Below are 144,179 nucleotides of genomic sequence, written 5' to 3'. Positions count from 1 at the left end.
GGATTCTCTAGTATGATGAAATTTTATAAAGTGAAAAATTATGCTACTATGCTTGGATGGCTTCTCTAGTACAATGAAATTTTGTAAAATAACAGATTGTGCTACTTTGCTTGGATGCGTTTCACTCGGTTTGGTTATCTTGCTACCTTTTGACTTGTATCTAAAATACATAGGCTTAGGCATTTAAGAAGATTAAATTTGTTGATTAGTAGGGCTTATGGTTGTAATTTAGCTACTAATAGGTGTCAAAAATCACCAAACCTTGACGCATTGCTGTTGAATGGCAACCTACTATTGGCTGGTGACCTATCAAACACATTATACTATTTCGTAATACTCTAATTTTGAATCGTGCTATGGACTTTATTTGGTTGGAGTAAGTTTTGACCTTCCATTTAATCCTCTTCATTGAGGGTTGCCTCTCCGGCTGAGGTTTTTAGGAGGATGGAAAATGGTAGCATATGGTATTAGGGATGAATGGATTTCAAGTTGTATTTGGTTGGAGGTGCATGTAGATTAAGTTTCTTGTGAAGACTTAATTTTTGGCCGTGATTTGGTTGAGTGCCACCAAGGTTTGACTTTGATTTGGTAATTTCATGCGGTACCCTAGGTTATGAATAGAACTTTGCCTAACATAGCTATGATACGGGGTTCTCTGTTCACTAGCAGCACACACTTAAGTGACAGCTTCTGCAAGCCTAAAATAAAGAATATTTTTATATAGATTAGTAATGATTAAAGAGGTTGCTTTTTGGTTAAATAACCTTGGTTTTGCTGGTGTGTGCTAGGAAACGCCAAGATATAGGGGGATATGGGTTGACAACTGGAACGAGTACAATCTACGATCCAATCAAATGGGCTCAAATCTTGGCAAGATTTAGAGATGCCAAGGCCAAATATGTCACCTTCTTTGCATCAAAGAATAGTCCAGATTGTAGAAAACATCCTTACCTAAAAAGGCTTGTAATGAAAAGGGTATAGATTGACACTTAGCATTGTACTTCGCTTGTAGTCTCCTCTGTTTTGTTATGAAACTATAATGGATGGCATTTGGAATAAAGGGATGGTTTGGGTTTTTAGTATAATTCTACTGAAACTTAAAGCTATCCTAATAGATTTAGGTATATTATCCATTGTTTTTAAACAGTATATACTTTTAAGTTGGGCTTTAGTGACATGGATAACAACTAGGATGCCCATGCATCACCTGCGTATAGAAGCAATGCTAACTGAATGTTGCATTGTTTCTATGGGGTGCAAGTGAGAGCTACTTTCTTTGGTTTCAACTTTTTGGTTTTGTTGTCGACACTTTGAGAGAATGGGAAGCAATTGTTTTTTCAGTATTTGACATCTTTGTATATTTCAAAGACGATGATGTGTACCAGCCTGACACTTTATTTGTATAAAATTCTCTTAACTAGGATGATTTTGTGCAAATCCTCTATCCTACGATTAGTAATCTTGGTCTTTGATCATGTGTGTTTTTTTTTGTTAGCTATATTAAAGTAACAATGAACACTTTAGCACAAAGAACTAGTATAATAGCTAGTCTAAGACCAAGTTACTAGGATTTTCTCCATTCATGCTCAACCACCAATGCACTGGTGGGTTGAACTTCGATATAATGGGATCTCCTCACATGGTCCTAATGATGCAAGCTTGGTCAGAGGTTGAAGAAGCTACCAATTTACTTCCTTAGGCAATGTCTTGCCTCCCAACTAAGAATTGGGGCGCTGGGATGCCAATCTAGTTGTCCTCATTCCCTTTTGGTTTCTCAACCGTAGTCACCTTACTAGGTCGCGCTTTTATTGCTCCACTTTTGGTACAGCTTTTTCTCTTTTGAATTTTGTAAATCCATAATCTAGTATGATTTTGGCGGCTATATGTTTTTTGTTGTGCCTTCAGTCTCAACAGGTTACATGTTTGTTCACACTATCTCCTTACATCACGGATTGGAAGTATCGATGGAGCCTCTGTCCAAAGCTTCCCTTTTGATCATTCGATGCATTTAGGATCCTGAAGCATCATCACTCATTGTATCCTCATCAATCAATCCTAATACATCCTTGATGCACACTGTCTGCTTTGACAAATGGGTTGACACTTGTAAAGAGTGGTAAGGATGGGATTTCCTTCATCATAGATACCATCGCTTATATCCCAACTATCATAAAGGCTTAGAAGGAAGATTTATCAAAGTTCACCTGAAAGTACTAAAATGGAAAACCTCCTCAAAAAACTTTGCAGACTCAATCCTAGCTTTGTTACGACTTCGAGGCACTGAGTCTTCCACCTATGGACAATCTATTTTGCACAAATGTAGGTTTAGCTACGACAATTAATGAGTTTAAGAAAGACTTGCGTGCTTTTGGTGAGATGGAACTTTTGAGAATGGTTCCAAAGGCATCCAGAGCATTCCCCTTCCTAGCCATGCAACAAATTTGAGTTGGAATATCTTGGATTGAGCATAAGCTTTGGTCACTCCCTAAGAAGTAACTTTTGGCACAGGAGACTTCGGTTTTATGGCTAATCTATCGGCTAGAACTATGGAGGAATGATCTTGTGTGTGGAGTGGTTGGACAAGAGTGAACTTATTAAGGCACCGGTCCATATGAGCTTCTTGGATACTAAAAAATGTGTCTCTAATGCAAGTCTATGTTTGAACCAAAGGCTTCATGGAATTCAGTAAAAATAATAATGAATATTATGTCGATTCAGTTTGAAATATAGTCAATCCTTACCTCAAGTATGCTTGTACATTTCTCAATCCAAAGCCTCACGTGAACCTAGCATCATATGATTTGATCATGTTGTGTGGTTCTCTCTCAACAAACAAACTTTCCTAAATAGCCAACGTTGTTTCACCTTACCCTCTTTTGCCCTTGGCTTGGAGGACATGCAAGAGAGTTGGTGTTGGTACAGATTAGCTTTACACAACTCTCAGTGATGGATGTGCTCAAGGAGCTTGGTGCGAATGAAATTGGAATTTTTAACATTACATATGGTACTTATATGAAGAAAATCTTAGGTTTCCTTAAGCTTAACTTCGAAGATAAACATTCTCAATCCAAAGCCTCACGTGAACCTAGCATCATATGGTTTGATCATGCTGTGTGGTTCTCTCTCAACAAACAAACTTTCCTACACAGCCAATGTTGTTTCACCTTACCCTCTTTTGCTCTTGGCTTGGAGGACATGCAAAAGAGTTGGTGTTGGTACATATTAGCTTTACACAATTTCGAACTCTCAGTGACGGATGTGCTCAAGGAGCTTGGTGCGAATGAAATTGGAATTCTTAACATTACATATGGTACTTATATGAAGAAAATCTTAGGTTTCCTTAAGCTTAACTTCGAAGATAAACATTCAACTTCTCAAAAGAGTCCTACCTTCGAAGATAAAGATTCGACTTGTCATAAGAGACTCACTTTGATTTTCCCTAATTCCTCCTTTTCTTCTCTTCCTACACCATCTTCCTTAACTGACTCAAAAAGAAAATCTAAAAGTTTTGAGAGGGAGAGGTCGCAATTTTCTTGCTATACATCTATTTGATATGTGATCGAGAACCAACCTCCCGGTCTCATTCAATAAAACCTACAACTTGGAAAAGATGCAAGTTGTAATGGAGTTTTTATATGCCAGCAGCTATATCCTTTAAATTGTGCCTTTTCAGGCAAGAGGCATTGTGAGAGCGAGCATGGTAAAGAAGTATAGTTGTGCCTAGCGTAACGGGGAGTGGCTTTAATTCAACCTTTTTTGGCAACGATTGTGCTCGGGGTAGTCTGGAGTGGGAGTTAACTCTTGCTTGGTGCGAAAGCCTCTTCCGTAGAGAATGCTATGCCATTGTTTTCTACCATAAAGAACTTTGTCAAAAAACCTATCACATACTCCAAAAGTAAATGACAACACAACTGCGTTCAACTTTGTGCAAAAGCCATAGCCTAGACGTAAGTTAGAAATACAATTCATCAGAATAAATATTGGGAGGTATTAAGGCTTGGGATAATCAATTTATAAATTTAGACGAAACTAGGTTCAAATTTCGAACTCGAGACGTAGCTCGGAAAGTTTGGAAACTGACTAGCGTTTGTCGTCAGCGTGGCCTGTGAGGCGGTTGAAGGCGTCCTTAGCGGCATGGGGAGCATCCCGCAGGGCACCTACAGCTTGGTCCTTGCCCGTGACTACAGAATCCTGTGCATAGCGCATGGTGGCGACGGCCTTGTCCTCGCCAACCGCTTTGTGCGGGGCCTCGGACGCCTTCTCGTGGGCGGTCGCCTCCTCCTGCAATATATACGCAGCAATCAGATGGCAGCAACAGCCCCGCACCCACAAAAGTGAAGCATAGAATATACCTGGGCGGCGTCGTGCGCTTGGCCGAAGCCCTTGGCCTGCTCAGCTGTCCGGGGGGTGGCCTCCTTGGCGTGATGGGCAGCTTCGGCTGTGGACTCCTTCATGTGAGACATGGTTACTAGTACGAGCTGCTATGAGAGTAGGCCTGCCTGTCCAGCTCGCTCTTATTATAAGCTTTTGTGTCCCCCTTGGCCCTGCCACCTGCACCTGCCAACGCGTGTCCAGCCCATTCGTCCCACACATCACCCCCACAGGCCCAGCCATCAAGCATTATATAGTCTCCGAGTCCCACCTAGATGTCTCTCAGCTCTCTTTGGCATGCAAGGGCTTTACAAGGGCCTTCAGCCCTAGTCAATCATATCTTCTCGCCCCGTTTAACTTTAGCCCTACCTTATTGTCAACGGACTATATCGATCAAGCATAGGTCAGAGCAGGGCCCAGGAAAATCATTTTATGGAGCCAGCTTGGGATCCTTTTTACACCCCTTTATGAGAAGCTGAAAACCATATTTGAGAAGGCATATTCTACGCAAATTTGAACTTTTCAACTAAAAAAATATTGAAATTTGAGCCGCCTTCAAATCCTTCTTGAAAAAGATTGAGATGGCCATTTTTTGAGTTGAACAAGTTTTGGATAAAGTGAACCTACCGTGTCTTTGAAGCCCCTTAAGCATAGGGTAGAGGGCCCGCATTTACTCACAACCCGAGGTTACACATGGACCCAAGTTTATGTATTCAAAGATGAATGCTCTACATTGCATGTTGTGACTGCTCAACATTGTCCTATCTCAAGGTAGCATCCAATGGATGTCGTGAATCATCTAATTTGTGAGTAAACTAAAAATGTGGCCTAGATTAAACTACATTAGTGTAAACATCAAGTGCACTTAATGTTTGAAATACGAGTAAACCATACTACATATATATGTATTTTCATGTGAATTGTGTGTCAACAAGTTGACCACTACATGTGATCACTTCGTCGACTTTGCTGTATCACAACAATGTCACACATACATCTCAAGAAGGATGTAATATTGCAATGCTGGGGCTCCCGTGTGAACCGAATGTGAAGTACATGTGAACCATGTTAATAGAGTACTAGCTTTGTTTTCTTCTATATTTAGAAAAAGATTTTGTTTACAATCTTGTGTATACATTTTAAAGTATTTAACACTAGGTTGGTAACCTAACAGGACATAAAAGTGTCCTTTCAGGGTTTTGAAAAAAACCTCCAAAACCATAGTAGATCCACTCATTTTGTAAAATCCTTTCATGAGGTTATAGTTCAAGGCCTACTACACATGGAAAAAATAAGAAACTTGTAAAATTTCTCATCTTTTGGTCACACCAAGCTCCAAAGTTGATGGACCAGTACATTTTCATCAAAACAATCATTTCTTACATTTTGTTGCATAAAAATGAGATTAGGGATTTTTGTAGGACTTGAGATAAATTCCCTAGTTAACTTCAATGGGTTGGTGATCAGAACATATGATTGCTTCTCACTCACTATTTTTTGTTTTTCCAAAATAAATAGGTACAAAAATGTTGAATTTTTATCATTCTGCAAACCTACCATTGAAATTTCTATAGCCACGCTCAATACAAATAACATATGCATGTTTTCTTAGTTCCCTATTGTCCTTTAGGTTCATAAGGAACCATGGAGCATGTCAAAAGAATAATATATCTCTTACCAAGGGGAATCTTGGGGACAAAGAAGAAGTGCTAAATATAGCAAACATGAAAAAACTGGGTTCAACATTATGAGTTGTAGAATGTTACCATATACATGTGGTAGTGATGTGTATGAACACACTAGGACCGCCGGGGCATTTTTTCCCTCTTTAGGAGGTTTTTTCCCCCGTGCATTGTATATATGCCCATCACTCTAGGGCTATCCATCTTTCCATAGCACACTAAGTAATACACTCTCTATTGTGTGCCTTGAGCTTCCTTCGTCTTCTCCAAGCTGTGTGTGTTTCTCTGCAACCCTAATTCCAACAATTGGTATCAGAGCAGGTCACGTCCTCCCGGGGTTAGTCGCCAGCTGCTCCAGCACACGCTTGCTCACTTTCTTCGATTTTAGTGAGCTTTGGCGAGCGTTCGCAGGTCGACCAATATTTTGGGAAATCTCGAAGAGCTCGATCTGCTCAGAATTTTGATTTGGGCTCATTTCGGCCTCCGTTTTCACTACAGGCAGTACTGCACAAGCTATTTCGTCATTTTGTGCAGAATTTCTGTCAGTGCCGTCTTTTGCATAACAGGTGCCTTATAGTCTTCTACGGTTTGTGCTATATAGCACAGGTTGTTCCCGCTCCATTTCTCCTATTTTCGGGCAGTTTTCACATCAGGTGCAGCATTTACCATGGCTGACAACAACACAGATGTGTTCAAGATGTTTGCTGCTGAGGACAAGTTGGATGGGGACAACTACCCTATGTGGTCTTATATGATGCAACATGTTCTTGTGTCAAAGGGTGTCTGGAACATTGTGCAGGGCATTGATGTACGTCCTAGTTTTGAGGATGTAGGCGATGTTGAGGATGTTGCAGGTCTTGCTGCAAGGATTGCAGCTGTTAGAGTTGTTTTGCCTATGGCAGAACAAGCTCGTTGGGATGTTAAGGATGCGCAAGCTCATGCATTGATTGCGTTGTCTATGAAGCGCACCATTGTTCCTCACATTCGTTCAACAAAATCTGCAAAACAGGCTTGGGATATTTTAGCAGGTCTTTATGCAAGCCGCAATGAGGCTAAAATTGCTTTGCTGCGTAAAGAGCTGGAGTCGAAGATTATGCATGAGGAAGATGATATGGACACTTTCCTTGCTAGTGTCAAGGATATCAATGAGCAGCTTATTTCTGCAGGTGAAGTCATTTCTGACAGTTCCCTTGTGCAGACTGTTCTTGATGCCTTACCAGATTCCTACCAGACTTTTGCTAGTACTTGGAGACTGATGACCAAAGGAAATCCAGAAGTTGTCAAGTTTGATGCATTATGCACATTGCTGTTGCAAGAGTCACTGTCCAGAAAAAACAGGACTAGACAACGTGCAGTTGAACATGCTTTTATTGCTTCTCAAAGAAAGGGTGGTAACAGCAATGCAGCCACTTCTTATGGTTCTGCTGCGAGTGGCAAAAATTATGTTCCTAATGCTTCTGTTGGTAGTACTTCATCTGGCAATTCTGGTGATAAGGTCAAAAAGAAGATGCGTTGCTATTATTGTAAAGCCAATGATCACTTTATCAAGTCGTGTCCTAAGTTGAAGGCCAAAGAGGCTAAGAAGAAAGAGGGTGGTTCCACCGCAAATGCTGGTTCCACTACAAATGCAGCCATTGTTGAGTCTTCTGTGAAAGGAGACTGTAATGCTGATGCTAATGTAGAATGGGCTTTTAGCGCAGAGTGCACTTACAATCCTGCTGTCCATGATGCATGCTTGTCAGTTGCTGCAGATTCACATGTGTGGTATTTCGACAGTGGTGCTACAAAGCACATTACCTCACATCATGAATTGTTTACCTCTCTCGAGTCTGTCCCTCATGGGAATTCAGTCACTTGTGCCAACAATGCCTCTTATCCAGTTCAGGGAGTTGGAAAGATTGTGCTCACTGCTGCTAATGGCAGTTCCTTCACACTTGTTGATGCACTTTATGTACCTAGGATCAAGAAGAATCTCTTGTTTGTATTCGCACTTGCTAGACTTGGACTTGTAGTCAAATTTGTGGATGACAGATGTACAGTTCATGATCTCAGTTTTGGTGATGAAATTGTTGCATCTGGCCTTTTGTGCCGTGGACTGTATAAGCTCACTTTGTATGACAACTGTGGACAAAATTTTGCAAATGCTGTTGCAGATTCAAGGGCTATTTCAGATGCAAAACTTTGGCATGCACGTTTTGGTCATCTGAATTTTGCCAGTTTGCTGCGTTTGCAAAAATCTGATATGGTTGCTTCTTTGCCACCTCTTGAAGCACCTGTCAAACATGTTTGTGAAGGCTGTATTTTGGGTAAGATGGAGTGTTCTAAATTTCCAAAGGATGGTTCAGTTTGGGCCACATGCAGGTTGCAGCTTGTGCATAGTGATGTTTGTGGGCCCATGCAAACTCCGTCCTTGGGCAATTACCTGTACTTCGTGACTTTCATTGATGATTACTCCAGGCATGCATGGGTATTTCGGCTTAACACGAAGTTCGAAGTTTTTATGTGCTTCAAACAATTTCTGGCTATGGCTGAAAATGTCTCGAAATGTACTATGGGCACCCTCTGTTCCGATCGAGGGGGGGAGTATATGTCTCATGAATTTAATGCATTTTTGGCTAGTTGTGGGATAAAACACCAATGTACAGTGCCTTATACGCCTCAACAAAATGGTGTCGCTGAAAGGAAAAACAGGTCACTGACGGAAATGGCACGATGTATGGTCAAAAGTCAAGCTTTATCGCATTCTTTTTGGCTTGAGGCCATCATGTGTGCCACTTATGTACTGAACAGGTGTCCTACGAAAGCTTTGCAGTCTATTACTCCATATGAAGCATGGCATGATAGAAAGCCTTCTATTGAGCACATGCGTGTTTTTGGCTGTTTGGCATATGCTTTGGTGCCACAAGTGCAGCGCAGAAAATTGGATGATAAGGCTGTCAAATGTATTTTTGTTGGTTATAGTGCTGAAAGCAAAGGTTACAGGTTGTATCATCTGCAAACAAAACGTATTCTGGTTTCTCGGGATGTAGTGTTTGTGGAAGATTCTATTCAGCCCTTGCTGTCATGTACTAGAGACAGTAATGTAAGCTCACAGGACATTTATGACACTTTGTTACCTCTTTTCAGTGGTGGAAATACGAATGTAAGTTCCAATGAGGCAAATGTATAGCCTATGGGGGTTTCTGAAAATGTTTTAGATCAGCCTATTACTGATGCAGATGTACATGATGTACTTGATGAGGAAAGGGCTGAAAATGAGCAAGCTAGAGGTATGCCAAAATGGCTGGTGCACACTTTGCATGACAGTAAATTGGATGCACCTTTGTCTAGACGTACTCGTTCAGGCTCTCGCCATGCATCTTATGCATCAGATTGTTATGCTTTGGCTGTGTCTAGTTTACATGATGTTGAGGAGCCTCTGTCTTTTGATGAAGCACAGAATTCAGAAAATTGGATGGTTGCCATGCAATCAGAATATGATGCACTTATAGAAAATGACACATGGACTTTATGTGTTTTGCCTCCTAGCAAAAAGGCCATTGGTACGAAGTGGGTTTACAAGTTGAAACGCAAGCCGGATGGTGAGATCGATTGCCATAAGGCTCGACTTGTTGCAAAGGGTTATGCACAACAAAAAGGTATAGATTATGAAGAGACTTTTGCTCCCACTTGTCGTATGACTACTGTGCGTTTTCTATGTGCATTGGCAACTCATTTTGGTTGGGATGTACATCAATCAGACATTGTTACTGCTTTCTTGAATGGTGACATATTTGAGGAAGTTTATGTAACGCAGCCTCACGGTTTTGTCATAAAAGGACAAGAGGACAAAGTGTGCAAATGTAACAAGGCTTTGTATTGGTTGAAGCAATCTCCTCGTGCTTGGTATGAGAAAGATGACACTCATTTGGTCAAACAAGGCTTTCGTAACAGTCCAACAGAAAGCACATTGTATGTAAAGCGTGAGGGTGATGTACTTCTCATTGTGGTTCTTTATGTCGATGATTTGCTGATCACTGGACCAAATGAGAGACATATTGCTGAATTTAAGGCTGATTTGAATGCTACTTTCAAGATGAAATATTTGGGGCTGTCGCATCATTACTTGGGTATACAGTTTAAGCAGTGTGATGGTGGTATTGCCCTGTGTCAGAAAAGTTACATAGAGACATTGCTATGTAAGTTTGGACTTGAGGATTGCAAACCTATTGCCACTCCCATGGAAACAGGTTTGAAGTTGAGTCTACATGATGCTGGTGATCCTGTTGATGTCACTCTTTACCAAACTGCTGTTGGCTGCCTCATTTATGTATGCAACACGAGGCCGGATATTCAGTTTGCAGTCTCACAGGTCAGTAGATTTATGCATAGCCCATGGTCTAAGCATTGGCAGGCTGTCAAGAGGATTTTCCGCTACCTTAGTGGCACTTTACATCTTGGCTTGTTTTATCCCAAGGGGGGATCATTGCCGCCAGACTTACATGCTTTTTCAGACTCAGATTGGGCTGGTTGTTTTGACACGCGAGTGTCCACAAGTGGTTTTTGTTTCATGCTTGGCAGTTCATGTATATCATGGTTGAGCAAGAAGCAACCTACTGTGGCCACTTCGAGTTGTGAGGCTGAGTACAGGGCAATCTTCACAGCTACGGTTGAGTGTGTATGGCTCAGACGCCTTATGGATGATTTGGGTGTTGGACAGGACACTGCCAACACTATCTACACTGACAGTCAGAGCGCATTGGCAGTTGCGAGGAACCCAGTTTTTCATGCTCGCACAAAGCACATTGAGGTACATTACCACTATGTCAGGGAGAGGCTCTCAGCAGGAGAGATCAGCTTGGCTTATGTGCCAACACAGGACAACCTTGCAGATCTTTTCACAAAGGCATTGTCTCGTGAGAAGCTTGAAGCTTTCTACAAAGCTTTGGGCTTACTCCCCTTTGTGGACTAATCCTGTCCTCAGGGCATGGCACTTCCCTTTACTCATGTGCCAGCTCTCGTTCACCGCATCACTCCAGGGGGGATTTGTTACCATATACATGTGGTAGTGATGTGTGTGAACACACTAGGACCGCCGGGGCATTTTTTCCCACTTTAGGAGGTTTTTTTCCCCGTGCATTGTATATACACCCATCACTCTAGGGCTATCCATCTTTCCATAGCACACTAAGTAATACACTCTCTATTGTGTGCCTTGAGCTTCCTTCGTCTTCTCCAAGCTGTGTGTGTTTCTCTGCAACCCTAATTCCAACATAGAATCCCATAGAAACTATTCAATGTCTAGCCAAATTTGATCCTTATGACTGGATATGGTTACTACCTACAAAATGCATGTAGTTGTAACAAGAAACTAACAATATTGAAAAAGCTATACTTGATATACTGGAATGTTTCCTTTTCTTCTATAACTGAAAAAATCAACCATCATTGTCTACTATGAAAAATAGGGTATTAGGTGCCCCAAAACTCAAGGAATATTAGCTTTATGTTACATTATGCGACATAGAAAATCAAAAATGCATTTGGATATCATGAAAGCCACCAAAAAAATCATAGAAGAGCTAAACTTGGCTAAAAAACAGGATTTGACAATTTCTGTAATTTGGTCATAACTTACAACTTTAACATTTATTTCTCCCTAGAAGCATCAGGACATGTTGAGGACTATTAAAGATAGTTCTCTAGCATTATAGACCTCACAAACATGAATTCTAGAGTGGTATAGTTGCAAAAAGTTGAAAAAAAGCCAAAAACAGGACCCGTTTTTTCACACAGTTTAGGTTGTGAAATGTTGTGCAAGGACAAGGTTAAAGATGGAATTGATATTCCAAAAAAATGTCGAGTTTTTTTCAGCTCATGAGACAACTTTCTAGACAGATAGCACCTCAAAATCCATTTTGAAACTCTTGAAATAATTCAAGGAAAATGGTCACTTAACAGGACATAAAAGTGTCCCATTACCAACCTAGTGTTAAAAATCTATGGAATACATGTCTTTGATGAAAGAGATTCTAGTTCTTGATGATAAACTAAAGTGATAACATTCACTTTGGGTCATCCCAAGAGGGCATCTGATGCTACATTCTTGTACCAAATATGTGCAGAATCTAGAAGTGGACATAGAGAAAGAATGGCAATCTCATAGACCAAGTCTTGAACAATTTCCTTTGGGTAACAAAGTATATACTCTTTTTGGACTACATAAGTAGTCCTTAGTAAAGGGTTGGATTTTGGGTGCATCTCTAGATCGATGGATAAAGCTTGTGGATTAGTGCCACATGGCAAGCTAATGATAATAAAACTTTTTTTAATATTTCTTTTAAGCCCTTGCAAGAGGAAGTTGATATTTGTGTGCCTCTCTCTTTAAAGAGGAGCATTAAGTATTGTGTCAAACATTATTTATTATGCATTTGGAATATATTATAATCTAAATAGTTCATTGTTACAGTTAAAAAAAAAAACCCTAATATTTTACTGTGATATTACATATTTCAAAATACTAGTGTGACTTTCTATTTTTGTCTCTCACAAAGAAGCCTCTTATTATGAAATTCTTCTCAATAGCCTTATGTAGGCCATGGTGGGTAATGATTCTGACATAGGGAGTGGATGTCAAAGTCACTCACCTCAAGTGAATGCCCAATTTGATAATTCAACCAGTTTTAAGTAGTTTCACCTATTTACTTAAATGCTTAGAGAACGATCTAGAGAGGAGGAAAGGAGAGTGATCCAAAGGAGAGCATCTATGCATGTATGAGTTTCTCTCCATTGACCTCTTATCGACATTCGATAGCTCTCTCTAGTCAGCATTTTTTCCAATGCTTCAATTTTGCTTGCATTTTTATTAACGCTAATCTTTTCAGCCTTTTGATCCCCACTTATCAAATCGCCATTAAGAGGTGGTTTCCACATATATTCTACCCACTTTGTGAGTTTACTTCGGATTGGAGTTATTTGAGTCCTCTCGTGTGGAATCAATCTTGAGATGGCTCCCGCGTTTTTTAATGCCAATGACAAGCTTTACCAGAGACAACTATGCTCATTATCAATTGTGGCCTCTTATTGGAACATGTAAGTGCAGAAGAGGGGGAGGTTTCATAAGCCTATAAGCTAGGGTCATCCAAATATTATATTTTGAAAACCCTTCATTTCACATGCAATGTTTTAGAAATCCTTCATGCTATTTCATATGTATGGCAGAAGGATAAGGAAATATTTGAGCCAACACTGTCTAACATCGAAGCCATTTTCTCTAGCCTAACATCTCTACTTCTCAAGCACTTAGATATCCAGTTATCTTCCTGGAAAACTATTTTTAAATATTTAAGACCTACAACCAACTCACCAACTAATACATTAATGTTTCCATTTTATCATTCATTATATATATATATATATATATATATATATATATATATATATATATATATATATATATATATATATATATATATATATATATATATATATATATATATATATATATATTGATATCCGTTTTTCGACTCTCCGTAATTGCCATAGTGAGTTACCCCACCCTACCAAAATCACCTAAACACTGTGGCTATTCTTACCTTTTCATTGTACATAGGCGTGTGTGAGTTAGGGGGCTTTTTCCATATCTTCTTAAAGCCCTCAGCTAGCTAGTCACACTCAGCTAGTTGAGCCAAAAATAAAAAATAAAAAAGCAAATTATGGCCTCTTTGTGTGTAAATATTTCATTGTATATATGGCCTAAATATAGGGATTTTTTATAATTATTTTGGTATTTTATTTAAATATTTATACTTAGGTGTGTGTTTTATTAAACCTATGTATGCCTTCTTTCATCCTCTTACACCATAAGTATATTTTTTGCCAATGTGTAGATACTCTAACCTCATATTTTTCTTTCATACAAATCACCCCCACATTTTCACCCTCACCCTCGTGAAAACAAAAATTGATTTCTACTCTCTTAGTCACGTTTATTATATTATTTACTTGCATACCTTTTCCTCTTTCACCCAAAATAATATAAAGAGGGACCATATCATATGATTCCAATATCTTTTAATATTCATAAATTCTCAATATTGTTATTATTATTTTTACTCATTATTCTAACACCATGTGCTCATTGAGCTAAAATCCATGAATAGTCCATACACTAGTCCCACCATGTATATATTGCTTTATTCACCAATAATCCTCCTCCATGCATGTGTAAAGGGCAACTTGGATGCTTTGTATTATGATATGACAAAGGAGGGGCTCACTCTTTGATGCATTGTACAAATTCAACAAAGGAGGGGGCCACTAAAAGACTTTTGCAGGCATACAAAACAGGCTTTTTGGTGAGATTTTTGACACCCATCTCCACTCCGAATTTGGAGTGGTGATCAAAATAGAAAATGTGGAACAAGAGCTGAATAATCACCTCAAACATTTTGGTGATTTTTGGAGCAACCACCGGTGAGCTAGGATTTTTTGAGTGGACCCCAGTCTGCCCACTTTTCTCACAAGTAGCCCATAGTTTTCTCTCACCTCTTTCCACACTTCTACACACACACATATACTCATTCCTCTCCATCCCTCACTCAAACGTGCAACTTTTATGGCTTACTCATCTTCTTCACCATTTCCATCTCTCCTTACTCCATAGCTCAAAAGATTATCATCTCTACACACATATAGCTCAATTTCTCTCTCTAGAATCAAATTCATATTACCATAACCTCTTCATCCTTTCATAAAAAGAGAAAAAATCAGAAAATAACCAAGCTCAAGCCTTGCAAAAGGAGGAGTTTGATCATGGAGAATTCAACTTCCCCATGGTCACAAGAACTGCACCGACAAAGTTCTACAACCGTTTCATTCACTGGAGGAGAAGGTGAAAAATTTCATTTACATCTTGTGGTTTCCACCAAATTGTGTATATTCTCATCCTTCTTTTAATTTTTATCATTGTATAAATTATATAATGCACCCAGAGTGCATATGCCATGTAATTTTACCCCATCCTACTAACTTCAAACTACTAACACTAACTGCTAACCCTTTTTTTGTAAATTGCACCCACTCTACTCTACCGTGGAGTAGGCAACCTCACAAAAAATCACTCATCTCTCTAGAATCTTCTCTATTTCACCTCAATAATTCTCTCCTCTTGAGCCCACATCCATGTGACTCAAGAGACAAGAGAGCCCCACTCTCATAAGAACATATAAAAAATTTCATAAACCTGGTTTTCTATGAAAATGTTGATTATGTATAATCCTAATTAGGGCTCTCCTCACCTATAAATAGAGCCCTTCTCTCTTTGTAAATGGCAGGATCCCTACACTATTGCTCACTACTTTGAGCGTGCCATTCACCATCTTAGTTTTAGGGAGTGAGAGTGAGCTCTCTATGCACCATTACGTGTGGTGTATAGGAAAGCTTCTTTGAGCTAGTTGTAACATTGCAAGGGAGTGAGTGATTCATAACTTCCAATCAAAGTTGTACCTACTCTTGTGCATCAATATAATCAATAAGTTGGGTGCAAATGGCGGGTCAAATCTCTCTTGAGTCTCTCCAATTCACGCTTGGCAACTTCATCTCGTTTGGTTTAAGGTGACGCGTTTTCATTTTGAGATTCTTTTGTAGTATCTGCTTGTATGTGACTCAAGAGCTCTTGTGTTTGTTTTTGTTGCTTGGGAAAACATTATAAGAGGTTTGTATGGTGAGAGGTCTCCCATAACCCTAAGATAATGTGTAGATTGCAACATCATCAAACTTAATCGTGTCTCTTGACTCTCCTCCAAGATGTTCATACACCCAGGTCAATCATTAAAATTGAAGCTAAATTCTTGCACAAAGATCTCTCTCTTTCTTGTGTGTGCGTGTGTGTGTGTTTGGTGTGTGTATTTGTAGCATTTAAATTAGTGATAGTGTACCCTTTCTTCTCGCTTGTATTGCTAAGGGATTCTCCTCTTTTGCGTCCTAGTTCTCTCTCTAACTAGGTGGTGCCCCTATTTTGTTTGGGTTTGGCTATGGGTTGGTTGTTGTGTTGTGCTTGTGGTTGCCCCATCCCCAATTGAGTAGCACGAGAGCCTTGAGGGGTGTTTAGAGGTCGCCTCTCTTTTTGCCCGCCCCGGACCGCCTCAATTTTGGTGCCCCCACGGAGGAGGGCTTGTGTATTTTTGTGTAGGATGAGTCTTTAGCATAGTCAAGAAGGCTTGCATGAATCACGAGAATTTGTATGATCCTTTCATTCTCATTGCAAGGCAAAAGGTACACATAATTGTTAGTACTAAGTTGCAATTTCAACGTGTAATTCATAGAATTTTAGGTTCTCTCAGGTTGGCCGAGATAAACGCTTCAGTAAATCCTTTTATTTTGCCTCTCATTAGGTACGACCTTAGTTTGGACGTCTATATTTTTGTTTTGTTTTAAACATTAGGTTATGCATAGACAATGGATAATGGCCTAGGAATAGAGGTTTTCCCCTTTCATTTCACTCCACACATTAGAATAAACATTGCAATTAGTAGAAAAATCCATTTTCAACAATGTATGGTGTTCATGTTTGGTGCCCAAAGAGTAGGAGAAATTATGGTGTCACCAAACTCTTTCATCCTGCCTCTTATTGATTATTATAGGTCATTTGATGTGAATATTTTTATTTTGTTGTAGAATAGATTTCAATTTAAAAAATATTACTGTGTAAATCTTAAAAAAAAATAAAAAAATGTGTTGTCACTTTGAAACTAATTCAATGGAGGCCCAACGCCAAATGTCCGGATATCCTCTTTTCTTTGGAGAGCTTGGAGAGGATGCAGAATTATTTTTAGCAAATTTCAAGATGTCTTGTCGTATCAAGAGGATAGTAATTGATCAAGAATGTGTAGAGATGTTTGAGGTGGTCCTTAGGAAAGAGGCTAGCACTTGGTTTGACTCTTTGCCTGAGGAAGTTAAAGGGAATTACACGGAAGTTGTCAATCGTTTCAAGAGATACTTCTTTGATCCCCAAAACACTCAAAAGCTATGGCAAGACATTGTTTCTCACAAACAAAAAGACTTAGATGACTACTACTTGTACAAGCAAGAGTTTCTACGTCTTTGGGTTGTATGGGTGAGAAATGTTGCTAACCATGGTGATGGTGCAGAGTTCCTAAAGAAGGAGAGGTTCATAGCCGGACTCTTTCCTGACCTTAAGGTAAAAGTTGAGGTGGGTGCACCTGCCACCTTTGATGCAGCTCAAACTAGGGCTGCTGAGAAATATAGGAAACTCAAGTGCTTAAGGGGAGAGGTTCCAATAGAAGATCTTAGACCCAAAGGTAAGTCACAAGCATCAACATCTAGGGAGCTTCCTGAGGTAACGATGAAAGTGATTGAGAAGTTAAATGAATCTTTAAGCAGCCTGTCAATTCACCTTGCACAAACTGTAGGTCCCAAGGGACAAGCAAAGAAGTCAGAAGAGCGAGAGCCACCACGACTTAGGAGAGTCTTGCAATGTTGGAATTGCGGAGAGTCTGGACATGGGATGTATAATTGTCCTTGGCCCCGAGGGGAGCCAGGGAGACCTAACTTGAACTACCTAGTGATGAATGCAGGTGAAGGAACTAGTCAACAACCACGGCTTCTACAAAGGCCAAATGGAGTAAGACCACCTCCACGAGGAGTGGAAGGAGTTCCGCCTTTGCCAGACCTAAATGTGCATGTGGTAGAGGTGACAAATTCCAATGAGGTTGACCTGGAAGCACATGGCATTAAGCGTGGCCGAGGAAAAGGTAAGGAGAAAGAAGGAGTTACGTCACAAAGTGACCATGTACGAGAAAAGAAGGCAAAGGAGACCAAGGAAACCAAGAGGACGCGACGTCGTATTAACCTCCAAGACTTTCCTCTTGGACATGGTATGGATCCATACAACTTGTTGGAAGACATGAGAGGTAAGGGTCCTAATATCTCATGGCCTCAATTTCTTGGATTATGTCCACAAGTTAGGAGGGATTTAACAAGGGCAGTTAGCACTAGGAGAAAGGTAAAAGAGAGTGTGCCTGTTGTAAAAATTGCACAAGCTGAAATGAATGAGGACATTACACCTGTGCTAGATTGTTACATAAAAGGGAGATTGGTTAGGAAAGGTCTAGTGGATGGGGGTGCACAAATTTGCATCATGACAGAGAGACTCATGCAAAGACTAGGCATGCACATCCATGAGACACCTGAAATCAAAGTCAAGATGGCAAACAATAGCAAGGCTAGGTGTGTAGGCATTTGTAAAAATGTCTTTGTAGAGGTCTTTGGCATTAAGAAGGTGGTGGATTTTTATGTTATGTCGACCAAGGGAAGTGGTTATCCATTTATCCTAGGAAGACCATGGCTAATGAAAATGCGAGCTTTGCAGGATTGGGAGAGTGGAACATTAATTTGCAGGAACGAAAATCATAAGAAGGTTGTCTTTGACATGAAGGAGCAACGCCAAGAGGAGCTCCATGAAGAATCATCTCAAAGTGAGACGGAAGAAGATTAGACCAATAATACTTCAGAAGAAGAAAGTAGCGGCAGCATTACTGAAGAGGAGTCTTCCATCGAAGTCATAAGGGTGAGGTTTAAGCCAACCAATCAAGAGACCTTTTGTCAAGGTTTGGAGGAGGTAGGTTCCCAAGAGAACCAAAATGTGGAAGATGAAGGAATGTTATAAGGTATGTTGTCTACAACACTTACAAAGGATGAAAGAGAGGAGTTCAAAGGTGTGTTAAGGAAATTTCCTAAGCTTTTTGCTAAAGACTACACCGACGTGCATGGAGTAGATGATATTCAACACAAGATTGAGCTAAATCCAGAGGCCAAACCTAAAGCTCAAAAGCTACGAAGGCTAGGAGTCATCAAGGAGCAGGCTCTACTCAAAGAGGTAAGAAAGCTTCTAGCAGCAGGTTTCATTTATCCAGTGGAGAATTCAAAGTGGGTCTCTCCCGTTGTTGTCACTCCCAAGAAGAACGGCAAGTGGAGGGTGTGTGTGGATTACCGTCCGCTCAATGAGGCAACAAAAAGAGATCACTTTCCCCTCCCATTTCAGGATGATATACTGAATGAGGTAGCTGATCATGAGAAGTACACTGTGTGTGATTGCTACTCAGGTTACTTTCAAATAGGGATTGCATTGGAGGACCAATTGAAAACAACCTTCATCACTCCTTGGGGTTGTTATGCTTTTAGAATCATGCCATTTGGCCTGACAAATGCTCCTGCAACTTTCCAACGCTTCATGAACATGGTGTTTCAAGCATTCTTTGGAAAGTCCATCAGGGTTTTTATTGATGATTTTTGCATTTATAGCTCAAAATCATTGCATCTACAAAGGATAGAAGAAGGTTTAAAGAAGCTCTACGATATGGGAGGTCAGCTCAACCCCGACAAGTGTCACATAGGTGAGGATGAAGTGATCTTGCTTGGTCACAAGGTTTCCTATAAAGGCATTGAGGTGGATCCTTCAAAGGCAAAGGCTCTTATTGAGCTCCCATCACCCAAGAATCTCAAAGAGGTCATCTCATTCATTCAAAAGGTGAAGTATATGTCACGCTTTATTCACTTAGCTTCGGAGTTGCTTCATCCTTTGCAAAAGTTGACACAAAAAGTAGAATTTGCATGGTCTGATGAGCTTGAAGAGTACTTTTGTAACATTAAAGTCATTTTGTCAGAGCTACCAACACTCATGCCTCCTTGTTGGGAGTACACATTCTTTGTTAGCTCTAGTGTTGGGAAGGAAACAATTGGTGCAGTTTTATTACAACAAGATCCCCACAGTACCAGGATGCGACCCATCTACTTTGCTAGTAGGGTCATGAATTCTTTGGAGAGAGGCTACACGGAGGCAGAACTCATGATGCTTTCTCTCATGTTTGTGGTGAGAAAGTTTAGATCCTACTTGCTACCAAAACCTTTTGTAATTCTCACTGCAGAAAATTTGTTTCCTTGGGTGTCATCTCCAATGAATCTTAGCACTAGGATCTCAAAGTGGATTATGAAATTGCAAGAGTTCCAATACTCTTTCAAGGTAGAAGATAGTGTGCGTACACAATTGGCAGGGATCCTTACTTATAGGGCACATGAGAAGGAGATTAAGGTGCCTGAAGTAAAGACCCTACCATTGCCACCACCTAAAAGTATTCCTAATGCTTTTACCTTGTTCTTTGATGGAGCTTTTTGACGAGTCACAGGAAAAGCAGGGGGAGGGCTAGTATTGCTCAACCCAAGTGGAGAGGTGGTCATGAAAGAGAAGGTCAATCTACCAGGCTCAACTAGCAACAATGAAGTAGAATACGACACACTACTTCATGGTTTGAAGATGTGCATTGGCCAAGGGATACAACGTCTCATGGTAAAGGGAGATGCACTTCTCATTGTTAAACAGATTTTAGGCATTTGGGCATGCAAGAATGAAAGCTTAAGGACAAAAGTTCATGCCATTCGTAGGATGTTTAAGAAGTGCAACTATATCATATTCCTAAGAAACAAAATGAAGATGCCGATTTACTTGCACAACAAGCAGTTACATGTGTTGAGAAAGAAGTGCAGGTCATCATGGTGGCAACAGCTATCAAGCAACCGATATACCAGGGATTGGAGTCATTGGCTCCCATTATTGGCTACATTTTGGAGGGCGAGTTTCCACAAGACTTCACAAAAGCTCAGAAAAGGAGACTCATGAAGAAGGCAAGTTTTTATCTCTTCCTAGAAGGCTCCCTCTATCAAAGAGGGAAGGATCAAGTGTGCAGAAGAGTACCAACTATCGAGGAAATTCCAGCCATTCTAAAAGGTTTGCATGAAGAGACATGTGGTGGTCATTTTTCCCAAGAATTAACTGTGAAGAAGATTTTGCTTGCGGGGTATGTTTGGCCAAGTTTGCATGTGGATGTTCAACATTGGTGTAAAAGCTGTCACAATTGTCAGATAAATGGAAATAGAAGGTTGGTGCATGGCTCGAGGCAAATAGTGCTTGCAAATGGACCCTTTGAAAAATGGGGCATTGATGCTATGGGTCCTCTGCCTAGAACAAAGAATGGTAAACTCTACATTCTAGTGGCTGTGGACTACATGAGTAGGTGGGTAGAGGCTCAAAATGTGGCAAGGGTAAATGGGAAAACAGTGAGCAGGTTTGTCTACACTAATATTTGTTGTAGATTTGACACACCTCTAGAGATTGTTTCGGATAATGGTCCGGGGTTCAAGAAGGGTTTACTCACAGAAGTTTGTGAAGAGCTTCACATTCTACATCGTCATAGCACACCATACTACCCACAATCAAATGGTTTGGTGGAGAAGGCTAATGGTGTCATTGCAGGAATCATTAGAAAGATGGTGCAAAACAAGACAAAATTATGGAATGACTTCTTGGATGGTGCCTTGTGGGCATATCGAACCACATATAGGGAAGCCACGGAGCTCACACCATTTCACTTGGTCTATGGTCAAGAGGCTTTGCAGCCTATCGAGCTCAACATTCCAACAATGCGGCTTCATGGCAAAGGTGCACAAGATGATCAAGAGGTATGGATGGATCGACTTCTTACTTTAGTGGAGCTTGAGTGGAAAAGAGAAGCAGCTTACAACTGCTACAAGAGAAAAGCCACACAAGCGAAAGAAAAGCTCGACAAGAAACTGAAGGACAAAGGCATCAAGGAAGGAGAGCTTGTGCTAAGGTATGACAATCGACTTGACAATCGTTTTGATGCCAAGTTTAAAACTAGATGGCAAGGGCCATACATAGTCAAGAAGGCTTTCAATTCAAGTTACTATCAGCTTATGGACTTGAATGGTAAAGAGCATTCCAGGAAGGTAAACGGGTATCGCTTGAAGCCCTATTTGAGTCGCCTTCTACCAAAGAATCTACCAAAGATATGTCAAAAGGCCACTGTCTCATGTAAGTATTGTTACATGAAGCATGAGTGTAGCTCCAGCCAAAATTCTGAGGGGCCAAACAATGAAGATCTCGTCAAGGAGTCTGAAACACTCTCTTTGGAAAAGATGCTCTATGATGGTACATGAATATACCATCATCCTGAGGGAGGGTTAATGATAGCCATTTTTCGGCTCTCCGTAATTGCCATAGTGAGTTACCCCACCCTACCAAAATCACCTAAACACTGTGGCTATTCTTACCTTTTCATTGTACATAGGCGTGTGTGAGTTAGGGGGCTTTTTCCATATCTTCTTAAAACCCTCAGCTAGCTAGTCACTGGGCTAGTTGAGCCAAAAATAAAAAATAAAAAAGCATATTATGGCCTCTTTGTGTGTAAATGTATATATGGCCTAAATATAGGGATTTTTTATAATTATTTTGGTATTTTATTTAAATATTTATACTTAGGTGTGTGTTTTATTAAACCTGTGTATGCCTTCTTTTATCCTCTTACACCATAAGTATATTTTTTGCCAATGTGTACATACTCTAACCTCATATTTTTCTTTTATACAAATCACCCCCACATTTTCACCCTCATCCTCGTGAAAACAAAAATTGATTTCTACTCTCTTAGTCACGTTTATTATATTATTTACTTGCATACCTTTTCTTCTTTCACCCAAAATAATACAAAGAGGGACCATATCATATGATTCCAATATCTTTTCATATTCATAAATTCTCAATATTGTTCTTATTATTTTTACTCATTATTCTAGCACCATGTGTTCATTGAGCTAAAATCCATGAATAGTCCATACACTAGTCCCACCATGTATATATTGCTTTATTCACCAATAATCCTCCTCCATGCATGTGTAAAGGGCAACTTGGATGTTTTATATTATGATATGACAAAGGAGGGGCTCACTCTTGGATGCATTGTACAAATTCAACAAAGGAGGGGGCCACTAAAAGACTTTTGCAGGCATAAAAAACAGGCTTTTTGGTGAGATTTTTGGCACCCATCTCCACTCCGAATTTGTAGTGGTGGTCAAAAGAGAAAATGTGGAACAAGAGCTGAATAATCACCTCAAAAATTTTGGTGATTTTTGGAGCAACCACCGGTGAGCTAGGATTTTTTGAGTGGACTCCAGTCTGTCCACTTTTCTCACAAGTAGCCCATAGTCTTCTCTCACCTCTTTCCACACTTCTACACACACACACATACTCATTCCTCTCCATCCCTCACTCAAACCTGTAACTTTCATGGCTTACTCATCTTCTTCACCATTTCCATCTCTCCTTACTCCATAGCTCAAAAGATTATCATCTCTACATACATATAGCTCAATTTCTCTCTCTAGAATCAAATTCGTATTACCATAACCTCTTCATCCTTTCATAAAAAGAGAAAAAATCAGCAAATAACCAAGCTCAAGCCCTGCAAAAGGAGGAGTTTGATCATGGAGAATTCAACTTCCCCATGGTCACAAGAATTGCATCGACAAAGTTCTACAACCGCTTCATTCACTGGAGGAGAAGGTGGAAAATTTCATTTACATCTTATGGTTTCCACCAAATTGTGTATATTCTCATCCTTCTTTTAATTTTTATCATTGTATAAATTATATAATGCACCTTGAGTGCATATGCCATGTAATTTTACCCATCCTAGTAACTTCAAACAACTAACACTAACTGCTAACCCTTTTTTTGTAAATTGCACCCACTCTACTCTACCGTGGAGTAGGCAACCTCACACAAAGAATCACTCACCTCTCTAGAATCTTCTCTATTTCACCTCAATAATTCTCTCCTCTTGAGCCCACATCCATGTGACTCAAGAGACAAGAGAGCCCCACTCTCATAAGAACATATCAAAAATTTCATAAACATGGTTTTCTATGAAAATGTTGATTAGGTATAATCCTAATTAGGGCTCTCATCACCTATAAAAAGAGACCTTCTCCCTTTGTAAATGGCAGGATCCCTACACTATTGCTCACTACTTTGAGCGTGCCATTCACCATCTTAGTTTTAGGGAGTGAGAGTGAGCTCTCTATGCACTATTACATGTGGTGTATAGGAAAGCTTCTTTGAGCTAGTTGTAACATTGCAAGGGAGTGAGTGATTCATAACTTCCAATCAAAGTTGTACCTACTCTTGTGCATCAATTTAATCAATAAGTTGGGTGCAAATGGCGGGTCAAAACTCTCTTGAGTCTCTCCAATTCACGCTTGGCAACCTCATCTCGTTTGGTTTAAGGTGACGCGTTTTCATTTTGAGATTCTTTTGTAGTATCTGCTTGTATGTGACTCAAGAGCTCTTGTGTTTGTTTTTGTTGCTTGGGAAAACATTATAAGAGGTTTGTATGGTGAGAGGTCTCCCATAACCCTAAGATAATGTGTAGATTGCAACATCATCAAACTTAATCGTGTCTCTTGACTCTCCTCCAAGATGTTCATACACCCACGTTAATCATTAAAATTGAAGCTAAATTCTTACACAAAGATCTCTCTCTTTCTTGTGTGTGTGTGTGTGTGTGTGTTTGGTGTGTGTATTTGTAGCATTTAAATTAGTGATAGTGTACCCTTTCTTCTCGCTTGTATTGCTAAGGGATTCTCCTCTTTTGCGTCCTAGTTCGCTCTCTAACTAGGTGGTGCCCCTATCTTGTTTGGGTTTGGCTATGGGTTGGTTGTTGTGTTGTGCTTGTGGTTGCCCCAGCCCCAATTGAGCAGCACGGGAGCCTTGAGGGGTGTTTAGAGGTTGCCTCTCTTGTTGCCCGCCCCGGACCGCTTCAATATATATAGGATAAAACATGAAAATGCATGCAAGTCTTGGTCTTTCTATCCAATTTTTGAGGTCATACATGGACATCATTGTACATTGATTGTTTACACGTGTCAATATGACACATTTCTTTGAATGTATTTGGCCAAGTGCCTATAACTAGGAAAGCTCTACCATAAATTAAAATTCTAGAAAATTCATGCAACCTTGTCATCCTGAATAAAATTTTTGTATTGTGCAGAGGAGTATGGGGACGAAGAATGGGAAATGATTGCGGCTAGTAATCAGTTTCCATGAAAATGGGGATACATGTAAACATAGAGTGCTTTGTTGGAATTAGGTTGCAAGGACACACACATAGCTTAGAGAAGATGAAGAAGCTCAAGGCACACAACAAAGTATATTGCTTAATGCACAAATAGAAAAGTAAGATATCCTAGAGTGATCGACGTATATATAATGCACGAGGAAAAACCCTCCTAGTGAGCGAAAAAGTGCTCCGCCTCTTCATCCCAGGGGGGATTTGTTACCATATATGTGGTAGTGATATGTGTGAACACACTTAGGATTGCATATTGAATAATCAACTTATTGTTGCATACATAAACAAGGCATCCAACAATAGCAAGAGTGACATATGAAAGATCTCTAGCATCATGAAGACTAGAGTGACATCTGCAAGATCTTAGCATCTTGAAGACTAAATTTCAAACATGTTTCTATTGGAATAGCAATAGATTTGCAGTCCTCAAGTCCAAACTTACATAGTGATGTTTCTATCTATCTTGCTTAACACAAAGTCATACTTCCATCACACTCCTTAAACCGTATGCCCAAGTAATGATGCAAAAGCTCTAGTCTTGCCTCTTGAAAGTAGCATTTAATCCAGCCTTAAATTCAGCAATGTGTATCTCATTCAAACCAAAAATCAACAAAGCATTTATATACAAAACGACGACGAGATAAACATCACCCTACCTCACCTTTGACATACAAAGTGCTTTGAGTGGGACCATTACGAAGGCCTTCTTAACCAAATGAATGTTAGCTTTCTCATACCAAGCACAAGGAGACTACTTCAATCCATATAAAGTTTTCTTGCATTTGCACATTTTCTTTTCTTCTCCTTTCTTAAAGAAGCCGCAAGGCTGCGTTACATATACTTCCTTAGGTATATCACCATTCAAGAAAGGAATAACAATGTCTGATTGATGTACAATCCATCCAAAATAGATTGCTAATGCACATAGAAAACGAACAATAGTCATAAGACAAGTAGGAGCAAAAGTCTCTTCATAGTCAATGAAGGAGTACGAGCGGAAGTGCGACGCGAGAGAGTGCGAGAAGAAGAGCACGACGATATGGTGCTCTCGCTCTACTGTAATGTGTAGAGCATAGTGAGTTCTTATTAGGTTTTTACAAAAGAATATGTGTACATACCTGGCGGCCCGCCCACTTACCTGGGCGACCACATTGGGCTTTATACCCCAACAACCTCCCACTTAAAGTCCAATGTGGTACTTTAAGTGTAAGAGAAGCTACTATACAAGCTAATATACAAGAGATGCAGAGAAGTGATGTACTACCCTACACCTAACTGCTTGCGAAAATGCGCAAAGCTCTCTGAGGGAAGTCCTTTTGTAAGTAGATCAGCAGGATTTTCTGTGGTGTGAACTTTGACAAGCTGAAGTTGCTTATCCTCGAGCATTTCCCTGATGAAATGATACTTCACATCCACATGCTTTGTCTTTGAGTGATAAACTAGATTGCGAGCCAATTGTATAGCACTTTGACTATCACAATATAACACAGGCATCTCTTCTTTGATTCCCAAATCTGTTACTAGTCGATTAAGCCAAATTGATTCTTTGCATGTCTTTGATGCTGTAACATATTCAGCCTCTGTAGTAGACTGAGTAACACAATCTTGTAATCTAGAACGCCATGATACTGCTACACCAGCCAATGTAAAGACATACCCTGACGTAGACCTTCGGTTGTCTAAGTCACCTGCATAATCTGAGTCTGTAAAACCCTTTACACTTAGCTCCTGACTCCCATAGCATATACGCATACTCTTTGTAGCTTTCAGGTATCTCAATATTCCTTTCACTGCCTCCCAATGTTTCTTGCCTTGGTTTGACATGTATTGACTTACTACTCCCACTGCAAATGCAATGTCTGGGCGAGTAGCAATCATTGCATACATCAAACTACCCACTGCAGACGCATATGGAATCTTATCCATTTCAGCCTGTTCTTCCTCAGACACAGGACAATCTTGTTTGCTAAGTTTCACATATGGTGGCAATGGAACACTCAGTGCCTTTCCCTTCTCCATATTGAAACGTTGCAAAACCTTGTCAATATACTCTGTTTGAGATAACCAAATCAACTTCTTTGATCTGTCTCTCTCAATGCGCATACCAAGTATATGACTTGCCTCACCCATGTCTTTCATGCCAAACGATTTTGCCATCTTTGACTTCAAAGCTGAAATTTCTTCCAAGTGCTTGCTAGCAATCAACATGTCATCCACATACAAAATAAGGATCAGCCAACTGCCATCCTTAGCCTTCTTTGTATATAGACAGTGATCGAACTCACTACGTTTGTAGCCTTGAGAAAGCATAAACTTGTGGAATTTATGGTACCATGCCCTCGGTGATTGTTTTAAGCCATAAAGACTCTTTAACAACTGGCATACCCAATCTTCCTTGCCTTTCTCAACAAACCCTTCTGGCTGCTGCATGTAAATTTCCACATCTAAATCACCATGCAAGAACGCTGTCTTGACATCCATTTGGTGCAACACCAAATCTAATATAGCAACCAATGCAAGAAAGCATCTCAATGTAGTCATCTTGACCACCGGAGAGAAGATTTCATCAAAGTCAATGCCTTGTTCTTGCTTAAAGCCCTTGGCAACAAGCCTTGCTTTGTACTTTGGCTGACTATCATGAGCGGTGATCTTATACCTGTAAACCCATTTACAAGGTAGAGCCTTTTTGCCCTGTGGTAATTTAACTAGCTTCCATGTCTTGTTTTTATGCAGAGCTGTCATCTCTGACTGCATGGCCAATTGCCAATTCCCGGAGTCCTTCATTTGCACTGCTTCCTTGTAACATGAAGGCTCATTGCAATCAGTCAACATGACATAGTTCATAGATGGAACAAACCTATCACGAGGTTGCGTGACACGTCCAGATCTACGCACAATAGGTGGCTCAGGATCAGCCACAACTTGTGGTTCCACTCTATCCTGTCCTTGCTCCTCTTGAGCCCTGACATTTTGTCTTGCACGTGCAGGTCCATCTTCTTGGAAGACAACTCTTCTAATCTCCTCAACCCTCTCTGGTTTAGAATGATATTTGGATTCATTAAAGTGAACATCATTGTTGCGGACAACCTTTCTGGATTCGGGATCCCAAAGTCTGTACCCCATCTCACCAGAATTACCATAGCCTAGAAAGATGCACTTTCTACTCTTTGGCTCAAGTTTGTTCCTAAATTCCTTTGGAATGTGAGTATATGCCTCACAACCAAAGACTCTGAGATGCTTGTATGACGGCATTTTGCCTGACCATACCATCTCTGGCACTGAATCCTTCTGCAAAACCTTGCTAGGAGATCTATTTACAAGATGAACAGCTGTTGATACAGCTTCAGCCCAAAACCCATTTGGCAGCTGTGCATTAGACAACATACTTCTGACCTTCTCTTGTATGGTCCTATTCATCCTCTCGGCAACACCATTTTGAGGAGGATTGTAAGGAGCAGTAAGTTCACGTTTTATACCTTTTGACTCACAAAAGTCCTGAAAGGCCTTTGAAACATACTCTCCACCATTGTCAGTGCGTAAGCATTTAAGCTTCTTGCCACTCTGATTCTCAACAAGTGTCACAAACGTTTTGAAAACACTAAACGCTTCATCCTTGTGCTTGAGAAAGTAAACCCATACTTTCCTCGAGTAATCATCTATAAATGTCATAAAGTAAGAAGCTCCCCCTAGAGATAGGTTAGGCATAGGTCCACACAAATCACTATGAACAAGTGCCAACTGTGTATCTCTTCTACTGCTTCTATGCTTATGTGGCTGCTGTGTTTGCTTACCATACAGACAATGTTCACAGAATTCAAAATCATTAAATGAAAAGCCAGGCAAATAACCAGAACGAGACAAGATTTCCATTCCCTTCTTGGACATATGTCCTAACCGGCTATGCCACAAAGAAACGTTCGGCTGCTCGGTTACATTGATTACATTTTTAGAGACATTTGATACATAAATCATGTAAAGTCCTCCAGACTTTACTCCATGTGCTACTGTCATAGAACCCTTGGATATCTTCCACATGCTCTGTCCAAAAGTGGTGACGTAGCCAGCATCATCAAGTAAACCTGTGCTGATCAAGCTCTTTGTAATTGCGGGAACATGTCTCACATTCTTCAGCGTGAAAGAAGAGCCATTCTGAAACTTCAATTGAACATCTCCAACACCTAAGATCTCACATGTCTGCCCATTGCCTAACCGAACATGATCTTTAGTGGTCACATAAGAGGTAAACCACTCCTTGTTTGGAGACACATGAAGTGATGCCCCTAAGTCTATAATCCAGTCACTCAGTGCATTTCCATCAGATGCTATAAGAAGAGCTGAGTCCATTATATTCTTCAAGAAGTAGATGTCTCCTGACACTAGACTGTCATCCTCTGCAACAGTGTTTGTCACATTTATTTCTTGAATCTTCACTGAGGACTTGTTCTTCTCACCATGGTCTTCAACTTTCTCTTTGCCTTTTTCTGCTTTCCATTCTCTGCAGTCTCTTTTCATGTGACCCTTCTTGCCACAATGGTAGCATTCTATGTCACTCTTGCCTTTAGCACTGTGGGACTTGCTACGAGACTGATTCCTCTTTCCACCTTTGTACTTTTCTTTGGTCCTTCCCCTGACAACTAAGGCTGTTCCTTTGCCTTTGTCCATTGTCTTTCTATTGGTTTCTTCAGTAAGCAGACTTCCTTCTACACCTGCTATGTTCAAACCATCTGGAGGTGCAGAATTACTCAAAGCTGTGCGAAAAGTGTCCCAACTTTCCGGCAATGTGATCAACAGGAACATAGCTCTAACAGGTTCATCAAACTTGACACCTTGAGCTGACAATTGACTATAGATTGTGTTGAATTCATTCAGATGATTGGACATAGGTGTCCCTTCTTTCATCTTCAAGTCAACAAGCTTCTTAAGACAATATACCTGTGAAGCTACACTTTGCTTCTCATAATAAGCCGACATCTCGTCTGCTACATTGAAGTAAACGCTTTCTGCCAAAGTCAGCATAATGGTAGAAAGTGCCAATTCATCCATTTCGCTCCATTCGTCTTCGTCCATATCTTCTGGTTTTATCCCCTTGAGCTTTATAGGTTTTATCTGCTTCTTTTGTACCAACACGTGCCAAATCTGCTTCTTCCACAATGGGAAATTGGTTCCATCCAGCTTCTTGATATTGTAAAGAGCAGTGTCCTGTGATCCAGCCATAGCTACGCTTCACAATAGTTTACTTTCCTGGGAAAAATTCGGCAAAGTTTCCCCTGTAAACTGATCTCTGAACCAATATCAACCTGTCAAATGAACCAAGAAAGCTTCAGATTTTGCAAAAATTTTGGCAGAGTCTCCTTTGTAAAATGGCTCTAGTGTACTAAAAACAGACCAAAAAACAGCTCAAAAAACCACTGTCTCTCTAACACTGTAAGCTGTGGGTAAACCTGTCCTGCACCTGTACTGTCTCTGACTGCCCTGTCACTGTCCTGTAAGCATAGACTACGACAATGCCTCAACGGCAGTAAAGGAAAGATGCAATCCCAATTGTCTAACTCACAGTCAATATATCCTAGCTGCCTATCTAAGGGTGCTCAAGGGATCGCTCCAAGACCTGTATCACCGAAAGGATCTCAACATTCGAGAATCCCCCAGCTCAATAAAACCTCACTTGACCCTCAACAAAGGCTGCAATAAATCTGACAGTACATAGACTTCCCACAGTCATACATCCACAAATTTCCCACTGTATGCTGTAACCGCTGCGGCGGTTGTTTGCTGCGTGACTCACAGCCAGCAAACCCTCAACAGACATACATTGTCTCTGATAATACATCCCATGTGGAAGTACCTGCAATGTCAGGATGAAATCTGGAATATCAAGCAGCAAACACAAGCTACCTGATGAACTAGTGGATGTCGCCTACAGTCTGTGTGTAGATGCGTCCGTGTCGTATGTGACACGCCTCCAAGAACCGTGAGCCGTCCTTCGATGTGTAGACAACCACAAATCAACACTCTGGGAGTGTCGATATCCTCAGCACCTGCAGTCGTAGGCCGAAAACCCCAAATTTGCAGAGTCGGATCTGCACCCGTCGAGACCACGTAGTCCAAAATGGCATGCGCAGACCTTTGTCGAAGCTGAACGGTGGCCGAGATGACCTCAGAATGAAATTCTGACAACACCTAGCCCTACGGGCTGTCCCACAAGATTTGGGGCCGTGTCTTTGCCTGTCGAATTTCACTCCAATCTGAGTTGGTGACTCTAGCCTCCTGCAGTGCTGCCCCGAGCCTCGATCTGAGCTCTGATACCAGTTGAAGGAGTATGAGCGAAAGTGCGATGCGAGAGAGAGTGCGAGAAGAAGAGCACGACGATATGGTGCTCTCGCTCTACTGTAATGTGCAGAGCATAGTGAGTTCTTATTAGGGTTTTACAAAAGAATATGTGTACATACCTGGCGGCCCGCCCACTTACCTGGGCAACCACATTGAGCTTTATACCCCAACAGTCAATGCCTTTGCGATGTGCATAAATTTTGCAACAAGTCTCTCCTTGTAACGATCAATCTCACCATCCGGCTTACATTTTGACTTAAAACCCACTTCGTACCAATGGGATTTTATCCAAGAGGCAAATCACATAGAGTCCATGTTTCATTTTTTTAAAACAAGTGCATCATATTCTATTTGCATTGCAACCATTCAATTTTTTGGATTATGTGCTTTATCAAGAGAAAAGGTTCCTCTTTATCACATAAACTAGAAACAACGAAAGCATAACAATTTGATGCATATGTTGCATGGCGAGAACTTGACTAGACATAGATCAATTTACTGTTACACAAAGTATGCACCGACCATTTAGGTACACCCCTAGTCTCTCCATTCTCAGTCCTTTCCACATCAAGTACATAATGTATATCGGTATCATTGATAGATTGATCTGACATTTTTGAAAAAGTCATAAATGTCTTATGAGGTTACATTACTGTCTCTGGTTAATAATAACGGCTGAATGGAATCCTCCACAAATACAACATCTTGTGAAACCAAGATACCTTTCATTTGCGGATTGTATAACCTGAAACCCTTGTTTTCATGATTATAACCAACGAAACTATATTTGACATCCAATTTTCTCCGCCGCTTTTGTGGTTCCAAAGCATAAGCTAAGCAACCAAAGACGTGCATGTGATCTATAGATTGCTTCTTATCATGCTACGTTTCATAAGGAGTCTTAAATTGCAAGGTTGTGGTAAGACACCTCTTAAGTACATAAGTAGCACACACGACAACCTCAATCGAAACGAATGTGGTAAAACTTGACTTGACTATACATCGTACCATCTCCGCAAAAGCAAGAAAATCTATTGGACAGATAGATTCACATCTCTTACATTGCACGCACACATGTTATCTGCTACTCATAGAAGAACCACAAGAAGTGGTTGCAATGCTGTTACCACCCCCTCTTCGAAGAACAACAAAAGCCTATTCAACTATACACTATTTAGGACTGTTCTTTCTTGAAGTGATTCTTGTAACATTGTAAATACGCATGATGTATCAAACTTGACAGCTTAAGGGTTTCCTTGGATCATAAGTCTTTGAGTACTAGTAAAAGTCTGGCAATGCATCTAGAAGAGTTTGTACAAATAAAGTGTCAGAAATAACTTCACCTCTAGAAATGAGTTACTTATTATGTCCTTGATACCATCAAGAAAAATTTATGTGTCATCTTTCTCTTGCATAATCTTACACTCTAGGTCTTCATGAAGCAATACAATTTTTGCCTCAGTGCGACTTGCATAAAGACCTACGGAAGTATCTCAATCCTATTTTGTTGAGCAAATGTGAGCAATAATAGTGTGCTTTATAAATAATGCAATCAATGTATGAGCCTACTCAACTCTAGCATCCCAACCAAATTGCTGACATGCAAGCAAAACAACTCTAGCAACAACACATCTACTAGAACCTGCAACATCCTCAACATAGCATATATCCACAGAAGGCGAACATACATCAATGCCCTGCACAACATTCCAAATGCCCTTTGAAACAAGAACATGTGTCATCATGTTAATCTACATTTAGTAGAGCTTTGTGACTTGGAAAGTAGAGACATCCATGTTGATGTAAACATGGCGGATATTGTCTTTGCTTGATGTGGGTGACATGTATCATGGTGATGCATTGTGGTTTGGTTTGTATGATGTCAATGCTTGTGGTTCAAGCTTGTCAATGTCAAGAGATTTGCCTTGCGACTTTGATAGATGTCCTTGTGTATGCCTCATGGATGCAATGGATGAAAGCTTACCGTTTGATTGTGGAAAAAACAGAATTTTGAAGCCTTCATGCATGTTGTACATGTTGGAGAAAAGGTATTGTCAAATAATTAATGCTAAGCGTGAAAGTTCTAGTTGGCTTAGGGGTCAACAAACTATATTGCGTGCATTTTAAACACCCCATTATTTGTAAATTCGTACATATGGACATGACGTTGGGTGTCAAAAGGGTGTGAACTTTCTTTTTGTGGGCTTTTAAAACAAGCACATGTACATACAACACAAGTCGCTTGGCTAGCGCCAACGTGCAGGTTGCCTTGAGTACTTATCAATTAGTTTTTTGAAGTATGAATTGCATATAACAAACTAATGTAAAAACTAAAAAAGTTAAGCCAAATAACAAAAATTTGTAGATTTTGGATTGTTTTAGCTTCCACATGCGTTTTGATGTAGTTTTTCTTGCCCTCAACTAACCTTTTGTGTGTGTAGTTGTACCAGGCATCTTGCTTTTTGTGCCAATTTTTCACATAGTGGTGCCTAGATTTGAAATTCGATTTCATAACTTTTGTTTAAAAAATTGCAGATAATTTTTGAGGCTTGAAAGCATTTCTTTTGGAGTTGTGATTTGAAAGATACATTCTGTCTATCACAAAGTACAAGATATGGCAACCCACTAGATGTTTGGGGTAAGTGTTGAAGACTTGTATCTTTTGTGGCACATGTACACTTTGAAATTGTGGTTTGAAGGAAGCAATGGGTGAAGAGGTTGGTGTGTGCTATGATTCCATGCCAAGATAGGTGCTTCCTAGTTTCTATGGTGGTCTTTTGGGTGGACGTGTGCTTTTAAATTCCCAAAGGTTCACTTACTTTTAAGTTGTGGTATTGTGGGAGTTCTTTTGATATGGCTTCTCGTGCTGAATTTGCCTTGAGTGCTATTGGGAGACATTGCTATAGAGGTGACCTTTCTTATTTTCCTTGCAACATCTAAAACATGGAATGGGGATTTGAAACGGGAAGCTGGAATTGGAATAGGGAAGCACCCATTTGCAATTGTAAAAATCAATGTTTATGATAGATGGGCTTCCCTATTTACCAAATAGCAAGTTTCTTTTCTTGTTCTATTTATAAAAGAAGAAAAAGAACGGCATTTATCATGAGCCACATGCATCATAATGTTTGTCAGTAATTCGAAATTGCTAAAAGCCTAAACCACCTCAGACCAGTCCATTTTACATTCCAGAATTCTTTTTCTCTTTGGTAAGAATCAATATTGGTGTCAAAAAATGAGAGAGAGATCACCTAATGTCAATGCTGTAATTTGTCAAGCCCGTGGTCTTTCAGAATAAATTGTACTGCTTCAAGCACGTTCTCGACCACCTAAATGAATGAACAACGAACCATTTAATAAAGTGAAGGACTAGGAAACTGATTAAGCTTACACCAGTGCAAGCACAAATTTTCCTCTATTTAACTCTCAAACAGTCACCTGGAAAGTTGCAACTAGCCATTCCATGCTCAAAAGTGATTGGTTCACAAAATTTGATTCATGGATGACCAAGCAACAAAACAATCAGGTCATGGCACCACTGTGCCCAACAAAGAAATGCAAAAGCTTTCAAGTAGAGAAAGGTGATCTTTTCTTGTCTTTCAAACTAGAGGAAAGGCATGTCTTGTCTTTCGAACAGGGGGGGCCCTCACCTGTTCATAAATAGAAGCCCCATAGATAAGCTTTGCATACGCACCTTCGTTACTCTCTGGAAAAGGGCTTGTAGCCTGTTGCTATTACAAAAGAGAATATTACGAGGCAGAGTCAGCCTATTACAAAACAGCATGATAGCCAATACAACCAATGGTGAAAAAACACCCCTCAAGATCTCAAGGAAGCACAGAGCTGAGGGGAAATCCACAAGGGTTAGTATAGGGTGACATGGGATATGTGCACCCAGAACAGGGCGGCATAAATCTGCCCCAGGCCCTGTACAGCCTCAGGTGATGCAGCACTGCGAAGATGTCATGCTCGGGAAACGTCCCCCAACAACTGGTGGCACCCACCACCAAGATAACATAAAGTAGGGGCACCATCGACACCAAAAAGGCCAGCCTGTTCTAAAGATCTGAAACCGATGCTGAAGAGAGAGGCTGCACCCAAACTCGCATAACCATCTTCAAAATCCAGGACAAGCTGATGAAGACAAAGAGCAGCATTAACCACCAAAACCTCCCAGACCACCCACAACCACCCAACCCTTACCCACCCACCACTATGGTTATGCCTCTAACGAACAGGAAAAAACAAAAAACGAGCAAACAGCAAAGGAAAACAAAGAGACAACAGGAAAAAACACATCCACCAACACATTACAAAGCAAACCACACGAAACGGAAAACACATGGGAAAGAAAGAAAGAAGCCAGATTAACAAACCAAAGACCAACAAAAAAAAGCAACCAAGCACAGAAGCATAACCTTAGGGGTGTTATCTGTTGGTGTGTGTGTGTGTGTGTGTTTGTGGGGGGGCAGGGGGGGGGGGGGGTGCGGGTGGGGCAGCTCACGACTCCAACTTGAATGAGCAAGCGGGTGAGGGCTATGAGCTGAGCAGATGGAAGTGGCAATGGGCGGTACAGTGAGTTGAGGCGGCGGCAGGTGGTGGAGGCTGGAAGGGCAACAACGCCCTAGGGGGAAGCAGCAGCGCCAATGGTGGAGTGGACTGCAGCACGGGCCGGCTGCGGCACTGATGCAGTACACGCCCCTCTCTCAATCCACAAGTACAACCTACACGCACAGCACCAGTCCATCTAATCGGTGCCGCTTAGCCTCATACAGCGGTTCACAAACCCTAACTAGGGCAGCCTTGAGGAGGGAGAAGGGACCTTCCTCGGGGACCATGCCAGCCTTTTTCTAGCAGCAGCATTGAAAGGACCTTTGCATCTCCATGGGAGTCTTACCTGCTTCAAGAGATGAAGAAACTTCAAGCTGAAATAACAGCCATGAAGGAAGAGATGATAAAGAAAAACGGCATCTTTCCTGTTCAATTTCAAAGTTCAACAACCCTCAAGGAAAAAAGACAAAAAAAACGAGCTGATTCTAGAATTGCATCAAGACCGGGCAGATGCATACACTTACCTTGGGGTTGTCTTCATTGGGCCGAGGTTTTCTTTGGGGAGAGCAGCAGAGACTAGACTGACTAGAGCTTATGCGGCCTTGGCAGGCTTGGAAGGATGTGTTCGCAGGTTCAGTTCCAGGAACCTCGGACAAAGTTATGGCTCTTTGATACTTTAGTAGCCTCAGCTATGTTGTATGTGGTGCAGATATGGAGACCTTCTGTAGGCCAAGATGGTTGGAGACGTATGGAGAGGCCCTTGGTATCTATGATCTCTCAACTGATCAGAGCCAATCATTCCAGCAGAGCTAGCTGCCCCTCCTATGGAGATTGAGGTGCTTACCAGATCAGTCTCCTTTGTGCACAGCTTGTGGGACACTACTAGAGACAGATATGCTAGACTGGCCCTTGAGTCTTCCAGACAATTAGCTCTTCAGGGGGACACTTCATGCTGGTATGCACAGATGACATCATGGTTTCAGATGCATGGCTTCACCATGGACAGGCTGCCCCCTTTCCAGTACTCTCTTCAAACACCCTCGATGTCTCTTACACGGGTGGAGATTACTAGACTCATTCGTTAGGACCTGATCCAGTTGGATACCAGGAGGACATGGATAGAGCCGCCACAAGAGTTGGGCACGAAGATGGCTTTCTATAGAGAGCATCTTCTCCACCGCACAGGAGATGGGTTTGTGATTAGACCCAGCTACATGGATACACATATGTCTCATGGTTTGCGGTGTGCCATTGGTCAGATACGTACATCCTCACATCAGCTGGAGATTGAGACCGGTAGATTCAGAAGGATACCGGCAGACAACAAGATATGCCGTTTATGCCAGCTAGAGCCAAAGACAGAGCTACATTACATATGTCATTGCACAGTGTAGTATGAGATTCGGGGCCGTTTCCACTGCTTATTCAGAGAGGGTTTCGGTCCATTCTCTAGGGTCATGAGTTATGAGGATCAGAGATGTCTTGGGCTATATCTACTTGAGTTACACAGATATAGACACTTTACTGGGGAGAGCTAGAGAGAGACAATCCCAGAGACGGATTACAGATTTCTTTTCACTAGATATGGGACAGCCAGAGGAGCAGCCATCACTGCAGAGCTCCGCCCACACTCATTCGACCACTACCGGCACTCTCATCGACCGAGCACTGGAGCTACGGAGATCCAGACGGCCACGATTGAGGAGAGGGGCTACACAGCATCGACGAGACTACAGCAGAGGATTCGAGCCATACTCTCTCAACATCCAGAGTGCAGATGAGGATGGATTCTAGTAGTGGTAGTAGTATTTTTGTTCTAGTCTTTTTGTACCCAGACATGGTATCAGATTCACAATTTTGTAACAGTTTGGTCTCATAGGTTTTTGGCCTTTTGAAGATGTTAATATGACATTCCATTTCATTTCTCTCTCTCTCTCTCTCTCTCTCTCTCTCTCTCTCTCTCTCTCTCTCTGTGCCCCTGCCCCCGCTCCTCTCCCCCTACTGCTCCCGCTCCCTCTCTCGCGCTCCCCTGCTGCTCCTGCTTGCCCTGCATGCACTGCTGCGCCCGCTGCTGCCCGCACGCGCTTCCCCACTCCCTGCTGCTCCCTCCCGCTCGTGCTGCCCTGTCCCTGCCCCTGCCCCCGCTCCCTCGTGCTCTCCCCCGCAACTCCCGAACCTAGCGAAAGTTTGCGTAGAGAGAGAAAGAGGGGGGGGGGGGGGGGAGGGGGGAACTTCCGTAGAGAGAGAAACAGAAAAGCGTAGAGAGAGAAAGAGAGAAAAAAATGGTGCATAGAGAGAGAGAGAGGTGAGAAGCGTAGAGAGAGAAGGTTTGCGAGTGTAGAGAGAGAAAGAGAGACTTAGCCGCATAGAGAGAAGAAAAAAATAAATAAATAAATAAAAAATTCCCTCTCCCTCTCCTGTGGCGGCCTTTCGACCATGAGGAAGCAAAATGGCAGAGATGACCCGGTGGAGGATGCCATCCAAAAATGCAAAGAAGAACTGAGCGAGTCCATCAGCATGATCAACCGCCACCTCCTAGGTACTATCAACATACTCGACGCGCGCGTGGCAGCACAGGAAAGCATGATACATACACTCGAGGATCACGTGAAGGCTCAAGATGAGGAAACCGCACTACTCAAGAAAGAGCTTACAGAGGTGCGATCACAGAATTTCCTCGAAGAGGGAGAGCTTCAACCCTCAATAGTTGAAGAGCTTAACACGATTAAGGAACAAGTGCGGGCCACCAAAGAAGGTGGGGAGCAACAAAAAGAAATGACAACCTCATGGGTAGATGTCATCACAAAGACCCAACAAAAAGCAGAAAAGGCCGAAAAATGGATCGAGATTGTCAAGAAAGGGAAAGGCAAGGAAATAACCCCCACCCCCACACCAACCATCATCAACCTGACACTAGAAGAGGAGCAAAGGAGACGTGTGCGGGCCTTACACGTAAGGATATGTGGCCTCAGAGACCAAGATAATGTGGAGGAAGAGGTGAAAGAACTCATGACTCTAGTGGGGGTCAACGAGCAGACGCATACGAGGGCCTGGAGAGTGGGCACAAAGAAAAGTGGAAGCAACGGAGAAACCTCGAAGGAAAGGGCACTCATTCTCCGCTTCCCCTCCATGGAAGCGGAGAAGGATTTCCTGAAGAAGAGACCGACTCTAAAGAAGACTGGCATCTTTCTTGGAGATGACCTCACCCTCTCGCAGATTGCTCATATGCAAGAAGTAATGCCGGAAATTAGAGCAGCAAGGGAAAAGGGGAAGATTGCTTTGGTGATATTGGAGCGATGTCCCGCATGACGATGCGAGACCTATGGGACCACACTAAAGATGGCAACCTGGAATCGTAACGGTTCACTTCGTCTTGATGTAGGGGCCTTTGAGGATAGTTTCACAGGGAGAGACATCATCTTCTACTCTGAGACGCATCAAGCCCCTGGGAAATCCATGCCACAGGTGAGCGGATATAGATTGGAGATAGCCTGTAGACAAGAGGCCAGATCGGAGCATCGAGGACGAGGCTCAGGGGGAGTGGCAGTTCTATTTAGGGGAGGAGTTGCAGCAGCGCCCAAGGATGAGCATGCTAGGTACATGTGGGTGAGGCTCAGGGCAGAGACGGGCAGATACCTCTACATTGCTATCTGTTACTTTCCTCCTAGTACGTCAGTATATGCATCACCTAGGGGACAATCCCCCTTTGCTATTTTGGATAATGACATATGGGAGTTTTCTAAGGATGGTGACATTATGGGATTTCAATGCTAGGACTGCTCACCACCAGACAATATTTTATGATACTTCCGAGGAAATGCTTAGGGAGCTGGATGATACAGAGATGGGTCTATCCAGATTATCACAAGATGAGGAATACACGGAATAATGGCAGATACTTGATAGATATGGGAACCGCACATAGATTGGCCATTTTGAATGGCCTACAAAGATTTTCGACAGCTAGAGGTTTTACTTGCTTTCCACACCGACATGGTGCCAGCACAGTGGATTATGTTATGGCCCAGCCAGGTCTCATTCCATTCTTTCAAGATTTCATGGTGGGCACTAGGCCAGTTGGAGTAGCAGTTGATCATGCTATCTTGTCCTTCACCCTGACGTTTCAGTTCAGCACAGCTTCATTAGGAGAGGTCCCTACACACATCCGGTATACCTTCATGAGGGAGACAGACTCTGTGTATATGGATGAGATATACATGAAGCTATGCACCCAGGAGCCAGGACGGCCACTAGATGAACTCACTCAGATACTGACAGGAGACGCTCCATGATGCAGCATCAGAAGCATACCCCCACAACCAGCCTACACGGAGACGATCTGGAAAAATGCCCCAGAACAGTTGGTATCATGAGGAGTGTAGAGAGATGAGGATCAAGTTACAAAGGGAAGTGCTCATGGGTATTACCACACATAGACAGTCACGGATTATCTTTCGCCGCCTAGTGCAACGAAAGAAAAGCGCTTATTTATCCCAGCTAGAGCAAGATCTGTATCAGTTATTTATAAGTCGGGACTCAGGCGAAGCATGGAGGCTATTCCACGAACATTCACCACCACCAGTGGTCACCTCCACTGAGACATGGAGGGAATATGCCACATCTCTCTACACAGCATCAGGACAACCACCTCTACTGGACCCAATAAAGACATGCCCGGAGACATGTTCTTTCTTTACTGCCGAGAGGGTAAGGAAAGCTATTGACAGGATGAAGACAAGGAGAGCACATGATCATGATGGTCTGGTAGCAGAGCACTTCATCCATGCCAGGGATCATTTCATTTCTCCACCATTTTGTATCTGTTCTTTGAGATACACACCCACTTTAAGTATAAGTACCTCTCAAGCTCTTGATACCCACCTTTTCAGCTCTAGTAGTGTTTCTATTTAGTTAGTTTCTTTCTTTCTATCCAGACCTTGTATCAAATTCACCATGATATAACTCTTTGGTCTCATAGGTCAATATGGCCTTGAGAAGACGTTAATATAATATTTCATTTCATGGTTGTCCATTGTCTCCTACTCTATTTGGTATGCATATAGATGAGGTTTTTGATTACATTGACAGAGAGGGTGATAGAGGTGCCCAACTGGTAGGGACATGGATTCCATTGTTGTTATATGTTGATGATATTGAGTTGATATCTGACTCACCGGAGGGTATGCAACGACGTTTGCATGCATTACATAGCTTTGCGGAAGATAGCGGATTGTCTGTAAACCTTGGTAAAACAAAGGTTATGGTGTTTAACACCACACCGGCGTGGCACACCCCTGGTACTCTCATTGACCAAGCATTGGAGCTAGGGAGATCGAGATGCCCACGACTGAGGAGAGGAGCTTCACAGCACCGACGGAGACTACACTCTACAATAGAGGATTCGAGCCATACTTTATCGACATCTAGAGTACATATGAGGATGGATTCATCACCCTTTATATCACCATCTTGTATTGGACACCCATTATATCAGTGGTCACACATACCTCACACATTTCCAGCTAGTAGCACTTCTAGGTAGTATCTCTTTTTTGTAGCCAGACATGGTATCAGATTCACTAGTTTGTAACAGATTGGCCTCATAGGTCATTTTGGCCTTTTGAAATCGAAAAACTAAAGGAAGAGTTGGAGAACCTGCACTCCTGGACCAAGCTTGAAGAAGTAGAAATTCGGCCATCCGCTGAAGAGCTGAATAATGTTAAGGGTGCAAGTGCTCACCATCCAAGCGGAGGAGGAGAGGAAGGCACGTGAGACCTCTTCATGGGTAGAAGTGCTCACTAGCACCAAGAAGCAAGTAGAAGAAGTGCATCAATGGATCCAAGTGGCCCAAAAAGGTAAACATGAAACCACCACTCCCACCTCCATCATCAAAATGAAACACGCTCTACATGAATGAGTCACGGGTGTCAGGCACACCAACAACGTGGAAGAGGAAGTGAAAGGCCTCTATGCATGTATGGGAGTCATGGAGCCAAAACACATTGGAGTATGGAGAGTGGGCAAGAAAAGAGGAGGTGATCGGGAAACTCCAAGGAACATGCTCTAATCATTCGTTTCGCTACCATGGAAGAGAGGAAGGACTTGCTAAGAAAAAGGCCTACACTAAAACAAACAAGGATTTTCTTGAGAGATAATCTTACTGTGTCCCAACTAGCGCACATGAAAGGATGCATACCCGAGATCATGGCTGCTAAAGAGAAGGGAAAACTCACCTCCTCTATAGGAGACAAAGTGGTAGTACTTGACAGACACACCACATGACTGTGTGAGACCTATGGGACCAACCTAACGCTTGTGGTCGGGAATTGTAATGGCTTGTTACGATTGCATGTCGAAGCATTCGCGGATTCTTCAAAGAAGGGACATCATTGTCTATCCAGATACGCATTCGAGCCTAGAGAGCACACTCCCCAGGGTGAGTCGATACAAATGGGAGAGCGCATGTAGACAAGTGGCTCATAATGAGCACAATAGCAGAAGGATCAAGAGGAGTAGCAATGTTATTTAGGGAGGTGTAACACCCTATCATCTAGGTGTTTTGCAGAGATGAGAGTGCCCGCTATATGTGGGTCAGAGTTAGAGCGGAGGAGGGCAGATCTCTCTACATTGCCATCTGTTACTTCCCTCCTAGCACATCTCATTATGCTTCGCCTATGGGCAGCCACCATACATCATACTAGATGAAGATTTTTGGGAGTTCTTGAGGGATGGAGATGTCATCCTACTCGGTGACTTAAATGCTAGGACAGCATGCCATCATGAAAAATACCAAGCAAGGGGAAAACCTTAGGATCATTACAAGGAGAAATAATGCATGCAAACAGGTCTAAAAAGGGACGGAAGAGAAAAGAGTCCGAGATAGCACTGCATAAATCTACCAAAATCTGCGGCTTCCTAGCAATGCAATCCCATAAACCACATCGTCTAGGGCACTCTCCAAGGTAAACCACTGGGATACCATATCCAAAATTGGATAGGCTGAATCTGCTATCACACTGGAAGAAATATGGCTCGTACTAACAAATCTCATATACTCCAAGGGACAAGAAATCCCTTCTACTATGCCTGTAATATAATTTGCATCCAACCCATAAGCTCTGTATGTGATACCTAAAAATAGGAAGCACGGCTCCTGCGAAGCGATACTAACAATGTGTCTAAAGAAGGCAAATGACAAACACCAAGGGAAGGTACCATAATGGCTGTGTCTCTGATCACAGTCTCAAAGCATATTGAGAGAGGACAGATGGAAGCTACTTTAGCTTAGTTGTTGGTACTAACATTGTTATATGTCGATGCGATTGTACTTAATCAGACTCGCCCAAGGGATTACAAGACCATTTCAATGCATTATATGCCTTTTGTATAAAAAACCATCTTAGGGTGAACCTTTAACAGATCAAAGATTGGTAATCGAGATCTCAGCTGCTTAGTTGACAAAATCTAGCCCCTCGGTGTTCAAGGAGACAAATACTTTAACTACAAGGTTAATATGCGTTCTCCATGGTGGATTCCATATGCGTGGTGCTTGGATGTCTATGGTAACAGCTGCTTCAACTTCGCCAACATAAATACTCTCACTATGTGATTATGAGAGGTGTGTTAGAAATGTGCATCTCATGCAATGACCCATGTATCAGGTGCAAATTCAACCATTATCTTGTATAAGGTATGACAATTCATTTTTTACATAAACAACCAAGGCTCTCAACTTTTAATGCAATTTTCAACCTAATTCTGTAACCTCAAAGCTTGGTTTGCCAGATTGTCATTTTTCTCCGTGTAGTATCCAAAAGAAGGTAGAACCAAAAGGATCCTGACGCGTATAAAATTCAATACAAATATAAACAAATGATAGGCTATCAAGGAATTATGTACTTTCTGTTTAACGGCATTCTTAACCCATTCCCAAACAATATAAGCATCTATGATCTTTACCACATGTAAAGTAATTGCTCACAATTCTTTTCCAACTTGTTTCCATTTACACATGATCATAGAGATCTCAGACATATATAAGCATCTATAATCTTTACCACATGTAAAGTAATTGCTCACAATTTTTTTACAACTTGTTTCCATTTACACATGATCACAGAGACCCAGACAACACAGTTGTGCATTGCAAAAAACAATATTGTACCACTGAAGAGACAGCATACCAGATCTGCTGGATAACGCCCATCATTATCCTGTCCTTTGAAACAGCCAGTCCTTGTGAGAATGCTGAACCAGGGTGCCCCAGCCTACAAAACAAATCATAACACTTCTGTAAAACATTTGGTAGTTGACAAAACAGAACCATGCTCTTACCTTTCTGAACAGAGATATGAATGGAAACACATAGCTTATACAAATATCTGGACACACATAGTAGCCATGAAGTATCAAAAGGTTTTGTATGAAAAGAGTTTCAAAAGTTTTGAAACGGTTTCGCTAGACTATGAAACATCACCAGAGAAGTTTTGCCACAAACCATAAACATGTAAGTGCAGAGCTTACACATACTACCCAGCAGCACACAACCCCATTGTGAAAGACTAAGAGAGAGCGAAAAGACAATTTGAAATTCAAAATTTGAACCAAGGTATTATACATATCAAATACGTGCTTTGGGATCTAGTAGAAAGCATTAGCCTTTAAAACGTCCCAAGAGAAGTTTCAAAACGTTTGAAACGTTTCGTAAAGTTTCTTAGTTTAAGAAATTGTAGAGGTTAAAGAGTTTGGTGCATCGTGCCAGCATGGCACATTAACCTTCATTGTACCCTTGGCCCAAATTCTTCAAACTAATGACACAATTATTTCCACACTCTTGAGAGTAATTAGTCTCAGCTTAGTAGCCCCACATTGGACAAAATTTGAGAGACGAAGAAAGAAGAGATCTGAGCGTTTTCATTTCACAGGAGGAATTCCAACAGACTAAATTGACCTATTCAATCTCACAACCTTATCATCTAGAATGGATGGATGGAAGATGCAAATGGAAAGTAGGTGGACGGAAATGCTCAAGGAGAGGGACGTTGAGATATCCATACTAAAGGATTTAGTCAAAGGGAAGGATGCGGTCATTGATCAACTCAAAGTCGAAATTTTGACATGCAAAACAGATATTGAAAAGGTAGCAAGGGAGGAGGGAGAGTTTGTGGGAACACCAGAAAATCAGACATGGAGGAGGGAAATGAAGCATGGACGGATGTACGTGAAACAACATGAGTAAACATGAAATGGGTAGACGTGGTGAGGAAGCAGCAAGAGACTCTCATACCATCCTCTCCAACAATATGAACGACGCTCTAGAGGACGAAAAGAGGAGGAAAGCAAGAGCACTACATGTGCGGATAGTACAGTGGAAGGAGATGAAAAGCCCCAAAGAGGAAGCATTGGCAATATGGGAGTAAAGGAGACCCCATACACAGATGTATAAAGAGTGGGGAAGAGGACGAAAAGAGGAGGAAAGCAAGAGCACTACATGTGCGGGTAGTAGGGTGGAAGGAGATGGGAAGCCCCAAAGAGGAAGCATTGGTCTTATGCCAAAAGATGGGAGTAAAGGAGACCCCATACATAGATGTGTAGAGAGTGGGGGAAGGATGCAACGAAGGAACTAGCCCTCATCCTAAAGTTTGCTTCCTTGGAGAAAAGAAAGGATTTCTATCACATTGACAGGTGTTGAAGGGGGGGAGAAGGTATTGTTGGAAGATGACTTGACCATCGCCCAGATGACACGAAGCAGGGAGTGTATGCCACACATTTTAGAGGCAAGGGATGCCAGAAAGTGGGCAGTCTACAGGGATGGCAAGGTGATCATATCAGAGTAGAGGGCTTCATGATTATGCAAGACCTATGCGACCTATTTACAGATGGTGGTTTGGACTGCAATGAAGCGCTACGATTAAACGTGGGAGTCTTTGAGGAGACATTTAGAGAACGCGAGATTATTTTTTACATAGAGACCCACCAGTGTCAGCAAGGGACCTTGCCCATAGTTACAGCGTATAGGCAGGAGTCAGCTTTCAGAAGTGGAGCATGCACGACTACAGGGAGTAGAGGATCAGGAGGAGACACTATGTTATATAGAGAGGTATTACAGAGGGATAAGCATGCACGATACATGTGGGTCAGAGTGCAAAACGAGGACCTTCGCCCCTTCTTCCTTGCCATTTGTTATTTCGCACCTGCTACCTCTAGATATGCATGCCCAAGAGGGCAATCACCATATGTGACTATGGATGAGGATATCATGGAGTACTCTAGATAGGGAGATGTTATTTTGGTTGGGGATTTCAATGCTAGGATTGCAGGCCACCAAGTGGCTTTCTTTGACACATCATTGGAGGACTTCTGAGAGCACGACACAACAGATCTTGACATTGAGAGACCCTCTTAGGATGCAATGGGATACACAAGAATATAGTAGACATCTCCTAGAGATGGGAGCTACACATGAGTTGGCCATACTTAATGGAATTCCTAGATGGCCACTCTCTTGAGGATTTACATGCTACCCACACAGGTATGATGCTGGTACAGTAGAGTATGACTTGCTCCACTCACTCTACTTCCATGGATACAAGATTTAGCAAAATCGCCGAGGCATATTGGAGTTGGGAGCAGACCATGCATACATATCTTTTTCACTAGATTGTCGGTATACTACACAGCAGAGGGCTACACGAAGACAGGGCCACCCCAGATATCAATTCTCTAGAGAGACACAAGGGGATACATGCATCCAGGATTTACACAACATTAGCAGTTGCAGACCCGTATGTACCCCTTACAGAGTTGAATTGTATGCTCACAGATGCCATCCACACAGTAGCAGCAAAAGCCTTTTCTCCCTCCTGGGTGACGTACACCTCGTACTAGGACTATGCCCCAAAATAGTTGGTATGATGAGCAGCGTCACCATGAAACGCGTTTCAATAGGTCAGGACAGGTGAAACGTTTCGGGCGCCAAGTGAAACACAAGCCGTTTCACTAACAACAAGTTACCATAGTTTTAGTTTCAAAGTCGCTAAACGCACGTTTCGGTCTCACGTTTCAATGTGCTCTAATTTTGGACTGAAACGTTTCGTGGTGAAACACCGCGTTTCAGGGTGAAACGTTACGGCCTTGACGAGAGGTAGCTACTGAGGAGATTACTCAAAGACGGTCACACACTATCTTCGGACACATCGTGAAGTGGAAGAAGAGGGCCTTTCTAGTGCAACTTGAGCAGGACATCTATTAGCTATTCTTGAGTCGGGATTTCAGAGAGGCATGGAGGCTCTTTCATGAGCAACGGGAAGCTACACCCATCACCTCTTCGGACACATGGGGCCAGTATGCTACAAGTCTAAATACGGCTCCACATCAGCCCCCCATACAGCCGCCACTAGGATCTTGCACCCTTACATCTACCTTTTTCACTCTTGGCATGGTACATGATTCCATAGACAGATTACATACTGGGAGAGCACAGGACCATGATGAGCTGGTTGCGAAGCACCTATCTCATGCTCGATATATGTTTGCGACTCTATTAAGAGACATGTTCAATAGAGCGATGAGTGAAGGCTTTCTTGAGAGTTGGAGCACTAATACCATCGTGCTCATACTAAAGGCACGAGATCCTATGCTACCTAGCAACTATCACACCATCATGGTTGGCCATACGCTCGCCAAGTTATATGCATCTATACTTGAGCATCAGCTTAGTCGATGGGCAGAGAGAGAGGGTATCAGAGCTCAGGGACATGCAGGGTTCAGGAGGGGGTACTCTACTTTGGATCATATACTCACACTCAAAGCCATTATTGAGGAGGAAAGAGTGCATGGCAATCAGATCTACTTGCTTTATGGATTCACATAGATTGAGATTGATGCATAAACTATATGATTTAGCAGTCCCCACTAACCTTACATGGGAAATCATGGCATTGTATGGCTATCAAGTACTTGGATACCCCCATTGTTATATGCGGATGACATTGTGCTCATAGCTGACTCACCACAGGGCTGCAGAAGCACCTTGATGCATTACGGACCTTTGTACATGACAAAGACCTGCAGGTAAATCTTGGCAAGACCAAAGTAATGATATTTAACAGCACCGGCTCTGATGTATGGGCAGGAGGTGGTGGAGTATGTGGAGTCCTACATGTATTTGAGAGTGTAGTTCAGAGGGCCGTCCTTCTCCATGAGAAAGGTAGCAGCAACAAGACCGACACAATGTCATGCAGCGTTGAAAGGCTTAGAGTAGATGAGCTCACAGGTGCAATTCCAGGAGCCCCGCACTAAGCTATGGCTTTTTGACACATTGGTGACCTCCACATTATTGTATGGGGTGCTGACTTGGGACCCTAGCTTGGACCATCACACTCGGACTGGTTGGACCTATGATGGATGGAGAGTGATGTAGAGACCTCTAATGACATGATATCTAGGTCGATCAGATGTAAGGCCACAGTCCCACATGAGATTTTTAGAGCAGAGTTGGGGGCCACACCGATTGAGGTCGAGGCACTTACGAGATCGGTTTTCTATATACATGGCTTATGGGAGATTCCACATCATCGATATGCTAGATTAGCACTAGAGTCATCACGAGACCTTGCTATGGGAGGAGACTCCTCATGTTGGTATGCACAGATCTCAGCTTGGTTTTAGATGCATGGCTTCACTATGGATAGACTACCCCCTTTTCAGTACTCTCTAAATGCACCATCGTTCACACTGACACCACGAGAGATTAGGACTATCAAACAAGATCTCACACAGCTGGACACGAGGACATGGTTGACACTTGGAGAGGACCTAGGGGAGAAAACGGCTTTCTACAGAGACTATCTTCTCCACACCACTGAGGCAGGCTTCGTCATACGGCCGAGCTACATGGATAAGCATCTTTCACATGGGGTTCAACGTGCGATAGGTCAGCTAGGTACATCCTCACACCAGCACTACAATAGGCAGACACACATCACTTCCCCCACATCAGAGGATATGCCAGCTATGCCACCTAGAGTCAAAAGACACAGGAGCATTACATATGTAGATGTCCACTGTATTATGAGATATGAGGCTGCTTCCGTTGTTTATTCAAAGAAGGTTTCGCTCCTCTTGCTAGAGTAATGGACTACACCGATTAGCTGTGTCTTGGGCTTTTCCAACCAGAGATACACAGACACAAAGAGATTACTTTGGAGTTCAGCTACACTAACAATGCTACTCCTCTTGCGCAGGGTTAGGAGACACCTTGCTTCCAAGCTAATGTATTTTATCCATATGGAGCAATAACTGAGGCTTGTTATCCATCCTCAACACGGCTAGAATTTGCCTTTTGAAACTTCTTAGCTTTTATACACTGCAAAAAACAACTCAATTTTGGACTGGGCTTACTTGCTTTGCTCCTAGTATGTCTGTGCTTGGATTATCGCCAATCATATACACTCTTTCAAAGTCAGCAAGCTTTACTTGAGGGTCCATCACCTGAGCCATTTTGAGCAAAGCAATTTCTGCACCTCGGAAAACTTGCACTTCTGGCTTTCCAAATGATGTATAAGCCAAAGGAATCTTTGATATTCTGCAATAAAGTCAAACAAGAGTAGGTCATTCAACATATTCATGCAGCGGACCAAAACAACCGGAGCAGCTGCATGCCTATTAAATATGCTTTCCAGCGCAATTCGAAATGCTCCCATGCCCAGCCGCTCAACTGAAAATGCTGCCTGCCTTCGCCAAGAAAACGGCCCAAACAGGTCAGATGCAAATAAACAGGGTGTTAACAGATTCGTGAAACAAATACCTGGTATTCAAAGTCATCAGCTGCAAAATAGAGTGGGGGCTGGTCACCATATCTCCTTCCTGGACAACCGCCTGATCGCAGCACATCACAAAGCACCTGATGAAAAGGAAGCCATAGTTACAAATTCTAATAATGCTTAGTGTTAAGAGCACTTTGGAGCACAAGAGAAAGAAATGCTGGAATCCAGATCAATACTAGAATGCATGCATCCAAAATGAATTCCAAGAGAATAGCTCTAGGGCTCACATCACTGACGACCTAGTGACCATTGGATGCGATCTAACATGGAACACAGGGATTGGATGGAACACAAGAATTCTAGTCAAATAATTTAAATTAGCAACATGGTAACACATAATTTCACAATGCTAGTCTTTTGTAGAATTGTTTGGAAGCATCTTGGTAGCTTTAGGTGGAAACCTGAAAGAAGCTTTGACTCATGAGCTTTAAGTACTATACGTTAATGTTGAAACAGCTTCATTATTTCTTGATTGGTCTAGTTCCAAAATGACTCTTCAACGTCTTCTCCAATTTTGTTTTATCACTATGGTGAACATCTTATGAGACTCCAAAATGGGTGTTTGCAATTATATTATACAAAATTTGACTACTCTTACTAAGCATCTCATTTTTCAAAACCTTGGACTGATTGCAAGCAAAAAAACCGATTCAATACAGGAATTGCTTGTGAGCATCTTCCATTTCTTCAGCCCCACAGCAGACAGGCTTGCTTGTGTCTTTTGTTTGATGCAAACAAGAGGCAAAACTCGAACATTTAGACTCCATCCACTGAACCACTACCTTGTTTCCAATGGAAGCTTACTAGCTTAGACTTTATACACATCTGATTAAAGTTGAAATGCACATTCGTTTGGACTGAATTGGAAAACAGTAGTATCTAGGCAGACATGATGAAAGATGTAGTGAGAGCAAAAACATATCTCAGACATCGTTTCTCTAGGATTTTGAATCAAGGCCTGGCTTTTTTTTTTTTTAGTAACACAAAATGGTGAGGCGAGTCAACATAAAAAATAGAAATGATAAATAAACGTAACAAATGAAAAAAAAGGTTGATCAAAAACCATAAAAATTGAACCTGAATGTCTCTTCCCCAATCAACTGGATCACTCACAACAAACACTGCATCCACGGCTTTCGTACATGGCGAACAATTAGAAACCTTCTCAAGATGTGTGGTGCTTGACCAATGCTTGTACTTGGCGAGTGGATCAATATCTTTGAGCTGTGACACATAGTCCTCCATCGACACAACGCTCCTAAAGGTCAATATGCCAATACATTACTTCCTCCACATTAACAAAAATTAACACCAGTAAAATTCAACATATTGACAACCATGTCCTTGGAACACCCCCATCCCCCCCCCCCTCCCTCTCCTCCTCATGAAAAAAAAAAAGAAAAAAAGAAAAAAAAACTCTGTGCACTGTCGAGGCCCTTGCTAGATTGACTGCAAAAAACATTGGTCTTGAAACAAACACAAAGGCTAAAATTTGAGAGACTACCATTCTTACCGATAGCCATAGTTGGTCATGACTGTGCTTGGTTCGCCTTTTCCAACAGCTAAAATGTGAGAGTCTCCAAATCTGTCATGTACCATATATCTTATTCAGTATCACTGAAAGCAGTCCATAACTTGCTTTATTTTTCATCTGAGAGCTAAATGATGCCTTATACCCAAAAAAAAAAGGACAAACATCATACCTGTCCTTAAGGCTCTTGAAAGGTGTATGCCCCAAGAAAACCTATCAGACAGAAAGAAAAAAGAATGATATTCAGCTTTGCCTTGCAAGTCAATGGCCTAGGCGATGAACTGTATAATATGTCCGCGTGTCTCTATGGACAGCACACGGTTACAAACAAAGAAAATTCAACGTAAATGGGTGCAATATATCCTTACGTGTGTGGGCATACCAAATATCTCCTATTCAAAGTGTGGATTTTTTAATTTTTTTTGGAGCTGATACAAAGCTAAAATCTGGGATGTACAATACTTCCAGGGGGATTTGATGTGTGGTATGCCCTCTAGCTCCATACAGATACATAGCTCCAGTGTAGAAATATAATCCGGTTAGAAGCACGATAGCTCCCAAGTGTGAAACTGTTGGCTATCAGCTTGTCAATCCGCCCTTAGAATGTCATGAAGGAAACCCTTGTTTCTAATTACAAAAACAAGGCCATAGCTGACAACACATCTCTTTGTGCGCACTGCAGAGATCCCACATGAGATAATTTGTCCTAGAGGCTAATTGTAAAAGCCTGGTTTACATATGCTTTCTTCTAAGCGCCTTACGGCAATTTCTTACAAGCTAAGGATCTTAAGTGTCTGTTTACAAAACAGTAAGCTCCCACGCAGAGCCCTTGAGCCTTGTCAAGCCAACCTGTCTGCATGAAAAATACATGGAACCAGTCGCAGAACCACTATATATTTGAAAGTCACAAAGTTTGTGCAATTGTCTCATGTAATTAATGAGATTGCAAGAGCTCTTTTGATCAACTTGCAAACATAAAAGACTTGGGAACAAATGACGAACATCAAGACTAACACCATTGAAGAAGATTCACAAGATGGGACGACTCAAATTTATGCTACTTCTATGATATTTCTTTTCCTGAGACGTGTCCCTGCAGATGATACTAATTAGAAATATTTTCTTCGGTGAAGATAATGCTTAAAACCCTTCTCTAGATGCGTTTTTCTGACTGTAAAAGCTTTACAAGGCCAGGAAGCAGTACAAACAAGAGCTGTAAAGAAACAGTAAAAGTGAGAACAAAAAACTGGAACAACAGAATCAGCCTACTCTGGTAAGAAAAATTGAGACCTGTTGCGGTAAGATTTTCACACCTAACAAGCTGCTCAATTCTGATGCTTTGAGTGACTCACGTACCCCTCCACCTAGTCAACAAAAGAGATATTTATTTTTTGCTGAAGGCAGGACCGGTACATGAACAAATTAACCTATTTAAATTGAAATGCTCGAACTAAACTTATACCATTTGTAAGGAAAATGTGAGGAATTCGGGCTTGGCCTGTTGACACATGCACTTAAACAAATGATCAGCTCGTGAACAGCACATCACCACTAGCTATATGTAAAGCGAAGTTTAAGAAGAGAGAGTAGAAATCAGAAAAATAATGTTGCTATACAGAATAATGCTAATTCACTAGGCAAGCACTAATATCCACTGAGCAGATGATTGACTATCGTAAGAAAAAACAGGTATAACGATTGGCAAAAAAAGCCATACATTTGGCAGACTTTGTGAGGTTAAGGAATTAAAGTTCCTTCTGCTGAAGTAGCCCTCCTAGAACGGCCCAGGGCATGCAATTGCTATTATGCTCAGGAACTAGAAAGGTCCCACCTCAAGTCATTGAGGCTTGTGCAAATGTACGATCAATGATGGCCATATGGCAGCTCTGAAAGCTCTTCCTGGGGATTGATAGTTTCTGATAGAAAAAACCTTCTCACATCTGTTTCTAACTGGGATGATGAGGTTAAGGGCCTAAAAGGCATCAATGTTAACTAGCTTGGGTGTTTGCATCTTTCAGAACTGAACCCTCGTGTCAGCACCCTTGGAAATACCTCTTGGACAATGAGTCATAACCCAAGCCATACAGTGCCTTGAAACCCTAGCTCTGTGAAAGAGGTAGCCCTAATCATCAATCCTAAGGATGAGAAACAAGGCAGTGAATGCATTTGCTTTCCAAGAAAGTTGGGGGTATATGGTGACCTACACAGCCTCAAACCTTCTCAATAGATTCCGCACCTCTCTCAACCTTATGGCTAGGCTATAACTTTTTACAATGTGCCTTGGATTTGCTTTATCAAAAGCATAGCGTTGCCAAAAGCATTAACGCTTGGCACCCCATGTGCTAAGCACCATTGCAAACCCAATCACATCCAATTCACGAGTTTACCAACCACGCATGGCTCAGCAGTCAAAGCAACCGTGTTCCTTTTGTGTACCATCCGTCATTGCCCTTTCCGGGTTCCTTAGGGACCAATCCACGCTGCGTAGATTGATTGAACATCAAAACCCTGGAGCTGATAGGCGAGCCCGAGGATTTCTCGTTACTCATCTCAGCATTCTCATTTCTGGTACCTCAAGGTGTTGTCAACAACAACTTTCCTTGATTGACAATCCACAGTGCACACTAGTGTCCATTGTCACGTGTTAGCATGAACTGTTTTCATAGGTATGCAATCAAGGTTGGACAAGAGGGGGCTACCACACAAGTGGCTGGTAGTGCCATCTAGGAGCCCCATGGACCATGGTGCAGAAAGGCCCTGGGGCCTGGATGCCAAAGCCGTAGGAATGCCTCGCAGGGCTCTCGCATATGATCAAATCATCAAAGCTACACTGCAGCCTCTCGAACTGACCTTGAAGTATATGGATCAGATCCAGCCATATATCCTTGTGTAGTCTCTACCGGTGGGATGGGGTGGGCCTCAAAGATGCGGAAGTAACAGGCTCTCCATATGAACTAGAGAGTCAAGGTGCAGATAAGCTCCCAACAAATCTCTCTAGGGCTGGAGTGTAGGCCGTCCCTCCTGTATCACAATCAGCCTACTAGCTGAGGACAGCTCAAAATGAAGTGCTGGGCTCGTGAGGGTGGACCAAGCAACAGCACCCCAAGTGTACTGCCTAGCTGACAACAAGATTGGCATCAGCCATAGAATCCGAAGCCAAACCTGCTGCACCATGGGGCAGTCCTATAGACAATGCCTCTATAACTCAAGTGGGTGGTCACAAGCGACACAACCTGCAAGGTGGCCACTGTAGACCAACCAACTCCCAACTGCGGTAGCTTGATGAGCGACTAGCCCACTGGAACATGGTGACTCTCCTCGGTTGTCTGTTGTCCCACAAGTGCTCCCAAAACTCTGTCAGGAACTCAGCTGTGAGACGAATGACTTGCTGCAGCAGGGCAGGTCTCTCTCCAAGTAGCCAATATGTGACGTCCCAGTCGTGCTGTATACTGGTAGAAAGGCAACCCTGTGGGTGATCAATTGAAGCAAAAGAGCCGCCAAAACCACTTCCCAAGGTCCCACTGTTTGGCGTGGCTCTCCCAAGCCCAAAGCCTCCAATGTCCTACCAGGTCAGGATCAAGCACCAGATCCTCCCTTTAATGCCCACAACTCAAATCCGTTGGAAACGACACTCTGCTACCTCTGGTGCCTCAATAGTAACTCTGTGGAGGCGACCCTCTCGCTGAACCTCAAAGAACATGCAAAGGCCTGAGTGTGAGCAAGCCCTAACTGCGAGGAGGGCCTTAAGGTGAGTGAAGGCCCCCATCAAGCTGGGAGCCTCCGGCTCAAGAGACGTGTACCACTCTGCTGGTATAGCCTCCACGATGTCCTGACACATGCTTTGTACCCCCCGCATGCAGCGTAGCTGGATGCTTTGACTCTCCTTAGGAAATGCTGTAAGTTGTAACTAGTCTCCCAGGGTGCGGGCTGGACCGTCAGCCATGGGACTCTATGAGACATGGGGTCTACTGCCAACCATGTGACCTCGCTATGTATTGATCAATGGGTACCATGTAAGAAGCTGCCTCAAGTGCTCTTTAGCGCATGTGGGCTGATGCTGCTCAAGTCAACCCCTCACCTGCTCCGAAGACTGAAGTAAGCTCAACACAGAATGGTCCTCCCATCTCCTACTCAGGCCCACTTTGCGCATCTTTGTGAAAATTCACTGAGTGGAGGGGCTCCAAGGGCCACCCGTCTGTGGAGCTCGGCCTCTAATCCGGTGTAGCAAAAGATCTTTCCAAGGCTCCTCTCTTGGAAGAAGACCTCTAACAATGAGCTTCCAGGGAGGGCTCTACTCTGCCGTGTTAAATCGATGATACCCAACCCTCCCTGAGAGAAAGGTAGGGTGATGACCTGCCACGAGACTTTGGCCCGAGCCGACTGCGTATCTCTCCCTGTCCACAAAAAGTTCCTGATCAGCCTCTCAAGCTGACTAATGCAAGAACTCGAGAAAATCCAGCAGGATGTGATGTCCCACATGGTGGCCAGCAGCACCTGGCTGGTCACAACAGCCCTTCCAGCAAGAGATAGCCGCGCCGAGCTCCAATGCAACAGCTTCCTAGCAGTCTGCTGCTCTAGTGACAAGTCCAAGCCAACCTGGCATCCCAAGTAGCGAACATGCGTCCCTAGAGGGATCCAACGAAAGCCCTCACTTAATACTCCCCCTGCAAATAACCACAAGGATCCGGGCAATGAGTATGTGCACGAGGATCAATTCTCTTCAATACCCCTCCTCCCGGGAGTAAATCACCAATTATTGAAACATGTATTAAAACCACAGTCGAGCAATTCTTAAATCGGCACCTAGATAGGTTCAAAACAGATAATATCCATTTCAAAAAAATTCAAACAGTATTTCAAAAAGTGTTTAAATGCAAAGCAATTAGAAAATTCATTTAGGGCTTAGTTCGGACAATCGAAATTTGAGGACGACTGGCTTGTCCTTTTGTATTGAACTCTCATCTGGGCCATCATGGAATGGTTAGGCTGTAAGTGTAACTATCCAATACTTTAGCCAGTGCTCCCATTTTTAGTTATTTTGTAACAATGATTTGGATATTTCTAAATAGGGATGCCTCAAGGTTGGTAGAGGCAATTGAGCAATGTCCTCCTATTACAAAGCTATTGGATGACATGCAAATCTTAAATCTGAAGGTAGATTGATCTTCAAATTGTAAGTAGATTGAGCTTCAGATTGTGTATTTATTTTTCCTATTTTGTTTGTGTAGCCACTTTTGCAGGAGGAGTCTTTCTCATGTGGATGGAGAGTGATAGTGATTGACTACACCTATTGCAATCCACAACCGACTATTAGGGTAAGAATTTGACCATATAAATAGCTATTGCTATTAGGGTAAGATAACACACTAATTTTTCTTTGCTAGATCAATCGGAATTGCTACATTGACAACCATGTTCAAGGTGATCATTTGGTTCCGGATCTGGAGTGGCATCATTCTTGTTGTGCCAAGGCATGCCCAAGAGAGCTTCGCAATTGCCCAACTTCCAATGAGGGGTACCATCTTCTCGGTTTGCCTAGTGGCTAGCTAGGCTTCAAGTTCTCCACCCTGTGAATCATAATCAAAGTCTATCTGCTTACAGAAGTCGGGATGGATGAAATTCTTAGTAGCTCTTAGGTCCAAGGTGGAAAGGCACGTAGTGTACGGTACGGTTTAGGTACGTACGGAACGTACTTCCGTACTGAACCAACCTTTAGGTACGTACCATTTGTAAAAAAGGAAAATTATACCAAATTTAAGTTCACATACCTTTCAAAAGAGAGTCTTTTGTAATCTTGGTCGATTAAAAAAGCCTAAGGCTCTCTCCCTTTCACCCTTTTATCCCAATCTGAAAGCTCTAGCGCGGGTGGTCCGTGGAGAAGATGGCCCCCAAAAAAAAAAAAAAAAACTAAAACTTGCCGTACTGTTCCGTACGGTACGTACTGTACCGTACCGTACGGTTGTACCGTACGGGATCGTAAGGTACGTACGTACGGATTCCACCTTGCTTGGCTCAAAGAAGATTAGGGCTTCAAGCCGTTGATTTTTCTATAAGCTCGACACAATTCATTAGAACTTTCAAGATTAATACCATAAATGTCAAGTACAAACCCAATTGTACGTGTAGCTCTCTTAGCAGCAGGAGGTGGTTTTGAGGCTCTGTTGGCTGTCGGAGCAGGCATCAGCTTAGCTGGTCTATTGATTTGAAGGGGGCAATTAAAACAATTATGCCCTCATTGAAAACATCCAAAACATTTGCCTTCTTGTAATAACGTGTCTCTTAGTTAAGGTGTCGAACAAGGTCTCTGAGGTTGACTTTCATAGGAAGTCCTGCAACTCAAGAAATCTTTGATTCCTATGTGTAGTTCCCCAAAGCATAGATGTTGTCAAATTGTTGGAAGAACTGCAATGCTTTCTTCCGATCCTTCACTCTTGAAAAAGTGAAAAATTTTATTGTCGTCCCACCATCCTTAAAATCTTTTGGCTAGTTCGGGGCAAACCCTGGATGTGGATGGCAGGGGTATTGATAAGGGCTCCAAACATTGTACCCAGGTGGCGTCGGTGGTGGCAACGATGGTGGCAGAGGCAGTTGCATTGGATCAAGTTCGGACGGCTGAACCATGTTCTTAAAGACTTCCCCAAATGGAATAGCAGGGTGAGTAGGTTGCCGGTTGGAAGCTTTGTTACTTTCTGGTGCCGAAGGAGGGGGTACCACCTAGGGCATCAAAGGGGGCAACATGTAGTTCAGGAACTGTCCAAAGCTTTGCACCATCAAAAGGTTCTAATAAGAATGCCGAAGAAGTATGTCGCAAGGCTCGTCGCGAAGAAATTGCAGGTACTTTGTAGAATCCAAAAATGCCATCGTGCTCTATCTATTCTCGGTAGGACCAGTATGCTTTCAGAAAAGCACACGACTGGAGCTCTAATACCAATGTAACGGAAGGGCACCACGTGCCAACGGAAAAGAACAAATTGAACAAACTTTAAGCACTTCAATACAGCTGAACTGAAGAGATGCATGACATGCGAGACACAGAGTGGTGGAGTTCCACCCCAAGAGAGCACTAGCCCCAAACCCCAACGTCCCTTTCGGTATTTCTTTATATTGCTTCAACACGTTACAACTCTGGTGACACTTCTTTGCACCTTCCACACGATGCCAGAGAGTGAGCCCTCATTTCATATTTAAAGGTCCTTGACCCTAAAAGCAGTTTACATGAAAAGCAACTAGTCTAAAAGCACCTGGTCTCCCCAAAAGCTAGCCATAATGGCTGTCCGTATAATCTGCCACGGCATCACCTGACAATGCAATTAATGAAAATCCTTATAGTTATGCCACGTTAACCTGTCAACGTGAATCACAAGCGTAGGTATAGTGCCACGTTAGCATGTCAGCATGCATCACGAGGCGTCCGTATAGCGTGCTGCCACGTCATCAGTTGCTTACGCAATGCTTTTTTTTCTTTTGTGTGTGTGTGTGTGTGTGGCTTCTTTATTTTTAGGCCTTGTCGGATGGGGTACCATAAGTTGGACAGACTTTTAATATTTGGCCCCCTTCAACGAGGATTTGTCCGTTGGTGAGAACTTCGTCTGCTTCTGCTTTTGCTTCTGCTAGGGCTTAGGCCCCTCGGCCAAGATCTGCAGGTTGGCTAGGGTCTTCAATGACTTGACACATCTCCAAACCTGTTGTTTCCATGACACCAAGGGGAGAGAGAGAGAGAGAGAGAGAGAGAGAGAGAGAGAGAGAGAGAGAGAGATGTAATATTAACGTCTTCAAAAGGCCAAAATGACCTATGAGACCAAAAGGTTACATGTGGTGAATCTAATACCAGGTCTGGGTACAAAAAGTACAAAGAACTGAGAAGAAAATAGTGGGTAGGGGTGGGGTGAAAGCTGATACAAAGTGAAAACAAAGGGTGAGCTGATACAATGGAGCTCTCTGACAGTCGAGGCATCATATACATATACATCAGTATCCGGGACGGCTCCTATGGCGCGCCAGTATGGTATGGATCCTCTGTCACAGTCTGCGTCGATATCGAGAGGGCCCTCTCATCCATGGGCGACGGGACCGCCCCAACTCTATCGCCCGATCAAGCAATATGCCTCTGGTACCTCTGGTGTTGTTATGTTGTGGGGGCTGCTCAAACTCCTCTGTCTGTGACTGAAAGAAATCTGTGACCTTCCGCTATCGCTAGATCTCTCTCATTGTGCCCCTCTTCAAGAGGTCCTCTCTGTGTTTGCGAATCTCCAGTAAGTGTTATCCGAGGCATCCCTGATCCTTGTATCTCATGACTATAGAAAGTGGCCCAAAACCCTCTCTGAATAGACAGTGAAAGCGGCCTCGTATCTCATAGTATACTGGGCAGTGACATGTAATGTAGCTCTGTCTCAGGCTCTATTTGGCACACCTGACAAATCCTGGACTCAGCAGGTACTCCTCTAAATCTGCCTGTCTTGATCTCTAGCTGATGTGAGGATGTGCGTATCTAACCAATAGCACATCGTATCCCGTGGGGTAGATGAGTATCCATGTATCCTGGTCTGATCACAAAACCATCCTCCGTGAGTAGGAGAAGATGCTCTCTATAGAAATTCATCTTCGTACCTAGCTCATGTGTAGGTTGTATAGCATTGAAATCCCCCAAGATAATAATGTCGCCGTCTCTGGAAAACTCCCATATATCACCATCTAAAATAAAGAAGGGGGATTGTCCTCTAGATGATGCATATACTGACGTACTAGGAGGAAAATAGCAAATAGCAATGTAAAGATACCTGCCTGTCTCTGCCTTCAGTCTCACCCACATGTACTTCACATGCTCATCCCTGCGAGCTATATGTATCAGAGACTGTAGCTCCTCCTTGAATACTGCCACTCCTCCTGAACCTCGTCCTCTGCGCTCTAATCGAGTCTCCTGCCTGCAAGTTGTCTCTCATCTGTATTCGCTCACATGGGGAATGGATTGCCCTGGGGCTTGATGCGTCTCAGAGTAGAAAATGATGTCTCTCCTTGTGAAACTATCCTCAATGGCCCCTACATCAAGGCGCAAAGATCCATTACAATTCCATGTAGCCACTCTGAGTGTGGTCCCACAGGTCTTGCGCCGTCATGCAGGGCGCTTCTTCAGAATAACCACTCGTCCATCCCTGTAGAAGGCTACTTTCCCCTTCTCTCGAGCTGTCATTATCTCGGGCATAACTTCTTTCATATGAGCAAGTTGTGTGAGTGTGAGGTCATCTCCAAGGAATACGCCTGTTTTCTTTAGTGTAGGACGCTTCTTCAAGAAGTCCTTTGCCTCCATGGATGGGAAGCGCATGATTAGAGCTCTTTCTTTTGATGTCTCCCCATTTCCTTGTGTCTTCTTCCCTACCCTCCATGCCTTTGTATGAGTAGCCTCACTACCCATAATGTGGAGAAGTTCTTTGACTTCCCTTCCACATCATCTCGGTCTTTTAGACCGGTTATTCGTATGTGCAAAGCTCTAGTCTTCCTTCGCTGCTCTTCTTCTAAAGTCATGTTGATGATTGTAGGAGTGGGGATAGACGTGGTTTCTTTCCCTTTCCCTTTCTTAGCGACTTCTATCCATTTCTCGGCCTCATCCGCCTTCTTCTGTGTCTTTGTGATTACATCCACCCATGAAGACGTCTTCGCCCCATTCTGTTTCTCTTCCTCTTTGATCATCCGTACCTGTTCCTTGATGACCTTGATTTCCTCTATCACCGAGGGCTGAAATTCACCTTCCTCTAGTCCATTGCTTGCTCCATCAGCAAGCTCTCGCTTGAGGGCTGAGACCTCTTCTTTGAGTGCTTGTGAATCCGCCTTAAGTGCTTGTATCACTACATGCAGGTCCTCTTTCTCCTTCTTCCATTGTGTGCCTTCTTTGAGAACATTTGAAGAAGGTTTGCCTTCTCCTTCCACCATCCTTCCATCTCTGCTTTCCATTCCTTCATCTCCCTTTCCACTTTATTATTCGCTTGTTTGTAAGCATGAAGGTCGCCTTCGTACGGGACTTGCAAACTGGTGAAGCGCTCATGACCTCCATCCTAACGCCCCTGTGCGCAGACTAGCAGGGCTGCACGAACCAACAAGTCTGTTGTTGTGTGCCGCCTTATTATTGCCAATTGCCAGAGCAACGACAATCCTAGCTACGAGTCTCCAATCTGGCAATGGTCCCAAAGTATCACAAATACAAAGGAGCAACAAACCTGTGCAACCGATGGAGATGATGTCCTAAAGAGATGCACTGCGACCCCTTTTGTGTAATAGAGCCAAAAAGAGGGGGGACTCGACTCGCCCCGTCCTTGCCAATTTTGTAGCTTTAATGGAGACCTTTGCCAAGAGCGATTTCCTTTTCACTTGCGCTCAGAATGCAGGCCTTCCTCGGCTTCCCTCTGCAAAATGCAGCACGTTCAGTCCTGTCTTGCGCCCTGCGTGATCAGCTCTGAGTCCTGCGCGTTCAGCCTTGAGACCTGCACGTCAAAGCTGCTGCATACCTGCGCGCTCTCTGCCCTCAACCTTTAGCTCTACTGCCTCTGCACTTCCTGCGCGAGCCCTATATGACCTGCTCAGGCTACGAGCTGCTGAAGGTTGCTCTGTCCGCCATGTGCTCAGGCTGCACGCTGCTGCAGGTTGCTCTGTCCGCACGCGCGCGCGCGAGAGAGAGAGAGAGAGAGAGAGAGAGAGAGAGAGAGAGAGAGAGAGAGAGAGAGGAGAATGACACCCAATGGGGTTCCAAACCCTCTCAAGGGTCCCCCAATCCGTTATCGGATTGCTACTTGCTTTTGCATTGCATAAATTGAATGTACATCATGCATAGGACAACAATCATTGAGAAAGGAGATGATACCGCCTCGATAACTCCTTGAGAGAGGCATCTTCGGGGCCGATTTAATGTAGCCAATGTAGATCTTTGATGTGGGCTGCGTATGACCACCAATGGAGTTTGATTAGGAGGCCAACAATTTCCCGATTATGAAGATTACCTTGGCTGAGAACTGTCCGCACAAAAACATAGCAGATCTAGGGTTTCTTTGCCTGTTCTGTACACCAACGATGCCTTTTGACAATGACCTGAATCTGCGGCAATGTGGAGTCACCTTCAGAGCTGGGGAATGGGCTGAATTGAGGAGATCTGATGGGCTGAAATCTGGCTTGATGACTGGGGGCAGGTTTGGAGCATTTTTTTGCGACAAAAGCTTGTAGAATAGGGTCGCTGAGAGAGAGAGAGAGAGAGAGAGAGAGAGAGAGAGAGAGAGAGAGAGAGAGAGAGCTAGCTGGCAGCGTGCAAGAAAAACGCAGCAAAATGGTAGGTGCCTCCACAAGGAGCAAAAACGCGAGAGAGGGAGAGAGCCTGACTACAACAATTATTAACGCAAGGGCAACGTAGAGCTTGATCTCCGCTAGTGGAGAGAAACTCGTTTTTGTTTTATAGTAAAATAGGCTTTGGTAGAACAGCAACGTTAGACATAAGTGACCATAACAAAATTATTATTATTAACTTCTGGCACCATTTTCGCAACAAAACTTGGCATATGTCCTTCTGCAGTGATTGGATGATCGCGGGAATTTGACGACCTGTCGTCCATGACTAAGACTACATGCTAGTGCCATCAGATACCCACAGGAAGTGTAACAACACCCGTCTGTCACTTGTACAAACCATTTATGCAAAGAGCGTTACAATTACTATTGGCTAGACTAGTGGACATAACCGGGCATGCAGGTCCTCAAAGAGGCTCACAAAGGTGCCGATACATGATCCCTAAGATCTAATGACTTTTGGATTAGGGTTTGGCTCTAATAGTCATAAAACATGTCCACGTGGCGCACACAGCTATGTGCACATGACAGGGGGAGTCACCGTTGTCGGAATGTGTGTGATCTAGCTGGGAAGGTGCAGGACCTCTGGCTGTGAGAGTTCGTGATGAAAGTCACAAACACTTTAAGAAAAAGCGTTTATGTAAAATCACCAACCCTCTTTCTAAGGGTGACTAAAACTCTAAGAGCGTTCGTGACAGTAAAGTCACAAACTCTCTTTCCTATCGTGCTTGGAATTTCTTGTTTCCGTAGTTGAGGTTATGATGAGAGGATCACCAAATTACATTCAATTTCACTTAAAAATACCATTTAAAAACACTAAAATTTCAGCCATGAAACCTCAATGCTCATACAAGCACAAATCTCAATCAAAACCTAAACCTCTTTCATGGTATCATGTAGCCTCGCCCCCAATTACATAGTTGTAACATCAAACAATTGAAAGGAATGCTCGAGCTTCCACCTTCACGGCGGTGACGATTTTCTGATTTTGCAGAGATTTAAGAGCTTCTAAGTTGAAGCCCACACACCATTTTGATGAGGGGAAACCCTAATTCACTCCCTCACAAGCTCAGATACAAGATTGCGAAGAGGCGAGACTGCAACACACATAGATTGGGCAACCATGGAAGCTATTGCATAGTGGAAGAAAACAACGGTTTTTTCAGTAAAAAGCAGCCCTCTCTCTCTTCCCTACGGCAATATGGCTGATGTGTCATTTGTTGGGCCATTTTGCCACTTTGGACCAAAACTGACCCCAATTTTTGATGCGAAAAATCCCAAACGTAGTCAGAAAAATCCCTAAATTTATGGGATCACTCGCATAAGCATAAAAAGCATACATATGCCTCATTTTTTATCAATATACCATCTTGAATCACTTTCCATGCAATTCTTCAATGGTGTCTGTTAGCTGCTATTTTCGGTAGTTTTTGTGCGCATCACACTTTATAGGCGAGATGAGTGTGTCACCATGAAACACTTGGAATATGTACATTGTCAAAACAAATTAAGCATCTTATCAAGTAGGAAAGCACGCAAAGACGCCACATCTAGGGCCACGATTCCTCGGATAGATATGTACATGGTAGCGACCGCAGTAGTCTCTTTAGCATATATCACAATATGTACATTATTGCTTTTCTTTCCATGCATCGAGAAGTGTCAAAAGTGAGGTGAATGTTTTTATTTCACACTATGTACGTGCCACGGCACGACATCCACCCCTCTGAACCTGCACATCCTCCAGCATGTGCCAACATTTTGCTTATGTAGGTTTAATCTTCATTAAGATCCACAAATATTTAGATGTCACTTTTATCTTCTGCAAAGTTTCGAAGATCATCCTCTACTTCTTCATCCTCATCCATGGCAATGTCCTTAGGTTCTTCATCATCATTTTGTTGTGAATCAAAGGATGATTATCATGTCTCCTCTTGAACATCTTGATTCTTTTGCCTGCTATGGGAACTTTGAGCTCTGTTCCATTGAGCTCCCTCAAGGTATATGTAGCGTTTCCATGCACATGTTTGACAATATACGGCCCCAACCACCTTTTTCCAAACTTTCTTTGTGTGGTGTGCTGGTTGTCAAGGCTTTTGTCATACATTAGGACCCAATCACCCTCTTCAATAGGCTTTGGTCGAAGCCTATGTCTTTTATCAAATCTGTCATAATAATCAATATCTAATTCTCCTAAATGATTTTCTCATGTTAAACTGATTATTTAATATGGGGAAGTGACAGGGGAGAAAAAGCTAGAATATTGGTTAAGCTAGCAGGCTGGCCACAATAGGGATCCAAAGGGGGGGCCATCTGCAAAAGAGCTATGTGCAACAATGGGCTCAAAAGACCCTAAGGTGCAGCCCATTAAGACTTCCAAAATGCTAAGGTTCCAAAATTCAAAGGTTGTGTCCAAAGGTCAAGCATTAGGGGAATTGGATGCTTTGAGTGTGTCCCAAAAAGTCTTCGTCAAGCCCTACATAGGAGGGGGCGAGCCCAAGAAGTAGGGGATGAGAGAGAAACACCCACACACACAAGCTTCATTTGTACACAAGGGGAAAGGAGGGACACATGTCAACTCCCTAGGCCAGATGCCCACAAGGTGTGCTCAAATCCTATTGGATGGCCATGGAGGTGGACCAATGAGAATTAGGCTAGAGTAAATCTAGTTTAATTAATTTAAAAAACACTTAATAAAAGAACCAATAAGAATTAAGCTCTCTAGAAGACTATTGGACAGTCTCCCAAGGGACCAATGAGCATTCAGCAGCCCAATGGCTTGCCTGATTTCTATTGGCCAGGAGGCAAAGGGGTCCAATGAGAGTTTAGTTGCATTTATTAATTACCTAAAGCTCTCACAAAAGGGGAAAGGGGGACACATGTCAGAAGGCTATCACTTATGCTGCTTAATTTCCATTGGCTAGGCATGGGGAGGTCCAATAGGGCTGTAGCATGAGCATTTAGCAAGGGGGGTCGACCAAGAGAGAGAGGAGGCTGATTTTTGCAAGGCATTATCACACACACACTCACACAATCTCATGTGTGAAGCAAAGAAGACTCTCTCTCCTTCTCAAGCTTTAATGGAAAGCTTACCGCCTACTCCATGCTTGTGAGAAGGGATGCCTACACCAACAACTCTTGGCTTTGTGATGCAAATCCAACCAAGAGCCAAGCTTCAATGCAAGCTCATCTCCTCTTACCATGCTAATTACTAAGCTAAGCTATGCTAATATGAGTGATTATGTGAGGAGATGTACATCTTTCTCATAAGAAACTCCTTCCTCTCTCATACCCTGCTAGCTCTCACCATCTTCAAAGGTGTGTGAGGTCTCGGGTCTGAGACCGTGAGGGAATTGATGTTATGTTTGATAAGTGTTTTGCTTAGAGCATGAAGTTTCCATCTTCATTGCACTAGCTAGTATTGAAGGAACACAAAGAATTGTATTGTAAAATGTCTCTCTTGATGGGAGAAACCATGATACAAAGCCTTTTGGAGGGGGGACCAGCTCCATGCAAATCCGGTCCTCAATTGTTGTCAATTGCTTAATTTCTTCTCTTTTGAAGTATTGTTCATGCTATCTAACTAGGTGTTATGCTTTTTGTTGCTCTCTCCACCCAAGCACTCTTGTTATTCTCATTAGGAAGCTATTCTAATGAAATGCTCACTATGTTCATGCTATTTTCCGCTACACACAAGTTACTAGACCATTAAATGTTACAAAATCTATCTTTATTCTTTAGTTTTGCATCCTTCAATCGAACTTTTGCAATCTCTATCACCCAAAGTATCTACAAAAGAAACCTCTTCAGAAACACTTGAAATGTACTCGTCTTCATCTAGCAAATCATGGTTTTTGTATTTTCTGTTACCATATACATGAGGTAGTGATGTGTGTGAACACACTAGGACCGCCGGGGCATTTTTTCCCTCTTTTCCCCCGTGCATTGTATATACGCCCATCACTCTAGGGCTATCGATCTTTCCATTGCACACCAAGCAACACACTCTCTATTGTGTGCCTTGAGCTTCCTTCGTCTTCTCCAAGTTGTGTTTTTCTCTGCAACCCTAATTCCAACAATTGGTATCAGAGCATGTTACGTCCTCTCGGGCTTAGTTGCCAGCTGCTCCAACACACGCCTGCTCACTTTCTCTGATTACAGTGAGGTTTGGCGAGCGTTCGCAGGTCGACAAATATTTCGAACGAGCTCGTCTAGCTCAGTCTCCTCATTTCGGGCTCATTTCGGCCTCCGTTGTCGTGCAGCTCCGCTGTCATGATGAGAAAAAGAGCAGAGAAATGTAAGCTAAGCTTCTTTGAAGCCTACTTGATTAATGGTCAGTGATGAGGGCTTGTTAACAGGCCAAGTCTAATGATTAATGTATGCCAGATGCGGCTTAGGATGCCAAAAATCGACTATACTTGAAGTGAACACAGATAGAATATTATGATCCAGAACTGTAGTGCTTAAAGAGCTCTACCAGCCTGTCTTTACGGCTCGTCGATTGGAGCTACGGTGAAGAAGTTATGGCATATTGAAGTTTAAGTTGATTGCAGATCCGTACCGGATTGGGCAACTGTAGCTGAGGGAACAAAACTGGAATGAATGCATCAGGCCGAAGTGCTCACTTTGTGGAGCGCGTCGGTTATTTCAGATCAGCAATCGGAGTTCCGGTTGCCAAGATATTAGCCTTTAAAGATTCGCCGGGGGCCGGCTCCGTACCAGTTTGATCCGCTTACACGGAGTGCCATCTGGGAAGTTTTGAGCTTCAGCCAGTTTTTGGGAACCGGAATCTTGTTCGGTATTCGGTCTCTTGCAGTGCACTGTTAACTGGTGCTTCAATTAAATTGTATTTCATGACCAGCTAATGAAGATGCGACTGATGTGCTCAATGCCTTGGATGATAATTATGCTAAGTGTAGTAAGCTCGAGAAGCATTAAAATGTCATGCTTAGCAATGCCATGCTAGATTATGCATGCTAAAAGTGGTGCCAGTACGAAAGCACTTGATGAGCTCATGGTCCGAAATGACGTCTCATGGGGCATATTGATTGTGGGATATACTTAACGGCCACCGGGAGAGCTTGGTATTGCTTTGCTTGGGTGAAAATGCATGCCAAATGTGGTACCCTTACGAGGTTGAAGAGCCGCCCGAGGCAAGTGAGCCAATGTCTGCCGCCCGATGGTCGCCCAAGCGAGGCCGCCCAAACAATTGAGACCAAAGGGGATTTGGTCGCCCACTATTGGCCACCCTTTTTGTAAGGGCGTGTGTGAACAAAGAAGAAAGGAGAAAACCCATGGCGGGCTGGCAGCGAGCAGAGTTTGCACAGAAGAAAAACCGTTCGCGCCAACTTATACAGAGCTCGGACGAGTGCGCGCACAGAGGAAAAATCGCAGCTCTCAACGAGGCGCTCTTTTTTGGCACAGGTTCCGCCAAAATTGGCGCTGCTGAAAAATGGGCCTGCCACGTCATCACCGCGGTTCCTACGCCACGTCATTAGCGCCCAACGCTACTGCAAGGGAGTGTGCACGCTATTTATAGGGACTTCATGCAAAAAGGAGGGGGAAGGAAGAAGGAGAGATTAGGGAAGGAAGAAACGAGTAAGAAGGCAGGAGGGAGCCGGAGCCCTTGAGGACGAAACAAGGTCGAGAGAGCAAGGAGGTCCGGAGCAAAGCTCCCTTTCTCTCACTCTCTTGCTCGGCAAGGTAAAGGCGGCAAACCTTCTCTCTCTCTCTCTCTCGCGCGCTCGATCTCGTCCTTTGACACAAGGTTTAAGCCACTCTCTCTATCGGCCATGGCGACAAAAAGGAAGCAAGGGCATGATGCATTAAGGAGGAGCAAGGCTTGGCGAGGAGCTCGGTAAGATAAGGTGAGAAAGAAAAGAAGGGGATCCGGAAGCTTGAAGGGGAGAAGGAAGCATAAAGCACTCTTTCTCTCGCTCTTGTCCACGACTAGCAGAGCAAGTAAGGAAGACTCTTTCTCTTGCTCTCGGCCATAAAATAGAGAAGAGGTGCATAAAGTGCTTGAGAATGAGAGACCTCAGAAGTGTTGCATGAGCTCGGAAGAGGAAAGCACAAGGCAGGCCAAGCAAATGTATCGGTCAAGCAAGTGTTAAAGCTTCGGATAGCAATTGAAGAGCAGGAGGGAGTTAAATTGCAGAGCATGAGGGAGTTAAAGTGCAGACCATGAGGAAGTTAAAGTGCAGAACATAAAGAGCAAGATAATCGATAATAATTGAGGCTTGATGATTGAGGCATTGAATTGAATTGAAGCTTGCAGAATCTAATGGAACTTGAAGCAGATAAAGCGACAAAGGAAAAATTCCATCACCGTCATCCGTTAAAGATTGAATTAACATTCTGATAAGTCCGGTGTCGTTAACGGCCCGGTTAATACTGTAAAGCGGGAGCTTAAACTCCTCGTTAGCAGATGATCCAAGTGACGGCACTGTTAACAGCCCGCCTTGGCTAAGGACTAAGTTGTACTCAAGTTAATAACCAATTAATTGATGATTGCGGTGATTGGCAAAGCTATCAGTTGTTCTTGTTCTCTCTCTTTCACACCTCCCACAGCCAGAGGCCCGGCGCCTGCCCGGCTCACGTAGCGAACACATATCCCCCGACACCGTTTCCACTACAAGCAGGTCTGCACAAGCAATTTCTTCATTTTGTGAAGAATTTCTGTAAGTGCCGTTTTCTGCATAACAAGTGACTTACAGTCTTCTACGGTTTGTGCTATATAGCACGTGTTGTTCCCGCTCCATTTCTCCTATTTTCAGGCGGTTTTCACATCAAGTGCAGCATTTACCATGGCTGACAACAACACAGATGTCTTCAAGATGTTTGCTGCTGAGGACAGGTTGGATGTCTCCCTTTGGATCAGGCCAAGAACCTTTTTCTTCCTGTACCACTGCACTCCTGCTTTACAATGGTACTCGGCCAAAACCCCTCATCTCCCTTTGATCTCGAAACTCCTTGCTTGATTTTGGTAGAGAATGGTCCCTTAAGCTATCACGATTTCTCTCATGGTCAATGCAAACTGTCAAGAATTGAACATCTCATTTTCCATCTTTGCTTTTGACCTTGGCATAAGCAGATCCATCATTCAATACTTTTGTCTCCATTGGCACTACGGTGATGTATGGTTGTCCAAGGATTAGAGGATAGCTTGATATCTCTTGAACAAAGATATTTTGCTCACCTTTCACATCCCCTATGGTTACATTAATATTTGGACAAGCACCATAGAGATCCCCAGATGAGTTGTTTGCAACCCTGATCATCCACCCATGCGTCATATCAATTGGCCACTTTCCATTCATATAGAGACTCTTGGACATGACGTTAATTTCTGAACCATGGTCTATCAAGGCCACGTAAGGCTCCTCAAGATCTCCCACACCTTAACCAATGTTTCTGTTGTAGCCCTTGCCCAATGGTTTCTAGAATAGTGGCTCTTATGAGTGGCTTCCTCTTCATCTTTATCTTCAAATTTAACATGCCTATTTCTCCCACCCGAAGACTGGTAGTAGCTTACAACATTCTCATCTTCATCTCTTTGTAGTACTTGTATCACATGTGTCTTTGAAGCACTTTCTTCAGTCTCTGATTCGATAGACTCGGTTAAAGCTTGTCGCTTTCTTCTTATGATATCAACGATTTCCTCGTGGAACTCTCTCTTTGCAATGCCAAGGACTTCTCCCAATGTAAACTCCACCTTGCTATTTAAGATCCTTTTCTCTAAAACTTTCTTTAAATCTGTGGCAGCTTCAATATCTGATTATAGCTTGTATGATGGGCTTTTTCCTTTGCTCTTTTCTTTATCTTGCTTTTCCTTTGGTGCAGCATCTCTCATTGGTACTTCTTGTGATGGAGGTTCCCTTGCCATGGGCACTTGAGAGGGACCCGGATCCTTCCTTTCTCCACCTCTAGTAGCCCTCTTTGAGGGACCTTCATCTCCATTTTCTCTCTTGCATTTTTCTTCAACAAGTGCCTTGTTGCCTCGGCACTTTGCAATGTAGGCATGCACTGATAAGGCATCTACAGGTTCATTCCACCAAGTCTCAAGACAGATACAATCTCCAGCGTCAAGTAAGATTTCTTTAGTCAACTTTCCCTTCATAGCTAACTCCACCGCAGATGGCTAGACATCTTCACCATCCTCACTCACGTCTTCAATAGATTTTGATCCTTTAAGCATGACTTTAAGCCTTTAAGCCAAATGATGTTGCTTTAACCATTGAGATAGCTTGATTGGTTGCCATGTCCTCAACTAGCTTTTTCATCCATCCTTTGCCAAAGTTGGTCGCCAAGGGCTTCCCTTTTGAAGAAGACAAGATCTTTATCCAAGGCATCTCTGAAGCTTTCACAGTCCCTTCTTGGATGGTCTGGGCTGTAACACCATATGCACCTATTTACAAACCCCTCTCTGTTTTGAGGTCTTTGACTTGACGATTGTCCAGATGTTTGCTCCTTTTCTTCAAGCCTTGCTAGCTTTAATTTCAGCTCGCGTATGCCCTTCACAAGTTCTTCAAGCATAGATCCATCATCCTTAGAAGCTACAATAGCAGGTTTTGGCTGCTTCTCAGTAATAGCGGAAACTGGAGCACCGTTGTTCACCACCATCTTGTGTCTTCTGCGCTGTCTTTTTTTTTTCCCCGAGAAAAAGATCCTTCTATTAGTTAATGAAACTACCCATAGGGCTACAACCACCTCTATAAGAGAGGGCTACAACAACCTGTAGCAGGCTGGAGTGTAGGTCGACCCCCCTGCATCACTATCATCCTGCTAGTGGAGGATAGCTCAAACTAAAGTGCCGGGCCCGTGAGAGTGGACCAAGCAGCTGCCCCCCAAGTGTATTGTCGAGCTGTGGAAAGAGCTGGCATCAACCGTAGAACACGAAGCCACACCTGCTGTGCCAAAGGACAGTCCCAAAGACAGTGACGCTGAGAATCCACAAGATGGTCACAAGTTGCACATGCGGCGGAGAGACCACTATGTACAAGCCAACTTCCAACTGCTGTAGCTCGGTGTGCAACCAACCACTGGAACAAAGTGACTCACCTCGGCTATCTGGAGTGCCACAACCTCTCCCAAAAGGCTGCCAAGAACTCAGTTGTGAGACCCTCCTCTTGCCAATGAGGTGCTGCAGCAAGACGAGCCTCTCTCTACGCTGCCAGTATGTGACGTCCCAGTCGAACAGTGTATTGAAAGAAAGGGACACCTGGATGGTCTGCTGAGGAGAAAGGGTCCCTCCAAAGCCACTCTCCAAGATCCCACTGTACTCGTGCCAGTGGACATCTCTCCCAAGCCCATAGTCTCCAATGGCCAGTCTCAAGAGCTGCTCGGTCGAGATCTATGACACAAGTCCTCCCACAGATGCCCACCACTCGGATCCTCTGAAAACGGCACTCTGCCACCTGTGGGGCCTCTATTGCAACTCGATGTAAGCGTCCCTCACCCTGTAGCTCGAAAAACAGGGAGGGTATAGTCTCTGAGCAAGCCCAAACTGAGATGAGAACGCCCAGTCGCGTGAAGGCCCCCATCCATCTGGGTGCTGTTGACTTGAGAGGTGTGAGCTACTCAAGTGGTACTGCCTCTGAGATGTCCTGACACATGCTCTGCACCCCTCTCGTGCCCTGTATAGCTGAATGCTCTGAAGCTCCTCTAACAAGCCTGAAAACTGTAGCCAGTCACCTAAAGTGTGTGCTGGACCCTCTGCCATGGGACCCCAGGAAACATGAGGCCGACTACAAACCAAGTGGCCTCTCTGAGTGCTAACCATGGGGTTCCAAACAAGGGGCTGTCTCAAGCGCTCCTCCGTGCAAGTAGGTTGACGCTGCTCCAAACCTCTCCACAGTTGCTCCCAAGATCGGAGCAAACTCACAGCGAAGCGGTCCTCTTGGGAGCAACTGCGGAGAGGCCTGGAGCAGCGTCAGCCTACTTGCACGGAGGAGCAGACTCACAGCGAAGCGGTCCTCCAGTCTCCTGCTCAAGCCAACTCTGCGCAACTTTGTGAAAATCCATCTAGTCGAGGGTCGCCAAGGACCTCCAGACTGAGGCACCCTAGCACTAAGCCGTTGAAGCAAGAACTTCCTTTCAGGACTCCACTCCTGGAAGAAGTCCTCTGACGATAAACTTCCCAAGAAGGGCTCTGTTCTGCTGTGCTGGGTCTATGATCCCCAATCCTCCTTGAGAACAAGGAAGAATGATGACCTGTCATGCCACTTTGGCCCGGGCTATCTGAGTGTCACGCCCTGACCAAAGGAAGTTCTTGATCAGCCTCTCTACCTGGCTGATACAAGGACTTGAAAAGATCCAACAAGAAGTGATGTACCACATAGTAGCCAACAACACCTGGTTGGCCACTACAACTCTGCCTGCCAGAGAAAGTTGTGCGGAGCTCCAATGTAACAACTTCCTCCTGATGGACAGGAGAAGGGGAGCAATCTGTTGCTCGGGAGACAAGTCCAAACCAACTTGACAGCCCAAGTACCGAACTGCAGTCCTTGGGGGAATCCACCTGAAACCCTCACCTGGCATCCAATCAAGCGTAGGAGCACTACCAACCGAGAAAGCCATTGTCTTTCTCCCGTTGATCAGTGCACCTGATGCACAACAAAAAGTCTCAAGAGTCTGCTCACACCCGTGAAGGTTGGCCTCGTGGCCATCCAAGTACAAGGCTGAGTCGTCTGCAAACTCAGCGTCCAGTAGCTCATCTCCCTGAATAGGGAGTGCTAAGCCACGTAAACCAACCTAATGTGAAACCAAAAACCTGCTCATCGCCTTAGCATAGAACAGAAAGAGGAAGGAGGCAAGAGGGCAGCCTTGTCTGACCGAACGTGTGAGCATGAAACGATCACCTCTACCTCCAGACAAAAGTACCTGACTATGTGCCCATCTGTACAGAGCTGACACACCTCTGATCCAAGCATCTGAGAAGCCCATCCTGTGTAGAGTGCCCTCCAAAAAGTCCCACTCAACTCTGTCGTAGGCCTTCTCAAATCGAGAAGAAGTATCACCAGATCCTCACCACGGTGTCGCGCGAGGGCAGAAGCCTCCCAAAAAGTAAAGATGTTGTCAAGGATACTACGCTCCTTGACAAAACCTGTCTGTGTCCCATGTATAATGCTCTCTAGAAGTGGTTGAATCCTCAAACTCAGAGCCTTGGCAAGAATTTTGTAGACTGAGTTGAGGATGGTGATGGGGCGCCACTGTCGAATCTCATCCAAGGAGCCACCCTCCTTGGGAATGCGGTAAATCATGCCCTCACTCATGCTGTCAGGCATCTCTCCTGTGTGCAGGATGAACTGAAAAGCACTGCAGAGATCTGTGCCAAGCAAGTCTCAGTACTCAAAGAAAAAGCTGGGAGTCAAGCCATCCTCATCTGGACAGCTACCACGGGGGAGTGCTCTAAGAGCTGTGTGTAGCTCCTCTAGCTGAAGAGGTAGCTCAAGCCTCTAGCACATCTCCTCAGTCACAAGACAAGGCATCTATGCCCACACCCGCTCTCTGCATGCATCCTGACACTCTGACCGAGGCTCTGCACACAGTAGATCACGGTAGAAGTCAATAGCAACTCCACGCATGTCCTTTGGCTCTAAAGCAACTGACCCGTCGGACCTCCTCAACTGGCTGACCTTGGCATGCGTATGCCGGGGTCCCACTGCCTCAAAGAAAGCACCTGTCACTCTGTCATCCATTTGGGTCCACTGAGATGCCTGTCAACGGAAAGCAAACTCGTGGCGCCTCTCCTCTGTGTTGACGAGCTCCTGGCGAGCCTCCTCCAACCAAGGACTGTCTGGATGCTACTCCTGCATCCTTTGCAAGGAAGCAACGCCCCGTCGCAGACGCTACTCCTCCTGTCTCGCTGCAGTCAGGCGAGCCGAAGACTCCTGAAGAAAGAATCGACTAAACTGAGCAAGTCCTGAGGCCACTCTGTCAGCAGGAGAATCCTGCATGTCTAAGCTCTCTGTCCAAAGAGCCTCCACTCGCTCTCTGAGCGCAGAGTCCAGCAAGACCCTCTCAGAGATGCGTAGCATCGTGCTCCCCCTCCTTTGCCTATCAGTCACTGTGAGGATCACTGGTGCATGGTCCGAAAAGGAAGTCCCTGCCAGAATGCCAACTGTCCCACCCAAGTCACAGAAGTGGTCACTAGTGTAGAAGCGATCTATCTAAGATAGATTCACGCCTCCCACTTTGCGGTCCGAACGATAGAAGGCAAGGCTGTCTGGGGGCCTCACAAAGCTAGAATGCGGCCACACATCTGAAATCCGCAGTCATACAAAACCTCTCCCAAGCTGCCAGCTCAACTCCATGCACAGTAGTATGGCTACCACCAATCCTGTCAGAGGGGTCCTCCAACATGTTGAAGTCACCCCCTATGCACCATTGCTCTGCCTACGGCAGAGACTCAACAATCTGAGACCAAAACTCTACACGTGCACTCGCCACATTGGGCACATAGATATTCCGGAAGCCCACAAGACAACCCTGAACCTATCTAGTGATCCACTGAGCCGTGCCTAGCACAATAATCCCTCTGCCCACAATGGCTTGCTGCAAAGAATCCGCAATAGTCATACATATCCTGCCTTGGATGCCTCCAGGTCCAAATGCAGCTGACCAAAAAGTCTCATATCGTCCACGCAAAAGCTGACTACAATGTCTAATGCGGCTCTCACACAGATGATGCTCCTATAGCATAAGAAGGTCAATCTCTCCTCCCACAAGGCATCGCTGAAGCTCCTGACGCAGTCGGCCCCTCTGACGCTGAAACTGGGGCCCAACTAATCCTTGTACGTTCCATGAGACGATCCTCATGGGGAGCAAGAGAGAACTGATGCTGCCGCAGCAGCTAACCGTGCTATCTTCGAGGTAGGCTTGGATGGGGAGTAATCCGCATCCGATCGTCTTCGAGATAGGCGTGACTGCAAAGAGTGTCTAGCCCAAGCCCAAGTAGACCGAGCCGTGCGTAAAGCAACCTCCTTTGTCCAGGAGTCCTTATGTCTGTGTACATAGCATGGCGGGCTTTGCATGTTAGCAAAGAAGTGAACCACAATGTGTCTACATCCTATTGCGTCTGGAGATGTCACAAAAAACTTGGCCAATGGCCCAAGAGTCTGAAGCAAGTCTGGAACCCCTAGGTCTCCCATGAGATGAGAGAACTCTCGGACCTGTTTCTGCAGTCACTCCAACATTGAGTCTATTGTCCACTTAGCACTATGCGCAGTCTTTTTGCCAATAGGGAGACTGCATCTTGTACATCATTCCACCTCGTCTTCAAACCTTGCTCTATATCTTTATCTTCTAAGAGAAGCTCTAATTTTTCTTCGATTTCTTTGCCCGTTGCTTGTAGAAAAAGCTCTACCTTCTCCCTATCCAAGGAAACATGTTTAGTTTCTGACAAGCGAGCATAATGTCACTCAAACTCTCTGAGAAGCTCTGTAGCAGAAATCCCTTCTTTAGGCCTTGAAACCCAATCTAAGAAAGTTCTTTAGGTCACCCTCTCAGAGTCCTGTCACAAGACGGGCACCACGTGCCATAGAAAAGAACAGACTGAACAGACTTTTAGCACTTCATTAGAACTGAGAGAAAGAGAAAGAGACGACACCCGACACAGAGTGGCGGAATTCCATCCCAGAGAGTATTGGCACTAAACCTTGGCGCCCCTTTCGGCTTGCATCAACAAAGTGCAAGCCGATACTCCATATTTCTACACCTTCTCTAGGAAGCATGCCAGAGAATGAGCCCTTAGCACATATTTAAAGGCCCTTGGCCTATGAAAAGCAATTTACATGAAAAGCCTTCAAACTCAAAAGCTTCTGATCCAAAAGCAATGCCAAGAAGCTGCCAGCTAATTTACGGAAATCTGTATAGCTGCCACGTAGCAGTCAGCGCAAAATGCGAAAATCCGTACAGCCTGCCACGTCATCACTATCAGTGTGATTTCCGAAAACTACCACGTCATCAACTATGGGCTTGCTTTATTTTAATCCTTTATGTCACTTAGGGCCTCATCGAACGGGGTCCCCATAAGTTGGTAGGACTTCTTCTTCTGTTACTTGTTATTCTTTTAGGGTTTAGGCCCCTCGGCTGGCATCTGTAAGTTAGCTCCATTCTTCAAGGCTTTGACACATCAGCAGTTTGTGACATCTCCCCTTCTTGAAAGAGAGTAATTGTCCACAATTACAGCATATCTACAAAACAACTCAAGTTAGCTCAAAAATTTCCGAGGGTCATTTCGAGGGACATTGCGAGGGACAATTAGTTTGCTCTTTTTGTTAAGGATTTAGCTTCTCCTTTCAGCTCTTTTGATCAAGGAGTTGGCTTCTCCTTTCGTCCAAACTCTTGATATTCCGGCGTAGTGAAATTAGCCATCACACCGAGACCACACTGATCTTTCACGAGTGTCTTGATGCACTAAAATTACACAGTCGGGCAATCTCATCCAATTAGGAATATTCAGTGGTTTGCACATCACAATGCAACACAAATGCTTACAATATGCATGTTACAAGAGTCCAAGACACAATAAACAGCGCCGCTGAGCACTCCCCCGAGACAAACGGTCTGCGGTATGAAGCTACTCAACGACTACCTTGTCACTCCCCCCACAAATAACTTAAAAGGTGTGGGCCATGAGCTCAGAGGACTGTACAACCAAACGCTCCCCAAGCCGAAGTCTACGTCGCTTGGAGGTTCAAGCATGCTCCCCAGGCATCGGCCTGCATCGTTCGGAGGTTTTCTAGCATACAACGGAATGCTCCCCAAGCATCAGCCTGCGTCGTTCCGAGGTTTTTAAACATACAACGAAACGCTCCCCAGGCATTGGCCTATGTCGTTCCGAGGTTCAAACAATACCAAAACAATATTTCTCACTTCTCCACCCGGGAGTAAAATCGGCAATCAATGAAACCAGGATTAAAACTAGAGTCAAACAATTCAAATCGGCACCAAGACAGGGTCAAAACAGATACCATCCATTTTAAACAAATTCCAAAGAGGATCACCAAACAAGTTCTCAAACATAGTCTCAAACAAATTCAAACTTAAAAAGTAATCTCGCCATCAGTCGAGCTCGAAAAGTCGATTGACTTTCCATCCTGAATCCTGCATGAAAATTAGGGTTAGATTCTGTCACGTGACACATCCAACCCTATGTGTATGTGGACAAGCTACTTCATGACAAGGATTCAGTCAATCCAGTCAGTCTAGCTCAGGAAGTATTCTGGCACTTTTGTGAGTGTTCGCAGACCATGCATGCCCAGGCACTTAAGAGTAGATGCATATCCTCTGGTTGTACACAGCATGATCATCAGCATTACCATCAGAATCCATCAGGAGCATTTTCCAGTGCATTAAACCTATTTTCCCTATTTTTGACATTTTCACTTATTATTTTTTAATGACTTTTGTTGGGAACTAGGTAGGGCCAATTAGCCAAGGAAATATATAAGCAAACCCTACAGCTTGCATTTCTGGCAGAAGAGCAAGGAGAGCATAGGCACCAGTTGCAGCAAGCATCTCCCTCTCTCTCTCAATCAAAAACCACCCCCTTAAGCCTGGCGTTTTTCAGCTCTAGACCATCAGCGTCTGCAGCTTTAAGCCTCAGCAAGGCAGCGTTTTCTAACAGCCAAGCCAGCGTTCTCCACACTAATTTCCTGGCGTTTTCAGCTGCTGTCCACAGCGTTTTCAGCCAAGCCTTACAGGGATTTTCAGCGTTCTGAAGGCAGACAGACCAGCGTTTTGCTACCAGCAGGCCAGCATTTTTTAAAAGGTAGCATTTCAGCGTTTTAGGACAGCAGTGAACCAGCATTTTGCAGCAGCAAACTTCAGCGATTCAGCAGTATAAACCAGCGGACAAAGCCACAATTGAAGCCATCAAATCAAGGTTTTCCAACCAGCATTCAATAGCACTTGTCGTTGCCGTCGACTTCATCCTAGATACACTTTGCATCAGCATCTTGTACCAGTTTTTGTGCAATCAATAGCATAGACCTCTCTCGCCATCGAGAGAGGGGCCCTTGGAGGACGGTTCGACAACTTCCTGGAGTCGTATTCTTCTCTCTCTATCTCTCAATCTCAGCACCTTCATTCGCAGTGTTTATACACTTTAGTGATCACTTGCACTCTCTCATTAAAGAACGGAAGGCTCTCCCTTCCCTAAGTAAAAGGAACCTTGAGCAAAGTTCAACATTCCCTTCCGCTCCACCTTACATTGGTATCAAAGATTTGGCAGTGTTCTATATCACTCAAGGAAAGAACCGCAAGAATCATAGGTTTTTTTTTGCTTGTTGCGGTCGCACGTAACCCAAGTCCTCTTGGGCGTGTCGATTACTAATCGTGTTTTTGAAGAGTGACAGGAAACCCAAGAAAGAAGGGCTTCTCCAGCCTCCCCTTGTGCCTGTTTTCACTCATTGAGAGCGGACCATGCACTTAGCGGCCGGCCAATCGACGTGAGGTGGGAAAAAAGCAACCTTGGTGTGAGCGCAGGGCCGCCAAGGGGTGAAGAGAAGATCCTTCTCTAACACAGATTGCAAGCTAAAGAAGAACTTCAAGAACCTCAAGAACCTCAGGACCCTCCAGAACCTCAAGAACTCGAGCACCTCAAGAACCCAAGAACCCAAGTTCCTCGTGAACTTAAGAACCAAAGATCTCAGTGTATGGTCATCACCCGAACCGGAATGGATAATTTGCATGGAGGTGATGGGCATGACAGTAGCAAAGAAGAATCTCACCACCAAGGAGGTTTTTCGGACCCTCCTCCTTCCTCATCTATGCCACGGATTGTCACAAAGTGATGACGTGGCGGACAGCAGAAACCCTAAAATTCCTGCAAACCCTAATTTTTGCCAAAAACCCTAAATTAAGGAAATCGCGGAGGCGGATTATTAAAAAAAAAAAATTTTTTTTTTTTGGAAAATGATGAGCGACACGAATTTTGCTTTTGCTTTTAAAAAAAAAAAAAAAAGAGAAAAGACTCTCTAAGAGAGAGAGAACTGATGCTTTTGATTTTAAAAGCTTTTGGGGCTCTGCTTTTGGGCATCCCTTGTAACCTTTAAATTAGTGGTGAGGGCCTCACTTCTCAGAGCATCTGGACGCAGAGTCTGAGAGTGAAACCCTAACCGCTCTCTTGTACTTTGATGATTGATTAATACAAAAAGAAATACCGAAAGGGGCGCCAGTCTTTGGGGCCAATATCTCTAGGCACGGAACTCCGCCGGGCCAGTGCAAATCTATTGTGATCTGTGAATTGTTTTGAAGTGGTTATTTGGTGCTGTCGCGGTTGATTCTTGACTTGGAGTGTCCAAGTTTGTTACAGTGGTATCAGAGCACGGCCGATTTCTCTTCTACGGGAAATCCGATCCCCGAATTTTTTTCCCGCAGCACCTATGGCTTCAGGCAATGATCAGTCGACTCCCTCTGCATCTGGAGATGCGGGCTCGGATCACAACGAAGATTCAGACAGAGAGTATGGCCCGCCTTGGCCTGCTTGGGCGGAGCGGCGAGAGATGGAGTGTCGCCAGTTGATCGGCGATGCAACAAAGATGATGCTCAATTTTGCCAGGACCCGAAAATGGCAAAATATATGAACCAGACCTCTTTGGAAGAGGTACAGACGGAGTGGCAGAGAACCACAACACCACTCCCGAAACCCGCTCTCAAGGAACCTTCTGCCTCTAAGAAATATACGGAGAAGGAACTGGAGAACGTGGTTGATGCACGGATTGCTCAGCTTTTTGACACGCAAAAGAAAATCAAAAAGCACGGCAAAAAGCAGAAGAAAGGCACTGACTTCCCGGGATATTTAGGTCGTCGGTCGACATTTGACAAGGCAAAGAAATTGAAGAAGCGCGTCAAGTTTGAAGACCTACCCAGTTCTTCTGCTTCTTCTTCTGACAATTCTTCTAGCTCCTCGGATTAGAGCGAAGAAGACAGAAAAAAGCAAAAATCGAAGCAAGACACAAAGCTTCGGAACGGGCAAGAAAAAGGCAAAGAAGGCTACATCTCGCCCAGAGACTGACAGTTCTACTGAGGACTCGTCTACAGACAGCTCAGATTCCGATGACGGAAAGTTTTATGCGAACTAGAAGAATTTTTACAAAGCCAACCAGTATGACTTTCTCGAAGATAAAAGCAAGAAAGTCCGAGAGTTTAAGGAAGGTGGCCACTCGATCGAGTTTGATACTTTTCAGGATACTCAAATGCTTCGAAGGCTTTGTCTTTTATACAGCAGTTTGACATCGCTTTCGCGGGAGGACGCTATTCAGAGCACTCCAAGATTCGGAGAGCTGCCTCTTACTTTAAGGGGAATGCTCGTACTTGGTGGTCCACGCTTCTATTAAGCAAGACTGTGCCAGTTACATGGCTGAAATTCAAGAGGCTTTTTATTTCTTCTTGGTTGACTCAAGAGTTTGAGCGAGATATATGAGTTGCTTGGAACCATCTCCGGATGACCAAGAGCGATACAGTGAATTCTTATTGTGAAAGATTCTGGAGCTCTTTTCTACCCACCTCTTCATTCAAGAAGATCTCGTTCAGAGAACAGATTGAGAGGTTTACCTTGGGTCTACCTACAGAGATCCGAGATCATTGCTTGGAACAGAAATCAGCTTCTATTCAGGAGTTGATGAGTCATGCGAAACGGGGCTTTGCCATTCACTATGGCAGTCTGACCTACCCCACAGATAAGGCCATGACACAACGAGCCGAACAGACTTTTGGGAATGAAAGTAGAATGAAAAAGAGCAACCCAGAGAAAAAAAAGGATGCACGACCCAAGCTTACTCCTGAGGAGAGAGCTCGCTTCATCAGAGAGGGGAAGTGCTTTGGATGCGGGGAACATGGACATATTTCCGCAAAGTGCCCTGATAAGGCACAGAAAGAACAGAATGATAAAGACGATGACACGTCTGAGAGTTCGAGAGCAGCTGAGGAATGTGGCAAAAAAGGCAGATAGAAAAGCAGAACTGGTACCACATGGCGTGGGACCTGCACCGAATCTAATGAATGAAAGTACAAACTTTGCCGCTTTCAGGGCAAAGTGAAGGATCAGGAAGCTCTTTTGAAGGAGCCAAGGCCAACTTCTTTTCACTTGGAATTGGCGGCTTGATTTGGAACTACGCCCGACAGACTGACGCCAAAGGCGGAGGTAGTTCGACGGCACCCGGATGGGATGTTGCCATTACACCGAGCATTGGCAAACTTTGTTTGCAATGACAGGGGTGTTCAAGGCACGTGAGTGACGTTCTACTCGGGATCCCTTGGTACCACGAGAACTACGCCGTGGTTGACTACCGGGCCGAGAAAGCGACTTTGATAAATGAAGGGTTTAGAGATTGTACTTGATGAACTTCAGTTTTCTTACTCATTCTTTTGGGAGAACTGAACGATGGATAAAGGTTGAATATGTTTTGACCTGAAGAAAAGAACGCCAAGATTTTTTTTCTCCACGCTCATGCCGATTGCTTTTGAGAGGGCCTGAAGATCATACCATTGATCTGATATCTGGAAGCACGCCACCGAATCGGCCACCTTATCGTGTGAGCCGAGTACAGAATGAAAAGATTATGAACTCAGTGAAAGACCTCTTGGAAAAGGGTCTTGTCCAGCCTAGTACTTCACCGTATTGCTCTCCAGTGTTGTTGGTTTTGAAGAAAGACGGATCTTGGAGAATGTGCATCGATTATAGCACTCTCAACGAAATCACCATCAAGAACAGATTTCCGATTCCTAGGATCGATGATATACTCGACAGGTTACAGGGATCCTCATGCTTTAGCAGGATTGACTTGAAGAGTGGATATCATCAGATCAGGATAGCACCAGGAGATGTCTACAAGACAGCTTTTCGGACGACTTTTGGGTTATTTGAGTTTTTGGTGATGCCTTTTGGCTTAACCAATGCTCCTGCGACATTTAACCGGATGATGGACAGGATTTTTCGAGAGTACAGGCTATTTGTTGGCACTTTCTTTGACGACATCATTGTTTTCTCGAAGAATGAGGCAGAACACAGAGATCATCTGCTTCAAGTCTTTCAGGCATTACGAGATCACACGTTAGTGATTAATGCAAAGAAAAGTGAATTTTTCCTACTAGAGATACACTTTTTGGGACACATTGTGTCAGAAGCAGGAGTGCGAATGGACCCGGCCAAGATAGAGACTATCCGTGATTGGCCTGATTTGAGGAATGTCCATGAAGTTAGAAGCTTCTTGGGACTGTGTTCGTACTACAGGCGGTTCATACGAAAGTTTGCAGAGGTTGCTTCCCCTTTGCATATCTTGACACAGAAAGGAGTACCTTTTTCGTGGGGACCCACAGAGGTGACTGCCTTTCAGACATTGAAAGAGAAATTCACTACAGGACCAGATTTGACTTTGCCGGACTTGCAGAAGTCATTTGAAGTATTTTGTGATGCTTGTGGTCGTAGTCTAGGTGCGGTCTTGATGCAAGAAGGCCATGTCATAGCTTACGAGAGCCGTTTGTTCTCTAGGCCGCAGATGACAGCACAGATCTATGGGAAAGAGCTTTTGGCGGTTATCCATGCTCTTACTCAGTGGCGGCATTACCTACTCGGAGCGGATTTTACTGTCTTTACAGACCATCAGAGTTTGTGCTACTTCTTGTCACAGAAGCAGCTTTCGGAAAAGCAGATGCGGTGGGTGAACATCTTGTCACAGTTCCACTTCCAGATTGTCCATGTGCAGGGACAGAAGAATGTGGTGGCAGATGCTTTGTCTCGAAAACCGTTGGTTCTGGCTATTTCCGCGATACATCATAGGAGCTTCGAGGATATGGTCGATCAGTATGCCATAGATACAAATTTTGCAGATATTTTCACACGGATACAGGATGGGGAGACAATAGCGGGATACTCCCTTCGGGAAGGCTACTTGATGAAAAAGACTATGTTGTGCGTTACACAGTCGTTGAGGGAAAAGGTTATGACTGATTGCCACTGTCCACCTTTTACGGGTCACCGCGGCATTGCTACCACCATGAAAGGGGTAGAGAGAGGTTTCTTTTGGCGGAGACTGAAGAAGGATGTGGAAGAGTTTGTGCGCAGTTGCTTGGTATGCCAGAAGGTCAAGTTTGACAGACATAAGGCACAAGGATTGTTACAACCTTTACCCATACCCACCCGCCCCTGGGAAAATATTGAAATGGATTTCATTTTTTTTTATCTCCCGAGAATACAGAATGATCACGATGATTTTCCGATTACATGGCACGCCTGAGACGATTGTCTCCGACAGAGGCCCCAGATTTATGAGTTTGTTTTGGAAGGCAATTTGGGAGAACATTGGCACGCGGTTGCAGTTCTCGTCATCGTTCCACTTGCAGACTGACGGGCAATTTGAGAAGTGATTTTACATTTATTGAAGTCTTGTATCTCGGATCAGAAGACTCAATGGGAAAAGAACTTACCTTTGGTGGAATTTGCCTACAATAACACGATACACTCTTCGACGGGGAAGATGCCATGTGAGATTGTTGAGACTGCTGCGAAGGTTCCATCCTTCCTGAGCACGAAAAATTAGAAATTTGAAGCGGATGAATATTCGCGAGATTTGGATACGGCTTTTGCCAAGGTTCGCGAGACTTTGCAGGAGTCTCAAGAACGAGAAAAAGGCAGCGGATCGCCATCGTCGCGACTTGAAACTGAAGGAGGATGATTGGGTGCTCTTACTTTTGAGAAGGCACGCCTAAGAAAGAAAAAGGGAAAGGAGAGGCTTTTTCCAAAGCTTAGTATGTGATACTACGGACCTTTCCAGATTACTGACAAGATAAATGATGTCTCCTTCCGATTGGAACTGCCAGATCCTTGGAGGATTCATAATGCATTGCATGTGAGTCTCTTGAAACCTGTTAAGGGTGATGTGCCTGATGATGGGGAGCCTGATGAGCAACCCAAAGTGGAAGAAAACGAGGAGATCCTTGTTCCTGAACAGATTTTGGCACATAATGATACGAAGAAAGGTAAAGTCCGAAGGCGGTTCTTGGTTAAGTTCAAGAACTTTCCTGCATTTGATGCGAAGTGGATGGAGGAGGAGGACCTAGCAGATACTCCTCGGATTGTGAAACTTTACCTCGATGTTTTGGTTTAGCATAGTCTACTCCAAACGGAACCCAGAACTCAGCTTGGCCGAAGATCTGGTGCAGTGGGATGCACAAGAGGGGAGTTACTCCGCTCCTTTGTCAACAGATGCCTCGATTTTGATACTAAAGTCACTGATGTCTCTTTGAGCTTCAGGGATACTGAGAGCTGACAGTATTCTGCTGGATGACTTTATGAAATGGAATTCCTGATTATGATACTGATTTGTTCTCTACTTCTTGTGAGTGCAGGAACTGATAGCCGAAATGACTGCAGCATTTTGGTCTGATTGATCTCGAATAGACATGGTTGCAATAGGGGTTAGTCAATCGGACATCGATGAGGTCCCGATTGGACCTAGATGTGATTGCTAGCTACATTGCCGATAAATCATGGTCTAAGATCCGAATGAATGTTGAATGTCATGTGATGTCCTGTGATGTCTAGTGATGTCCTGTGATGTCGTGTGATGTGACTGTCGATTTTGTACATGTGCTAGATGTGTGTTCCTAGTACGTAGGTACTAACAGTCAGTGTCTGCTAGTCAATCGGACATCGATGAGGTCCCGATTGGACCTAGATGTGATTGCTAGCTACATTGCCGATAAATCATGGTCTAAGATCTGAATGAATGTTGAATGTCATGTGATGTCCTGTGATGTCGTGTGATGTGACTGTCGATTTTGTACATGTGCTAGATGTGTGTTCCTAGTACGTAGGTACTAACAGTCAGTGTCTGCTAAGACGGTTTATGGCTTTGGTCCGTTTTGCAGGCGTAATCGCGGTCGATTACAATGCTTTCAAGAGGGGGGTATGTCACAAAGTGATGACGTGGCGGACAGCAAAAACCCTAATTTCTGCCAGAAACCCTAAAATTCCTGCAAACCCTAATTTTTGCCAAAAACCCTAAATTCCGAAAATCGCGGAGGCGGATTATTTTTTTTAAAAAAATTTTTTTTTTTTTGGAAAATGATGAGCGACGCGAATTTTGCTTTTGCTTTTTTTTTTATAAAAAAAAAAGAAAAGACTCTCTAAGAGAGAGAGAGAACTGATGCTTTTGATTTTAAAAGCTTTTGGGGCTCTGCTTTTGGGGCTCTGCTTTTGGGCATCCCTTGTAACCTTTAAATTAGTGGTGAGGGCCTCACTTCTCAGAGCATCTGGACGCAGAGTCTGAGAGTGAAACCCTAACCGCTCTCTTGTACTTTGATGATTGATTAATACAAAAAGAAATACCGAAAGGGGCGCCAGTCTTTGGGGCCAATATCTCTAGGCACGGAACTCCGCCGGGCCAGTGCAAATCTATTGTGATCTGTGAATTGTTTTGAAGTGGTTATTTGGTGCTGTCGCGGTTGATTCTTGACTTGGAGTGTCCAAGTTTGTTACACGGATTGCACCAAATCCTATGGAGGCTTTGGTCCAGTCGATGATGGACATGATGGCAAAACAAGAAGTGACTCGCATTGTCGTGGAGCGTGAACGCCAAGAAAGACAAGATCGCGAGCGTGAACAAGCGCGCTTGGCGGACGAGGAACGGAAAAATAGAAAAGCAGCAAGAAAGGCCGACTTGGAACAGGCTTGCTTGGCGGCCGAAGCAAGACAGGCCGACTTAGAGCAATCTCGCTTGGCAGCCGAAGAAAGAAAGGCTACTATGGAGCGTGAGCTTGTGCAAGCGCGCTTGGCGGCTGACGCAAGAAAGGAAGCGGCCGAAGACAAAAAGGCGACTATTGAGCGTGAGCGTGAGCAAGCTTGCGAAGCGGCCTTGGAGGCTGAGCGTGAGGTACAAAGAGATCAACGCATGCAAAAATTAGTCCGACAGGTTCTCACCTCGAAACCCGAGCCGATTAGTTCATCAAGTGGCGCAAGCCGAGATTCTGACTCCAACAACCCCGTCACCGAGAAGTTGATGTTCGGTAAGTATGATGGTGAGATGGATGCTACGATTATTCATTCTTGGTTGCATCAATTTAATGCTTATTTTGCGACAACTAAGAAGACAAGAAATAGCAAGGTTTTGAGCAGCTATGTACCTTGCCGGTGATGCCATTAATTGGTATCACGCATGGCAAGAGGCATAGTTGGCCGCGCACCTAGAGGAAGCCGACGAAGACGTGCCCCTTTCCTTCAATTGGGCCGACTTCCAAGACAAGCTCAAGGCGCGGTTTATGCCACCTCAGTATCTTGCACGATTGAAGGACGATTGGCGCGCTCTCAAGCAAAATGGTATGCCAGTTATGTCTTTCTCTAATCGTGTTTTGCAGCTCGGCACTCAATTACGCAAATCATATGCAGAGCGCAAAGAGGCATTTCTTTATGGATTGGACGAGTATATCAAGTTTGATGTTGAGGTACCTGATCCAATCGATCTCAACACAAATGTTGTTGTGGCACATACTGGAGGATGTGCAGGTTCAGAGGGGGTGGATGTACATAGTGTGAAATAAAAATATTCACCCACTTTTGACACTTCTTGATGCATGTAAATAAAAGCATTGATGCATGCAAATAAAAGCAATCATGTATATATTGTGATATATGTTGACGCAGCTACTGCGGTCGCTATCATGTATATACCTATTCAAGGAGTCGTGCCCCTAGATGTGGCATCTTTGTAAGCTTTTCCACTTGATAAGATGCCTATTTTGGTTTTATGATGTACATACTCCAAGTGTTTCATGGTGGCACACTCATCTCGCCTGTAAAGAATGATGCGAGTAAAAACTGCATAAAATAGCAGCTAGCAAATGCTGTTGCAGGATTGCATGGAAAGTGACCCAAAATGGTATATTGATGAAAAATGATGCTTATCTATGCTTCTTGTGCTTATGCGAGTGATCCCACAAATTTAGGGATTTTTCTAACTCTGTTTGGGATTTTTCGCATCAAAAATGGCTTTTTTTTTGTCAAAAATGAGTTGAAAATGACCTAGTTTTTAGTCCAAAGTGGCAAAATGGCCCAAAAATTGACACATCACCTCATATTTCCGTGGGGAAGAGAGGGAGGGCTGATTTTTACAGGAAAAACCTGCAATTTTGCTCTATTGTGCAATAGCTTCCATGGTTGCCTAATCTATGTGTGTTGCAGTCCCGCCTCTTCGTAATCTTATATCTGAGCTTGTGAGGGAGTCAATCAAGGTTTCCCCTTATCAAAATGGTGTGAGAAGCTAATAAGTCTCTGCAAGATCAAAAAACGTCCCCGTGAAAGTGGAATCTTGTGCATTCCTTTCAACTGTTTGGTGCTACGACTATGTAATTGGGGGCGAGGCTACATGATACCATGAAAGAGGTTTGGGTTTTGATTGAGATTTGTGCTTGTATGAGCATTGAGGTTTCATGGCTGAAACTTTAGTGTTTTTAAATGGTCTTTTTAAGTGAAATTGAATGTGATTTGGTGATCCTCTCATCATAATCTCAACTACGAAAACAAGCAATTTCCAAGCACGACAGGAAAGAGGGTTTATGACTTTGCTGTCACGAACGCTCTTAGATTTTCAGTCACCCTTAGAAAGAGGGTTGGTGATTCTCCACAAACGCTTTTTCACAAAGTGTTTGTGATTCTATCACGAACTCTCACAGCCAGAGGTTTTGCACCTTCCCAGCTAGACCGCACACATTCCGACAACACCGTAAAATGTATAGCCGAACCACTAACGGACTAGTGCTATCACCGTTGTCCTCGGCTCTAGAAAATTGCCAGGTTGGCGGCACAAAAGCCATAAAGGATAGAGGAACATGAGGGGGTGGTGAGCGTGCAGGAGAGGTGGAAACTTGAAAGGGTGGTGTGCCAAGGATAAGGTTAGGGGGGTTGAGATGGGGCAACGCAATGGCAGAAAGAGCTGAAGATGGCAGAGGTGGGATTTAGTCTTCATAGCTAAATGTGAGGTAGCTTAGGGCGGATGCCGTGTAGTAGAGGGTGTGTATGCAGGTAGCGATAGAACTGGCTAAGTAGCTGAAGCTTGTGAGATTGTCGGGGAGGTAGGCTGTCGAGCTGGTGGGTGTGGTGCTACAGGAGGAGGCGTCCGCTAAAAGGTATGGTGACGAGGGGCCTTCTGCCAACCCTCCGCTACAGCATCCCACCTCTCTCTATCAATGTAATCTGATACCTCATCTATGTACATACCAAATAAAGTAGGGGACAGTGGACAGAGAGAGAGAGAGAGAGAGAGAGAGAGAGAGAGAGAGAGAGAGAGAGAGAGAGAGAGAGAGATGGGGATGCCCACTGTCCCCTACTTTATTTGGTATGTACATAGATGAGGTATCAGATTACATTGATAGAGAAGGTGACAGAGGTGCTCAACTTGCAGGGTCATGGATCCCTTTGTTGTTGTATGCAGATGATATTGTATTCATAGCAGAATCAGAGGCAGCTAGATGCATTACATAAATTCGCGGAGGACAGTGGATTGTCGGTAAACCTGGGTAAAACCGAAGTTATGGTGTTTAACACCACACCGCAGTGGGTTAGGAGATCGGCACCTACATTTGCATATGGCCAGGATACAGTAGAGTACACAGATGCATACACATACCTTGGGGTGGTATTTGCAGGACCGAAGTTTACTCTTAAGAAGGCAGCGGATGCTAGATTATCCAGAGCCTCTGCGGCCCTGGGAGGGTTGGAGAGGATGTGTTCACAAGTGCAGTTTCAGGAACCACAAACAAAACTTTGGCTCTTTGATACTGTGGTGGCTTCGGCTATGCTTTATGGGGTCCAGATTTGGGGACCATTTGTGGATCCATCACTGGCAATTACACGAACGGAGATTAATAAAATCATCCGTTAGGATCTTATACAGTTGGATACTAAGAGGACATGGGTAGACCCTGCACAAGAATTGGGCACGAAGATGGCCGACTACAAAGAAAACTTCCTACAACTATCTGAAGATGGATTTGTGATTCGCCCGAGTTACATGGATACCCACCTGTCTCATGGTTTGAGATGTGCTATTGGTCAAATTCGTACATCCTCACACCAGTTGGAAATTGAATTTGGCAGATTTAGGGGAATCCCACCTAAGAGCAGAATTTGCAAGTTATGTGGAATGGAGCCGGAGACAGAATTACACTATATATGCCACTGCACAGTGTACTATGAGATACGTGAGCGTTTTCATTGCCTCTTTAAAGAAGGCTTTGGACCTCTAGATAGAATCATGCAATACCAAGATCAAAGATGCTTAGGCTTGTACCTACTGGAACTACATCAGCACAGGGATAATCTAATGAGAAGAAAGAGCACTACAACCTCAGAGGCAGATCATAGATTTCTTCGGATCGAGAGAAGCAGGAGTGGAAGGGGAAGCAAGAGGCCAGCAGCCAACACAAAGGAGTACCCACATTCATACCAAAGGCACCCTAATTGACAGAGCGATTGAGCTTAGGAGATCGAGACGACCACGACCAAGATGCAGAAGCACACTTCACCGGAGGAGACTACAACAAAGGATTAGAAGCATTCTAGCCAGACACCCAGAATGCTCCTAAGAAGTTTATTTAATACTTTGTATTTAGTTTTTTCACATTTACTTTCACACTTGGTACTTTAGTACCAAGGTACCCAGACATTGTAACAGATTCACCACTTTTGTATCAGTTTGGTCTCATAGGTCATTCTCGCCTTTTGAAGACGTTAATATAACATTTCATTTCTCTCTCTCTCTCTCTCTCTCTCTCTCTCTCTCTCTCTCTCTCTCTCTCTCTCTCTCTCTCTCTCTCTCACACACACACACACACACACTCACACACACATGCCATCATGGTCACCATGAAACCATAGTTACCGAGGACCGAAAATCGGAACTCGGAACAAGGAACAAGAACGGGGGTAAAATGCCATTCCCTATTGGGCGAAAGCATGAATGGTTAGTACACTTTTATGGGTTGGAAACTTCTTTTCAATAGCTACTTTTTCAAAAGTGGGGACTAGTAAAATCTTTGCAAACCGTTTTTAAATTTTGCTTCCTCCTTTTATTAAGCTATCTATTGATATACAACATGCCCGGGATTTTTTCATTTTGGTCAAGCATATTAGGTCAATCACTGCAAAAATAGCTATGTCCCGGACACAGTTTTTTTGTCCACCCACTCATGCTTTCACCCACATTACGGATACTCATGTCTGAAACACGAAATGGGGACTCAGAACAGGAAGTTGGAATGGGAATGGGAAGTGGAGACCTAAAAATTGTACACGAAACGCCTTTCTGCACGAGCGAAACCTTGAAAACCTCCCTTAATATTTAGCACAACAAGGATAAGACAACACAAAGACTTAATCTAAGATACACATTACAAATAACAATAAACAAATTCTTAAATCCTAATGTAAGCTAAAGACTAAAATGAGAATCTACTATGTATCTACCGAAGAGGCAAAACATAACCAAACTAGTACAATGTTGAAACCTTGACAACATGCAAACTAGATCTCTTGCCGGAGTAATGTGGAGTTGCCAAATGACAATACGCTTTTGCCAATTCTTTGAGAAAATTGCTAGAACTCTCTGGCGCACCTCCAAATTGACCAATGTAGTAGTTCACTACACATGGAGTTAATAAAAAATACCAAAAGAGGTGCCAATCTTTAGGGCCAATCAGATATTGGTCTCTCTATTTCCTTCTCTTAAATCTTTTATTCTACATGTGAAGTGTTGATTTCATTTTTAGTTTACGTCATACGGGTCATAAAAACTTTTTGTCATTAAGCTACAGGAAAACTAGTCAAAAAGACTTGGCTCCATTTTGTGTTGTGATGCTGTTTGGTGGTCCCATACGCTTCCAAATGCGTAGAAGTGCCCAATTTGACACATAGCATGGGCCGGGACCATGGAGACGGCCTCCAATGGCCATGATTTCTAATTGATCCCTCTCCATAGTATCAAGTGAAGGAATAAGACATGAAGAAGACCTTGTCAATAGTGTGACAAGTTACAACTAACCTGGTTACATCAGTTATGCGTGGCATGTGACACCTAAATTCATCCATACAAAAACATGACGCCCATTCTCAAACCAAGCGAGCCCTCAACCATAGAAATGCTCGATACACATAAGTCTTGTATATAAAAACTTCTACAAAGAAGAATACAAAAACAAAGATGTAGCACGCAACCAATTGCAAACTTGTGCACCTCATTCAATGGAAAAACTACTTGTCAAAAGTCAATGGAGTCAAATTTGAGATGAGACACACTCTTCTCAAAACCATTCATAAAGCTAGTAAAATTGTGTATAATATTCTGCACTAAAGAGGAAAACTCCCAAGAGCATCCTTCTTTTCTCATTCAACACATATAAAAAGACATCTTGTGATAAAACTTACTAGGGTTGCTGACATCCACATAAAGTTGTCGAAGAGCTTCGGATGCTCCTTCGATGGGCCGACCACCTCGCAAAAGAACTCCATCAATATCAAAGGCTATGCCCAAAGGGTACCTATGACCGACTCTCTCTCTCTCTCTCTCTCTCTCTCTCTCTCTCTCTCTCTCTCTCATAACAAGACTTGAGTTCAACTCTCCTCATCGGATAGATCTTCAAGGTCTCTTGGGATAGTTTCCTACGACGTTAAAACAATCTTCTTCTCGGGTGTGTGGTGTGGGTGTGTGTGTGTGTGTGTGCTAATAAAAAGAGGAAAATGGTATAACCTTTCTATCACCCAAGTGTGGTAGATTGGTTATGCCATCTCCCTCTTGAATAACAGGTCTTGAGTTCAACTCTCCTCGTTGGATAGATCTTTAAGGTCTCTTGGGATAGTTTCCTACGATGTTAAAACAATCTTCTTCTCGAGTGTGTGTGTGTGTGTGTGTGTGGGGGGGGGGGGGGGGGGGGGTGTGCTAATAAAAAGAGGAAAATGGTATAACCTTTCTATCGCCCAAGTATGGTAGATTGGTTATGCATTTCGCTCTTAAATAACAGGTCTTGAGTTCAACTCTCCTCGTCGGATAGATCTTTAAGGTCTCTTGGGATAGTTTCCTACGACGTTAAAACAATCTTCTTCTTCTTCTCCTCTCTCTCTCTCTCTCTCTCTCTCTCTCTCTCTCTCTCTCTCTTCCCCCCCCCCAAGCGTCGAGTGGATTCACTTGTTTTCCTCATGACATGGGGCTAGCACAGTGGATTATGTTTTGGCTCAACCTAGTTTCATACCCTCTATTCATGACTTTACAGTTGGGCCCAGGCCTATCGGAGTAGTTGTAGATCATGCCCTCCTCACTTTTACCGTCTCATTCCAGTTCAGCACAGGCCGACTGGCACAGACATCTACGCATACCCAATACACTTTTACTTTGGAGACTGATCTGTCTACATAGATGGCATCTACAGACGCTTATGCACAGAGGATCCGGGGAGACCTCTAGAGGAGCTCACTTATATATTGACAAAGACACTACAGAATGCAACAACAGAGGCATACCCACACATTGAGCCTGGGCAACGATGATGTTCTGCGAGCATACCCCATAATAGTTGGTATGATGAGGAGTGTAGAGAGACCACAACCCGACTTCAGAGGGAGGTACTTCTAGGAGTCATCACTCACAGGCAGTCACGGATTGCTTCTCGGCGTTTGGTGCAACAGAAGAAGAGGGCGTTTCTAGCTCGATCAGAGCAGGATTTATACCAGTTGTTTTTGAACAAGGATTCACGCAAGGCATGACGACTCTTCCATGGGCATTCTCCCCCACCAGTCATCACTTCTATGGAGGTATGGGGTCAGTAGCATCATCTCTCTATACAGTCTCGGGGTAGCCACCTCTTCTGGATCCACCAGAGCCATGCCCACACACATGTGCTTTCTTTACCACCGAGATGGTAAAGAAGGCCATTGACAGGATGAGGACTAGGAGAGCATATGATCACGATGACCTAGTAGCAGAGCATTTTATACATTCCAGAGATCTACTTGCAGAGCTTCTAGCAGTGATGTTCAACCTGCCATGTGTGAGGCAAAGGTACACGGAACGGGAACGGGGGGCTCCGGGATGTTTCCGGAACATGGGGGCCTCGGGGCGGCGGAACCGGAACGGAGGCCGGAACGGTAGCCTTGAGGGAAAGGAAGAGGGAGAGGGAGAGAGAGCCTTGAGGGAGAGGGTGAGCTAGAGAGCTTGAGAGAGGATTTAAAGGCCTTCTTTATATAGGAGAGGATGGAAATAGCACCCCCCCCCAAAAGTTAAAAAGACCTGTCCCAAACTATCAATTTTTTAAACTTTGGCGTTCCGGGTTCCGGCTGTCCCGGGTTGCCGTTGTGGGTGGTGAGATCGATTTTCTTATGCTACACGAGCATCATCTCTATGAGAGCCACATTAGACGATGTGGTCAGATTTTGCGTGGTCGCTATGAGACATTTTGGTCAGCTGCATTTGGACCTGGAGGCATCCAAGGCAGGGTATGTATGACTATTGCAGACTCATGGCAGCAGGCCATTGTGGGCAGAGGTGTTATTGTCCCAGGCAGGGCACAGTGGATTACTATGCAGTTTCAAGGTTGCCTCATGGGATTCCTGAACATATATGCGCCCAATGTGGCAAGTGCACGAGCAGAGTTTTGGTCTCATGTTGTTGAGTCTGCCGCATGCAGAGTAGTGGTGTGTTGGGGGGAATTTAAAAATGTTGGAGAACCCCTCTGACAGGATTGGAGGTGGCCATGCTGCAGTGCACGGGGCTAAGTTGGCAACTTGGGAGCGCCTATGTCTGACTATGAGGGTTTCTGATGTTTGGCAACACTTAAGTTTTGTGAAACCCCAAGAAAGCCTATTTTTCTCTCCCTCTAACTGCACGGTAGGAGGAGTGAATCTATCACGGATAGATCGCTTCTACGCTAGTGACCACATTTGTGACATGGGGGGATCTCTTTGCATCCTGGCAAGGACTACTTTTTTTTACCACGCGCCAGTTTTCTCACTGTAACAAACAGATAGAGGAGGGGGGTTGCGATGCTACCCATCCCCGAGAGGATCTTGCTAGATCCAGAGCTTAGAGAGCGAGTGGAGGCACTTTGGAAAGAGATTCTGGACGCGCAAGACACCCCTGCTGGTAGAGTGGCCTCTGGACCGGCAGAGCTTAGTCGCTTCTTCCTTCAGGAGTCTGCACCTCGTTTGGTTGCAACCCAGGAGGAGGAGAAACGTCTTCGACGGGGCATTGTTTCCTTACAGACGATGCAGGAGCAGCGTCCAGATAGTCCTTGGTTGGAGGAGCAGATGCAACAGGCTAGGCAAGAGTTGACTAGCATTGAGGAGCGGCGTCATGAGTTTGCCTTCCATCGACAAGCATCTCAGTGGACCCAGGTTGGTGACAGAGTTACTGGGAAGTTTTTTGCGACAATGGGGCTACGCCATGCGCACACGTGTTAGTCAGTTGAAGAGACCTGACGGGTCAGTTGCTTCAGAGCCTGCGGATATGCGTGCAATTGCTACTGACTTCTACCAAGATATGTTGTCAGTTGAGCCTCAGTCAGAGCGCCAGGATGCATACAGAGAGCAGGTTTGGGCACAGATGCCTTGCCTTGTTACCGAGGAGATGAGACAGAGACTTGAGCTTCCCCTCCAACTAGAGGAGCTCCATGAGGCCCTCAAAGCACTCCCTCGAGGTAGCTGTCCAGGGGAGGATGGCTTGACTCCCAGTTTTTTCTTGGAGTACTAGGACTTGCTTGGTTCAAATCTTTGCAGCGCATTCTAGTACGTTTTGCACACTGGCGAGATGCCTGACAACATGAGTGAGGTCTTGATCTACTTGATTCCCAAGGAGAGCGGCTCCTTGGATGAGATTTGACAGTGGCGACCCATTACCATCCTCAACTCATCTTACAAAATTCTAAGCTTGAGGATCTAGCCACTACTAGAGAGCATTATATATGGGTCCCAGACAGGTTTTGTCAAGGAGCATAGTATCCTTGACAACATCTTCACTTTCTGGGAGGTGTCTCCCTCGCGCGTCTCCGAGGAGAGGATTTGGTGATACTCCTCGATTTTAAGAAGGCCTACAATAGAGTTGACTGGGACTTCTTGGAGGGCACTCTACACAGGATGGGCTTCACACATGCTTGGATCAGAGGTGTGTCAGCTCTCTACAAGCGTGCACACAGTCAGGTGCTTTTGGCAAGGGGGAGAGGGGAGCGTTTCTTGCTCACACGTTCGGTCAGTTAGGACTGCCCTCTTGCCCCCTTTCTCTTTTTGTTCTTTGCTGAGGCGATGAGTAGATTTTTGACTTCTCAGTACGTTGGCTTGCATGGTCTTGAGCTCCCTATCAAGGCAGATGAGCTTCTAGACGCTAAGTTTGCCGATGACTCAGCCTTGTACTTGAAGGGCCAGGAGGTCAATCTTCACAGGTGTAAGCACGCTCTTGAGGTTTTCTGTTGTGCATCAGGCGCACTGATCAACTGGAGGAAGACCGTAGCTTTCTGGGTTGGCAGTGCTCCTCGCCTGATTGGTCACCAAGTGAGAATTTTAGGTGGATCCCCCCAGGGACTGCAGTTCGTTACTTGGGTTGTCAGGTTGGCCTGGACTTGTACCCTGAGCAACAGAGACTGCTCCCCTCCTCCTGTTCATTCGGAGGAAGTTGCTGCATTGGAGTTCAGCACGACTCTTTGGCAGCCAGAGTTATAGTGGCCAACTAGGTGTTGTTGGCTACTACGTGGTACATCACGTCTTGCTGGATCTTCTCGAGCTCCTATATCAGCCAGTTAGAGAGGCTGATCAACAACTTTTTTTGGTCTAGGCACGACACTCAATTTGCCCGGGCCAAAGTAGCCTGGCAGATCATCACTCTACCATGTTCTTAGGGGGGGCTAGGGATCATAGACCCAGCACAACAGAGCAGAGCCCTTCTTGGGAAGTTTGTTGTCAGAGGACTGCTTCTAGGGGAGGAGCCCTAGAAGGAGTTGTTGCTTCAGCAGCTTAGAGCTCAAGTGCCTCATGCAGGAGGCCCTTGGAGCCCTTCCATCAGGTGGATCTTTACAGAGATGCGCAAAGTTGGTCTGAGCAAGAGACTGGAGGATCGATTTGCGGCGAGCCTGCTTCGCTCTTGGGAGCAGCTATGGAGTGGCTTGGAGCAGCACCAGCCCACTTGCACGAAGGAGCACATGAGACAGCCCCTTGTTTGGAACCCCATGTTTAGCACTCAAAGAGGCCATGGCCCACTTGGTTGGTAGTAGGCCTCATGTTCCTTGGGGTCCCATGGCAAAGGGTCCAACCCACATTCTAGGCGACTGGCTTCAGTTCTCACGTTTGCCAGAGGAGGTACAGAGCACCCAGCAACAGGGCATGAGAGGGGTGCAGAGCATGGGCCAGGACATTACAGAGGCTCTGCTAGCTGAGTGGCTCACCCCTCCAGAGCTAGCAGCTCAAAGATGGTTGGGGGCCTTCACGCGACTAGAGGTCCTCATCACAGTTCCTGCTTGCTCGGAGTCAGTACCTCCATGTTCTTCGAAATCCAAGGAGAGGGTGTAAGGTGCAACGGAATGAATGTTGAACTTTGCTAAAGATGAGTGCTCTGAACTGTGCTCAAGGTTCCTTTTACTTACGGAAGGGAGAGCCTTCCGTTCCTTTAGTGAGAGAGTGCAATGGACACAAACAAAGTGGTGAACATTGTGAGTGAAGGTGCTAAGACTAAGAGATAGAGAGAGAAGAATACGACACCAGAATGTTGTCAAACCCTCCTCCGAAGGCCCCACTCTCTATGGCGAGAGCGGTCTACTTATGATTGCACAAATCTCTACAATGCTTGGACTTGCCAACGATGTCGACGACAATGAGGACGACGACGAGACGGGCTGAAATCTGAAAATGCTAATGGCTGAAATCTGCAAATCTTTATCTGCTGAATTCTGACTCTATGTCGGTGACAATGTCGATGGCGACGATGCAACGACGACACGCTGAAAACGCAGATGCTGAAATCTGCGTTTTCCGGGCTGAGACTGCGAACTTTGCGGGATCTGACCGTGCAGCGAGAATCTGCTGCGGGAAGGTGAGATCTACGAGGTTCGGGGGTTCTACTGCGGGTGCTAACTGTTGAAAACTGAAAACGCTGATGCTTGTGGGGATTCCGTCGCAAAGATCTGCAAAAACGCTGAAGTGCCTAGCAGATGCAAAAACGCTAGGGCTGATGTTTGTCCTTGTGGTGGAAATCTATTAACGCTAGGACTGATCTGCTGTGTTTCTGTCGCCCAGGCTGTCCTTGATGAAAAATGCTGGGCTGATCTTGAGTCTATGGCTGAAAACGCAAAGTTTGCCGCTGGTGGGGGGTCTTGTTGAGAAGGTGTCTGTTGAACGCGAAGTTCCTGCTGCCTCTTCTACTAGAAAGTGCTAGCGCTAGGTTTGCTTATATACAAAGTTAGCAAAATTGCCCTACCTACTTTCCAACAAAAGTCACTTAAAAATAATAAGTGAAAAATGTCAAAAATAGGGAAAATAGATCTATGCACTGTAAAAATGCTACTGATGGTTTCTGATTGAAATTTGATGGTCATGTTGTGTGCAACCAGAGGATATGCATCTACTCTAAGTCTCTGGACATGCACGGTCTACTAACAGACTCACAAAAGTGCCAGATCACTTCCTATTCTAGACTGACTTGACTGAACTGAACCCTGGTTACGCTGTAGCTTGTCCACTGACACATAGGGTTGGATGTGTCACGTGACAGAGGGTCAACCTCACAGAGTCCTAGTAGAGGCTCCACAGGTTGTAGAGTGCTATTTTCAAAGGATACGACTAGGTGCGCATCTATGGGAGGACCTGTGTCAGATCCTGACCCAGTAGACCTTGAGACATTCCACTAGAGGCTTTGGGCTTGGGAGAGCTGCCCTCTGGCACGAGTACAGTGGGACCCTAGAGAGTGGTTTTGGAGAGACCCCTTCTCTTCAGCCGACCACCTTGAAATCCCTTTCTTTCAGTATAATGTTCAACTGGGACGTCACATACTCGCAGCACGAAGAGAGGCTCGTCCTGCTGCAACACTTCATTGGCAAGAGGAGGGTCTCAGCTGAGTTCTTGTCAGGTTTTTGGGAGCGGTTGTGGGATTCCAAACAGCCGAGGAGAGTCACTTTGTTCCAGTGGCTCGTTGCACACAGAGCTACAGCAGTGGCTTTTCGGCAACCTGTGCAGCTTGTGGTCATCCTTTCGAGAGTCAGCGACATTGTCTGTGGGACTGCCCCATGGCACAGCAGGTTTGGCTTCGGGTTCTTCGGCCAATACCTACTCTTTCCACAACTCGACAGTACACTTGGGGCGCTGCAGCTTGGTCCACTCTTACGGGCCCTGCGCTCCAGTTTGAGTTGGCTTCCACCAGCAAGATGATAGTGATCCAGGGAGTCGACCTACACCCTAGGAGTGGTGTAGTGAGGAGAGAGGTGTGTTGGGAGCTCATTTGTGGCCTGACACTCTAGTTCATTTGGCGGGCTCGCTGCTTCCGCATCTTCGAGGCTCGCCTTGTTCCACTGGCAAAGATTGTTCGTGATGTTTGGCTGGAGTTGGTCCACACTCTCAGGGGCCGACTGCATGTGGGAGACTGGAGTGCAGAGAGGCTTTCTTGCGACTTTAGCGCCCAGGGCCATTCTTCACCATGGTCCAGGGTGCACCCAGGTGGCACTACCGTCCACTTGTGTGGCTTTTTCCTCCTCCCATTTCGTGATCTAGTCCCCCATTGTACATATTCTGTTTTTTCAATGGGAGATCTCCCCTTGCTGTTGATATAGACCTCTCTAGTAGAGGTGATTGTAGCCCTATGGGCAGTTTTATTAACTAATGGAAGGATCTTTTTCTCGGGAAAAAAAAGAAGAAGAAGAAGAAGAGAAAAAGGGGAAGGAAAAGAAAGAAGAAAGGAAAGAAAAGAAAGAAGAAGAAGAAGAAAAAGGAGAAGAAAGAGGAAGGGAGGGTTTTTCTTGCTCTCTCTCGCTCTCATCTTCGGCAAGGTAAGAGGGAAGAGTATCGACTTTGTACCTTGGGAAGAAAAAAGCAATCAGAGAGAGCTCTTGATGGCAATTGAAGGAAGGAGGAGAGCAAGACAAAAGGGAAGCACAGGAGAACAGAGGGAGCGATCTCGCTCGCTACGAACGTCAGCACTCGTTATCGTCGTCGGTGCTCTTTGTCTCAATTAATCCAATTTCCATCATCATCATCAGTTTAAACTTTGTTTATCTTGTTGATAAGTTCTAGTGTCGTTAACGACGCGCTTAATCTTCGTAAGGAGCTTAAACTCCTTAATCCAGATGTAAATCGAGAGATGGTGTCGTTAACGGCCCACCTTGGCTATTTATTAAGCTATACTTAAGGTTTATTGATGTTTATGGTGATTGTCGAAGCTTTCCGTGTCTGATGTTCTCTCTCTCAACCCTCCCATAGCAGAGGCCCCGCACCCCCCTTCTCGACTCACGTTTCGAACACATATTACCCGACAACGATCTTGCCCATGTGTGAAGATAGACGCAATGACCCTGCTCCGCTGCCCTAGAGCAGCAGGCTGAAGATTCCCATGGATTGCGAAGAGTCTACAGCAGCTCAGTGCAAGTCTGTAACACAACGGGGACCATGTGCCAACGGAAAAGAACAGATATAACACTTTTAGCACTTCAAATCTCAAAGAAAGAGAGAGAGAGTGCACGACACACGAGACGGGGAGTGGCGGAGTTCCACTCAGAGAGAGCACTGGCCCCAAACCTTGGCGCCTCTTTCGGTGTTTCTTTATATTGCTTGAACTCGGTACAATGCCAGTACTCACGCTCGGCACATTCACCCAGTAGAGTGCCAGAGAGTGAGCCCTCTGCACATATTTAAAAGCCCTTGGCCTATTAAAAGCGGTTACATGAAAAGCTTGAAACTCAAAAGCATCCGGCCCTCAATCCTCCAACTCCGACCCTCCATACATGATTCATAAAGGATCTCCAAGCAGCTACACCATTGCATACTCTCCATATATTGCCTTGTACTAACATTTATTCTATAGTAAAAAAGGAAATACTACTCTAGTAACAAGGTATGGTCCTTGAGAGGGTTGATTGGGACCTTGTTGTGGTCTTAGTGTCTCTTTAACCATCTCTCTTTTTCTATAGCCCTATCCATCCTCTCAAGTGATCCATCCAATTCTCAAGATAAGAAGTACCCGTGGGTGGTGTATGATAAAAGTTTTGGTTCATGCTATCATTCATTACACATGAAGGTTAAACCGCCCTAACAAGTTGCATATACTTTGTAACCAACCACACAAATCTTATAGCCAACAAGCTAACTAAGTGACCCTCGTAGCCTTTTTTATTAAACCTATGTTAAACTTACCATAAGGAGCTTAAAAGCTCCAAAAATCTCAAATGCTAGAGCTCAAATCTTCATCAAAGCTTGAAATCCTTTAGTTGAAAATCCATTCCACACCATGAGGCTAAATACCCAATTATAGTTATCAAGCTAGTGTTTAAGTTAATTAACGCTAGCCCCGAACTAATCCTAAAAGCGCAAGCATCTATATCATAATCTTTGGGCAATAACATATAGATAGTTATACTCATGTTCAAACACTCTCACAGTCCATTATTTTAAACTGTCAATTTCCTTCATGGACTTCAAGAAATAGGTTAGAATATCAACGTCTCTTCAGGAAAAGCTTTGGTGCACTCAAGAAATTGATGAAGTAGAGTGGTAAGGTCTCTTCCTTGTGGAGTTGCATGGACAACAGTACAGTATGATGCTAGAAGGGGCGGGTCAAGCAAAGAAGGGCAGCTACCTGATGAGTGTGAACATAGCATACGCTAATGGCAAGGGTACAGCTTCCAACCATTCAAAATTGCATGATCCATGAGGGCTTGAGCCAGCAAACAACGTCAGTTATCACGATCCCGCTCTTGCCATCAGCTCTACATCCTGATTCAGGTATGCTGGCTGCCAGGAGAAAGCTCGAGAAGCAAACTCAGGATGCTCCACCACTGATACACTTCATATTGTAGCCAGAAGTAGGGCATAGTCTTCTTAATTGAGCATGCTTGTATGCAGTGATGCATAGGCATGTATCACATGAGACACACCCCAATTGTACACATTTTTTTCACTTTCATTCACCGTAGAGATATGGACATTTCATACATTGGACTCTCTCTCTCTCTCTCTCTCTCTCTCAGGGTTGAAAGAAATAAGTACCTCGCGGTCCTAATGGATTGAGAGAACCGGCGACCAGCGCAGTAACACGAACGTCTGAGGTTACCAACCCTCATGCCAGCTTCCAGTCTTTCCACGGAACAGTTTTCAAAGTTTTCAAACACACGAGCATGGGACTAGCATCTATTCTTTCTATATATTAAGCAGAGAGACATTCACGGGGCCACATGGTGCAATTTGTTTCATCCGAGTGCACTAGAGAGAGAGAGAGAGAGAGAGAGAGAGAGAGGCCGGCCACACTAGTTCAATTGACGAAGCACTCTAGTTAACTAGTGTGGCCGGCCTCTCTCTCTCTCTCTCTCTCTCTCTCTCTCCACCCCCTCAGCACTAAACGGATGGAAAGAGATGGGATCCGCGGTGGGGGTCGAAAGGGGGAATCTCGAGGCGAATGGAGGGTGGAAAAAAATGGGTGCCAATCGCAAGCACGGGGACTCGAACCCTCGCCACCACTGTGAGAGTCCAATGCATCTATTCTATATATTAAGTAGAGAGACATTCAGGGGGCCACGTGGTGCAATTTGTTCATCCGAGTGCACTAGAGAAATGAAATGAAATGAAATGTTATATTAACGTCTTCAAAGGGCCAGAATGACCTATGAGACCAAACTGATACAAAAGTGGTGAATCTGTTGCAATGTCTGGGTACCTTAGTACCAAAGTACTAAGTGTGAAAGTGTGAAAATAAATGTGAAAAACTAAATACAAAGTATTAAATAAACTTCTTAGGAGCATTCTGGGTGTCTGGTTAGAATGCTTCTAATCCTTTGTTGTAGTCTCCTCCGGTGGAGTGTGCTTCTGCATCTCGATCGTGGTCATCTCGATTTCCTAAGCTCAATCGCCCTGTCGATGAGGGTGCCTTTGGTATGAATGTGGGTACTCCTTTGTGCTGGTTGCTGGCCTCTTGCTTCTCCTTCCACTACTGCTTCTCTCGATCCGAAAAATCTGTGATCTGTCTCTGAGGCTGTGGTGCTCTTTGTCTTCTCATTAGATTATCCCTGTGCCGATGTAGTTCCAGTAGGTATAGGCCTAAGCATCTTTGATCCTGGTATTGCGACTCTATCTAGAGGTCCAAAGCCTTCTTTCAATAGGCAATGGAAACTCCCACGTATCTCATAGTATATGGTGCAATGGCATATGTAGTGTAATTCTGTCTCCGGCTCCATTCCGCATAACTTGCAAATTCTACTCTCAGGTGGGATTCCCCTAAATCTGCCAAATTCAATTTCCAGCTGGTGTGAAGATGTACAAATCTGACCAATAGCACATCTCAAACCATGAGACACGTGAATATCCATGTAGCTCGGGTGAATCACAAATCCATATTCAGATAGATGTAGGAAGTTTTCTTTGTAGTCGGTCATCTTCGTGCCCAATTCTTGTGTAGGGTCTACCCATGTCCTCTTAGTATCCAACTGTATAAGATCCTAACGGATGATTTTATTAATCTCCATTCGTGTAATTGCCAGTGATGGAGCCGCAAGAGAGTATTGGAAGGGGGGTAATCTTTCCATATTGAACCCATGTCTCTGAAACCACGAGGACAGTTGCGCATACCAGCATGATGTATCCCCTTTCATTGCTAATTGTTGAGAGGATTCGAGGGCCAGTCTAGTATATCGGCAATTGTTTGTATCCCACAAACCATGTATAAAGGACACTCATTTGGTAAGAGCTTCAATTTCTATCGAAGGGGCAGCTAGTTCCGCTCGGGTAATCGCGTGTGGTATGGAGGCCTTGGCTCTAATCATTCGGGAAATCATAGATACCAAAGGTCTCTCCATTGACTTCCAATGATCCTGATCCACAAATGGTCCCCAAATATGGACCCCATAAAGCATAGCCGAAGCCACCACAGTATCAAAGAGCCAAAGTTTTGTTCGTGGTTCCTGAAACTGCACTTGTGAACACATCCTCTCCAACCCTCCCAAGGTCGCAGAGGCTCTAGACAATCTAGCATCTGCTGCTTTCTTAAGAGTAAACTTCGATCCTGCAAATACCACCCCAAGGTATGTGTATGCATCTGTGTACTCTACTATATCCTGGCCATATGCAAATGTAGGTGCCGATCTCCTAACCCACTGCGGTGTGGTGTTAAACACCATAACTTTGGTTTTACCAAGTTTACCGACAGGCCACTGTCCTTCGCGAATTTATTCAATGCATCTAGCTGCCTTTGCATTCCATCTGGTGATTCTTCTATCAATACAATATCATCTGCATACAACAACAAAGGGATCCATGACCCTGCAAGTTGAGCACCTCTGTCACCTTCTCTATCAATGTAATCTGATACCTCATCTATGTACATACCAAATAAAGTAGGGGACAGTGGGCATCCCTGCTTTACTCCAACGGTGGAATGAACAATGTCGGAATCCCCTTCTGGAGTACGTACATAACCAGTTATTGACCCGTATAAGGCCATGATCCCTCAAATAATCTCTTTGGGGACCCCTAACTCTTGCATCCTGCGCATCAATCTGGCCCTTGGTACTATATCAAAAGCTTTCCGAAAATCCACAAAGCAACAATACATCCTTCTCTCGCTTGCTCTTCCTTCCTCAATAATGGCTCTGAGCGTAAAATATGATCTAAAGTGGAATAACCCCTCCTGAATCCAGCTTGTCCTGTTGCCCTTATGCCCTCATTCTCTGCCCATCTACTCAATTTTTGTTCAAGAATGGATGCGTACAATCGGGTCAATGTGTGACCTACCATAATGGTACGGTAGTTCCCGGGTATCATAGGATCCCCTGACTTGAAAATACGTACGATAGTAGATAATTTCCAAGATTCAGGTAATCCTTCACACATGACCCGATTAAACAGACAAGCAAACAGATGTTCTGCTACTAAGCCATCATGATCATATGCTCTTCTTGTCTTCGTTTTATCAATGGCTTTTTTCACCATTTCCGTAGTAAAGAAAGTACTAGTAGCAGGGCATGGCTCTAACGGATCTAGTAATGGAGGTTGTCTAGATACCATAGATAATGATGTTACATATTGACCCCAAATCTTAGGAGAAGTAATCGTCGGAGGCAGTGAGTGCTCGTGAAATAAACGCTAGGCCTCATCTGAGTCCTGACTCAAGAAGAGCTAATATAAATCCTTCTCTAGTTTGGCTAAAAATGCCCTTTTCTTGCGACGTACTATACGTCGAAGAGCAATCCGAGACTGCTTATATGTGATGATCCCAAGTGCAAGCTCTTTTTGGACCTGGGTTCTCGTCTCTCTGAATTCGTTGTCATACCAACTGTTTTGAGGCGTGTTCCCAGATCCTCTCTTCTGATCAGGTTGAGTATGTGGGTATGCCTCTTGTGCTGCTCCATGTAGTATCTCTGTTAACTGAGAAGTAACTGAGAGAGAGAGAGAGAGGCGGACGAAGGCCGCTGGCCACACTAGTTAACTAGAGTGCTTCATCAATTGAACTAGTGTGGCAAAGTCCGCCTCTCTCTCTCTCTCTCTCTCTCTCTCTCTCTCTCTCTCTCTCTCTCTCTCTCTCTCTCTCTCTCTCTCTCTCTCTCTCTCTCTCTCTCTCTCTCTCTCTCTCTCTCTCCTCCCGGCACCCTTCTCGCTGTTCACTGTCGCGCTGTAAGGCACGCCGCCGGATGAAGGATGTTGCACCATGTGGCATGGGGGGGGACGGAATCCGTCCCCCCATTGTAATAGTATATTGTGGTCGACGGCCTTCAGCCGCCTCTCTCTCTCTCTCTCTCTCTCTCTCTCTCTCTCTCTCTCCCCTCCTAGCACCCTTCTTGTTGTTCATTATCGCGCTTCAGGACACGCCGTCGGATGAAGGATGTTGCGCCATGTGGCCAGGGGGGGCGGAATCCCTCCCCCATTATAATAGTATAGATAGATCGATTGGGTTCGCTAAGAAGTGCTCACACATCTTTAACTAGTGAAAAGAAGATTAAGGGCTTGTGAGACACTCACAAGTGATTACTTGGGTGCTCTGTGTGTGTGTGTGTGTGTGTGTGTGTGTGTGTGTGTGTGTGTGTGTGAGAGAGAGAGAGAGAGAGAGAGAGAGAGAGAGATATCATCCCGCCTTTGATCTCCCAAATGTATGTTGATATGGACATAGCCTGGTTGCGCTTTGTTATGCGCGTTCAATGTGTTATCTGGGATTATTTGTCACAATTAAGGGAACATGTTAATCAGGCGAAGGATGTTTGTAGCAGATCAATGCACTTGGCGAATCCATTCTTCTTTTACTGACAGTCAAGTGACTGAGCTGTTTTCTGCTCGTGCTATGTTACGACACAATGATGAGAGGAAATTGGCCAAGTGGCAGACTCAAGCTCGACAACAGGCTTTTGCAGATATAAAGGATGTTCTTCTAAACAATTTTTTCAGCATTTGCATCACTCCGGGTAGTCTCAAGCTATACAGACAGTTAAATTGCCGTCAAGGGAATGGACCTCCACTTTACAAGAGCTAGCACTAGCCCTACATTCTCATTATGGCAAGATTTTTGAGGTCCCTTCTTCTCCCACGAGAGAAGCTTGCCAAGTGAGTCACATGTTTCTATCACATGTTACTCCCATCCTTTCGATGCGGCAGGCTCAAGACTTGGAAGATGTTTTCACTGAGTCGGAATTGCATGCCAGATTTCTTGATTTGGCTCGATGGAAAGCTCCTGGTTGGGATGGTCTCTCTGTGGAATTTTTCTTGTCCTTCTGGGATTATTTGAAGTTGCCTCTGTTGTTCACGATGAATACAGCTTGGGAACAACACGAACTGCCCTCCTCTTGGAAATAGAAAAAATGATAGCTAACCGACTCAAGTGCTTTCTGCATGAAGGCTTGCATCAATCTCAATACGGCTTCATTCCACGACGTCAAATTACTGATAACCTCACGAATTTCGTCATTGGTATGGATATGCGAAATATACTCGACAGAATGTCTTGGTCATGTAGACTGACATTGAAAAGGCATTTGGTACTGTTCTTTGGGATTATATTGCAGATATCATGCAACACTTGGGATTTGGGCCTAGGATATCCAGTGATATGCTTTGCTTGTATGCACACAGCACTTCTGCAGGCTTGCTGGATGGATCTCTTACAAAATCTTAGACTTTGGGATGGTCGGTGAGGTAGGGTTGTCATTTAAGTGCTTTGCTTTATGTGATCACTACTCACCCCTTGTTTATGTATTTGGATTCCTTGACTTCCAATGGCAGGCTACATGGCCTGACTTCACCTTTGAGATAGCAGTTTGCTGGTGAGGCCTATGCAGATGACTCTTTGTTTATGCCTCGCATCACTATGATGATGTACAACAAATTATGCATACTCTTCGCTTGTTTGGATTGGCAGCAGGTCTCAAAGTTAAATTTTGTAAATCCAAGCTATTGCCTCTGAAGGAGTGTGGCTGGCATAAGATATTTTGGCCTGGGGAGATTGTTCCTCCACATGTTATGGTTCGCCATTTAGGTTATCCATTGGGTTGGAATGTATCGGCTATGCAAAAACTGGATTGGGTGCTCCAACGTCTACATTCCAAGTTGAATTTTAGAAATTGTCCACGTGGCCACTTCATGTACGTCCAATGCATCCTTGTGGCTTATGTGAAGTTTTACTTGCCTTTGTTATCCTCCCGAGGGATTCACTCTAAATACAAAATGAGATGCCACCTGCGAGCGGACAACTTTGATAAAACCCCTATATACAACTCATATAAGGGAATAGGACCCCCCTTTCTACGATTATACGATAATCAATGAAGAAAACTATCGTACTACTATCTTACATATAAAATTTAAATCTAACTGAGTAAAACTAGTCAAAGAGTATGTAGCATAGTAACTGGAAACGTACTAAGGAATCACTTCTATTGATAACTACATGTACCCTCAATGTATCTTACTTTGAGTTTCAAATTATGTGCCCAATCAGCCTCCACTTTGGCTACTCCTGCAATTTTGACCCATCTAAAGTACTCAAAAAACCTGGTTGTAAACTTATGTTAGGTTCTCCATGTAAATTTGCATCTATACAAACTCTTTATAGCTTTCATCCCTCAACAAATAAACTATAATCATAAAATAAAAAATTGATACAAAGCAGTGTTAGTTCTTGCATGTATCTTTGTAGCTTTTGACTCACAAGTTCAAGGGCATACTCTTTTGGGAAGCCATGATTTTGAAACACAAAAATTCCTTCTCATTTTCCTTTTTCTCACTCCCCCCCCTTATTTTTAAGCTTGGGAGATAAATTATTGGGGGCTTGCCCCTAACTTATACTCTTATGTAACTTGTAAAAAAACCCCCCTCCCTGCACTTACGAGGTGCGGTAAGTTCTCCATGGTGAATCCCCCGGGGTTATCCTAGCCTTGGTTGTGCTTGCAGTCCCTCATGTCCGATATTTTAGAGCATTTTTGGCGGACCTCGTCTACCAAGAAGGGTCTTCGGCTTCTCTCTATGGACAAGGTGTGTTCTCCCAAGTGGCTTGGAGGGTTAAATATTTTGGACTTGCGACGTCATCTTTTGGCTCGAAAAGCTATGCTATTGCCATTTTTGGTGGAGCATCAGCAACCCTGGGTTCTCATGGTCACACATTTGTGTACGCACATTGTCACCCCAGCTTTTGGTCATTGGCAACCGACTTATTGGGATGTTGTTTTTGGGAATCTTGAAGGACACAATCCTGGATGTCCCTTTACTTCTTCTCTCATTGTTGATTGGAAGGTTGTCACTTCGCATTTGGCTTGTCGACGCTCTTCGATGTGGGTAACTCTCTTCGTCTAGAGAGTCTGCATTGGAGCAGGGCCTTCGCTTCAACTTTGGTTCCTCACCAAGCATATTTTCTTTCCCGAAAAGGAATCTGTGAGGTGCATCAGGTGCTTGATGACTCGGGTTATGTTCTTTCGTTCGCTGATGCAGTGTCTCGCTTTTGGTTGGGTCCTCACTATTCCTCTCTCTGGCGGGAAATTCAAAGGATGCTTGCTGATCACTTACACATTCCTCCTTTGGATGTGGACTCTCGCTTCTTTGATTGGAATCTGGATACTACTAGATTGGACTGCATCTCAGCTGGCAGTGTATATGCCATCCTTCAGTCTGATATGGATTGTGCATCATGGTAATCAGTTGTGGGTGCTTTCCGAGTCATCCTTGTGGTGGAAACACACATTGTTCTCGCATTTGGTTGAGTCATCTACCTTTGAAGGAACATGTTTTCTTGTGGCGCTGCTTGGTGGGAGCTCTACCTGTTGTTGGCAGTGTGTTACATGCTCGGCATATTGCCCCTTCCCACTGGCCCAGATGCCTTGAAGCTGAGGAGACCTTGCCACACTTACTATGGTGTTTTCTCCACTCCATAGCCTTCATTCGGCAAGTGTCGAGTGCTCTTCAAATGCACTTTCCTTCCGGCTCTTTTCACAGACGCTTTTGGATTTTGGGGTGCTCCGATCATCGCATTCTCAGTTTGTGGTGTTCTTCACGTGGGTCAGATTTTGGACTCTGTGGGCCATCTGACACCGTGAGAACTCCTTCATTTTCCAAGGCACTTATGTTGACCCCTTCCTCTATTTCAAATTATCTCTTGGTCAAGCACTACATTTTGCTTATGACGTTGGAGACATTACTCTTGATACCTACACGATTTACTTTGACCGTTTCTACCTTTCAAAGCCTCATAGTGCTCCGCTCTTTGTACCTGTTTCTTTTCGTGGGTTTTTCTCGCTTTGAGGTTTCCCACTTGTAAAGTAATCAAAGCAAATTTACCAAAAAAAAAAGAGTGTGTGTGTGTGTGTGTGTGTGTGTGTGTGTGTGAGAGAGAGAGAGAGAGAGAGAGAGAGAGAGAGAGAGAGAGAGAGAGAGAGAGAGAGAGAGAGAGAGAGAGAGAGAGAGGACTTCTAGGGGGGAAGGAGTGAATTGTCATTAAGATTCATCGCTTACTAGTGAAAAGAAGATTAAGGGCTTGTGAGAACTCACAAGTGCCTACTTGGGTGCTCTGTGTGTGTGTGTGTGTGTGTGTGTGTGTGTGTGTGTGTGTGAGAGAGAGAGAGAGAGAGAGAGAGAGAGAGAGAGAGAGAGAGAGAGAGAGAGGACTTCTAGAGGGGAAGGAGTGAATTTTCATTAAGATTCATCGCTTACTAGTGAAAAGAAGATTAAGGGCTTGTGAGAACTCACAAGTGCTTACTTGGGTGTTGTGTGTGTGTGTGTGTGTGTGTGTGTGTGTGTGTGTGTGAGAGAGAGAGAGAGAGAGAGAGAGAGAGAGAGAGAGAGAGAGAGAGAGAGAGAGAGAGAGAGAGAGAGAGAGAGAGAGAGAGAGAGAGAGGACTTCTAGGAGGGAAGGAGTGAATTGTTGTTAAGATTCATCGCTTAGGCATGGTAGGCCAACAATCGATAAAATCATGAGGCCTGCCTAATGGACAAAACATGAGCAAAAAGGAAACAAATTTGGATAATGGATTTATTATCTTCACTTGCCTTATAATCTTATGTAAGCAAATAGTTTGTGGTAAAGTGGACATAGGAAGCTAGACTATCGGGATAGAATAGAGAGATAATAGTGTGTTGTAAAATTTGTAATTGTTGGGGGGACACTTAGATAGTGCCACATACCAAAATATGCAAGAAAGAGGCGATGTACCCCACGTGTGAAAAACCTAAGCTCAAGACATAATGATCTTACCAATTCTCTTTGCCAGCCATGACACCTCAAGCGATCTAAAGAGGCTTCAATTGTTAGTGTTCAGAAAGCAGCTCCAAATCCCTAAACAGGTTATAAAAGAAAGATATCAGCTAGACACATCAAAAAGCATGGGTAGGAATGATGAGGACTCAAAAGCGATGAACGTTTCTTCTATGACCTCACCAATTGTTGTGCTAAGGGTATGGATTTGTACCAAGGCAAAATAATTAGGATAGCGAGTTACTTGTGCTTATTGAGAGATATTTGTTAGAGCACAACAAGCTCTTTTGACGATCTTCTAGCCCAAATTGTCATCTCTAGCACCACACTTGTTGTAGGGTATACCCAACATAGCCATGACTAAGAAGCTCTAAGTTGCTTTCATCGAATGAGAAATGGTGGCCTCTCCACAAATGCAATCACCTATTATTGCTTCTTGAATAACTCTAGAATTACACAACACCTAACATCAATAACATAATGCTTTGTTGACATGTATGCCAGATGTGGCAATTTATCAAAAGCACAAAAGGTGCTTGAAGAGCTTTATGTCCATAATGTCATCTCCTAGGGTACATTGATTGAAAAACATATTCAATAGGGGCAACAAGGCTAGGCAACAGTTGGTTGTTTTCAAAGTATGCAAAGTGATGGGTTCTTTAATAGAGCTCTAATGACGCAAAGGGGTTGGCATGATTTTTTCTTAGAGTACTTTTCTTCCTCCTCACAAGACTAAGAAACTGAACATGGTACACCTTGGCATACTACAGCAAAATCCAAAATAGGGTGCTCTTTTGATATTGACCATTTTGCAATACATGAAGAAGGTTAAGGGTCAACGGAGAATGTGGCATATATGAAACAATATGTTGAACTTGTAGGTATACCACATCAATATTTTTTGCCACTCACTCCAGGTATATATTGCTCAATACTTGTATATCTATATTGCTAGTACTCCAAACTATATTCCCCAGACAAGGTTTACTCTCATGAAGGTCCTAGTACTCCCCAAATGTATTCACTCTTACCAATGGGATCAATGCAAGTTGTCATTTAGGTCTAGTCAACCATACATATAGAGATTATGAGGAAAACATATGGCATAGTACTTTCGAATTACAAGGACATACCTTGGACATGGCATGGAGTTTCATGTTATTAGCAAATGTAATGGGAGAGCATCTCTCCAAACACAATTGTTTATGATATATGCCATTTCATTGTGTGCTTTAGAAAGAACAACAAGTTCTTAATGAGAATGCATAATAAGTGATATAACTAATAAAGGTAGGGCTTGAAAACTCTTAACTCTTTCCAACAAATGCAAAGAGAGAGTTTATTTCCACATATAGTCTCTTGGATTATGCACTTATAAGAGGACATGCCTAGCAAGTGTTGTGCAAGCAAGCTCCGGACTTCGTTCAAAGGATACAATATGAGTGCCTCTCCCCTAGGGCGATCACTTTACAAAATGTGTATTATATCATGTGAGGTAATCGGTATTGTGATGCTCTATGTCCACAAGGGGAAGCTTAAACATGACATAGGGTTTTTGACTTTAACACCACCCATAGGAATTTAATGGCATATGCTATCAACTTGGTCATAGGCTATTGGGGAAAATTGTCTTGATTAGTGATGCTTTGGTTTATTCGCATGCCAACGTTGCGGATGGCAAAGTTTGGATCAATATGTATGCTAATTATTGACTAGCTTCATGGCATTGAAGAAGATTGTGGTGTTTGGCAATGCCCTGGTCGATATTCATGACAAATATGGTGCACTTTAGAGAGCAATAAGTGCGTGCAAGGATATGTAAATTATGGGCATGGCAATGATGTGCTATTTGGCAATGATTTAGTTGAAATCTATGACTAATGTTGTGTTTAGCAATGCTATGGCCATATTAGTTTTCTATGCAGTTTTAGACAACTATGAGCAAAGAAAGTTGAAGTGGATGTATTAAAGTTGAGCTCGACACTGCTTTGGTTGAGATTTGGGCCAAATAGGGTGCTTGGCAATGATGCCTGGTGGTGATTGGATTGTTATGTATACCAAATGTTTTGCTTGGCAATGCTTCAATAGATATGTATGCCAAATGCAGTGCAATTGTCAAAGAAAATGTTATGCTTGACAATGCCTTAGTTGACATTTATGCTGAATGTGGCACTTCAAGGAGCATAATAAGTGCTCGAGGAGATTTTTGATTGGGGGTATGCCCAATTTGGTGGTGGCAAGAAGCATCAAAGACGTTGTGCTTAACAATGTTGTGGACGGTATAATGTACTCGCTCGTGTGCTCGGCACTAGCATGTCAATATGTAAGCCTAATGTCTTGATTGGCAATGCATTGATTGATAGGGATGTCAAATGTGATGCACTCTCATGCAGCATAATAAGTGTTTGAGGGGCTTGTTGAACTATCGTCTTTTGCACTGCATTGATTGCATTTTCAACTCAATATAGTTGTGGCAAGGAAGCTTTGAGCTGCTTTTGATGGATGCAAAGGGAAGTCTTTTCCAATGCATTCAACTATGCTTGCACCTTAAAGGCAAGTGGCCTTATGCAAGCCATCGTTATGGGCGAGAGAAATTACGGTGTGATTGCTAGTCAAAGACTGTTGGAGAAACATGTAGTGCTTTAGCATTGCCTTGGTCGATATGTAAGCCCAAGAGGTGGCCGTCCAAAGGCCAATCAAGTAGCCGCCCAAATATATTTGTTTGGAGGGAGCAAGGGGGATGCCATGGCGAGGGGCATCGTAGAGGGACAATAAGGGGCTCACATTGGGCAGTAGAGAGCTTGCATGAGAAGCAAAAAAAAAGGCCAACAAAGCAAGGGTGAATCTTTTTGGTGTTGTTTGTGGCAATTCCACACAGGGCAAGTTCCCACTGCCACATCAATCATTGGCTTTTTGTGCCACGTCAGTCATGGCCTTGTGAATTTTGTGGATGGGTTAAAGAGGGGGAGTATTGTGTGAAGGAGTGTGTGCTCTCTCTTGCTCTATCTCCCTCTTGCTCTCAACCTTGAGGGTTATGCAAGCACCATTTCTCTTGATTTCAATGGTTAAGGAAGTAATAAGGGCATCTAAGCATGAGAGTAAAGATTATAGCAAGGGAGGAGGAGTTTTTATGGCATGAGGAGAAGTAGGGCAAGAAGGGGAGAGGATAATCTCTCTCTATCATACTTGGGAGATACAAGGGCATCAAGTTGCAGAGGATTTAAGCTAGGTTTGCATGTTCAAAGAAGCAAAAGGATTAAAGAGCAATTTCTATGTCTAGGATTACTAAAGATAGATAAGAAAGAGAGGTTTGAGAAAGTAAGGGTGAGCTCGTGGGCAATTATCAATGTTTGGAGTAAGGGCCATTTTACGTTCATTGAGGGGCTCAAGTGCATGCAGCTATGAGGGCTTGGACATGCATCGAGAAGACTCCAATATCATGATTGATTGAGAGCCAAGCAACGGTTTTGATTGACTGTCAATGCTGGAAATTTTGCATTAGAGCATGTAGTGCACCTAGACAATACTTTGGCATGAGACAAGAAGATTCATGATAAGTTTCTAGGCAGGGATTATTGGAGACTCATGTATTGTTGGGTGGTTCTCTTTGGTAATCATGTATGCTACATGTTGTGCTCTTTGCCAATTGTAAAAGTGTTGAGAAAATTAGACATATCTTAGAATGCTCTGGGCACCCAAATTGGGTGATGCAAACAAGCTCTTAGCTGAGACGTAGCATGGACACATACTTACACACTTACAACTACTTTCGTTGACATATATGCCAAATGCCATATACTTTGAAAGCACAAAAATCTTTTGATTAATTCATGGTTGGGATGTCAAGTTTGTTGGCCTGCATTGATTGCAAGATATGCCCCACTATGGCAAGCCAATAAACCTCGAGGCTCATTCAAACTAATGCAAGGCGAGAGTACGTTCAAAAGCGCTCATTTATGCTTGTGTTGTTGAGGCATGTGGAAGTATCCAAGATGTTGAAATGGGCAAATAAACTCACAATGACGTTGTTCAAGGAGGGTTGTTGCATGCTTGGCAATGCACCATTCAACTTGTATCCCAAGTGTGGGTGTAGTCTCAAAATATGCAGCTTGGAAGCAACCAGGATATTAGATATCCACAATGAAGACAATCTATGCAAACTCACAAGGTCTATTGTTGTGAGATTATTAGAGGATGGTTGCTGAAAATTACAACCGTGTTGGCAATGCTCTTTGTCAAATTCTATCCCAAGTGTGGTGCACCTGTTTTGAAAGTACATCAAGTCCTTGTTGAGCTTCATGCCTAGGATGTGGTTTCTCAGAATACATAATTGTAGGGTATGATAACAAGGATAGGTTCCCAATGGATCGATGAAAGGAAGCTTATTGGACATTGTAAGTGTAGGGAACGGTTTTTTGGTAAAAGTATATAAGCATATGAGTTAGGGTGAGAAGAGTTTATCTCCAAACTCACAAATCTTGATTGTATGTTTTGTATTCATCAAAATAATGTACAAAGGTACCTCAAGCTCGTGCCGAGCCTTGAGGGATAACAAATTACAGCAGACGATACCAAAGCTTCTTAAAGAAGCAAGCAACAATCCCTCATCCTGTCAGTCCTATCCCATTAGAACAGCATTGATGGCCCCTTTCCATTTGTTTGAGACCTTTTTGTTACCCATGGAGTGTCATAAAATCTAATATCTAACCAACCCAAATGATTTTCTCAATTAAAATGATCATTTAATGTGGGAGAATAAATGGAAACAAGGGCTAGAATATAGACATGTATTTATGGATCTATCTCTACATGGGACCAAAGTCAAAGGGTCCAAATGAGAGATGGTCTATCAAAGAGCAATGCTAGAATGGAGCTTAAAGACGTTAAAAGTCCTTACACCTTAGGTAAGCTAAGGTTGTGCTTGAGGTGGGAACCCAGTCCAAGCTTGAGGTGTTTGTCGTGCTTGCGGACTAAGGTGCTTCAGGCGCTTGTCGTGCTTGCTGACTAAGGTGCTTCAGGTGCTTGTCATGCTTGATGACTAAGGTGCTAAGGTGCTCCATGACTAAGGTGCTTGAGGGGCTTAAGGTGTTCCAAAAGTCAAACTAGATCCCTACAAAAGGGGGAACGAGCCCTAATTGTAGGGACATGAGAGAGAACACACACACCCTCACACAAGGCAAGCCTTGTCTAAAGAAGCAACAAGGACACATGTCAAGTTCCTTTTCATGTTGCCTTCATAAGGTGCCTAAAGCCTATTGGTTGGCCTCTCAAGGGGTCAAATGATAATTTAACTAATTAATTTAATTATTTATGCATTTATCAAGTCCTCTCTCTCAAAGGGAAAAGGGGGACACTTGTCCTAAGGCTAGCATGGTTGCTTGATATGCACTCTACATGTGATTGGCTAAGCTTGTAGGGGTCCAATCAATTTGAAGCTTGAGTTACAATGAGGGGTCAACCAAGGAAGCTATGGGCTTTCTTGCAAGGTATCCTCACACACACACACACACACACACACACACACACACACACTCATTGTGTGAAGTGCAAAGTGCAAGAGCTCCATCTCCTTCTCCAAGATTGTTGAGAAGTTGAGAGCTTACACCAACACTCTTGGCTATGGAATGCAAATCCAACCAAGAGCCATGCTCCAATTCTTAAGGTTGCCATCTTCTTCATCATCATTATTATGCTATTATGCTATGCTATGCAAGAAGAGTAATGATAAGTGAGGAACTATCTCTTTCTCGTATGTTACTTCTTCTTCCTCTTCCCTACCTCATTCCCTGCTAGCTCTCTCGACCTTTGAAGATGTTTGAGGCCTTGGGATGACTGAGGCCAGGGATGGTTAATGCTTTTACAAAGTTTATGTTATGCTTGTGATGCATGAAGCTTTCCATCTTCATTGCATCACCTAGGTCACAAGGAACACAAAGATTGTATTGTACCAAGTCTCTCTTGATGGGAGAATCTATAATACAAAAGCCTATTGGAGGGGGGACCGGCTCCGCAAAATCCGGTCCTCAACTATTGTCAAGTTCTCTAATTTTCTCTCTTGCAAAAGTATTGTTCATGCCAAGTTAATTAAGTATAATGATTATGTTGCTATCGTTGATTAAGTTCACCCTCTACGTTCTCAAATTAGTCTCATGAAAATGCTCACTCTAATTCTCTTAATTCCGCTATTCTCAAAGTTCATAGGCCATTTCCATTAAATTGGTATCCTCCCAAGAGGAAACGATCAACCTATAGTCCTTCTTCTTGTCACTCTGAAAGGGAAGAGAGGAAACAAAGGAAGGAAAAGGCAAGAAGGAGGTCACCCTCCTATCCTTCTTTCTTCACCTTCCTCCTCTTCCGATGAAAGCAATAGCTATTCTCCTAGAGAATATAAGAGGAGAGGACATCGCAAATCCTACCCTGCATGGTGAAGGTCTCAAAAGCTCAAGAAATTCAAAGAGGGAGGAAAGAGTATCTTTTTTCTTACCTATGATGGTGGTAGTGACAAAGTATTGGCATTCATCCAGCAATTTGATGCGGCCTTTGGAGAGGAGGGCTTCCCAGAGTCCTCCAAGCTATGTCATGTAGCTATGCACATCCAAAAATCTGCTCGACAATGGCGGGCTAGTCTTCGTGGCAACGGCAAAGCCCCAAAATTATGGAAAACTCTACGAGTCTCCATCATGAAGCAATTCCTTCAAGTGATGCAAAGGACAAAGTGCTTACCAAATGGCGGAGTTTGAAGCTTCTCTTCAAAGAGTCTATCCACAAATATGTGGAGAAGTTTTGGGATTTACATCTCAAGGCTGTTGTCTTTCATAAGATAGACTTTGTCGAGAAAAAACAATAATTCTGTGCGGTATTACCTGAAGAAATGGCTGAGTATGTTAACTCTCAATGGCCTAGTTCTATCACCAAAGTAATCCACCACACTATGGTTACTTCGCGCATCAATTTCCAACAAGGGGCTAAAAGGAATGCCAAGCCCATGGAAAACAAAGATCGAAATGAAGCAAAGGGGAAGAACAATGCCCAAAAATCTTCCCAAGGTTATTCTAACAACAGCAACAACAACAATCGGTCCAAGGAGAAGGGAGTTTACAAAGGTAAAAATAAACTCTCTCCTGAAGAGCTAGAAGCTTTTTGTAAGGACCACAAATGCTTTAAGTGCGGGGAGCAAGGACATGACTATTGTTCTTGCCCCAAAGAAATACCCGCAATGAGACTCCTAGAGCTTCCAAGATCAAAGCTCCAAACGAGGATACTCATTGCAAAGGATCACCTCTCTCCTATCCCTGGGGAAAGGTAAGGGAGCATAATGCCTTCATCCTGTTTGACCCTGGCTCTACTCACAACTTCATATCAATGAAGTTGGCCACTAAGTTGGGCATTCCAGCTTTTGAGATGGGAGATACTAAGTTGGGCATTCAAGCTTTTGAGATGGGAGATATTGTAACTGCCAATGGGGCTTTCAAAACACAAAAACCCTTCGTTATGCCCTTGATTGGGAAGTTGAGGCTTCATCTCCAGAGCTACGTCAACGAAGAAGACTTTTTCATTTCTCCTCTCCAACATGAGGATGTTATCATAGGGGCACCATGGTTCAACTACATGGCTGCTGACATGAAGTTCCCTGAAAGGGGAATCTACTTCCCCTACAGGGAAAAGAGCATGTATATAGATGCTAATGAGTCTGGTCATACTATACCACTTGTAAATTCACCTTCTTTTGATAAGTCAATGAAAAGATCAGTTTTTGCGTACATAATTTTGTCAAAGATTCTCTAAATGATGCTAATGTTTTAACAAAACAAAGTGTTGGGAATCAAGAAGAATTAGACTTGTCTAATTTTCACCGATGGGGTGTGTCAAAACAACAATGGGGGAGAGCCTCCTTATACTTCTATTGGGACTCTCAGCACAATGTAAGTGCAGATTTTATCTTTGTAGTGGAGGCGAAGAAAAGGGCTTTCGAATCCTATGCAAATGGCTTCAATCCAGAAAGGATGTATAAGCCCTTTCCCTTTGGTGCTTGTTCATTGGTTGAGGAAACGCTGACCTAACGCTTAGTTACAGTCAGAATAAGGCGGAGGAGGGGTACACAATGCAGGTCAAGTTCAATCCTGAAGTTCAGCTTAAGAATTTTGAGGCTTATTGTACCCACTCAGTTATTTGTACTTTATGGGCCGTCCAATGTCTACCCAAGGCCTATGGGAGTGGGTGGAAGCAACGAAAAATAACAGAGACACAAATAGATTCGAAGATGTTTTTATCGATGATATTCCTTTGGACTTACCTCCAAAACGAGGGGATGATGATCATCGAATTGAGCTCCTACCAAGAAGCTTCGCCTAACAAGCCTCCTTATCGAGTTTCTGAAGCTCACAAAGAGGAGATCATGAGGCAAGTACAAGAATTGGTAGACAAAGGGATGGTGAGGCCTAGATCCTCTCCCTTTTGTTCTCCAGTCCTTTTAGTGCAAAAGAAAGATGGTACATACCGCATGTATGTGGACTATGGAGCGCTAAACAATATCACTATCAAAAACAGATTTCCGTACCTTTGGTGGAAGATCTGTTTGATAAGCTACAAGGCTATACCTACTTCAATAGGATTGACCTTAAAAGTGGTTATCATCAAATAAGGATAGTGAATGAAGATATCGTAAAGACCGTGTTTCGTACAACATTGGGTCTTTTTGAATATCTAGTCATGCCTTTTGGCTTGACTAATGCACTAGCCACATTCAATCTTTTAATGGAGAAAATCTCTAGACCCTATCACAAATTCAGTGGAGTGTTCTTTGATGATCTCATCATCTACAAGTCCTTGGAGGAACACAAGCAACATCTCCAGGTAGTTTTTCAAGATGTAAGGGAGAACAAGCTTTTTATCAATCAAAAGAAGAGTGAATTTTTCCTTTAAGTGATTCAATACTTAGCTCTCGATGGTATCTGTATGGGTCCATTAAAGTTACAGGTAATAAAAGCATAGCCTAATCCAAGGAATCTACATGAGCTACAAAGCTTTATTGGTATGTGTGCATACTATAGACTCTTCATAGCAAAATCCTCTCAAATAGAAGGACCATTACATGACTTAACAAAGAAGAACGTTAAGTACTCATGGACTGCTAAAGAGCAAAATTATTTTGACAAGCTCAAAGAGAAGCTTACCTCCCAACCAGCCCTTATGCTTCTAGATCTCTCAAAACCATTTGAGGTCCAATGTGATGCTTGTGGTGATTGCCTTGGAGCAGTATTGCTTGAAGAAGGACATGCCATAGCATATGAGAGTCGAAGGCTCAATGCTGATGAACGGGTCTTAGGCATATAAAAGAGCTTTTAGCTGTTCTACATGCCCTAGACACTTGGAAGCACTATCTATTGGGGACTCCATTTATTTTGCAAGTAGACCACCAAAGTCTCAAGTACTTCATGATGCCAACCAAGCTTTCCGACAAACAAATGAGGTGGGAAAATTTTCTTTTGCAATTTTATTTTCATATTGCTCACATTGCTCGTAAGCACACTCAAGTGGCCGATGCACTTTCAGGATGACCAAGAGTCAATGTGGTGTCTATAGCAGCTCACAATGATCTATCTTCTATGATAGAAGAGTATGCTATTGACCATGATCTCCATGGCAATAGGCTATGTGTTACCCACTCCCTTTGTGACAAAGTCTCCTCCCTATGTGGGGCATAGAGGCATTCAACCTACTGTTTGAGGAGTAGAGACGTACTTCTATTGGCCTACCATGAAAGTGGACATACAAGAGTATGTTTCAAAATTGTGGTATGTCAAAAGACCAAGTATGATAGAGGGAAGCAACCTGGAGTATTCCAGCCATTGCCAACCCCTAAATCACCATGGGAGAGTATATCCATGGATTTTATCTTTGGATTACCGAAGTCTCTCCATGGAAATATGGGAATATGGACAATAGTTGATTGGTTTAGCAAGCAAGCACACTTTATTCCTGTCAGAAAGACTATTAAGGCACACCAAATGGCAACTCTCTTCATATCTCAGATTTTCAACACCATGGATTGGCAACATCCATCGTGTCAGATAGAGATCCTAGAATGACCATTAATTTTTGAGAAGGTTTCTTTGAAAATATGGGTACAAGATTGAATTTCTCTTCGGCCTATCACCCACAAACGGATGGCCAAAGTGAGATAGTGTAGCAGGCTACAGTGTCACTTCACAGGACAGGCAGTTGGACAGTTAGCTACAGTTGGTCTGGTTCACACTGGACGGACCCTTTGGGCTGGGAGTGACACGTGGCAGGGTACCTACGGCGGTCTAGTGGACATCGTGGCCAGGTCACCACCACCACTCAGTTTGGAGATAGACTTAGCTGGCTGGACATTTATGGGCCGTTGGTGGCTCTTATGGTTGTACATATGAGTAGTCGTTTTGGGTAGTTCTATCTTATCTTGCACGTAGACGTCTAGGTCGAGTCTTACACAGAGACTGCTTCACCATCCATGCACATCTGAGCCTCGACACCCCATTTGTACCTGTGAGTCCTGGGCTGGAGCTGAGTGTGCTGCCACGCCAGAGTCTGTACAAGGTTCTTTGAGCTAGTCGAGTCCATATGTTCTGGTCTACTGCTGTGTCTCTGTTGTTATCCATTGTTTCTGTGTTTCATTCTGTTTGAGAGAGTTTCTATTTGTTGCGTGAGATTGTCACGCACATTGCACTGAGGGACACCCACACTGTAGAGAGCACGACACATTATCCGCGCTACAGGTGCTCTCATTTTGGCGACCACGATGGGATCTCAACTGAAATCTCACTCTGTGAGGTGCAAATCTTGAAGCTGGTTAGGTTGATCTAGCTTCGCCTGCCTTCTTCGCCGACCTTGCCTTGCAATGTTTCCCTCTCACCTGGTCCATTAGTCCTTGGTCTAGTCCTTTCTCGCCCTGGTCCAACTTATCCTCGTCCCTGGTCTAGACCTCCTCGACCCTGGTCTAGTCCTCCTCGTCCCTGGTCTAGACCTACTCGCCCTGGTCTAGCCTTCCTCGTCTGGTCTCGTCCTTAGTCCAGCCGAGTCTAGTCATTTACCTGGTTGGTTTGGTGGAGTCTAGACCTGTCACAAGTTTTTGCCCAAACTTGGTTGGACTGGTGGTCACTGCATGACACATACAAGGAGGTCAGTTGAGCGTCAAAGCCCACTACTGAGCCCTCTGAAGTACTATCACAGAAGACGACCTTTGACACCTTGTAGAAATCCTTCAACCTCATCACCTATACCTCCACATATCACATCACCCATTCCTTCATCAGGTTCCCCATCTTCCCGATCACCTTCTCCAGAAAAGCTCTCAACCATTCCTTCGTCATCAGGTTCCCCATCTTCGCGATCACCTTCTCCAGAAAATCTCTCTCCTATTCTGCTACAGCAAGCTATTGTGCAACAGACTCAGCAAGGAATCATGGAGCCACTAGCTAGTGTTTTGGCCAAGGTGAACATCAAGTTCCCTACCTTCAAAGGGATTTCTTCAAAAGATGCTGACGACCATGCAAGAAGATTTGTATCTCTCTGTAGGGGACGTGGGCTGAACAGAGAAGATGCTTACTTGGTACTATTTCCATCCACCCTGGATGGCCTAGCAGATAAATGGTACAACCAATTTGCAGAGAACCATTTTGCAACTTGGGCAGCCTTAAGATAGCAGTTCTGTGCAGCTTTTAGGCCGGGTGACTACCAGGAGAAGGTGTTGGATGAGTTGGCCAACATGGTGCTCAAGCCTGAGGAGACTTTTGCGGAGCTTATGAATAAAACTAATTCACTGGTGGCCAAGATTCCCCAACAACCCGGTGAATTCATGGTTAAAAAATGGGTGGAGAAGGCGCTTCCCAAAACTTCTCAGCAAAAACTCCGAGAGAGTCTCCGACCCGACGCCACTCTCGATGAGTTCATCACAGCTGCTACTAGAATAGAGGGGGCTAGGAAGCTCTTCAACAACTCTCCTCAAATAGATACTCCCTCTGTGTTCTCAGAAGGTAGTCCTACTGATCCTTTAACTTTTTTACGCAAGGAACTGGAAGCCCTAAAGCTACAACGAGCTCTTCAAGAGGAGAGGTCCTTCTCTCTTAGACAAGAGAAGCCTACACATAATGAGGCATTGGAATAGATTAAGCGCGAGTTAGAAGAGCTCAAGTGTCAGCAAGAGACTAAGGCTATGGTTTGGTGTAGCTCATGCCGCTCTCCAGGGCACCCCCCACAGGAATGCCCCCTTCGGGTTTACTGCCACTTCTGTGAAAAATCTGGACATGAGGATAAGGATTGTTTCTACCTCAAGGGATTGCGACAAATACAACAAAATCTTGGTCCTTCTCTCCAACAAGGGCTAGCACCTGCATCCAACATGGTCTCACCCTACGGCCATCAAAACCAGTTGCCTCCTCTGCTGACAACACCCCCTATGCAGCAAGGTATGCACAACAACTTTGCACCCCACAGCTTTTATCATGCTAGTACTCCCTCAGTTCCCCAAAGTTTCTACACCTCAGCCTCCAACTCCATGCAGCAACCACCTCGTCCCCCGTTTCGTCCTTCCAATCGGCCCATACTCTGCTACAGATGCAGAGAATATGGGCATTATCAGAGCAAGTGTCCTTTACCCAAGGGGTCCCCTCCTTGTCGTCATTGCCCTGATTCGAAGGATCACTACAATAAGGATTGTCCCAAGCAAAGGGCATCCACGTCTTCAGGCTCGACTCAAAACCAACCCGAATTCACCTTTCTGAAGATAAATTTGATTACTGTGAACACCGTGCCTCAACCTTCACCTGCTACTCATGTGGTTAAGCCTCTGCAAGTGGAAGAGCCTGCTGGTGTCCTTACTCGGGCACAAAGAGCAGCTCTTGGTCTCAGTCTACCCACAAGTCCACCTCGCCAGTCTCCACTTCCTCAATCTGGTCTACCTGACCCAAAGGACAAGTCCTTCCCAATTGCTCAAAGCAAACCAACTTCCTTGTTATCTGACATTGATGGAGCCTTCTTAGAAGCAGTGGCTGACTTGGAACAGATTAAGGTCCCAAAAGGAGCCCAGTTCGAAGGCGCCAAGCCCACAGCAGAAGCCATCTTGAAAAATACTTTTCAGCAGGTGTCACTATACGACATGCTAAAGCTTGACGCAACACTTAGAAGTGACACCCTGTCAGTCATTCAGTCTCTGTACCCGGGGGCTGGGCCTAGTGGCGGGCACCTCCCTGTCCAGCCCTCAGAGTCTTACTTGATTTCCTATCCAACTGCTCCTCTCACCGATTATAAAAGTCCTCGTCTCACTGTATCTATTCTTGGACAGCAGCTATCTGGTGTCATCGTTGATGGTGGATCTGGAATCAATTTGATGCCCGATTTCACTATGAGGGCCTTAGGTCTATAGCCTACCCGACCTGCTCCTTTCACTGTTACATTGGTTGATCAAAGAACAGTCTACCCAGTGGGCATAGTCGACAAGGTGCCTCTGAAGGTACAAGATTTCACTTTTGACTTGGATTTTGTGGTAGTTCATCTTCCCCAGGTAGAGGGAGGTTATCCCTTGCTGATTGGTAGGCCATGGTTGCGACATACGAAAGCACTTCATGACTGGGGAAATGACACCATGTGGATACATACCCCTGGCTCTCCAATGCAACAAATTCTTCTCGAAGGTGGCATGGATCCAGTCGTTCAGCGTAGCTCTTTGTCAGTAGAGTCCAACCCTGACTTGGAGCAGCCGGTCCCTCCTGATGGGTCCGATGAAGACTTACTGTAGTGGTTAGAAGCTACATCTTCGATGCCATGCTATGTAGTCTCTCTTCGACCCTTGACAACAGATTCACCCTCTTCCCCCGATCCTACACTTGAAGCCAGTAATCCTAGTCAGCCAAGTGCGCCAAAACCATGTGGGCCAGTCTTTGATGACCATCCTTCAGAGGGTCCATTGATTGAAACCATCAGCCTGGGTGAGCCTATAACCCACCATAGAAGGGGGAAAAAGTCTCCCTTGCAAGAGTTGGCCAACATCCCACCTCCCTCCTTAACCTCCATTCCATCTGAATCTTCACCCATGCCGGAGCACTTTGAGGTATCTGAGGATTTACCATTTGCAGAGCTTCCATCCGGATGGTTGCAGGAAGAGTATGTTGATTTCAACATTGATCAAACGCCAGCTCATAATGTCCAGAAGCTCACAGAGGCGGCACGGTCTTCTATCCCTGACGCAGCCTCGTCCACTGCACTGCCTGACCCAGTCAGAGAGGTCAACCTAGGCGGCCCTGACAACCATCAGCCCATCTTGTTAGCCGCTTGGTTATGGGATCATCCCGCTATACTCGACCAGGTAATCTCTTTCATGCACTCTTTCAAGGATGTGTTTGCCTGGTCTTACCACGATTTGGAGGGAATTCCAGTAGAGCTAGGAGTCCACACAATTCCTCTGGTTGAGGGGGCTAATCCAGTCAGAGGAAGGGCTTACAAACTGAATCCCAAATATGCAGAAGCAGTCAAAATCGAGTTGGATAAAATGCAAGAAGCAGGTATTATTGTACCAGTAGAGCACTCAGAATGGTTGTCCCCTATGGTTATTGCCCCAAAGAAGCAATCCAACAATATTCGAGTTTGCGTCGATTACCGGGCTCTGAATAAGGTCACAATACCGGATGGATTTCCAACCCCTTTCACTGAGAGAGTCCTTGAAGATGTCGCTGGCCATGTACTGTATAGTTTTATGGATGGGTTCAGTGGCTACAATCAGTTAGGAATACATCCCGACGACCAAGTCAAAACAGCTTTTGTAACTCCCTGGGGTATTTTCATCTATACTAGAATGTCTTTTGGGCTTAAAAATGCACCGCCTTCTTTCAATCGCATAGTATATCTCATCTTTTATCCTCTGCTTACTGATCACCTTCGCATATTCATGGACGACTTTTCCACCTTCTCGGGTGCTCAATGTTCAACCCCAGTAGAAAATCTAAAGGAGCATCTTGCTCAGCTCTCTGCAGTCTTCCTCAGGTGCAGAGAGGCACATTTGAAGCTCAATCCGAACAAGTGTCATTTTTTGGTCATCGAGGGCACACTGTTGGGCCATGTGGTGTCTGCTCAAGGTTTAGCACCTGACCTAGAGAAGATAGTGGCCATCTTGAAGTTACCTCCTCCCATAAATCCCAAAGGTGTTCAGAGCTTTGTGGGTCACACCGGCTATCATCGCAGGTTTATACGTATGTATGCACAGGTGGCTCAACCATTGACCCGGCTCACTAGTGCTGTTGTTCCCTTCCAGTGGTCTACACCAGAGGATGAATCATTTTCATACCTCAAAAAACACCTAATTGAAGCGCCCATTCTAGTTGCCCCGGATTGGGCCCTACCTTTTCATGTGCATACTGATGCGAGTCTGGGTGCTGTGGTGACTCAGCCTAGCAAAGAGTTCAACTTGGATCGCCCTGTACATTATGCAAGTCGCCTGCTCACCAAAGCAGAGCGCAACTATAGCACCACAGAGAGGGAAGGTTTGGCTATAGTATATGCTCTACACAAATTTTGGCACTATTTGCTAGGGGTCCACTTCACAATTATTACTGATCACCATGCCTTGCGCTATCTGCTTAATAAGCCACAGGTCGCAGGTTGAGTATGGCGATGGCTCCTCCTATTCCAAGAGTTTGATTTTGAAGTGGTACTCCGTCCTGGTAAGCAACATGTAATGGCTGACCGCCTCTCTCGCATTCACACAGGTGAAGAAGCTACCGGAATTGCGGACGACTTTCCCGATAGCAGTCTTTTTAAGATAGATACAACACCAGAATGGTACGGCGAGGTCTTACATTTTCTATCTACTGGGCTGTACCCAGAGAATGCATCTCCACTGCAAAAGAGGAGATTGCTGTTGAAGTCCAGGCCTTTCACTTTGATTGGGGGCCAGCTCTATAAATTGGGACCAGATGGTGTGCTGAAGCGTTGTGTCTCGCCTCATGAGGTGGAGCATATTTTGGAGGATGCCCACACTGGTCCCACTGGTGGCCATTACCCTGGTCACATCATTGCCCAGAAGATTCTACAGAGTGGTCTGTGGTGGCCCTACATTTTTAAGGATGCAATAGCATATTCTAAGGTTTGTGATGTGTGCCAGCGATGTGGGCCGAAGCTGAGTAATCAATCCAACCGTCCTCTGCAGGTCTCGATGGCGTGGCTACCTTTTGAGAGATGGGGTTTGGACTTTGTGGGACCAATATATCCCCCGCCTCAACCAGGTAATCACAAATATCTGCTAGTGGCTACAGATTATGCAACAAAGTGGGCAGAGGTACTAGCGACAGTAGATTGCACTGGCGATACAGTGGCCAAATTTTTATATGAAAATATTTTATGCAGATTTGGCTGTCCCTTGGAGATCACCAGTGATAGGGGCAGTCATTTTGTCAATGACATGATCTCAACTTTGCTGAAAAATTACAAGATTTTTCACCGCTAGTCGTGCTCTTATTACCCTAGAGCCAATGGGCAGACCGAGAGCACCAACAAGGTTCTGATCTCCCTACTACGGAAAGCATGTCATCTCTATCCAGCATCTTGGGCTCAGGCTGTGCACGGTACCCTTTGGGCCTACCGCACATCTTTCAAAGCAACAACAAATCACACGCCTTTTCAACTGGCTTACGGTTTGGAAGCCATAGCTCCTTTTGAGTTCAACTTCGGATCCCCTAGAGTGGGCAGATTGCGTGCAAGTTCGGGTATGGAATGTGCTTCTATATCCCGTCTCACCTTATTGGAGGAAAGCCGCCGCTTAGCTTCACATGCTCTACAAGCGGAGCAACTTCGTCGCAAAGCGTGGCATGATCGCCACCTCAGAAAGCCGAAATTAACGCAGGGTTCTATAGTGCTACTCTATCAGGCAAAATATTTGAAAATAGCAAAGAAGCTGGTTCCAGCTTGGCAAGGGCCCTTCGTGGTGGAAGAGATTTTACCACAGGGAGCAGTCCAATTAGTCACTCTAGAGGGCGTTCCTTTGCCACTGGTAAATGGATCAAGAATCAAGTGCTATTACTCCTCTGAGTAAAGGTTCTGCAACTATTCCGCCATCTGTAGGTTCTATGTCCCATCTCTCTCCTCCCCACTATCTTTCCATCAGAACGGGTGTTCTATTACTGTCTCAGTTCTGCTCTCCTCCCCACTAGCTTTTCACCAGAATGGATGTTCTGTTACTCTCTAGGGTTCTGCTGTCTGTAAGTTTCCGCCTTTCCTCTAAGATATCTTTTCTCCACTAAGTCCTGGTAATTGGGTATTATCAGGAACTTCTACAGTTCAATCACTCCTCTAATTGTTTCTATTCTCAGTGTTATTTGCGGTTAAGTATTAAGGTCCTTCCAGTTAAGCTTTCAGTCAAGCTTCTCGTCGGAGTGGGTTTGTTCAGTTTGAAAAGTGGAATCTGCTTGGGGACTCTGCTTAGATGGCAATTTTTACAGTGAAAAGGTGTAATCAAGAATTTGATAAGACTCCCAATGCAATACTGTCTATGGGAAGAATATCAAAGACCTCTTGATTCCAATAGCAGCAAAAACCTTTGGTGCCATTAAAATTTCAGTTTTGCTGCAGGAACCTTAATCTACTAATACCCTTCTTTATCTGGAGTCAAAATTGTCCTCTCTTTGTATCTGCTCGAACTTTGTACCTGCTCAAAAATTATCCTATCGTTGTATCTACTAACACTTTGTACCTTCTCTTCGCACCTGTTAACATGTTAACACTTTGTACCTGCTCACACTCCTAAGCCATTAACCGACCACAGTCTCCCAACCCCTCGCCCTACCTACCTCTTGTTGCTCGCCCCTACCCTCACTTAAACCCCCTCTCGCCCCTATCCTCTCCTCTCGCCCCTACCCTCTCCCATGCCCCCTCTCGCCCCTACCCTATACCCTCGTCCCTACCCTCACTTAAACCCCCTCTCGCCCCTCTCCTCCCCTCTCGCCCCTACCCTCTCCCACACCCCCTCTCGCCCCTACCCTCCCCCTCGTGCCCCTACCCTCTCCCAGCACCCCTCTCGCCCCTACCCTTCCCCTCTCGCCCTACCCTCTCACAGCACCCCCCTCGCCCCTAACCTCCCACTCTCGCCCCTACCCTCTCTCGGCACCTCTCTAGCCCTACCCTCTAAAAGTTCACATTCGCCCCTACCCTCTACCCCTGCCCTACTCTGGTTCGAATTTACCCCTACCCTAAATTACTCGCCCCAGCCTAAATCGTTTTGCAGAAGAAAATCCAGCAAGAAAATCCAACTTGGTCTACATTGACTACTTTCCCATCACTTGGCTACTCAGCGGCTCTGTTTGTCATCCGACCTCACCATGGCAGGGGGTAGCAAGCAACAGCAAGAAGGAAGTAGCAAGAAAAAGGTAGAGTTGAAGAGGAGGAAAGCTCTAGTTGAAGAATCAGAGAGCGAAGCAGATGAAGTATCTGCAAGCAGCAGTAGCCATGACATAGATGACTTTACCTCCAGTGACCCAAGTGATGAGAGCTACAAAGCAGACTCAGCAGCATCTGATGATTCCGATTGAAATTCCAAGTTAGGTGCTTCCAGTGATCAGGAGGAACATTCAAAAGTGGCTCAGAAAAAAGAAAAGCAGCAAATCATCACTCATGAAATCAAGAGGCCTGCTTCTTCAAAGAATCGCACAGCATTCTCATTACATTTTCATATGCAGCAACCTCGACCATCTCTCAGTGAGGTGCTTTCAACTACTCAGCTACGGACTTTGGGCCTCACAGCATTGGCTGATGCAAATTTACCCGATATGGTTCCAGCAGAACTGATACATCAACTATTGAAAAACTTTCCAAAGGTCCGGGGACACAAGCTAATAGCTACAAGGCTTGGCCATGCCATGGGTATGACCAAGTTTCCAGCTGTGAAGTCTACTACTCGCACTTTCTCTTTGTTGTCCAAGGATGCGACAATTCAAGCATGTCAAGAGCTATTGAGCTCGGATCACCCAAATTATGAGCGAAACAGACTTATGATTCTTGATTTACTAAAGACTTATGTTAACGAAGTAGATCAACCTCATAATAGGAGAAGTACTTACCCCTTGTAGAGTATGCGTACAATAATATATGTCCTCTCTCCCCCCTTCTCTCTCTCTCTCTCTCTCTCTCTCTTTGTACATATACATATATATGTCCTCTCTCCCCCATTGTCTCTCTCTTTCTCTATGTACATATACATATATACGTATATGTACATAGAGAGGAGAGAGAAGGGGGAGGGGGGGAGAGAGGACACACACACACACACACACACACACACACACACACACATATATATATATATATATAGAGAGAGAGAGAGAGAGAGAGAGAGAAAGAGAGAGATTAAGAAAAAAAGCTTGCTCCAAAAATTGATTTTGGAGCGAAGCGAGTTTTTTTTTCAAATTTCTCAGTTGAGCAATATGAAAAAAGCGCCCTCCAAAGCTCCCTCCATTCCCAATCCTGACGAGAAGCAATAAAACAAATGACCATTCTTGTCGAAGTTGTGTTTACTTTCAATCACTTTCTTCTTTGATGGAGGTAAGATAAGAAGCTCTAGTTGAGCACGAAATATCACGTAATATTTTGGTTTTGCTACTTTACTTACCCATATATTGTGGGTTTTGCAAAACAAAGAAAAAAGATAAGAAGTTCGCCTATTTGTTTTGTACTTTGACAAAAGGTTTTTTTTTATAAAAAAATCAAGACTAGTAGTTTACTATTGTAAAATCTCACTTTGTGTAGCTTTTGATGAGGGTCGTAGGTGGAGGTGTGCAACAAAAGTTTTGAGCTTTGAGGGATTGGATCGAAGTTGTGTTGTAACGGGGAGTGCATGAGCTGAGGAGATCTAGTGGTCGCTGGCGATGAGGTGAGTTGGTTGGCCAAGAGCCGATCGCTAGTGTTAAGTTCTGCCAAATCTTCACAGCTCTTGGCCTACACTCAAGAGGTGGTGTGTCATAGACTTCACTCAGCTGGAGCTGCGGGACGACGTAGCGAAAGCATTTGCAAGCCGGGTAGAACGCGACTCGTAACACCCAGCGCGCTTATTGCTTTTGGTAGTAAGCGCGGTTTTATTTTGCTTTTATTAGGGTGCTTCCTTTTATGGACCTTGTAAGCGTGCTTCCATAGGTACTCAACATGATTTTTCCCTTGAAGCTAAGCTAAGTCTTGAGCCTTTTTAGCGCGCGTTCCTCCGTTGTCCTTCCCGTTCAGATTGAAGCCCCACCCGTGGGATGGTGTGAACCAAAGGCATGATTGCCAGTTCAAGTGGGAAAAGGCTTCTATGTGGCAGATTGTGTTTTTGAGCAAACTCTTCAAGATTTGGTTATCAGAGGAGGCATTTGGGGAGTATCCCACTTTGCTGATGCGATGCCTTGGACGCCCAAGTTCTACCCAAGCAAAGAGTTTATGGACTAGTGTTCGGTATGGGGTACACTTAAGAACCTCCCTATTTGGCTCTAGGAATATGTGGACTCCATTGCTTCTATGTTGGGCCGAGTGTTGTTCATCCCAAAGTGGAAACGGGTAAGAGGGGGCTTGGATATAAAGGTTCGCTTACTGTGGAACTTGAGCATGCCAATCCCAGCATATTTGGATCTTAACATGGGTAGATTGGGAACCCTCCGGCAAGAGATGGTGCTTGCATTGTTTCCCAATGCATGTTACAAATGTCACAGAATTGGTCATTGCCCGAAACTGCCTTGGGGTAGAAATTGCCTGCAATCAAGTGGTCAAGACAACCCTGGAGGCGTTTCACAAGAGATGCCAAGCCTCATGAGAGGGACATCAAGCTGGTCGATGTGACCAGTGACCAGGATATGAAAATTTCACCTATATATATAGGATAGGGGCATAGTAATTTATTTAATTCATACTTATATAAGCATAAAGAGGAGGGTGATTTGTAGGGAATTTTCCCACACTCTTCACTCATTAGCGACGCGTCCCTTTCTATAAGGAGTGAAACTTCCAAGGGGTAGGGTCAAGAAATATGGGCTCTTTTTAGTGAGCATGGAATGAGGGTCTACCTTGAGATTTAATATCTTGGATTGGAATCAGGAATGAGGGTCTATCTTAAGGTGTAATACTTGGATTGGACTCATAGGAGTATATGTTTAATAAGGGTTGGCAAAGTAAGCTCTGACTTGTTTTCAATGGAGGCAAGGAAGAAATCTCCCAATACGTTTTGTTTTTGCTAATCTCACAATTTGTGAGAGGTTATATTAAAAAAAGAAAACCATTACATTAACACCATGCTCAATTAGAGCCATGGCCACATACATTCCCAAGGAAACCAATGATCACGCTTTACACAAGGAGCCCCAACCTTGCCAACATTAGATTGTCATAGACTTGACGGTGAGAGTTACACTATTCCACTCATCTAAGATCTTGCTTTTTCCAATCCCAATAACAGTTTCTCTACTTTCTTGGATAATCTCTGAGTAGCTAGCTAGCAATAGATCCTAGACAAACAATTAGCTGTTCCTAGCCTTACAAATACGGTGGAAGAAGTAGAATCTAATGGCTTGAGTGCATAACAAAATTGCTTGGATTTTCATCTCTTTCCCTCCTAGGAGCTGCTACCATATACATGTGGTAGTGATGTGTGTGAACACACTTAGGACCGCCGGGGCAGTTTTTCCCTCACTAGGAGGTTTTCCCCCCTGTGCATTGTATATACGCCCATCACTCTAGGGCTAACTTATCTTTCGATTGCACAATGAGTAATACTACTCTCTATTGTGTGCCTTGAGCTTCCTTAATCTTCTCCAAGCTGTGTGCGTTTCCCTGCAACCCTATTTCCAACAATTGGTATCAGAGCAGGTTGCGTCCTCCCGGGCTTAGTCGCTAGCATTGCCAGCACATGCCTGCTCACTTTCTTTGATTTTTGTGAGCTTTGGTGAGCGTCAGTAGGTCAACAAATACTTTGGGAGAGCTCTAAAGATTGATATGTTTAGATTTTCCATTCAGGCTTGTTTCAGCCTTCGTATCCACTACAGGCAGTACTGTGCATGCAGTTTTGTTATTTTGTGCATAATTTCTATCAGTGCTATTTATTGCATAATAAGTCACCTATAGTCTTCGATGGGTTGTTCTATATAGCACGTGTTATTCCCACTTCATTTCTTTTATTTTCGGACATTTTTCACATCAAATGTAGGCATTCGCCATGGCTGACAACAACAAGATGTGTTAAGATGTTTGCTGTTGGGATGGGGACAATTACCCAATGTGGGCTTACATGATGCAACATGTTCTTGTGTCAAAGGGCATGTGGAATGTTGTGCATGGCATTGGTGTACGTCTCGGTTCTGAGGATACAAGGGAGGTTAAGGATGTTGCAGGTTTTGGCAGCAGGATTGCTGCTGCTAGAGCTGTTTTGCCTATGGCTGAGCAAGCTTGTTGGGAGGTTTGATGGCTCATACTGCAAGCATTGGAAAGCAGGTATTCGTGATGCATTGACTCAATTGGGACAATTGTTTTTATTGTAGGGCACAAATGCTAGGTCAGGGACTATGATTGATGATGAGTGGGAGGACTTGGATGAGCATGCACGCTTGATGATCATGTTAAACCTTGGTGAGTCAATCTATCACATTGGTTTGGATGCATGTACAACTAGAGATTTATGGTAAAGATTGTGCAATGCTTTTGGCACAGATGAGTCTAGAGAGGTGCCTACAATCAAAGGATTATCTTACAGACAAACACACATTGTATATTGGCATTGTGGTCATAGTACAGGGCATGTACACAAGCGTTGTTTTGATGGATGAGACAACAGAAGACATATATTATCACTTTGACTAATGTGGGAGCAGATGTAGTGTATAAGGCTACACATGACAAAGATGAAGAGTTTGCTTCTATGTTTATTATTGAATTTCTTATGTCGGTTGATGACACATTACCTCCACATTTTGGATATTAGATGAGAGTTCTAGGTTTCAAGTCATGTCAAGTCGTGATGAGTGGTTTAACACGGATGCTAGTGCTATGCTTTGGACATGTGCGTCTAGCTGATGGTTTAGCTAGACATAGTTGGTGGAGGAGATGTCAAACTATTTTTGCTGCGTAGTGCATCATACATACTGCATGATGTACACCATGTGCTAGGTTTGACACATCTTGATCTCTATGAGTCAGTTACAAGACAGAGAATGTTAGGAGGTGTTGCATAAGAATTATTTTAGATTGCATCATGGATAGCTAGTGATAGCACGAGGTGTTAGTCCTCGCGTAATTCATGCAATGTGAGTACATCATGTTTGAGATGGCACAGTCTTTGTGAGTATGCAGACATGTAGAGAGACGAGGCGTGTCTCCTTTGTAGATAGACTGCATGATGCTCTAGTTGGTTGTTGAGCCAATTGTGTAGCAAGGCTTGTCATTTGCGGATATGATGATGGATATGGATGGCTTGAGCATTGAGAATTTAGTCAACCATGGATACTTAGGCTAGAGGCTGATGTGTGCTAGCTAGAGCTAGAAATTGCTCTTGACACATAGGGTTCAGGATATACATATGCTTTTGGTACGCATGTGACATGCGATGGACACAAGGATGGATTCGAGGGATCGGAGTCAAGGTGTCAAGATGATTTCCACGAGTGGAATTGTGAGCCAAATTTGACTGAGATGGTAAGATTGACGGAGAATGCCAGGATTGCATCAACGTTCAGGAGTCTCATGTATGAGATACCAATTGCAAGACCCTCTCATTCGTGCACTTCAAACACCATTTACTCAGACTTGAGTCACACATAACATGGTCTTTTGAGTCAAACATCCTTCTTTAAAAGGGTACTGTGAAACTTTCTCCCCACTCTATGCCTATCAAAGATCGCACAAAAATTGGGTATGTAGCATGTTGCTCCTACATCATATCAAAGTCCTGATGATGCACTAAAATCACAATGATTATCTGGTGTCTTGTGAAGAAAGGTCACCACATTCTTCTTTTCCTTCAAATATAAAATCTAAGAAAGAAATTGCAACAATATGTTCACCCACCTCATATGCTTCTATGCTTCTTTGAAAGCTTATCCAGAGACAAGAAGTATTGTAACCTCTAATTATCCATGTACATTATAAAATTTACCCCGAGCAAGTAATACCTTTACTAAGCCAAATCATGAATAATTGCACAATGATCTTTTTCATAAATTTGTGCAACCTTATCTAGCTTTGATAGCGCTCAACTCTCATAAGCTATGACGTGGCCCTCTTGTATTGACATCACTCCTAGATAACTTCCACAAGTGCCACAATATACATCAAAAGATTTTTGCAAGGTTAGTAAGTTCAACACTGGCGTAATAGTCATTCGATTCTCTAAAAAGATGCAATCTGTGAAGGTCCCCAAGTAAATGGCACCCCTTTTTGAGTCAGGATATACAATGAGGAAGCAAATCTTCACAAACTATCAAATGAACCACCTATAGTAAGATAATAATCCCAAGAATCTCCTTATATCATGTACATTCCTCATAGGAAGCCAAGATCAAATAGCCACTGCCTTAGCTGGATCCATGTTATCACCTTTGGATAAAATAATATGTCCCAAAAAGTGTATCTTCGATAGAAAGATGATAACCAACTATGTTCTCATAATGCCCTCTTGATGTTTCTTCTTCAAATTTGGAGAAAACAATGATGTTGTTGAAAAATGTGTCAACAAACTATCTATGCTCTGTAAAGCTTGATCCATCAACTTGGTGAACATTGCAGGAGAATTTCTGAGACCAAAAGGCATCACCAAATAATCATACAATCCAAAGGATGTCCTAAATGTGGTCGTTAATTTTTAAATGGTGAAATACGATACAAGGGGGACTGGCTAGCGTTTGTGTTTTACATCTGTGGTAACCACTTCTTAGCAATTACTATGTTTTAACTAAATTTTCTTAGCCCCAAAATCTATCACGATGTTGTTCAGACTATGCCAAGGAATCCCTAAAATTACATCACACCCTTCCAAAGGAATGATGCTGAAGTCCTCATGCCCTAAGTAACCCTAACAATGCACCCAAAGCTTGCCTATGATAGGCATTATGAATGACTTCATGTCCTCGTGCTGTCAACACTATATTTATTTGTGGTTCCATATTTATAGGCTTGATTCATAAGCAAGACACAGTTTCTCTTTAAATAAAGTTGTCCTTGGTGCCAGTGTCAAAGAAAATTAGGGCTTCTTGATCTTGTACTTTGACCCATGCCACACAAAGCTTTGTAGTTGCATCCTCAAGGATCCCCATGAAGTTTGGTACACGTTTATACTTTGTTTTCCCTTTCTTTACTTGTTCCTCTTCCACTTTGGAAGTTTTTGGCTTTCTTCTAACTTCTCCTTATTCTTGGGAAACTTTGATTAGACATTCCCCACTTCACCACACCCTAAACACGTTCCCTACTTGTAGTATTTTTCCTTGTTCTTGGTAGACAACAATGGGGTTGTGGACTTCTTTTTCTGCAACAACTTCTTGGTTTTCTTCTTTCCTTCAATGAAGAAGCTTTCTCAATAGCCTTGGACACCACTCATTAGTAGCATTAAGTCAAAGATTGTGACATCATACAAAAGTTATCATAGATAGAGCTACATAGATTAGTCGATCCAAGTGCCATAACTCTATGGTTGATCACATCAACATCATATATTTCATTGTAGGATCTAGGCCATCATGATTGAGAAGCATAGACTGGCTCCTATGAGGTTCTTCATGGAGGGGGAGATAGAGTCTATGAGGGATATGCTATGAGAGATTCATGTGTTTTCATAAATGACACTGCCATTAGTACAAGGAGGACAAAATAATGATAGAATATAAAAAAAATGAGAAAAATTTCTCACAAAGGCTAGACATACCCACAAACTAGCCCTCACTCCCCATGATCAATCCTTGGGATACAGGGGCACTAGCAGCTCCATGAGGACCGAGTATAGAGGTGTAAAACTCTAACACCCCCTTTTAGCTCTTTGAGTTGGAGAAGCTTGCAGAGTTTCAACTTGTTTGGGATCCACTTAATGCTATCTTCCTCAATTTTACGCGGAAGGCACTTGGACATGTTCAGATTGTGACTAATTTCTAGAGATCCGTAGACTCAAAGAAGAGACTACCCATGGGAGAAGAGGACCTACACATAGAGGATCCATACAACGATAGTAGAGAGACTACTTGGGATGGTCCATTATAGATTATCTAGTCACACCCTCATTGGGGCATCCTTCTCGATCAAGCCATCCAGATTGATCGCTCATAACATCAAGGAGTCAGGATGCGATGATTTTCAAATCGTATACAAGGTCTACATCAAAGGATACATAGCATCATCGAGTGACATCAAGCATGACCCCATAGAGAGTGACTATGGAGGACATTGATGCCATACTGCTTAGACACATGAGAGGGGGTTCATGGGATGGTCACCGTTGTATACTTTGTGAATTGTACACCTCATTAGCCCTCATGCATTAGGAGAAAGTTGGACTCACTTTTGGGCCTTCCAGTTCTAGAGAGAGAGTGGTGCTTGACCAATGAGGAAGAGGCTTACGTTACGTTGAGAATCGACATTTTGGAGCCAAGCTCTTTTATATAAAAGGGAGAAAATATTATTTTTGTTCATCAAATTGCACAATTTCACACTTTCAAGGCATAACTGTCATAAGTCGTACTAACTATGTACCGACAAATTTCAGAACTTTCATTGAAGACTCTAGTATTTATGTTCCCGCCCAAATATTACTTTGATTAGCTCTACTTCCCTCTTAAAACTTTCTTCTCTTTTTCATATTTGTGCTGACTTTTTTGTGTAATCTAGTGCACACCATGACTACTTCTCGAATGCCTAGCACTATCATTGACTATGTTAGCATTTTTAACAGTTATACTACAGATGATCAAGCATGGATACCATCTCAAATAACTATCGGAAGTTGGGTACTACTGCAAACTAGGAGGAGGAAGAGGAGGCAACGCAATGATTTTGTGGAGGCTTTCAAGGGACAAGTTAAAGAGTTTAAAGTGTGTGCACAAAGCAAGCAGATGAAAGAGGTCCTCATACAACATGCTTTCCAGCATGCAGACTTAAGGTTGCAAACATCTTCTCCAAGTTTTCCATGGCATCGACCCAGCTGTAAGTTATTTTGAGCATCTCATTTAGTGCACGATTATATTCGAAGGTGAAGAGGTGGATATCATTTTTGGTATGCTTCAGATATTTATCCATCGAATAGGACGGATTGGCAACCAGTTGAGAGCATAATTGGGATTTTTGATGCTTTCCATGCATTTATTGGTGAGCAAATGTACCGAGGAAGACAACACAAGGAACTTGCAACAGATAATGGAATATTCTTTTATGATATGTCATATTTGGAACCGAGAACTTCCTTTGGTTGGGGTCGTGTAGCTCCTTTGTCACTTCCATCCTTTGACAGCAAGGATTGGTCTTTGCCAGCTTCGCAAAGTAGTGAAAGCTTTAGGAATAGGTTGTTTCAAGAAATACAAAAGTCCCTCAAGTATTCAATTGCCACAAAAATAGTTCGGCTCGCACTATTTATGCCTCTTGAAGTGTTTGTAGATTTCTTCTTCAATGAGAAAATAAGAACTACCGCAACAATGTTCATTTGCAAGTTTGAGAGTTGTTTGTACTTTTTAGATGATAATTGGGATAGGAAACAATTACAAGGCAAAATCTACATTTTGCAAAAGAAGACTATAATTTGCAAGTTTATTATAAGCTCTTAAAATTTCATAGTGTCGTTTTACTATTTTAGATATCATTTTCTGAGTGGGCAGCTTATTCCACTCAACCAAGATATAGAGTCTAGCCCTGAGAAAAAACCTTTATCAATGGAGCTCTACTTTTGAGACATCTTACTTACTATGATGGAGACAATGTCAAGCACAACTTTTGCACAGCTCAGGGTAGATCTTACATGTGAAGAACTTCCACTTTTGCTGGAATTGTATGCATTCAATCTCAACAATAGAAAGGTGCTTACTAAATGGATGAATTTTGATTGTCTTTAATACATTGAGACATAGAATCTAACTCTTTCTTCTTCTCAGATTCCAAGACACAAGGAGAAAACAACATTGTGCAAGGAGTCCCTCTCAAATACACTTCACTTAATTGCTTCCACCGGAAGCTAGGTCACATACATTGTGCACGCAATGAGCTTTGATGCCATGTGCAAACCATGATGTACTCTTCAAAATGACTAATACTGAGACATTTTGTGCCACTCAAACAATGTTTAAAAAATATACACTTTTCATTGTCTCAAAACTTTACAAATTGTGTTGTTTCTGTGAAGATGTATACAAAGAGAGGTAGTTATTGCTCCCTTCCACTGCTATTGTTTCCCTTTCCTCTCCCCTGGTTGGTGCCACTGGTCCCCTACCCTCTCCCCCGGTTGCTGCCACTGCTCCCCTGCCCTCTTCCCTGGTTGTTGCTTCTTCTCCCTCGGAGGACGCTGGTCTCGGGCCTCCTTTCGTGTCGTTCAAAATCATGGGCCTCTTCCATGGCTTCCCATGTATCTTGCACCTGGAAAGCTTCCCTCTGTTCTTGCTCTTGCCGCACTGACCTGTAGCCCATTCCTTTACTTCTGTGGCGTTCGCATAATATTGATTGATATATTTTGAACCTCCTCTTGAGTCTGCTGGTAGCATTGCATCATTTCGTCAATGCGAGCCTGTTCGAACTCCTCAGCACTCGTGCTTTTATCTCTTGAATGTCTGTTTACCGAGATTATAATATGTTGGATGGCCATTACATAAAAATGTCGCACATCGTTGGGGGTGTAGTTATGTAATTGAAGTTCCTATAGTAGCGTGATAATAAGAAAGTAAGTAGAGATGTTGCTTCTTTTAATACAAACATTGTAGCAAACAAACAATGAAACAACACGATTACTTATGTTTGGTACATCCAAAAATTGACTGAGGAGCAACAAGGCATTCAAACACGTTCACCAGCCACAGCTATAGTCAACAACCTGCGTGGGCACGGTGAACCGTTTGTGTCGGATGGTAGTCCCTAGATCATGTTCTAACAAAACATGCTCTAAACAGCATACACATTTTTTCGCGGCACTACATACATAACCACATGAGTCAGTAACACATTACAAAGAGATACCACTTCCAAACGTATCCAGATGTGCCTTACTTTTTTACACGCCCGTGAAACAACCTGCTTTGCCTGGAGTTTGCGTAGTAGACAATCTTATCTTCAAGGTCAAATAACAACAGACTCCAATGATCACTACACCAAAACCATCAAGGATGAGGAGAAAGATCCTAAATCCAACATGGTTTTTACAAGGCAAGAAGAAACACACGATTGATTGTATGCAGTGACTAGAAAACGCGCTATATCAAAATTGACTCTGCTAAACCAGCCCAATAGAGCAAAAAAGGAAACTCTATTGTTTTGTAGCATAGGCAAGATCAACGGATTTATTACGTATATTTTGTTTTGAACATCAGCGGACAAAAGCGAGATAGCGTGTCTAACGTGAATCAATGGCAGAGATTAGACTTTTCAACAGGCTATCACTGCCACAAACACATGGGTCAATACCGAGCAATTGGGACACCTATCAAATTCCATAAGCCACTGACTCGCTTGGTATTGATCCATGTCTTGTCGGTAGTGAACCATCTAATGAACCAAGATTGACTCATAAAGAGCTTGAGACGCACCACATAGCAATGTTGACGACTGCCGCAAAGACATGGGTCAATACCGAGCGAGTTGTGTACCTATCTAATTCCATAAACCACTGATTTGCTTGGTATTTAGCCATGTCTTAGCGGTAGTGAGCCATCTAATGAACCAAGCATGACTTATAAAGAAAAGCTTGAGAAGTAACACATAGCAATGTTGACGACTACCGCTAAGACATGGGTCAACACCGAGCGACTTGTGTACCTATCGAATTCCATAAACCACTGACTCGCTTGGTATTGACCCATGTCTTAGCGGTAGTGAGCCATCTAATGAACCAAGTGTGAATTAAAAAGAAAAGCTTGAGACGTAACACATAGCAATGTTGACGACTGCCACTAAGACACGGGTCAATACCAAGCGAGTGGTCTAACTATCCAATTCCATAAGCCATTGACTCGCTTGGTATCGACCCATGTCTTAGTGGAAGTGAGCCATTTAATGAACCAAGCTTGACTTATAAAGAGCTTGAGAAGTACCACATAGCAATGTTGACGACCGCATCTGTTGCGTTAAAGTTGGAGAAACTGTGCATGCACAATAAGTCTTTTTGATCAAGGTTGAAAAGCAAGACTCCTTTGACCTTCCAGGCAGCAGTATCTGTGAATGCGGAGGCACTGAGCTAAATAAAACTTGCAACTCCTCTTCATTTTCTTCGTTGATTTGATCTAAAATAATCCAATCCTCTGGTAAAGGCTCCTCGTTGGATGGCCCTCGTGAAGCAGAGGCTTCCCATTGCCTTTCTTGAGCTTTATATGTGGAATCTCTTGCACTACTCGCTGGAAAGGAAGACGTGGAATGGCCGGTTGCAAGTGTCGTTCGATCCTTTGCAGCTCTTGCAGGACACCTCTGTGCGCTCATATTGGCGTATTCTTGCTTGAGCATGCAACGAGTCACTTGTTGCCCTTCTACGTGTGGCCTTTGCATGAAGCATCTTTACAAATAACATAAGAGAAAACGACATGTCATTTGTTGCACAAGGGACTTAAGCTTTCTAAGGTCAGCACAAAGCGAAGAAGTGCACCAAATATGGTTGTATTGCCTCTAATCGCTTGGTACTGACCTCAAAAAAGTATAATAGCATACCTCTTTAGTGTGTCCCTTGCGTAGAAGGTGCTACGAGCGACAATGGTCAGTACCAAACGAACAGGTGCAATGAACAGAGTTTGACTTCCCTTATTCGCTTCGTGCTGACCTCACAATATACAAGTGCACAAAAGTGTAGTAGCATACGTGTTCACCGTGTGTAGAGATCTGCGTCACTAAAGCGTTGCAGAACATGAGTCCAAAAAAATGATGGGAGCACTAAGAGTAAGAGGAGGATGCACAAAAAGGGTTGGGAGCACAAAAGAGATGGTTTTCTCACTACGTATCGTCCATGAGGGCAGAGTTAAAATGCTGGCTAGTAGAGGATGTGAAAAGAGGCAGAAGAGCACTCAAGCGGTTACTGTTTGCTCACTGTATGAGCGCTCATTTGGGGCAAGGATATAGTTAAAACATTTGGCGGAGGTACTGCCTCTAAACTTAGTATGCTCACCTCGGCGAGGGTGACAACTTCACTTATGCGCATGATTACACCCAAGATTGCGGTTGGTAGATTGTACTGCATGGAAATTTGAGCCCGTTTATTACTCCCAAACTGGTTGTCCTTGTGAGCACAACCAACGTGTCCTTTTTGAGTGACCGTTTAGAGTCAGATGCCGATCATCGTTGCAGTTGCCATCTCCATCTCCATCTCCAAGTAGAACAAAGAGACCGCCCTTGCCTTTGCATTTTCTACACACTCTTCCCCTTGGCCATCTCTCGCAATCCTGTGTTGAGCGACCTCCACTAGTTTGAGTCCTTGTTGTCGCGTCGCCATCGCCCTTGCCTTTGCCTTTTTGTCCTCTTCCCCTTGGCCACCTTTTGGTTCTTGTTCTCAGTGACATGCGACATCACCATCCACCTCGACACCATTGGATACTGCAGAGATAGGTTCTCTCTCTCTCTCTCTCTCTCTCTCTCTCTCTCTCTCTCTCTCTCTCTCCCCCCCCCCCCCCCCCGGGTCACTCTTCTCTGCCTATGTGTTGTTAACTGTGTGCGCACCGAAGCCACTGTGTTACGGGATGAGGGCACAAGGGAAACAACACTCCAAGGCCCAAGAGTGGTCGTTAGGGTAAGATTAGAAGTCTTGCAATCTCAAGATTGGCATAGTTACAAATTGTATGTATTAATTGAGATTCTCCATGCAATGTTGTGAGGTTCAAGGCATGGTTGGAATGATGACTCCTTATGTGACCGTGCTTGAGTTCTTTTTCAATGCTATGTTTGGGCATAGTGAGTGAGTAGGCCTACATATCTTTTACTGATAACATAAAATGCTCTGTTCCAATCCACGTGTTTCTAATGGACGTGGGTACATCATAAATTCAACTTAGGTAAGAACCAAGCAAATAAGGCCCTTTGGAGATTCTTTGGGGCCCTATTCGCTGGTTCTCACTCTAGTCACATCACCTTTTATGACATTAGCACACTGGACAGAACCAAGCGAATAGAGACCTTGAGGGATACTCCAGGCCCAATAGACACCAAATACATACCAATTTTGTGTTAGGAAATAAGACGTAGCTAAATAGATTTTTGAGTAGATTACTTAATGGAGAGAGATAGATTTCACACACAAGAGATTATAGAGTAGAGAGAGAGAGAGAGTACACACGATATACGTGGTTCACCCAATGTGCGCTACGTCCACGGGAAAGCAGCCACTCAATGGCTTTAGCACTTCAAAAGAAGAAGTAGTTTACAAAGGGATTAAACCCTTGATAGAGCTCTCGCCTTGATTCACTCTCACCACCTCACACTCACCTTGTTGCATCAACTTCACACACTATGAAATGTGTGTAGAAATGGCCTCCTTTTATAGGCCAAAATGGTTGCCCTCTCTTATGAGAGGCAGCCATGTGTAGCGGCCCTTGTGCGAATAAGTCCAAATCGGACCCTCCAATCCGCCCATGTGTGGCCGCCCTTGAGAAGACAAGTCCGCTTTTGAATTAGGCCACCGGCCACCGGCCATTGACTTCCGACCACCGGCCATCGGCCATTGACTACCGGCCACCGGCCAACCGACCGGTTGTTTTTCGACCACTTTCCGGCCGTCGTCCGGCCATAATATTCCGACGAAAAGGAATATTCTGGCAAAAAAAAAGTCTCGGGGGCCTCCGCCCCCGAGGCCTCTAAAGTTGCCCCTGATTCTTGTCCGTGAAAATTTTGGTTTCCAGTGAGTGATTTTCCTTCACGCACGATGGCTTCTCCTCATAATGGGGGCCTTACAAATGTGCGCTTTTACCACAGAAAATTACAAGGGTAAATCAGGCGCCATACTTAACATTTTGAATAGTAGTTTTGGCTTGTGTTTTCTTTCAGACATGGGGATCATAGTCCTGGAGACAGACGATGTGGGCGAGGATACATGTGAAGGAAAACTATTCATGTTCTTATACAGCACCCGTGCTCATCATCGTGAACCAGAACTATCAAGAATGTTTAATGCAGAGTTTTGTATACAAAGGATTATAGATTGCTCATTTAAGTACCTACAAACCCATTTGCAATAGTATGAGGCAGTCATTTGTGACAATTCCATGACAATTGATGGCATGAGATATGTGCACCCAGTTGACCTTGACCCTGACAAGAGTGTGGCAAGGAGACTGAATCACTGTCTAGAAAAGTGTCCCTCCAATGCACTGCTTGTACAAGACAAGTGTATGAAGCACTTAAAAAAGTGTTTCATAGTGGCATTCAACCATGGGTTTCTCTATTACTTGTACTCGCAGACGGATGGTGAGTCAAAGACTTCCTAGTCATCAACTTTTGGTAGTTTCCCATTGGTGCCAGAGGAAGAGGTAGAGGATGTGGAGGTGCAGTTTGACCCAGAAGAAGAGCGGGTAGAGGTATTAAAGGAA

At 43.8% G+C, this 144,179-nt stretch overlaps 2 protein-coding genes across 12 annotated transcripts; both read right to left on the bottom strand.

Annotated features, from left to right (window-relative positions):
* Window positions 1–3,917: 3,917 nt before the first annotated feature.
* Window positions 3,918–4,557, bottom strand: LOC147445945 (uncharacterized). Its single transcript, XM_086526137.1, has 2 exons — window positions 4,353–4,557; window positions 3,918–4,281 (listed from the first exon to the last, which is right to left on the bottom strand). Exons 1-2 carry the CDS (start codon window positions 4,461–4,463, stop codon window positions 4,081–4,083), a joined length of 312 nt encoding a protein of 103 aa, XP_086382263.1. The 5' UTR covers window positions 4,464–4,557; the 3' UTR covers window positions 3,918–4,080.
* A 29,585-nt stretch (window positions 4,558–34,142) lies between these two features.
* On the bottom strand, window positions 34,143–101,990 carry LOC147445944 (hydrolase family protein / HAD-superfamily protein). 11 transcript variants are annotated; one of them, XM_086525259.1, is made up of 15 exons: window positions 101,814–101,948; window positions 101,404–101,558; window positions 92,019–92,131; window positions 55,752–55,938; window positions 55,628–55,668; window positions 52,737–52,772; window positions 52,565–52,638; window positions 51,447–51,487; window positions 51,257–51,328; window positions 50,821–51,001; window positions 49,725–49,820; window positions 49,580–49,647; window positions 49,319–49,502; window positions 44,101–44,184; window positions 34,939–35,500 (listed from the first exon to the last, which is right to left on the bottom strand). In XM_086525259.1, the coding sequence occupies exons 2-15, from the start codon at window positions 101,418–101,420 to the stop codon at window positions 35,330–35,332; spliced, it is 1,365 nt and encodes a 454-aa protein (XP_086381385.1). In that variant the 5' UTR covers window positions 101,421–101,558; window positions 101,814–101,948; the 3' UTR covers window positions 34,939–35,329. The 11 variants fall into 11 exon arrangements, with proteins under 11 accessions (XP_086381388.1, XP_086381392.1, XP_086381385.1 ...); XM_086525262.1 differs by lacking the exons at window positions 34,939–35,500; window positions 101,404–101,558 and adding an exon at window positions 34,143–34,695 and having other exon boundaries at window positions 101,814–101,979; XM_086525261.1 differs by lacking the exon at window positions 101,404–101,558 and having other exon boundaries at window positions 50,905–51,001; window positions 101,814–101,990.
* Window positions 101,991–144,179: the final 42,189 nt, after the last annotated feature.

The sequence above is a fragment of the Adiantum capillus-veneris genome, chromosome 12 (assembly GCF_014529385.1).
Source record: "Adiantum capillus-veneris isolate H3 chromosome 12, ASM1452938v2, whole genome shotgun sequence".
NCBI classification, from domain to species: Eukaryota; Viridiplantae; Streptophyta; class Polypodiopsida; order Polypodiales; family Pteridaceae; genus Adiantum; species Adiantum capillus-veneris.
This window is presented reverse-complemented; position numbering and strand designations above follow the sequence as displayed.

Coding starts and splice junctions, on each gene's coding strand:
- LOC147445945 (XM_086526137.1), bottom strand. CDS start 4,463: ATGTCTCACATGAAGGAGTCCACAGCCGAAGCTGCCCATCACGCCAAG. Junction 4,282..4,352: donor AAGCGCACGACGCCGCCCAG/GTATATTCTATG, acceptor TATATATTGCAG/GAGGAGGCGACCGCCCACGA.
- LOC147445944 (XM_086525258.1), bottom strand. CDS start 101,887: ATGAGGGTTGGTAACCTCAGACGTTCGTGTTACTGCGCTGGTCGCCGG. Junction 49,821..50,820: donor ATTGGGGAAGAGACATTCAG/GTTCAATTTTTA, acceptor CCTTTTCATCAG/GTGCTTTGTGATGTGCTGCG. Junction 49,503..49,579: donor CTGGAAAGCATATTTAATAG/GCATGCAGCTGC, acceptor ACTTTATTGCAG/AATATCAAAGATTCCTTTGG.